Source organism: Rhea pennata, chromosome 3, assembly GCF_028389875.1.
Source record: "Rhea pennata isolate bPtePen1 chromosome 3, bPtePen1.pri, whole genome shotgun sequence".
In the NCBI taxonomy this organism is placed as follows: Eukaryota; Metazoa; Chordata; class Aves; order Rheiformes; family Rheidae; genus Rhea; species Rhea pennata.
In genome coordinates, this window is record NC_084665.1 from 85,709,913 (window position 1) to 85,854,091 (window position 144,179).

At 37.8% G+C, this 144,179-nt stretch overlaps 1 protein-coding gene across 3 annotated transcripts; it reads right to left on the minus strand.

The window, feature by feature from the left end:
• Positions 1-16,382: 16,382 nt before the first annotated feature.
• Positions 16,383-119,781, minus strand: FUT9 (fucosyltransferase 9). Of its 3 annotated transcripts, XM_062571021.1 has the most exons (3): positions 119,583-119,781; positions 65,259-65,317; positions 16,383-17,673 (listed from the first exon to the last, which is right to left on the minus strand). In XM_062571021.1, the coding sequence occupies exons 2-3, from the start codon at positions 65,296-65,298 to the stop codon at positions 16,586-16,588; spliced, it is 1,128 nt and encodes a 375-aa protein (XP_062427005.1). In that variant the 5' UTR covers positions 65,299-65,317; positions 119,583-119,781; the 3' UTR covers positions 16,383-16,585. The 3 variants fall into 3 exon arrangements, with proteins under 3 accessions (XP_062427005.1, XP_062427006.1, XP_062427007.1); XM_062571022.1 differs by lacking the exon at positions 65,259-65,317; XM_062571023.1 differs by lacking the exons at positions 65,259-65,317; positions 119,583-119,781 and adding an exon at positions 118,353-118,475.
• Between the last annotated feature and the right edge of the window lie 24,398 nt (positions 119,782-144,179).

Below are 144,179 nucleotides of genomic sequence, written 5' to 3' on the forward strand. Positions count from 1 at the left end.
GATGATTAAGGGACTAGAGCATCTCTCATTTGAGAAGAGGCTGAGAGAGCTGGGAATTTTTAGACAGGAGTAGAGGAAGCTCAGAAGGAATCTTATCAGTGTTTATAATTTTCTGATGGGGAGGGTGTATATAAAGAAGACAGGACAGACTTTTCTCAGTGGTGCCCAGTGACAGGACAAGAGGTAGAGGATACAAACTGAAACACAAGAAATTCCACTTGAACACAAGAAAATGCTTTTTTGCTGTGAGGGTGGTTGAACACTGGAGCAAGTTTCCAAGAGAGGTTGTGAAGTCTCCATCCTTGGAGATATTCTAAATCTGCCTGGACATGGCCTTGGGCAACCTGCTGTATCTGACCTTCCTTGAGCAAGGAGATTGGACCAGATGATCTCCAGAGACATCCCTTCCATCCCTAAGTATTCTGTGATTCCCCAATCATGTTAAGGGCAGGCAAGGAAGGCACTTGTGTGGGGCAAAGTGTATGGGAGTGCATGCACCCATGGAAGAAGGACAAGTCTTCTAGTGTTCACGGAAAATGACTGACGGACCTGTATCTTCCACTTATCTGTGGCTTCTAGGGTCTAATGCTGGCTCTGGAGTTATTTAACATAAACACGGTTGTATTTTTCAAAGAAATATGATCTCAAGTACTCTGCTTGCAATTCTACACACACAACATTTTCATTTTGTCTCCTAGACTTAGTAGCAATACGATAGCTTTATTCACATGCCACTGCCTCTGAGGTGTGTAGCTGGCCTGTGTGTCCCTGCAGCGTGTTTTTTAGCACTTCTAATTCTGTGAGTTAACGCGGGTACAGTCAGACAAGCTTTCAGCTACCTCTCACGATAGACTTGCTTTGAGAGAAACAATGCCGATAGACAACCTACCACCTGCTGCCATACCCGGAGCTAAGCAAAAGAGCTGCTGCCGCCGGAATTGCCTGCAGAGTGCACACAGACTATTAACTACCCGAGAAAAGGATTTTAGAGTTAACCTGAGAACTTGGTGCTGCTGAAAGTCGTCAGGAGTGAAATGGTGCGGCTTCTGCGGGTGAGACTTCAGACACTGTTGTGGAAAGTTCACTATGCTGCTTTGGTATAACTGGGTTAGACTTTTGGAAACTGGGTTAGACTAAGGATCACTGTAACCCAGTGGATTGTCTCTAAGAGCAGACAAAAGTAGATGCCTAAACATACAATATACTAAGCTCTCTAAAATTGATTTTTAATGGGTGTTTGACTGCGGGCTTTTTTTGTATTTGGATGAATAGTTAGAGAATAGTTGTTTTTTTAGCAAAATCTCCTACCTGACATTCTCTTATTTAAAAAATGTTATGTGGACACTTGGAGAATACAGTATGTAAAGGCTGGAGAAGAAGACAAATACAGCATAGGAGAAACATAATGTGATTCTTATAAGCCTAACATAGTTTGAGAAAGAAGGAATAAGGTTGAAAATGAAGCAAAAGTATCAGCATCAAGGAGGCTGGCCTTGTCTTTCATATTTCTTCACGGAAGGTGAGAAGTTGAACTTGTATTTCTCTAAGGGTATGTAAATGGTAAATATTTTTACTAGTATATATTGGAAGGAGTTGTGTATCAGAATGGGATGTTTTAGTAATTTCCCAAGGATACTAGGCTTAATTAAGAGATTACTTTCACTCCTCTGTCTGTCTCTTTATCTACCTGTGTCTGGCTGTCTTTTTTCCACTTCGTAACTTTTCAGCAGATAAGCCAGTTTAAACCATATTTCACATAGTGTTAGTAGACACAAAGATACCGTTATGTTCATATAATTTTCATCAAAATAGGCAACTCAGCAGTCCAAATAGACCCATAGTCTCCCTTCTGAAAGAGAAGCTGACCTGCGAGTGCAGTCCTCCAGACACATCAGAGAATCCACAAGAGAGAGCTATTATGAATGTCCTGATTATAAAAAAAGCTTTAATCAGATATCACACCTAATTATATGCTAGAGACTCTGTAAGTTGAATTCATAAAACTAGACTTCCTTCCTCTGCTAAAGGAGCTTAAAGGAATTAAATATCTATTAATTGGATGAGGCTGGTGATGGACTTCACTGAAAGACTGCTGTGGAGAGGTGTTGTTGTATTCAATAAATAGAGTGAGAATGAGCAGCATGTTGTTTATGTAAAAACTGATGGTGGAGATGGATGTTTTGGGAAACATTTTATGCAGGTTGCATTGTGAAGCAAAACCCATAGAAGTAATTAGCTTCACAGGAGATAACAAACCCTATTAGCCATGTATTCTTCTGCATGTATTCTTGGGGGGTATGGTTTCATACCATGGAGATATTACTGAAAGCATTAGAACAATGCAATCAACAATGCCTTGAAATTAATGTTTCCGGACTTCACAAGCAATTTCAATTATATTATGCTAATATATTAAATTAGGTAAACAAAAGTTACGTAAGGCTTTTAGACAACATTAGGGTGCTGAGCTGGTAAATGGATGAAGGGAATTCTCTAGTAGTGGGAATAATGGACTGAGAAACAGTTAAAGGAGAAGAATCAGGAGCTGTCTTCAAGCTGAAGCTATCAACTATTGGGGGAACAATGTGAAATCACTGTAAGGCCAGAGACATCACCAGTAAAGATGTCATGGGGAGGGAATTGGGAGGGAGGCAGTAAAGGGATAAGTCATTATGGACGATTATTATTGAAACTGTTACTACTAAACATTTCAAATACTACATATAAGTCTGGTTACTCAGATTCAGGAAGGATAAATTCCTCTTGACAGCTAGAAATTTCAGTGCATGGCAAACCTATGATGTGAAAAAGCAAATGGAAGAGAAAAATAAAAAAGTAGAAGGGATACAACACTAGGAAAATGCATCATAAAGGAGTGGGGGAACCGTTTCTTCTGTTTTAAGCTGCAGAGCAGTGCTATCACACAGCTATGGGCTGTCAGTGGGAAGGAATATACTAACTATCGATGCACTGAGGTTCCTGAGCAGCAAAACAGCTTCATAATTAATTTTAAGTTAAAGTATGAAAAGTGTAAGCTCAGGGCTACTAAGAATGGCCAGTTCTCAGTATTCTGATCCAAAATGCCCCTTCCAGTCTAATCTTAAATCATAGATATCAAGTTGGCAGCAACTGTAGAAAAAAGACAGAAGGCTACAGAGTAGGAAAATGATGGTTACGGAGAAGTGAACCACCAGTCGAGACATTTGCAATAGATGTTTTCCAAAAGGTCTATATGTTTCATGGGAGATGAGTTGTAGTTGCCTTAAAAAGATTATGTTGAAAGTTTAAGAGAAGAATCTCTGAGAAAAGTTCTTTATTATGATGTGGTCATTTGTAGTCAGCTGCTTTGCAAAAGTATGCATTAATGTTCACCACATGGAGGTGCTGCCTTATAACTCAGTCACATTTAATTAAAGGATTAAGAAATTTAGGAAACACCCCAAGGCATGTGTTCTGACATTAGGAAGAAAACCACTGACTTTCAGGAAGGATTTGAAAGATTTCCTGAATACATAGGGTTAGCAGAACTCCCTTACAGAAGTTCAGTGGCTCCAAGTGAGCTAGCTCAGGTACTGGGAGCAGTGTTGATAGGGAGTTATACTGCTCTACAGCTATACTGTACAATATCTGAGCTGGTTCATTCAGAGTTAACAAAACCTTTCCAGTCCATGACTGCACTGTGCTGTGCAGTCAATCCAGATAAAGCACAGTATGTCCTTCATAAACTCTGCCTCAGCTCTTTAATGTGGAAAATGAAAATGAAAGTGTTTACACAAGGCACCAAGCTGTCTGGAAAGTAAAGGCTCTAAAACGCGAACACTCCTGCAGATGCTTTGTTTAAGTATGGAAGGAGTCTGATAGCCATTTCAGGCGACAATTTGCATAATTAAGGAAAAGTATCTATATAAATGCTGAAGGGTCAGGTCTATTTCACTTTGATCTCCTTGGTTGAATGAGGTTGGAAGTAGTGAGAATTATCATTATTATGGTGCACATTCCTGCATATTTCTTCTGATAAGATTGATCTCCTGAGCCATGTTCCCACTTGTGAATACATATTTGAGCCTTACAGAAAAGGTAAATGGGCTGTGTTTTGCTCTACAACATGTTTATCTGCACAGACCAAATTGTAATGCATTAGCAACATATAAATCTCTCCAAAGATTAAGGTTCTGGTTCTGTAGTTTTTGCAAAAGATTTTGAGTAATGCTATTAAGTGACACTGCTTTCAGAGCTGGTGGAAAAGAAGATGCTTTTTAATATCATATGAATGGAAGATAAAAGAATTTTTCAGACATCCGGCATGAAAGACATTCAGACAAAGGAAGCTGCTCTTTTGAATACACTCTTTCATTGACCTAGATCAGATATGGCCAATGCGTGGCCTACAGGTTCAATTTTGTTCACCCAGCAGTGCTCTCCAGCTCTCAGGAATGCTTAAAATGCATCCACACTGCATTATTATTGGGCAGCTTGTCCAGTGTGCAGAGCTCTGTGGGTCCGTAAGGTCCTCTGTGGTGACTAGAAGCCCAAATGCAAGGGACAGATCCAAGGGACATACTGAGACTGCTGGACAGGAGCTGGGTCTGTGCAGATAGAGGTCATTGACAAAAATCACATGGTATGTCCAGTATCTATATATCTATCTATTTATTTATTTATTTTCCCATTAGTTAAGGAGTTTTAGGTTACAACTAACGGGACAGATCCAAGGGACATACTGAGACTGCTGGACAGGAGCTGGGTCTGTGCAGATAGAGGTCATTGACAAAAATCACATGGTATGTCCAGTATCTATATATCTATCTATTTATTTATTTATTTTCCCATTAGTTAAGGAGTTTTAGGTTACAACTAACTGTGCAGTTATCCTATGAAATTGCCTGGCCCCTCAGTATTTCTGTCTGAGTTCGACTGAGTCTAGTAGGCTATAACGGCCTGAAAGCTTGGAGCTGTATTAGAGCAAAAGGTTTCAAGGGTAAAACACCACTTTGGATATAATTGATGCATCCAGTTAATTACATTAAAATATATTTGTTTGATAAGCAGAACTAATTAAAAAGCACCTGATTGCCCATGTACCTTGTTACATTTTATTCCAGTGCACTTACTGGTGAATTGAATCTAATTTGATGACAATGAAGGGGCGGTGGTGTAAGAGGGTAGGGCTCACTAGTTCAAGGTTACAAAGGCTTGAATCACTCTAGCTGGAGATAAGACTTTTTTGGAGGGGGTTATGTCAATATGCTGACAAATAACATAAAAATATAGAGCCAGTGTTGAAGGAGAAACATGATATCACTGAAGAAACTAAGCTGACATCAAGTGGAGACAGTATCAATAAATACAAGAATCTGTAATGGTGCTGAATAACAAGACTGGATAGCTTAAAAATCAAAGTGAACTTCATAACCTGAGAGAATGTATTTGAAAGCTGGCCATCAGCTATTAGATGATTGCTCCTATTGCAGGAATAACATGATTGTGGTAGAGTAGGGAGTTTGCGACTGTACAGAAATTATTTTGAAACCTTTTGCAACCACTCTTTCATTTTGATTAACCACATCCCACTGACTGTGTGCTCTTCACACATGAAAGAATTCAGATGACAGAGGTCAAGTGAAGAATGAAAATGCCATTGATGACATTTTCTGCCTTTAAGAATTCTTTCACTGAAAAATAGCCTCATTTGGAAAAAAAGGAAATATTTCATGAGAAGAGTTGAAATTCATACGGAATTTTCCAAATTAACGCTGATATTATTTAATTATTACTAAAATATTGATAATATTTTAAATGGGAGAAATAGTTTTTGATTGAAGGTAACACATTTTGAGAGTGACTTTGATCTTTTGTAACAATATCAATTAAAACATCACATACAACTAATTTTGACTGAAAACCAGAACCCTCTGGTTTTTATCTTTTCAACACAAGCAACTTTATTTTCTTTCTATTTTCTAATTCATGGCACATCAAAATAAATTATAATAGCACTCAATGAACTGTTACGTAATTCATTCTTTTTTAATATAGTTTCAGGCAGGATTAAGGATGAAGATTCCCAGAGCAGGTGAGCTGAATTTCTCTTACTCTCCATTGCCTTTATAGACTTGTGACTCCTTTAACTATAGTGGAAGCTTAGATATTTATTGCATCTCTACTCACAGGCGTGTAGACATCTGCTCTGAGATATCTTAATCTACAGCCAGATCCTTCTCTTAAAAGCTTGTTATCCAGTCCAAAGATTCTATTGGAATTAAAAAATAGTTGAGCAAATATTGCACTAAAAAGGAAGCTGCTGTTTTGATGAGCGTGAGAATTGACACAGAGTATTTTGTGGTGCGGAGAGACAGGCTGTAGTCAGCTGATGGACCCAGAAGTGGTGGAACTGTCTCTCTGCTTCCTCTATTAGCCTTGCTGAGGGGCCCTAGCCTGCTCTCTGCATGCACGCTGGCTCCACATTCAGTTCAATGAACTGTTTTCTCCTTAAATACCTGCCTGTGTAAAGCTAATATAGGGTTTGTTACTTTATGTTTCACTGCATGAGAAGTCATGCCCACAACAACCTTTTCACCCCACAGATGTTGCTTCAGCCTCGGTAATAGCCCCTGCTGCTGCTGGCAGCGTTAGGAACCTGCACATCTTCTAGACCTGACCGCTTTTTCAGCTTGCAGTTCAGGGCTGTGCTTCCAGAGGCAGATCCTGAAGCTGGCTACTTCTGACACTTAGGGACAGAGGCCTAAATTTCTAAACACGTGAGGCTTTGTGTCCAAGAGGATGGCATATCTGGGGACTGTTCAGAGCTGTGAGAGAGAAGAAATGGGTCATTTCAGAAAAAGCTCTGTTTTAACAACAGAAAGTTGTAGGTTCTAGCCAAGATTTAATTTTTGATGCGGCATTTGAATTCAAGAATGAATTCAATTCATGAATTCAGGGACTTCTTTCGTGTGTACTATTAAAAATGAGTCTATCTCTGCCCTTGTAATGGTTGAATTCAAGAGGGTGGTCAGTTTGGTTTGAGCAAATGACATAAAATAGACAAACTTAAAAAAACAAATTACAAAACTCTGTTAGCTCAGGAGGAATGGAAATTTGCCTATATAATGGGAAGGAGAAGAATTTGGAAGACTTAGAACCATTTGTCAAGCTTCACAGTAACCAGATGTAATATTTTGCCTTAGATACACTGTAATCACTGGGACAAAATGCTCTGTTCTACTGGGAATATTGCAGTATTTATTACAGGTATTTCAGTGGCAGCCATTTCAAATTTCTGTTTATGTATTTGAAAATAAAACTGACACCATTATGTTATACCATTTGGTATTTTAGAGATATTGGTTCTTTAAGCTATGCAAATGTAGGTTATTTGAACAGTAGATGAAGCAATTAAGTATGAGCATCTAAATTGCTACTCTACTGATCATCCTCTGAGATGTTTTATAAGATTATAAAGACCTATTTCTCAAAAGTAAGTTATGATTTTAGGCATCAAATTGATACCTCCTTAATGAAGCCTGTTTTTCAGAAACAAGTGCCTTGTATTTTCAGAAAAATGATACGATTGCTCAAAGGGTGCTGCATAATTACGTTGCTAAAAGCGAGGCAAAATAATCCAAATTATAGTACCATAGTAATTCAGCTATGTTGCTTGTTGTACTCAGTAAATTCATTTAAGAGTCCATGTGAATTGAGGCTGACCCTGAATGCTTACAAGGTTTTCATCTGTAACAGCTTGAAAAGAACTAGAATTCTGTTTGTGAGATCGCAGCCAAAAGTCATTGGTGCTACTGGAAACAGCCTTTAGATCAGACTCGTGAGGAGAAATCCCACAAGGAGAAGAAGAACAAAAACAGATCTACAAAATAATGATTAAAGACCACAATACACTTAGAATGTTTCCTTTTATTTTAAATATACCTAGTACAATAATTTGTTAGGCATATATAGAGATTATTATTTACATAGTTCAGTGTTTATCCTTTGGGGAGAATTCCAGTGCTCAATAAATAAGAGTCAGTGAGCTACTTGTTAACCATGTTGGAATCAGAGTTCTGAAAGATTAAATTCACATAAATGGTGAAAGTCCTTGTAATGGTTACAGTTACCTCTAGTTTCATACAGTAGGTTTCTTCTGACTGCAGTCAAATTGTGTTTCAAACTGTGAACATAGTTCTAAGTAATCAGAAGAATTTTTAACAACATCAAATTAAAAAAGTACTGGAAAACATCAGTGGTTAAACCTCTACACTTTTCCGATGCATTTCACGGTGATGATATTGTTCAAAGGGAACACAGAAAGTTTGGTAGAATCCCTATTATAAAATGTCTAGATTATGGGGCAAAATATACAATCACTAATAAATTAAAAATACAGCTTTTTACAAGATCTCCTTCTAACGTGGCATCTTAAAATGTGCCTGCAGGTTTATTTTTATTTTTATTAAAATCCAGTTTTCCATAGTTACTACTTCTTATACATGTATTTATGCATTATATATAATATATATAAAACACATAAAGGATTAAGTTGTCAGTACGAGGAACAGAGAACATGAAGCAAAGGTTCGTATCAGATCCTATTCAATGCTTTATGTGTAAGCTCATATACAGAAGAGAGGGACTGTGGTTTTCATCTTGTTCTAGGTCAATAAATGTGGGCCCATGCTTCTACATTTAGAGCTTACTGTGTTTACTGAGATCATACCAGTCCACCCATGCATGTTATCCACCCATATTAAAGTGACCCAACAGGGAGAGTAGGTTTGAATCAGGGCAAGCAGTAGCTGTTTCTCATAATTCTCATCAATGTATTTTGGAAGGTAAGTCTATGGCACATTATATGAGTGGCTGAGTACCCATGACATTCAGCTATGGCACCCAGTACTGTTTCTCTAACATACAGAAAGATAGAAGGGAAATGCAGCTCATACCTACCAGACAGTTATCCTAACAAATATAATATTACCATTATTACCATGGAACAGAAACTATCATTTATATGACAGTATGCCTGCTTATTCAACAAAACATTTTGGATTTTAGCAGCATCACAGTTTGGCAAAGAATAGTTTCTGAATTACCTTTGTTACAGTTTTGAATCTCTGGCACATTTAAAACATCCACCTATCTACCCTAATAATATCTTAAAGCAAAATCAATGTTTGATATAAAATAACAGTTGTGTTGTAAATGTGGAAAAATAGTCTACAAAAAATAAGTATAAAAGTGATCTCAGATTTATGAATGTGTTTCATATAAACAAGTCCAGGTGACTAATCTGTGTGTTAGAAATGGCCCTTGGTAGGCTGTGTCACAAACGTACATCACATTTTCACAGTTTACGATAACACAGTTAAATTCACAATGTGATGACACTTTATATCAGAAAAATAGTATTTTACAAACTATACATTTGGCATCTGCTTTTAGATTTGTTAAATTTTTTTTGTTTCTTTTTCAGTTCCTTTTTTCTTTTTCCTTTTTTCCTTTTCTTACAAAATAGTGCAAAATTACAGTGCGTTAATAGAAGATTTTGCAAATCCTAATAAAAAGTCATTATGTTTAACTCTTTTGCTTGTTCACTGGAAACAGTTTGGCACATTAGGATTTTATATAGGTGGAAAAACTCTTACTTTATTCTCTTCAGTATATCCACTGCATCTTTAAAACATTAAATTGTACCAAGGGAGTTAACTTTCCATACTTTTTAATCTCAGCTCGTAGAACATATGTGTTACAAAACAAAACAGCACAGAAAATTGTAGACTTTAGGGTTAATTTATTTACCAAACAGCATATATCAAACTGACTTATGTCATAAGGAAAAGGACTGATGGGAATATTTTGACTGCTAAAGTAGTTGATTATAGCTTCAAGGTTCTATGGGAAGAACTTTATCCCAACTTCACATATATAAGTGCTGGTTTACCATGTATCTTTCAAAATTTGCTATTATGCATGCATATATATGGATTCAAACTAGCTGTATCAAGTCAGGGGTGTGTAAGATTTCATCAAGGCCTATTCTCCACTGGGCTAATCCATATAAATAACAATTGCTTTTGCTGCCAATTTGCAACAATTAAATGATTTTCTTACAAATTATTTACTTAGGAAAGTCAGTGAAGAATTTCCCCAACCTTGAATACTTAATTCGTACAGCCTGGCACCAGGCTTTTTAAAATGCCCATACTCTGTTTTACTCAGACCACCAAAGCCTTCTATGTCATCGCAAACTGGCACGGTACAGGCAGGAGGACTGAGAGCTTCTTCAATCATCCTTGGCCCAGAAATGCTGTTAAGGGAAGGCGTCAGGTGAGTCTCAGCTCAGTTCTTCGCCTCCTTGGCTGAAACTACTGACAATGCTAATTGTATGAAGGCTTCTGTCCATGAGGAACTGGACTGAGATCACCACATCATCTCCTAGAGGCTGCCAAACAGCCATCTGTACCAATCTACTCATAATTCAGGCTATTAACCTAGAGGTGAAGGGCTCTGTGCCACCTGACCAGGTCTCTGAACTATCCACTGCACAGAGACTCTTGGTTTCAGTTAACTGCATAGAGAATATGGCAACATAAAAAAGAGAAGATTCCCAATTAATTACCTTTCCAATAGAGTAATTAAATCACTTTTTCCAATATAGAAACTGCAGTGTGATGTCTCTAGGTCTAATTATTTCTCATGAATTTACAGTTTTATCATCTGTATCACTCTGTGGCATTTGTGCCATGAATTAAAGTTATTACTGCATGCTTTATTTAACCAATTTCTTGGCATTTCTGTAGCTTTTATGAACATATCTAACCAATATGAATCTTGCACTGATTTTCTGAAAGTAGAATTGTCAATATCATTAGAACTGTTTATTCATATTTTAGAAGGGAAACATCCACAGATAAGAAGGCTGTTTCTTACTTAAGCCAGTCTGCTCTAAGCCCAAACCTGTATTCCTGATTTAGGGATCTCCCAAGTCACCTGCTGACTTCAATGGGTAATTTGCCTAAGTGAGGAGTAAAAGATGAGGCTGATATAGTTATTTTGTATGAATCATATGAATTATCTTAGTTTCCATCTAACATTTCAAAATCACTTTTATTAAAAAAAACAGCCAGAACTGTCAGTCAATATTAATAAAAAGCCCACCAGCGTATAGATAAACAAATACTTCACCTTGATTCTCTTCTCAGTAGCATACTATTTTTGACCAAGGAAGCTCTTAAATACATGATTTTCACCATTGGATTTAAACAGGTCAGAAGCCTCCCTGAAGAGAGCTAGACATTTCCAGTCTGCATAGCAGACTATTGCCCCCAGTCTCTCCAAGACCCTGGACCTTCTGTTCCCCCTTTGTGCACTTGGTTGTTCATTCCCAGAGTCCCACTGGGACTGAACCAAGTTTTTCCCTCCAAGAGGAAATTCTGGCAAGGCCAAGACTCACCCATACCAGGGTGCACTTTGTCCAGGCTGAACATACATAGATGTGACCAGTTTTTATGCATTCTTCCTAGCAAAGTCCTCTTAAATATGATCTCAGCAGGCCTTGGCTCCTCTCACTTCCTTACAACACATCCAAATGTACATAGCATGCAGAGCATAGGCAGGCTGTAAAGTGGAGTAGCATGCTGTGAGTGCAGCACAGGAGGTGATGAGGGCACGTATTGTTTGCTGAAGCAGAAAAGTGGGCCCAAGGTCTGCTGAACAGACACTAAACCAGAATTAGTCCAAATAGTTTTCTGTTTGGAGCAGCCAGTCTACTCACAGGGTGTTCCCCTTGGACAGTGGGATGCAAAACAGGTCATATGAACTAGCCTGTGCTGGAGGCCATGTTCTCTAGCTCGGTTCCCTAAGACAACAACTATGCTGTTCGAAGCCCCAATACGTTAAAGCATTTAAGCTGCTCTTAAATTTAGGCATGTGCTTGAGTCTTGTGGCCATAAGCATGTGCTTATGTCTTTCCTGAATAAAGTCCAAAATGCTCTGTTGCACAAGGACAGGAGGATATAACTCAAAGTAAAAAATAAATAAATAAATAAAGTTTATTCATATCAAACATGAAATATGATCAGCTTACTGACAGATTTCACTTCTCTACCCTGGATGTTATTTTTTAGCTAATAAAAGAGGTAATACAAGGCCAACATGAATGCAGTCAGGAGTAATCAGCAGCAGTTTAAGGTTATTTAACCGATGCTGGGCTGACTAGAGGTGGGAGAAAATTACATGGTACCTTTTTCTTTCCTGAAAGCCCATTCTGAGGAACAAAGATGAGTAGCTAGAGACAGTAACTAGTTATTTGTGCTCAGTAATGCCAATTTCACACATCTTGTTCAATCTGTATTGAGAGCTCTAAAAATCCCTAGGTTCACGCTCTCTCAGTGCAACATTCTTTTTATCTGATCTGTTTCTTAAAAGATAAATCGGTTGCTGGTTGTGTCTTGCACATTGCATGATCCTCACTCAGGCTGCTTGTTCACTGTGATTACAACCTTCTCAGATGGCAAGAGGCATTCAAAGAAGCTGGCAACTGGGAGTCTCTAATGAATGGAGATCTCATACAGAGCAAGAGCTGCTGTGGTCATTGAGTGTCTGTGAAGTGGAAGGAAAAGTCTGCTTTAGAAGGATCTGCTGTCGGTTCTTCTGACATCTGTTCGCATACCACAGGCTGGTAACGCACCTGCCGTTAGTACTTTATCTGTTTTGGATCTTATTTTCTGCACTGATAAGCACAGGAATGTTGACAGTTCTGTGCAGGACAGAGAGCCTAAAAATGTCCAAAAGAAGTCACTGTAAGGAAAGAATAATAGTTATTCTCTGTCTTGAAAAATGTAGCATTGCAGAAGATGTCATTAAGTCATACTGCAATGACTGCAGAGCTAACTTGCAACTAGTGAATGTGCCCCCAGATTATTGCAGACTGGCACATAAAATAAGCTTAATGTCTGAAATAAAACTGTTGAGAAAACAATCGATGTAATTTCTCATTTTTCCTTTCTTTTCTCATTTATAATTATCTTCTATTGCCAATGGTACTAAAGTATAAACAGTACCTTGTTCTCTATTTTAACTAACTCCGTGTTATTTTCCCTTCCATAATTAGTTGGTTTTGCCTTAATTGGTTCTCCTTTTGAGTGATTTACTATTTGAGTCTTTTTCTGTACTTGTTTGTGGAGGAGGGCTCACCAAAGGAACACTTAATGTGTTGATGTCATATGCAGACTGGAATGAGTCTTCTGGGAGTTAGATGTCTAGGTTCAGTTACACTGCCTCTATGTACGCATGAGTCCAGCTACGTTACATCCATTGCTTCCTGTTAGGTACTGCCTAGTTTGGACATACCTGAAGATGCTTAAGCTTTTGTCAGCAAAGTACTTCATATCCTGAACTGCTTAAAGCTTGACAATACTTGTAGCTCCCTCTAAAAACTTGATAAAATGGCTGGATCAGTATTTTCCAACCCAAGCACTTCATCCTAATACCTTTCTGACATTCCTGATGTCACTTGCTTAGGATTTGTTCATGATTCTTAGTCATTTTAATGTGGATTAGATTTCTCTCTCATTTCATTAATCTTTCAGATAATTTGAGCAATGCATCCTGAATACCAAATATCATACAAGCCTTTTGTGAAGCTTCTGTGAGGAGATCAACTCTGTTCCCAATTCTAGCAAAAGACTTTCAAATATCTTAATGGTTGAGCACAAGATTAGCCATACTGACCAGATCTGGTGCTCACAGAATTAACGACATTACCTACAGGCTTAAAATTTAGTGTGTATTCAAAAACTTTCCCACACAGACACTGATTGATACTTGTAGTGACAAATCATTTTCTCATTTCATTATTGTGCTTATTATTAATATGAGAATTTATGAAGTGAATCTTGAAGAAAAGAGACCAGTCTGGTTTGACATAAGACTTTGTCATAGCACAATTTAAGCTATCTGAAACGAGGAACGAAATAAGGGACTGTGCACATTCACCAAAGAGTGAATATACTTCCACTGAGATTAGTGCAAACAACTTCCAAATTTCAGCATCAAGGGAATCAGGTTATTCAACCAAAATAGTGACATATTAAATGACGAAGAATTTCACAGCCTTACTGAAACCAGAAAGTGTGATAAAATATCCTTGGTTTCTGTCCTTAGACATTTGTCTTCAAAATGATAGAAGTACCATATTATATTCATGCCTGTACTTTAGGAGACTGAGTTTCATTTTAACGCATTAATGTGCAATGTAAGCTTTTTCTTCTTGTTTCATACTGAAATGCTGGTGAATTTATGAGGTTCACAGTATCTTGTAAATTAGCCTTTTAAGAATGCAATAAAATATAGCAGAAATAAATATCTGGATCAGAAAACAACCTTTGAAGTCATAGGGAAAGTGCAGGTATAATGCTATAACCATTCCAGTGCAGTTTCCTACTTCAGAAATATAGCTATATTACTCTTAATAGGCTTCAGTGTTTGTGTTCCAGCCTGGGGTAAAAGAGGTATCTGAAAAATTACCTTATCTTTTGCTGAATGTTTATCATCGTCCAGTTCTTATCCCTTACTTCAGAGCAGTTGCCTGTAAGTTTCATCTTAAGTAATTACTTGATCAGTTACTGTTCTAGATCAAGCTCTTTTATATATCACATAAGCTGTTTTTGTTTCTCCAGTTAAACTTTTATATTTTAATCCTTTTCTGTATGTGCTTTCTTTTTCAGACCTTAGTTTAGTAGCAGGGTATTTGTTTACAGTAAATGAGAAAGGACACTACTGTCTTATACCTTCATATTTTGAGATCTTTTTATGTTATTTCCTTTCCTCAGGGAAAGGTCTAAAGACTTTAAACTATTTGGACCGAATAGTCAACTGTTAACTCTCAAGACTATATGATGAGATCCTGTGAGATGCTTAGAAATGAGTATGTACCTTTTAAGATTTCTTTTACTTCAGTTTCTTTTATAATTCTTTCTTTAGTTTAAGAAAAAGGTAATATATCCAGAAAAGAATTCTTATGATTTAGAACATCTCAGAAAAATAGTCATGAGATTCTGAGAGCTGTCTGCAATAGGAGCTGTGATCTGTAACATTTTGACACAAAAAAAGCAATCTGCTTTCACTTGGTACAAAAATATATCCATACATCTATAGCATTAAACCAACCTTATACTTATGACTGTATAGCAGTCAGATATTTACATCTTGCTGAAAAAAAGAGTAATAAAATCAAATGACACACATGTTAAAAACATACAAATTTTAAAGCAAATATGACAAAATCACATTTTAGTATTTGCTATTATAGCAAATATAATACTCCTGAACATATTTACGTACTAAAATTTTGACAGCATCTACTGATCTTAGGAGTGTAGTTGTTTATATCTGTCACATAGCATATTTTCCAAAAATAAAACTCAGTAGCTGAACTGATTGTTGAATATGTTGGCCTGATACTTGATGTGGACTGGACTTCAGCATTTTTCTTTCAGAAAACAAAACATTCAGTCAGTGTTTTTTTTTTTCCACATTAATCAGCTACCACAGCAAGTTGCCCAGCTACAATTAAAGTTCAACAAACCTTTAAAGGATTGGGGAATAACTCACAATTATTCAAAAAATTGTATGAGAAAAATTGCTAAAACTTCTCAGCAGTCTATTTTCAAAAATTCATTTTTACCAGCTGAATACCATACATGAAGCTGATGTAATCAAATGCTTGTACTAAAATTTGTTTGCTCGTTTATCAGTTTAAACATCAGCTAGAACCTTGACTCAGGTAAATAATGCATGAAACAAAATGGGACTTAAGCATATGCTGAATTTAAATGTACTCAAAAGCTGATTGCACCAGGGCTTTGGTCACTAAGATTACTCATTTTCTCTATATTTGACATCTTTATTCTTAGGAGAGTAAGAAGAGATATATTCCTGGAGTAACTTAATGGAGCTATTTATTCGTAAACTAATTTTCCTTTTTAAAAACAAAGACTCTCTTCTACTGTAATAGTTTTTAAAAATTGTATTTCCCAATTCATTACCCTTAAAATGGGGTGCACACTGGAATAATGGTAGGTATTAATTTTACTGTGTTCTTAAAATGTAAGATGGACCATAAAAAACTTTACTGTCTTTTGAAATTTTACAGACATTTCAGACTAGAACAGCAAATTATGTTCTTAAAATTCTCTATAGTACTTTAAGAGTTGTGTCTTCATTTTCCAAATAGGTTAAACAGCTAGTCTAATGTAAAAAGAACAGTGTAAAAAATGACTACTTTATGTGCAAGACTGGGACATATTCCACAGAAAAATATGAAAAACTCTTGTTTAAAAATTATAGTAAACAATAAAATATTCTTCAGTGCACATAATTAGTATGTACATTATAATTTAAAACTGAGTATTGATGACTGCTGCTGATGATCTTTTAAAATTTCTTGCAAAATATAAATAGGACAGCCAAGAGAGGATAGCTGATAAACCATGACATAAGGTTTTCTTTTCTTTTCTTCTCTTTTGATTTACTCTCCACTTGGACTAAGGATTCTTTCAGATACTTCAAAAAGTGCACACAAAGAAAAAAATTAATTCCAAAACCATTTTTCTAAATTTCCAATGGACTTATATTCTTGATGTCTTTTCACATGATCACAAGCAAGACATGCGTGTGATTCCCAGAACCTAGGAAGATGCACGGAGAAATCCTTCTTCCAGTTGAAATAGCTAAGGTACATCTTGTTATTTTTGTCAAGCATCAGAAGATATTCTGCCAGCTCTCTTGGGGAGAGGAAATCTTCAACATGTATGAAAGAGTCTGCTGGAATGTAATTCTCATAGTTTTCTCTGGAAGGGCCCAGTACAACTGGTACTGATCCAGCCAGAAGAGCATTGTAAAGTTTTTCAGTAATGTAATCTTTGTGAATTGAATTTTCAAATGAAAGGTAGAATTTACAAGTGGAGATAGTTGGAATCAAGTTTTTATCATTGACATAGTCTCCAAAGGCTTGTCCGTAGGTATGGATTTCAATATATTTGCTAAGCTCATTGTAATACTTGACTCGAGCATGTTCAGGGTTCCAGTTACTTACAACCCAACACACCAAGTTTTCTTTACTTGGCACTTCAAGTGTAAAGGAACTTGTACCAACCATCATGAAGCCATAAGGCACCTGAATATCTGAATCACGCCGATAAGTCAGGGTCAGGTTAAAGAGATGTTCAATGCCACTTTTTTGTGGAGTATGAGTGGGAGACTCCAAATTCATCCAAATCCATTTCTGGAATGGTGGCCTGGCTTGCTGAGGTAAGTTAGTTAGATCCCAGCTGATGTCCCTGTGGTGAATGAGAACGGCGTGGGATCTGTTGTATAGTGAACGGTCAATAGTCAGATGGCACCCATGAATGTTGAACATCGCTTGGCAGGAGGTTAGATCAAATGTCTGACCGAACGGCCAAACCCAGATCAAAATAGTTGTTTCATTAAAATTATCAGTTTTGGAAGAAAAGAAGTTCTTCATTTTCAAAACTGAGCTGGCTGATTCTATAGGACCAGAGATCCAGCTGTTTGTTGGTTTGATATAAATAAGTAAAAATGCCATGAAACAACCAAGGACAATGAAGATAATCAAAAATGGCCGGAAAATTCCTTTAGATGTCGATGTCATAATTTGTTCTGAGAAAAGAGAATAAGAGAAAGAGAGAGACAACAACATCAGATATTAAACTACAAGTAAATTTCCTGTTAAAACAATCAGATGTCAAAATGGATAGAACTTCAACGTCACAGAAGTGTAACCTCACAAGCTTCTGAAATGTTCTGAGTAGTCAGGGTATGTTTTCTTGCACACTATACATGGCAAAGCATTGGAAAATGTGACATTTTTGCTCTTCATATTAAAAACTAATTTACATAGATTGAAAGTATGTGTTATGTGTGTGTATGCATCTCACACTTTCTGTAACTCATATATGTTTAAAAAAGCCTTTTTGTTTAGAAGCTAAGACAAGCAGTAACCAAGACAGTCAAAATTATCCTTCGATTCTGTCCTTGTCTCTGAATGAGGAGCAACATGCTGCACTCCTGGTCCATTCATATTTTTGTGTTTATATGTATGGAGAATGTGAGGTTAGAGCAATGAGAAAGGAAGAGACCAGAATGTCAAATCTATGTTAAGTAAGACTACTAGAAATCTTGATTATGCCTGATGTCCACGTGGGGATGAACACCCATGCCTTCTCCTTAAGCTTCCCAAAATAGCTATGCAAGGAAAGCAGGAATACAGGTTCCCACCTCTCCCCATATGCAACATCACATAGTTTCCACATAAAGAACAATGAACAACAAGATATTCTTAAACATTTGATTTTGTTTTAATTACAGTTAAAATACAGAAATATATAGATATACCTCATCTTTTTGAGGCACTATAATTTCCATGTGGAAAAATGGACGAGAAGTTCATGCACTCTGCTTGTCCCCTTTTTTATGATCTCTTTCTAGGAGAAGTGACAAATCTCTCTACATAACTTCTCTGTCATATGGTTCTTGTGAAATGTAGCAAAGGTAGGACTTGCTTATTGCTAACTTTTGCTCCTGGATGTAGCCCTAGAACTTGGAGGTGTTTTAAAAATAAAAACAATCAACCATGTAGAGTGCTATGATATAAGAAGAAGAAAGGAGCAGCTGCAAGTTAGCAAAAACAGGTGTTCTGAATCTACAGGCCTATTATAGAAAAGTAATTCTGCAGTGCATTTCAGTTACTTTGAAATATTTGCCTGTCTCTCTTTTTCTGCATAATTTTCAATGATTTAGGTTTTCATTATCTTTAGCAGCTAGTTCCACACAAATTATTATAAAAACTCATGCCTAAATATATAAGAGAAATATATACCATAAATATATTATACATATAATATATAACATATGCATCCAAAAAATAAATCCAGTCACAAAAAATAGGAAGAGGCTTTCAGGCCTTTTAAGCCAATTTTATAGCTCATCGTATCTAACCTGTGAAACAATTAATTAAATTCAGCATGAAGACATGGCAGAATGTGATTCAGAGGTCCTTTAATGCAACATACATTTGCTACATTGTAAGTGTAAAAACCCATGTGTGAGCATAGCAGTCCAGTTGTAACAAAAATGTCTTTACATTCACTGTTGAGGGAAAGGACAGAGGTGAAATGCCATAACTACCTCTACTCTAACATTCTATTTTATGGAAAAAATAATTTTTCTCTCTATTTCCCTATTTTGGAAAGGCAGATAGTCTTAATTCTGTTTTTATTTATTTAAAGAAATGTGATATGTTGAAGCTGAATCTTTTATCTCAGTCCCTTTCTTTTTGAACATAGTTTAGCAGGTACCCTCTACTTTCAACAAAATGGTTCTAAAGGGAGTTAAGGGAAGGAACTGTTGTGTCCATGGCATTTTCGCATAGTTTCGTCAGCTGAAATTTCTCTGACAGAAATTTTTGGTTTTACAACCATATCATATTGGTATTTTTTAGTCTACATTGATTCTGCTAGAAATATGTCTAGAATAGCGTTTATGACCCATTAGAGCGAAGGATCTTACCCTACCTTAATATTATGAGAGTTAGAAAGGGATCTCTGACAAAGAATGGATTTAGTTTAAGCAGCTCTAAGAAACAAAACTCAAGGAAAAAACAAGACTAGAAATAAGGTCTGAGCCAATCTTCATGCAATGCTGTTCTTATTTTCTGTGCTGTTTCTGTGCTGAAACCAACACACAGAGTAAGTATAGTTCTTCACTTAGCAGGGCAAGCTGAGTTTGAAGAATAGGTTGGGGTAGGTGGCTGGCTACTCAAGGAGACTCATCATTTTCTGTGGAATAAATCAGATGGAGAATCTGGATAATACCTTAAACACAGCGCCCTGTAACTTAGTCACCCTCTAGTTCAATGCTTTCTGCCAGGACTTACTTTATGCTAAGCTCAGCTACTACCTGGTGAAAAGCCCTGCATCATCATATGGTAATTCTTAAACTGTGTAGTATTTGTGTAGGAAGCTCTTGAATTGCAGCATCTATGTTCATGTCATGGAGGTGAGAATAAACACTTTCTCTATGTGCTATCTAGAGTATCTATGGATACTGTAGACTAACAGGTGAGTTTACCTATTTTATCACTTCCAGATCTGTTTTCCCACATTGCTTTGCTGCCCTGTTAATCCACATATCCAGTACAGATTATGGTTCTTAGATCTGGTCTTTCCCCAAAACACTAGCCCACAGCCAGGATAGTCCTTTCTGGCTTTGCACCCTCTTGATTCAGAGAATTAATGATTCATTATGCAGTTCTATACACCCTCTATACACACTCTATTAGGAGCTATGCAGATATCCTTGGGATGCCTCAGTCTGAGGCTACTGCTAACTGGATGGTTGAAAAGGGTTAAAAAACAAGAGCCATTAAAATCTGGAATGAGAATCTTGAAAGGAAGTGGAAGACTACAGCAGCCTTCTAGGAATATACGTCTATACCCTGAGGAGCTGGACAGGATTTTGCCAGGAAAGCCTATCTTTTTATTCTATTTTGTGGTGACACCAATAATCAAAATTAAGATGTGCACTTGGAATAGCAGTGATTTTTGACCATAAAGTGGTCAACCTCAGAAACTGCCTCAGAAGCAATAACCTTTGTGTTACATAAAGCAAACTGAGAAACCCATGGAATGGACCAGCAAACTCTGCCCTTATTGCTTTGGGGACTCTTGATTCCCTCACACAATCAGACAGCAGCATGGTGAAGGCATGTGGTAAGTAACTGTACTTTCCTTGAGAAGCAGCTTGTACGTAATGTTACGATATAAGAGTTGTAATTTTTTTTTCTGTTTGTCCTCTAGATTTCAGGGAATTTTTCCCTATGTTCTCCAAAATACAGTCTTTTCCATATTTAACATTTTCTTCTTCCCATTTGTGCCCAAGATAAACATCAGTCTCCTGTTGTGGTTTCGCTGTAAAGGTGAAGCTACAGAAACATTCATTATATACAAGACATCCAGCCAAGTAACCTTAGCTTCCCCTTCCTCTTTTATGGCTTTCCTTCAGCCACAGAAGCACAAACTCCCTTTTTGCAAGTCCCCTCCCCCATCAACCTTAGGCATGCCAAATGCTAAAAAGAAAACTTTGTCAAAGAAATCCATTTACTGAGACTATTGCCAACTAGAAGAATTCCGTACCTTTGAGAGTTTCATTACAAAGTACATTTCAGAGTATTGTGTTATAGTAAGTATTTTCTAGCTGCTTTTTTTCCTAGCTGAAAGTATAGTATTTCATCAGTACAAGACTATTTTTCTCAGTACAAAACTTAGTGAGGCTTCTTCTTAAGTGCAAAATTTGGCATTCCACCAGCAAGCAGCTCTATTTAATAGCAGCACAAAGAAGGAGACAGTAACAGGGTACCAGCAACTTTAACCCCAAGTACACCAAGCAATGCTTCCAAAAATATGCCTATTTTGTAAATGCATCTGTGAACTTTGTGCATGTCACAAATTAAATAAAATGGAATTTCACTGGAAGTGTTTTATCATGACTCCTTTTTAACAATGACTTCTTGCTCATTCCAGAGATAAAAATGTCATTTTCTTGGGTCATGCAGCACTGCAGGAAGGAGAAAAGGTAACTATTTTAGTCAATAATATCAATACATTTTTTGCTGGCATACCCTTCCCCCAGCTTCTTTAGTATACCCTTAAAGTCTTGCCAGAAGGTCGAATACATATAATTGCTTGAAGAAGTATAACTTTCATTACTCCAGTAGTGAGATCTTCCAAAGGGTGGTGGCAAGGTCAGCACTATGATTTTTCAGTCCAACAAATGCTGGCCACTCCATCCACCAAAAACTGCTCTAGTTAGTATAGGCAGTCACTGCAAATCTTCTAGAAAAACTAAGAGGATTTTCTGAAGGATCCAAGTACATGGGAAAAAGGGTTTCCAAAAGAGGCAAGGGAGACTGAGGACAGCATTTTAAAATTAAGCTGGAGTGAAAGAGCAGTGTTCATAAAATCACAGAATCAGTAAGGTTGGAAGGGACCTCTGGAGATCATCTAGTCCAACCTCCCTGCTCAGCAGGGTCACCTAGAGCATGGTAGACAGGGTTGCATCCAGGCCAGCTTTGAATATCCCCAGAGAAGGAGACTCCACAGCCTTTCTGGGCAGCCTGTGCCAGGGCTCCGTCACTCTCACAGGGAAGAAATTCCCCGTCACGGTCAGGCGGAACTTCTCGTGCTTCAATTTCTGCCCATTGCCTCTTGTCCTGTCACATGCGACAACTGAAAAGAGTTTGTCCCCATCCCCTTGACACCTTCCCTTCAGGTACTTGTAGACATTGATAAGATCCCCCCTCAGTGTTATTTTTTGAAGTCTTAGAAACTATAAAATGAGTAATAATTACTTGTTACTTTTCTCACCTTAGAATTCTTGTGTGTTCAGGGCTGGACTATCATCTGTATCATCTCCTTGATCTCAGAAAAATTCAAGAAGATATACTTAACAATCTCAAGATAGTCTCTAAGGATCACTCCTTGGATCACACTCTAACATCTCTGGCATGGGGGACTTTCCTTTCAAGATTTAGGAGAAGAACACAAAGGCAAACAGGTGTCAGAAACAGGCCCATTTAGAAGCAGAGAGCTAGCTATGTAGGCTCTCTGGGACTGTTAAAAGGACAGTCAAATGCAGTGGGAACTGATATGAATCATGAGTAAACAAACATTATTGTTGGGAAAAAAAGCGCCTTTGAGATCACCCACTTCTCTGGCAGCTGCAGCAGCCTGGCCTTGGCATATCTACACAGATGCAAAGAACTCTGTCTCCTTAGAGCATAGTTGCAGTTAGCTGGAGGTGCTTTCCCCTGAAGTGCTAATGAAAAGGGGATTGCCTCAGCATAGCCTGGATGAGACTTCTTATCTCCAAGTCACTGTTGTGTGGACATGCCCCAAGCTGCTTTTGCTGTAGTTCTTTGAGACTAAAGGATACTTCTTTCCAACAGAATTAACTCTCACAGCTCCCAGAGAGCTGCGAGAGCAACTGCAATGCTGGATTTTTACTTACTATCTAAAGATGGGCTTGCTTCCATGCCTGTCCTGCAGATTTCTGAAAGCAGGCAGGCAGTATGAAAAGGTTGAACTGAGCTGCATATGGTTAAAATTTTCAGGCTGAAAGTTGAAAGAGCTGCTAATCTCAGACTGCAAATTCTTGTTCTATTGTTGTTTGCAACATTCTTTTTTTCCCTTCTCATCCTCCTTTGTTTTCAGGTTATTTGTTCAATTCCGATTATGTATTTGCACTTTGAGAGCAATAAAGAATGGTTTTATTCAGTGGAAATTTTTATTACGAACAGCTTTAGAAAAATGATCTAAGAGCACCCCGAGGACAGGTAGACATCGAAACAGATTGTTTAGGGATGGTGCTGAATCTGCCACTGGAGATGATTAAGAATAGGTTAGACAAGCATCACTCAGCAATGACAGAGAGATCAGATCCTGCCTGCTGGCCCTGGGGCTGGACTAGATGACCTCTTCTGATTCCTTACGTTCAATGATAATACCAAACACAGACTGTTGTAAACTGCACCTGTTAAAAACACAATCTGACAATCTAAAACTGCAGAAAATTACTGAAAGCATAAATTAATAAAAAAATCCCCCCATCATGAAACTTTTTTTGCAAGCCATGAAACAGCCATATTACATACAGTGAAATTGTGAAGCAAGCTGCAAAAAATTACACAGACAATGAAAAAAAAAGCTCCTATTTTCAAAGGCAAAATGTAAAGCTTCCCAGATACTGGCTGTTACTAGCCGAGGTTCTGCTGTTTCTTTATGAATTTGTGGATCTCGTCCCCCTCAGGCCTTGCTGGGGGAAACCCTATTCTCAGCTCCATTCTCCCAAATGCTGTGCAACACGCAGCATGCAGCTATGGCTCAGCAACTTCCAGCCTTCCCCTGTGACTGTCATCTACCCTGCCTGTCTCCCAGCGGCACTCACACTCTGTCATTCTCCAGCTGCTTAGGCAACAGTTCAGTGGTTCTTTGCTGTGATCCAGCTGTACAACAAAAGGCTTTGCTAGCCAGGGAAGCAGCGCCTCGCAGAGTAACAGAGGAAAATGGCTACAGCATTGCTGTCCGTACTGGAGGGACCCTACCTCCAACCCCACAACCATGTATGAAGAAGAAGAAGTGGAATTACCTGAAAATCCTATCCACAAGAAACTTTTCAAGACAGCCTGGCATTAGTGTCAGGACACACCACTGCACGTTGCAGCTGTGTCGCCTTTTATTTATGAGCGCTGAGATTTGACTCAGAGGGAACACAAGAGGACTATCAGTTCCCTCCTTGCTGCAACTGGAAAAGTCATGCATGCAAAGCTATCAAACCTCAGAAGCACTGCCAGGTTTGGTAACATGCAGAGACAGTACCTCTTTTTTTTTTTTTTATGTTAACTTCCACGTTGATTTGTTCACGTCAAAGCTGGTTTACAACTGATAGCATTCTGTGAAAGGGGTGGTGGCTTTCCATACTGCACTGGCTACAGAAAAGGGAGTCCTCAGCCACCGTAGCTTAGTAGCAGACTTTATCTGTCTCCCAGAAATGTGCTTTTTATCTTCCTGAAGATAAAGCTCATCTTAGCTATGCAGCACAATCCAGTCTATACTTCTTCCACAAACCCTGAAAAGGCTCTGCACCAAATAAAGCTGATCTAAGAAAAGCTCCTCCAGGAACAGGTGGTCTATTTCTTCCTTTTTCCCATGTGGTTTGGGGCCAGCAGACTGCTGCTCTCCCTCATTCTGCCAGAACTGCAGCAAAAGCTGTTCAGTAGCTTTGTGGCTGGCTTGTAAAATTGCAGCTGACCAGCTGAAATATGGATAACGTAGCTGCACAAGCTAAGCATTTGTGATTGACACAGTGGGGAGCCCTAGTTAGCTCATAATAGCTGTGAAAGTGGTGTCAGCTAAGCCAAGCAGAGACGGAGCATGAGGTGGCAGAAGAAAAATCATAGTCTTGGTTTGCTTTGTGTGTGTGCTTGATTCCACCTCTCAAAATCACAGTGGCTTCTGGCTGGTTCCCTAGTATATTTATGCAATGGAAAAACATCTCTCTATGCAAAGCAGAGTCAAAAAAAGAGTGAAGGGTGCCAACTTACAATAGCAAACCTTTATTGTAGGGGACATTCCTTCTGTGTCAAAGCAAGACTTATAGAGCTCTAACTGTCAGCTGTCTGTATAGATATGGTTAGAGTCTGTATGCAGTACTCATACTGCTGAATCTTGCTGCATAGGGAAGCTCCAAAATTTTAATTGGGAGTTAATGCTGCTTTTCTGCAGATACAACTGCATAGATTTGGAGGATTCTGCCACTGGCAGTAAAATTCCTGAGACAGCTCTGTACCCTAGAAAAAAATGCCTGAGAAACATCTAACAATATCCCATAAAATCCTCATAATCTGATCTCTACTTAACATTTGAGTTCTCTGTTTGCCTAGCACCTTTTCTTTAAGAAACTTGCTATATCTAGGGATTTGGAATCAATACTGATGTCACTTTTTTGGGATACAAGTCAGTGTTCTTGCTTTAGTTTACAAAGTCTTAACTGCTATGGATACTAGTTGCCAGAGAGACACCAGCTGCCCTAGAGAGAAAAGGGAGCAACTGAGGTGCTCAAATCAGTTGCAATCTGCTCTGCAGCTGAAATGGAGAATGGCTTGTACTAACACAGGCAGGAGAGTGGAGAAGAGGTGATTTATGGGTCTGTTTATTGAAATTTGCTATATTCTTCATAAAAAAGCCCCCCCCCCGCCCATAGACCGAAAGGATGGACACTTGTTTTTGGAAATCAAGCCAACTAAATTGGATTCCTTGACTATTCTTAACAAAGAGGTAACTAAATCTTAGGAAATGGGACTCACAATGGCCAAGAGATTAAAGTTCAGGTTCTTCTAGTTGTTGTCTATGTGACTTAAGGAGATCTCACTGCCCTAGCTTTCAGAAAAGAGGAACATTGGTGACTTAAATCTCAGGTTAAAGACTATGCATATAAAATAAAAATCTTTCATATCATACTGAGGTCCAGAAATGATTATTGCTTATTTTCCATCTGGAAAAACTGTAATTCAAGTGATGTAATGTAGAGCACTTTTAAGCGTAAGTAAGCGACATCAGCATGAAATTCACGCATAATTGGAAAAACAGAAGAATAGTAACATTTTCCTATTGTGCACCAACAATTATGTTTTAAAGGAGACTTGTGTTGCTATTGTTCCAAATATTTTACTGAAAAAGGCTGGTAGGTACAAGACAGAAGGTGATTATTGGACTAGATGATCTCCAGAAGTCCCTTCCAACCTTACTAATTCTATGATTCTATGATTCTGAACCAGTACTCTTAAATCAGGTATTAAGTCTTGCTGGAGCAAACAAGTTAATAAGTCACTGTAGATATTAGCCAAGTTTGGTAAAGTGCCAGGAAATGAAAAAAAAAAAATCAGAAAGAAAAAGGTAGGAAACATTTAAAAGATCAATCAAAGGAGCTTCTTACTCACAGCGAAGAACAAAATCATATCAATTGCACAAAATTTTGAGATCAATTCACCACAAAACATAAATTCAGACCTGTTGATAACAATTTTATAAGAACTTCAAATATCACACACACACTCAAAAAAGGAAACAAAAATGTGATCCTCCCCCAACATTAAATAAGAATAAAAGCATATTTAAAATAGAATATATATTTTAGATAGAAAACAAATCCTACTTCCATTTTCTAGTATATGTTGTAAAACTGGCAAAAATAACCCCCAAACCTCTCAAACTGCATACTCTCAAACTGCTCCTTTGATCAAGGAGCAGCAAGTACATAAGAGGAATGGTTTGAAGGCATAATAGCCTGAAAAAAAATCCTGCAGTGGTTACAAACACCTACGTGTTCTAAGATGATGTTTTCTTGTTAGTACTTACTGTCCAAGATACCATATGCACTGATGCCTCTGAGAGAAACTCTCAATGTTAGGATACAGAAAACAAGAATATTCCACATGGGTTGCTGACTGTGCATTGTACAAAGTAGACCAGTGCAGAGATCATACTTAATTTGAAAAGACTAAAGCTACTTGTTTTGGAACACATAACATGACTATTTCCTAGCTTACTGTCGTCTTTTTTTCATCTGCTATATAGCCAAGTAGTACTTGCAGTGTAAGTAAAACCAGTCTATCCTGATGTTCAATTACTGGATTTTATTGTCATACTTTATTCTATTCTTAATAGAGCAAAGATTCCGTAACGAATTCATATAATTTTTACCACTACTTTAACAGGTTCATGGAAAATTATTTACGATACCTTGGAAATACAATTTGTTAAGCAGTCTTTCCCCCATTTTAAGGTTTGCAGTCCATATTTTTACACTGGTACAAGTCCACTGCATAAACTAAATGAAGGTGAACAGGAGAAAGTAGTTCTCACTTGTTTCTACTGCAAGAAAAAGCCTTTATATAGGCCAGCTTACTCAGAAGGCAACCTGATAAAGAAAGTCAACTGAGATAACTAAGAGGAAAAAAAAAAAAAAAAAAAAAAAAGAAAGAAAAAGAGAGAGGACAAGAGAAAGAAATTGGTAAAGGAATAAAAAGGATCTTGATATGAGGATAGCAGCACTCTTTATTTAATTCTGTATTTTTCTGCTTTAAGGACACTAGTGTAAACAACAGTGATAGTTGACTGTTGCCTTTACAAACAGCCTGTGACTTCCTGCAGTTAACACAGCTTAGCAAAGCTGGGCAGGACTAGTTCAATGACAGCGATGATAAACTGGTGGTTGATTAGGCTACCCACAGTCCTAAAGAGCCTCAGACTAGAAACAGATACTACTAATAGGGCTCTAGGGAAATGCTCCTACTTGACTCCAAAACCGCAACCCTGAAAACCCCTCTTCATTTGTCTCCTAATGCTGATCAGGCTTAAACTCACTCCAGCCCTCTGCCTTGAAGTATCCTGCACACTTAGAGCCCTCTGCCAGAACAAGCCCCAAAGGGGCTCATTCTTCACAGGGAAGGGTCATTCCAAAATCGATAAAGTAGCTATTCCCCCAGCTCTGAGCTCTGCGGAGAGACCTAGCAGATGGGGCTAAAGCAGCAGACGCCACGTTAAATGCAGTGGTAGCAGCTGCTTTTTCTTTCTTTGTTCTTAAACAGGTATACAATGAAGTTGCTTGAGGCAGCAATTGAAGCTATGATTCCAGATATGAGATAAACATCCTGCTTTGGCCTGAAGTGATTCAAACCTAGCTATTTTTCTTTCCTTGAAAATTTCCTGAGCTGCAATGGCTGTTAATTTTAAACTGTATGAAGAGTTTTAGGATTAGAAGCAGAGAATCTCTTCCCCCTAATTTGTGGCTTACCTGCTAATTGAGACACTACTATTTTATCTTGACCTCTTTCTGTTTCTTGCCTATTGACTCCTTAAAGATTTATGCCCGGGGCACACCTGCAGCAGTAGAGGATGGAGTGCAGCTTCCTTCCCTGTGTACCTGAGAGTGCCACAGAGAAGTGGCAGAAGTGGTTTGAAAGTCCTCTGGTGGAGGATCACAAAAAAAAGTCTGTATGCTCTATTGCTTTAGCTCTCCTCTACCTGGGTTTAAAAAGTGGGCAATTCTCTCATTTCTTTATGAAATGAAAAGCCCTGGCTCCTTGATCTCCAGGGAAGATATCCAACTTGAAGCCCAAGGAGAAGGATCCATTCCTTCAGAGTCCAAATGTGCCTGGGCGAGGGATGGAGGAAGGCACTCCTTCCCTCTGCTGCTTCTGCTGTGCTTCTCTGTCACTCCGTTGGTGCCCAGCTAGTTTCCTAGGTGGGCAACCTAGGTACCTAACAAAGCTTCTGTGTTCTTACTCTAAGGCCACCAGGCTGAAGGCCAGCCATGCTAATGCTCAGCGCACAAGATGATTTTTGAGGGTAGCCCTAGGTCTACGTGACCAGATAGAGGTCAGATATCAAAACCCCCATGGCTAAATCACCATAAAGTCTCCCTTCCAGCAAAATTAAATGGAATTTCTGCTAGAATTCATATATTGTAAGCAGTTATGAACAGAGAAAATCAGAAGCAATCGTAATATTAAGAAATCTTGATGATACTAACCAGGATCTTGACCTGATCAAGGACAGCACAGTTTTGTCGAGGCAATTAGAACCTACCAGTGTCCCGATTCGTCTATAGGGCAGAAAACAAGGTAGGAGAACTTCCTGGTTCTGCTATCAGATTAATTTGAATTTAGCTGAGTTGAATTTAATTTGAATTAATTTAAGAGTTAATTGCTTTCTATTTCATTTTCTACACTTGTGCCATGAGACTAATGATATTTTCTCTCCTTTTATAAAATACTTCAAAACCTGTAAATTAAAAGTACCAAACAAGCAAAACAGCTGCATTAGTAATAACAAACTTTTACTCCTGATGTGCCCTCTCTTAAAGAATCTTGTGGACTTTTACAAGCATCAGTTAAGTTTTAATCACAGCACAGTCAGAAAGTTATTACTCAAGCTGCTTTATGAAGAGTAAAGGAAGGGTGGAAATGAAGTTCCAGAAAGATTAAGTGATTTTCACAATATTACAACATTTTTAACAGATATCAGAAAATGATGACTTCAATTTACTTCAACACAGTTGAGTCTGTAGGACAGAATATTTTTCTTCAAACAAATGTTACCAGGAACTAGCCATATCAGAATTATTCAGATCAGCTGTCTTTGGATGTATTGCTGTTCAAAATCTCTAAAAATACATCCGGATCTTGACTGCAGTAAATTAGTAAAGGAAGCTGGAAGATTTAATCAGGTTTAAGTCAATGACCCTTTGATCTGCACAACAAAAAGAAAACACAACCTTTTCGGAACTATAGTAGAAACTCTGTCAGCAAAGTTGAATTTACTGAAAGACAAAAACTATCAAAAGTGAAATCTTGCTCACAGAATCACTGGCAAACCTCCTATTAATTTCAGTACAGTCAGGATTTTGTTCCTTCAGTTGAATGCAGCAACATGTGGAACAAGAGAAAAAGAAGAACACAAAAGCTATTCCTTTGTGATTAAAGTTAATTCAGGAATGAAAAACTGAAGGCAAAACGAGAACCAGCAAGATGGATTCAAGTCAGAGTTCAGGGAATCTAAGCACTGGAACAAGTTACCAATAATAAATACATTCACATGCACACATATGCATACACACACACAGTGTGTAACCTCAGGAAAGCTTTAATCAGCTGTTAAAGGTGTATCTCAGTTTTCACACTTGCAACATGGTATAGATATATATATATGTATATAATTCTGTATATGTGGTATTTATAACAGATTCCATTTGTTAGATTCCCTGAAGTATGACTTACTGATTCTGCTTTGCATTTCTTCGTTTTCATGCCCGTACATACATCTATATGTATCTAGGTAAGTACACATAAGCACGTATGCTTATGACTTTGCAGGAAACTGCTGCTGGACACGGAGAGAGGCAGTGTTTCTAATGAGACATGCTACCACATCCCACTGTGGCAGCCAGCAGGTGCAGAAGGCAATGGAGCGATTATCGGTGCTATACTGGCAAACGTAAGGGAGAGAAACAGAGCATTGAATTCAGTGAGGCACTGGACAGGAAAGGGGAGGGGAGTGGGAAGGGGAGAGGAAAAGTGGAGATGAGGGTTATTGTGTATGAAGAATAAAATATTTTTCTTTCTTCAGTACCTTAATCCTTTTTTTCAGAGACGAGATGAAAGAAAGCCTTGCTATCAAACAGTTCCCTCAGAAAGAATCACAGCAGCAGCAGCACCAAATTCTGCAATACTGAAAATCATTTATAGCAGGACAACTATATACATATTTGGAGATCAGAAATCTGCCTTTAGACTTTTGAAAAAACTCCAGCAAGAAAGAGAAGGCAGTCACTCAGACTAGTAGGCTGATAAAATTTATCTATGACATGGGGGAATGGGGCCAATTTACTCAAGAATCTTTTCTAACAGGCAAACAAGTCTGTTGACCTAGTTAACAGTTAATAAGGATGATAAAGGATTCTTAATATCCAGTTTAATTTTCACTTGCATTCTGCTCATTTTTGCATTTTCAGTGTCAGGAATAACTATCAGCTTCATTTTTATTTCTGGTCATTTTCTTTCAGGTGTACTGTGCTCCCAGCTTTTAGGTTGTGGGTATGACAGATATAATAATTGTTTTCAACCAGCTATTTATAGTGGATTAATTTTAACTGCCAATACAATGGTATAAGATTTATGTGTGTTTTTAAATAAATCAAATGAAAAATAATTCTAAGGACACGCTAGAATAAAGTCTTTCAATGTTGCAGCAAAGGTTTTTCCACATTGTTGTTTATTTTCTGAATTACTCTGTTCACATTTCCATGTTGTGCCCAGTATCTTAACATCTTTTTTTTTTTTTTTTTTTTTTTTTTTTTTTTGGTTACTTATGCAGAAGGGGAGATTAAACTTTAAGTTGGATACATGTGAATTTATTCTTTGTAAGCTGTTCTGCACCCACAGAGGTAGGTGTGTTGTTTTGCTCTGGCTATGAGAATGAGAGAAGGATGACCTGGGTGCACAGATCTGATTTGTTTACTTAACACTTCTGAGACTGGCTGTCTGGCTGGGAAAATGCATCTTCAGCAGAATCCAGCTCCAATGGAGGATCAGCCTCTTATTGACCTGCTCCTGCTGCGGGACCTTCAGCAATAGAGAGGGTTTCCCTTGCAGAGCTTTGTTGATCCCACAGTCCGGCTTACCACTAGAGGAAACTTGGCCAAGTCAGAATGAGTGTGAAGACATATGACAGTTGTTTCTGAGATTTTCTGACTCAGTCTTTGGTGTTCATTATGGGATAGCCAGCAGGTAGCAGTTAGTGTGTGCTACGTAATAGATAAAAGCACAAAAGGACAAAAAAATTACTTCTTTCAAATTCTTAGAAGCTAGAAATGTCACTAGAAACCAGAGGTTAAAAATCCAGCTGTGAATCATTTCTATTTTGAGTCAGTCTGAGAGTGTAATTGAAGTGAATTCATGGTTTTATTTCCTGGATGGTGAAGAAGTGGCAAAGAGTCTGAAGGAGTGGTTGATGGTAGCCAGCTGGCTGCAAAGAGGAAAACATACACAGCACTTTATAAAGTTCATGGCCCTTTATAAAGTGTGAGAACCACTTCGGGCTACTGTGGGCACATAGGAGCTCTGGCTGATTTCTGAGCCTTGTGGCTGGATGCAGATAGGCTACCTGCTGTGGGGCCCTGTGGTTGTGCAGCCCACACACGGATTTGGAGCTGACTGTCCTCACGAAGCTCTGGAGCAATTTGAAGCACAGCCTCTGATGCCTCTTCCTTGGAAAGGAAAATAGTTTGTGCACACTCAAACCACTATGAGAAAAGAACCAGGTAAAGGGAGGCAGTCAGGGGATCTGTTTCAAAACCTCAGAGGCTACAAACCAGATCGCTATTGTAGACACCACTAGAGCAATGAAATCACAAGAATAATTAACCATCCTTGATTTTTTTTTTTTTTTTTTTTTGTAGTCAAAACAGTAAAATATACCAAGACCTGCTTTGTTTACCAAAGAGCCTGTCATAGCTTTATTCCTAATGATGTATTAGCATATTTAGTGTATCTCAGGGTGGTTTCTGTGTTGTTTGTGGTTCCTAGTGAGTTCTCTCTGACATGTGTTTTGAACATTTGATACAATACAAGAGGAGAAAGACTGTGCTTACAAATCAAAGAAGAAGTACCTTTAAAAATTGAGTTACCTTGCTTTTTCAGAGGTGTAATTATGTGCAGAAGTTGTTTTCTAAATTCCAAATAATGTAATATTAACTGGAAAATGTATTTTTTGGGTACTCATGAAGCATTTAGAAAAGTCTTTACAATTTAAAAGAAGTCTCCTTAAGTTTTTTTTTTGTTGTTTGTTTGTTTTTTTGTTTTTTTGTTTTTTTTTTGTTTTTTGTTTTTTTTTTTGGAATGCCAAGCAAGCATTTATTCAGTGTCCATGGTGTAAATATTTAAATAGAAAGTAAAAGATCACTTAACAGAACTTATGTGTGATTGACAGATACTGGCATTTGTTTGCAATACTATGTTATTTAAGATAATAACAAATGAAATGTGTGCATCTGGAAAAGCTGGTTTTGCATGGATGACCTCCATTTACTGATAAAAGTGAAATGAAATAAATTACATTTCAGCCTTTCTGAAACTGGCCTATTATACTGAACTGAACTGTAAGTATTTCACCAGGAGATTTCTAATAGGTTCTCAAAGATCTTTACTTTTTTTTTTCTTTAACAGAGAATAAAATATGATAATCTCCCAGGAGACTCCTGGAAAGATACTTTAAATTGTCATTTTGTGCAAGGAAGCAAGACAGAGTTTTGCCAAGCCGATGTGTTGATGGTATGATTGCACTAGCTAGATTTATTTTTCCATTGGGATTTTACATCACTGCTTTATTTAACTGCCACATATAAGGAAAATTGCAGAAAGGGATAGGGTTGAGGCAAATGTGGCACAGAATTTAGGTATGGAATAACATGATTTACAAAATCTAAGAACAATAGAAATGTTTTCACTACAATTATTACTTAAAATGCAGAGAAAAAGGGGTTTTTTAATTTCTTTTACAAATCCTGCAGTGTATGAGCTGTATTCTGCCAGTGGAGGACAACCTGAGATTTACGAGACAGTAAGTATAAACTAAGGTGGAAGTGGCATACTTGTTTTCATTGCCTAAGGAGAATTAAAATGCCCTTTCTTTCCTAGTTTCTCATCATACATTGCTCCCCAAATGATTTTGGATTCTGATGCATTGGGTATAAAACTATATTTTAAACTATAAATACTCTAGAAGAATTGATTGCAAAATATTTATTAAACTAGGGGGGTTGGCTGTTATCAGTTGTCAAAACAAAAGCTTTTCCTCACAGTATAATTTTTGCTTACACGTTATCAGGAATATTTTTTGGCAGATGTTGATCAAATATTCAAGGAAGCTCTTAGCTTTTGTTACACCAGCTGACCTTCTGGGAGGAGGAGAGGCTTGAAAGATTTCAAATTTACTCTCACAGAAATGGGAACATTTTGCACATCAGAAAAAATTGCAGCAGATGAGAAATCATTCCATTTAATTTATGATACCTTTGATGGCTGCAAGATTTCTCATACTTTGTCAAGCCTAAAGGACAGGTATATACTCTGGGCATGTTCTCAGGATGGGAAATATGTCAAGAGCATCACACCTTCCTCCTGAGCTGTACAACTGGATTACCTTCTACAGGAAAGCAAGGGTGGGAAAAGGGTGCTTCACCTTGATATGGACATAGCCTGAGTGAGTACTAATTTCCATCAGAAGAAACTCTCTTACTGTTGCTTTAGTAGCAGCTGCCCAGAGGAGTACTATGCTTCCCAGTTGCCCCTAAGTTTTTTAGATAAGGGTACTTAAAAGGACCTTGTACCTCTGTTGTCCACATATGAGATATCTTATAAAAATTTCAGTCCTCTCACTGGTCCTGTACTAGTCAACTGTCGTAAGAGTAAGACTATGAAGAGGGCTTCATGGTTTCAATCTCAGACATCATGATTCAACAGACACTCTTAACTGCTTCTGTCTGTCTGTTCCTCTTTTTTTCCTCTTTTTCCTTCCACATCTAGTGTTCCCTTTTCTTAATCCTCTGAGCTTTTTTTTTTTTTTTTTTTTTTTTTGTGTGTGTGTGTGTGTGTGTGTGTGTGTGTGGTAAGCTCACACTCTTTCTCAGAATTAGCAAAAACAATAGGCAGCTCCTGCAACATCCTAACAACTTAGTGAACTAATGAAATAATACTACCAATGTTGCTTTTCCGGTTCTTCTCCCTCAGACTTGTTTTCTATACATTTTCGTACTTCAAGGCAGAAAAACAGAATTTTGAGTGTTCTATGGGGGGGGCTCAGCATTTTAATACAACAATAATTATTACATAAATGGAAATTGCTGGAATAAAGGCCTGTGAGAAGAATGAGTGCCCTTTATTTTTCTGGTACTCTACTCGTGTGAGATAGGGCAAAGAATGTCAGGGTGAGACAACTGGTGCCAAATAAGGGACTGGAAACCACAGCACATCAAGTGTGCTTGAAAGACAGAGTCTTCAGGCTTGCCTAGAGTAAAGATTGCAGAACACATATGGTTTGCTGATATAAAGAGCATTATTTTGTCTGTTAAAGCTATTTTATAACACAGACATGTCCTATGGTCTTATTAAAATGATTTCAGATTTGAAGAACCATGGGCTTACTGTATTATTTGCCATACAGAATTAATTTCCAGACCTACAAGTGTATACTTGATTAAGAGCACTACAGTTACTTTCATGGAGACATGGTACAGCATATACTACATCCCTGACATTTCCTGGAGACTTCTTTCTTAATCTCACATGCATTTCATACCATCTTAACTCTGTTCATTACTCCTGGTTTCCCCAGCAGTAGAGAGATTCCAAATAAAACATGTCTGGAGGATCCAGATCACTGATGCTTCCAGGTGAAATGTCTGTTTGATTAATGAGCATGAATCAAAGTCCCATGAATTTGGGTATAGCAATCACATTCTGCATATTTGCTCAAGACTTATGATTGTGGGCTTCTTGTAGGTGACTATACAAAAGCCTCATCTGAGAGAACAGGCGTTACACTCTTCAGCTGTGCTCTGCTCTTCCAGCTCTACTTCCCTCCCTGCCCTCTTTCTCATGCCTTCTGGAAACGACTCTGGATGCAGGAGTACTGTGACTGCACTGCCACCAGCTGATGCCACTCAGAATCATTAATGCTCCTCAGTAGGCCACTTCCAGAGGTCTGTGCTGGTCCTACCTCAAGCTGACACACGTCCTGCACTGCTATTTAATAGGGCTCCATGCTGTGCCTCATTTATAGCATGTTTATACCTTACCAGTGGGGAATCACTGTTCTTAAAGGTTCCCTAATGGCTGGCTACAGTCCAAATATGACCATTAAGCTATCAAGATCAATATAACCTATACTAATCATGCTATAATGCCACAAAAAGCAGCACAATAAAGAAAACCAAAGAATAATATAGAAAATAAGGAATACCAAACTAAACACAGCACACTAAAATTATTCCTCTGGTAGCTACAAAGGAGAATATCACTTAGATATAGCAAAACAGGGAAGGCTTGTTAGATAAATAACATAATGAAGGTAGTTCTTAGCCCTTTGTCTTTTGACTTATAACGGAAAACCTTCCCAAGCAGAATAAATCCCAAAAGGAGGACTGAGGAAAGATTATATAAGCATTTTCTTCTAAGAGCAAAAGTGTACCTTACAAATATGGGCCTACCTGGTCCTCAGTCATCAATGCTTGTAGCTCGAACCTTTGAAAGCTGTTGTTAATCCCTGAATAATAAGCACTACTTTCTCTATAATAATGGTGATAGATGTCTGCTACCTTGCATCATAAGTCGGACAGTATATTTCCATTGTAAATACAGAGTATAAAAAAGGGTATTTGAATGCTGTTCCCACAGCTCGACTAGCACTGTGTTACTGTCATTTTAGCATCCTAATTGCATCAGCATTGTCCGCTGTGACTCACAGTGCAGGTTTCCAATCAAAATGTCTCTGATGAGGGAAGCAGCATTATGGCAATCAAGCAGCAGAGCAACATCTCTAAATAATCCTGGCTCATTCAACATCCCAACTACACTGAAAAACTTGAGATTTGAACAGCTAAACATGGCAGGAAAGTGTTTGTCACTCTGTGAACTGCTCAGGCTTAGCCATCTATTGAGGGACAATTAAATATCGCTGAGAATTACCAGAGTGCAGTGTACCTCACCCCTGGAATCCCATAACCTTGAATTATGATAAAGAAAAGTCAAAACAATATCATTTATGCCTGTTAGTGTCTTTCCTGTAGGCTTGTGTGCAGGCATATGAATTCACACAAACAAATTCGTACACTACAGACTTATTAGCTATTTTTTCACTAGCTGTTTTTTATTCAAGTGCATGGGAAGCCAAACTAGTAATTGTCTTAGGTCCTAGGTGCCAGAGTATTGTGGATGCACAGGAACCAGAGGTTCCATTTTCCCAAGGAAATACATTTCTAGGCTCTCACATTTGGAGAGCAATGTTTGCTATGAACAAAGGATTTATCTTAAATAAATAAAATCCTCCCTCTAGACCAAAATGGAGATGTTTATCTCAGTATATATTCATTTATGCAGTTGAAATATCATTTCATCCCTTTACATAGAAAAGTATACTTTAGACTAATGTAGAAGAAAAGTTATGATGGTAGTTTTGACAGAGAGTGACCAGTTAGGAGGATGCTCAAAAATTCAGTGACACTAGCAAGTCAAATCTGTCTGAATTAGTGTTCTCAAATGTAAAAAGGAGCTAAAAATGCTGTCACTCTTTGTAAAGCATTCTGAAATGTGCTAATGAAAGCATGTACAGAAACTATCATATAACTAAGATTTTGGTTCCTTTGTATTGGCTGAATTCTCTAAGTGGGTAATCAAGCTCTGTGGCTGCTTTGGGCTTGCAGATTAGCACAAATCATATCCAGCAAATATGAGAAATAAGAAGTGAAATCTAGTCTATCGAATTACTTCTTAATGTCAGTTTCATTTCAAGTATGAGAAGTAGGTTATATTTATTGCACAAGAAGCTCTGATTTGCAGCACTGGTAGGTCTGGGTCACCAGATTAATGTACCCAACCTTTCAGCATGACTTAGGGAGGGCTGGCTGTGCTGATGCCCTTGTATACAGCTCAGAGCAAAGCTGTCTTGCTTCTTAAGTATGGCCAGAGTAGTTGCACAACTGTCTGCCTTTAACAGAATAGGTACGATTTGTGATTTAGTGAAATGATTTTCTCAGATCTTATATAGCATGTATGTTGTGACAACCCTTATGAACAATATAGCAATTCTATTAATTTACTCGAAGGGACAATGAGGTTATAATTTTGCTCACATAAGGAACATATGAATAAAACACTATGAGTGTTATCCAAAAAAACTGCCATACACTTGCTTTGATGGACACCACACTCTTTAGGTTGGTTACACGAACCTCTATCCTAGCATGACTTGAACACATGGAAGATCTGATTCTTATTTTCAAGATGATGTAAAGAATGGATAAACGGAACGGATGCATACAGAGGAAGAAAAGAGTATGTAAATACACTCTGAGCTTGCACGCAGCACTGCTATGGTTTTTACATTTCCTCTCCCCATATACACTGTATGTTTAGGACTTTTGTGAAAAGACAATAAATATGCTGTAAAAAAGCAAATGTTTTGTAAGGATATATCTGTCAAACGAAAACCACCCAAGCTTTCATTCTATTTTCTACAGTATAGGAGTAGACAGTATCAACAGTCCCTGTTTATCTGTGCCTTACGTTCAGAGGTGATTCAGCTGCTTCTTAACTAGCATGGATCTCAACAGCCCCTCCCCACGAGACTGTGACACACTGAAGCGTTAGTAAAAAAATATAGGGAGACGTGTTATATGTTATCTCCTTGCTATGTTACTCTGTTGTGTTATGCCATATGGCATGTTGCTATTAAGACAAAATAACAGTGAAATATTTTGTAGAGAAGTTCTAGTTCTAGTTCTAGTGGCAACCAACCCTATTATCCCTCAAGTAAGCGTTGTCCCGTCTTCCTTAGATCTTTTCTCTCAGCTACCTCAGTTTATTTCTCCAAATCCTGATTTCCAATTCAGAGCTATTTTGTTATGATATATGGGTTACAGCAGTGATCACAGGTAAATTTGAAATTGGCCACTGCAAATCTGTAATCAAGTGCTTTTCATAGATTCCTAATATTGTTTCATCAACTTAGCCATAGTGACAATAAGGAGGAGTAAAGTACCTAATTTCTGTTTTCTTCCAGACACTCTTCTATGTTGAAGCTTTAAAAAGGAAGAGCTAAGAAAAAAATACGTTGTGACAACTAGAAGATTAAATATTAAAGGTCAGCAAGTGTTTGTCTTCTTTTTTTTGCAGAAACTCATATATAAAATTAGTTTTTTTAAAGCTTCTTATTACTATTTTAAAACTGCTTTGCATAGTATTTTATAACTGTTTTACAGGGAATATTATCAAACCTCTGATTTTTAGACTAGAAATTAAATAAACATAATGAATTTTAATGGGACTCCTCCACATAGAAAAACAACACAGACCTTACAATTTGCATCTCATAACAATGCCCACATTAAAAATTCTTGTTTATTACATCCTAATGGTTTAGAAAACAGGCATAATTTAAACTATTGCACTAAATCTTAACTTACTCATATAATACTTCTTTGAAAAATGTAAATATGGAACTTTAGCTTGTAGGATATGATGCAAAATTCTGCAAGGTCCAAAGTTTAAAAAGTAAGCTCAATGACATGCATTAGGATCCGATTTGCAGTAGAGCTAAGAGTATAATTTTTAAAAGTATAATATATAAAAGCTGAGAGTATAATTTTCACACATCACCTATATACTTTATTTTCATGCATCACCTATATACTTTAGAAAGCTATTACCATTTTCAAAGCTAACAGCATTTTAACTGAGACTTCTGTCCTCTGAAAGTTAGATATCTATTCTAAGCTAGCTGTATAATCTTCTAATATTAAAGGAGAGAAAGAGATATTTCAGTAAATAATTCAGCTCATCATAAAATAAATATCTAAAGGAGTGTATGCATCTTTCTCCTTGCTGAGGGAACTTCTGTGTTGGAATGTAATCATTAATCCTCTTTTGGAGGTAAATGAATGATACGAGGTCAATTTTTTTCTGACTTGGAAGGTTGGGGGTGCAATGAGCAGCTGGCTGTACTGCTCATCTGGAAAACAGGAGAATCAAATTCAAATCTCTCCTGATTTTGATTTGGTTTTCTGTCTCCTAGACAAGAGACCTAACAATTAAGGAGACATACAGAAACGAAGGTATCTCCGTCCCATGGTGAAGCTTAAATACTTGATTGCCACAGCAGAACTGAAACCTGATGAAACCACTCTGGTAGTAGAGAAACATCCTCCCTCTGTGATGCATCCCAGGATATAGCAGCTTCATGTGAGAGCCTGGAAAGATGTAAATCCTGGCTCTAAAACCCGATCTTGCAACATCTGTGTGTTAGCTACAGGACTTCTTACTTAGGTCCAAAACGTATCCCTGCCCCCTTCTCTGTGATGAGTTGTGTGAAGCTTAGGTGTGCTATAAAACTGTCAATGGGGTGCAAGTATGCAGGCAGCACAGGGAAAACATATTTTGGTTTAAGAATGGGGTATGGGGTACACATGGGCTTCAGACAGCTCTGTCACCGTCAAAGGCTATGTAGTTTTCTCAGAGCTCAAGAACCAAAATATGAACTTTCATACTGAAGACTTCACTGACAAGAGACCGGAATGCAGGTATGTCCAGACATGTAGAAGCTTACGTGGCAGCTGGAGTAGGCAGCATCTCATAGGTGCCTAAATATTCAGATTTGAGAGCATGAAGTAGGTGCTTAAGTCCCTGTGTAGTTCTAGATTTAAAATCACTCATTTTCAGTGAGATTTTACTCTTTAGGGTGTATATGAAAAGTTTCCAGAAATGCCTCTATGTCAAATATTTTCCAGTTATGTAGGAGCCTAAAGATTCAGCTAATATTCTAGGGGAATTTTCTAAAATGTATGGACATTGTTCAGTGATTACAGTTCATGCCTTCGAAAACCTGCCTTCTACATCACTTCTGTTTGCTTTTGAAAATGGGATTTTAGCAATTGCTATATAAAGCGGTTTTAAAAACTATCCTCCAATTTCTCTAGAAAACTGCAATATTTTCAGTAGTTCAAGTAGTGCCTTAGTTTACATAACAGCACATTTGCTTAAAATGTCATGGAGAAAAAATAAAGAATAAGAAGAATGGAAATGTCAGTCTTTCAGGTCTTTGATGTGTTTGAAAACTGAATTCAATTAAACCTCTGTATCTGTTAATCTTTTTCTTAATAAAGTTGCTGTGGGTGTTATCTACTATTTATACTCTTAAAACATGAAGAAATAGCATGATTATTTTCAGATTTATGTTTAGATTTTTCTCATTGTAACTGCATGAGAAAACTGCTTGAATGTGTTCACTATTAAAATCAGCGAATAGTTTTAAAGGAGGGAAGGTAATTAACTCACTCCTTAATGATGCTTCTAATTTAGACTATGCATGAGATGTGTCATGAGTGAGAGAGATGTTGCAGAAAAAGATTGTTCTGTGGTTAATGTACAAAACTGAGAATCAGCAGAGTTTGATTCTATTTTCACATCTTCAGCAGACTTGCTGTGTGACCTTAACCAAAGTATTTAGTTATTCTGCTCCACAGTTTATCTATAAAGTGGAAATAATGACAATCAACTTGCTGAGATGTTGTGAGGATTAATTATTTCATATTTATATCTCCAGATAGAATACAGATAGAATTAGAGAGTATGAGGAATGATTAACACATTATTTTGCTATTACCAAGCTCCAAGACTGTAGCCTGACTATTTTATTGTACAAAATCTTCACTTCTTATAGACTTGTATCTGACAAATATCGTGGCTGAACTGTATTGAGTAACCAATGTAAAGTCCTTCTCTTGGCTCTTCAATCTAATTAATGCACAAATAAGTCTCAGAAGCAACAGAGAACAATAATGTGCAGGTCTATCTTTATTGCTTGCACCTACCAATGCCACAGAAGGATGAAGAATGGATATATATATATATCCAGATTATATATATATATATATAATCTTCCAGATTATATATATATATATATACACACCACAATCTAATGGTTTTAACACAAAACAAAACAAAATGAATTTAGAACTTATTTACTGCAGGCTTAGAATGCAGGTCCTCGAGAATGAAAAAATACTAAATACCTTCTCCTTTTGATGGGAGTCAGAGATTATGCCTACAGGCAACAGACAAGATTTCTTTTTAAAAGCTTCTGAAGCACTGATCTGACCCACACTGCTGCTGAATCTGGCTGCCGCAGACAGTATATTATACAAAGTGCTCAGTCTATGAAGTAGTACTTAAAAGAAAAGGGATATATGCATGCCCAAGAGGTGTGCCAAATGCACTCTAATTGATGCTTGATGAATTGTTCAAAGTAATTAGAGAGTAAGATTCATGATGTACATGTACTGTCATTTTGAATCAACAAGTAATTGCCTATAAATGTATCTAAAATTTCCTACATAGTTCTATTTAAGACATAGAGTTACATGGTCTTTTTAACACTTTCTTGCCATTATAGGCTGTACTTGATGAATTATTATTTCAAAGTGGAGTGTGCTGACCAAGATTTTTGACTATTTTTAATTTCTGATACAGCTGAACTCTCTGCCCTATTTATTTGTTAACATAAACTGGAAGAAGGTGGCAAGTGTTCTTTCTGGTAATCAGAGGGAATGGAGGCACTGAATGGATGGTTGCTGTCCTTATGACCACCTCCCTAGAGGAGTCCTGTGTAACACCAACAGAGTCCCTCATCGGAGAAGGTTCACTCAGAAAAACCTGGGATAGCTTGCAGCTTAGGTGTGATCTATTTCCATGTTAAGTACAAGGAAAAGCGATTTTAACTGTAGAGGCAGAGTTTGAGGGGATCTATAAAGCACTCATGCAAGTGCTGGATGAAAAAAAAAAAAGAGAAAAGTAAAGCTTTCTTCATTCTTTCCAAGCAATGTCCCCTACAGATTTATCAGTGCTATTTTTCTGTCTGAGGTCGATGCCACTACAAAAGGGTTATGTCAACCTCATGGCTTAATACGAAATTTTCATAACTGTATGTGATCCATGCCTTCATGAACAAAGAGGCTTCCTGAGAAAGGAAGATTAATTGCATAAGCTTTAGGAGACCATCCCCCACAGTCTTTAACAGCAGTAATAGTCACAATTTAGTCTATGATCTTGCAGTGATGCTACATGCAAAGATTACACAATGTGAAAGAAGCAGTCCCTAAAGTGTTCTTGAAGCTTGATTAAAACCCCAATATATTAAGTTGCCTAAAATGACCATTTTGTTTCCCTACTTTGTGTGAACTCCATTTCTTAATGTAACAGTATAAACACAGCCAACTTGAACACCCTAACCCACTGAAATGCCATTTATGAAAGCTTCTTCACCTTCAGCTTGAATCTTTCCTGATACTTTATATATCTGAATCACATTTAGAGTTGGAAACATTGATTTTGAATAACCCTGTATTGTGCCTTGTTATGAACAGTGTGTTAACACCCTAGACTGCCTGCAGAGGCTTGTATTTTTTGGTCTTGGGGAGCAAATGAAAGCCCCTGCACCTCTATAACATATAAAAGTATAAAACTAGGAGGACCTCTGAAACAGCTTGGTTCTTCTATGACTGCTGCTCTGAGAAAGAGTCATACGTTAGTTAGCCAGAAAAATTCACCTACAATTTGACTATCTTCCTCGCATAGAGCGAGAATAAAAATGAACATTTTGAGGGCAGCTAACCCCCTTACAGAGCCTTAGTCCAACTTGTAACAGCAAATAAAGCCTGATCTGCCAAACTAAGAGAAAGGCAGACTCCCCAAACAATGATCTTAAAAGACAAGAGCAAGTCTTCTGATAAGGATGTTGGTCCCAGTCAATCACCTTACAAAACCTTACTGTGACCTAACAGGAACTATGACAGGCAGATAAATCTGAGCATTGAAAACTCTTAGGTAAATCCTACCCTTATATTTATTTCCTAAGAAGAAAATCCCCGAAGTGGTGGTCTGCAACGTGAAAAACACAGACTAGAGCCAAGGTCTTTTTGTGCATTAAAGAGAAAAAGGAATCCACCTGTTCTCGCTTTAGCACAGAGAAAAATATAATACCCTTATAAAAAGGATTCTTTTTAGCATGAAGAAAAATGCTATCATACAAAATATGTATTAAAAATTAAAATCAATGAATAAGGAAACTTTCCTACTCTATATTTAATCTCTACCCTATGGGTTTTGCATAGATGTATTGTCATGAAAAGTAACTGTGAAATGCGGTGATATCAGAAATTTTTTTTTACATCCAATCTATACTTAAACTGAATCTTATAATTTTCTCTGATATAAACAAGGGCAGGACAGTGAGTAGAGACAGTTTGTGTCTACATGTCTTCTCCATCTTCTTTCTAAGTGAAGGCCTAAAGGACAGTGTCATTAGATAGGACTTTACAGTATACCAGTTCTGTATCAGTCAACTGCCAACACCAACCCAGGATCTAAACTCCATCATGCAGATTGACCATTGCAAATATGAAACAAACAAAACCCAGAAAATAAAGTCTACCTTCATTACATGCAGACCAAAAAATAATTCATAAAATTTTTATAGGAAAGAAAATATCAGAATAAAATGGTTAAGAAGGCAGGGAACAAATATTACAGTTTATATATTCAATTAAATGGACAATTTTATCTTTGTCACTTAAAGTGATATTAGTTAGTAATACAGGCATCATTATAAGCATGTTTTATAGTGATGAAGAAAAACTGTATTTTAGGGACAGAATCACAATCCCTGGTAACCACACTCAAAGAAAATTAAATGTTTGTTAATGTGAACATTCTTAAACTCACTAGAAATGCTATACAGAAGGAAAAAAAACATAATTTCATATTATTGAATGACAGCACTAGACTAACCTCTGGCCCTGAGAAGTGAAAAGGACAAATCTGAACCATGTAACAAATGAAAATGCAAGTGTGTTAAGCAAGCTAAGTATGCAAAAGCAAAGAAAAAAAAACTATTTCTGACTTACAGGTCAGAAAAGTTAGGAATGCCCTTAGGTACAGATACATATGCAGACAAATATAAATATATTTTTAACACTTGTCAATAACGTCTACAGCCCTGGATACACATCTGCAATCTATCAGACTAATCTAACTGAGTGTCAGATGCGATGTGAAGCAACAGAAGGAAGCAATTCAATTAGAAGAACAAAAAGGTTCAACATATTTAGCCCCCTTTTTTTTGCATTCTGTTCAATGCAATGTTCATTCACCTTCTTGTCTGGACTCCATGAAAAACAAACAAAAATCCAAAACATGAAATCTTTTTTTTATAGCTTTTTATAGTCTTTTCTTCATTGCCTAGCCATTAACCCATGGGATATTTCAATTGTTGTTTAGGTCTTTTCAGGCTTAAATAGAAGAGTTTCTTGTTTTGTAAAGGTTACAAATTGGAAAAAGTTTCTTTTCCTATGCTTCCTACAGACTAAAAGATTTTCTCTTCGGTCACTGTCACCGACTGTTCCAGCAAATGTCTCACTGTTGCTGTTGATTAGCCTCTGGGTTTCTCATCATTGCGCCGTATTCCCCTGCAATACTGAGGTCAAACCCTTTGCCAGTATTCCCTGCTTGCCATGGCGTAAGGCAAAGGTTTCCACTTAGCGTCGTAGCTTGTGTTAGACCAGTCCCGTTTGGTCTGCTAAGGATACAGCCAGGCTTGCACGAAATACACGGCAGATTTCAGAGCGTAACTCCGGGAGGCAATGACTGAGCTGCGTGCTTCAAGCAGTCGAGGAGCTCTTGGATTAAAGCATTTATTTAGATGCTTATAAGGCCAAAATCATACTGCAGGAACATGCGCTAACTTAAGACAGAATTAATAGCTGGTTGCTACAGTTAGTGACTCTCATGGACACTCTGAGTATTCTCTGAGTTTCTTAGAGAAGGTATTAAAAATAGAGAGCAGTACAAAATCTCTCAACTCCCTATACTTGCAGACAGCATTTCTGTCAAATCCCTCTCCTCCGACGGACATTTCTCTCAATATCTCTGTTTACCCCCGCGGAAATCAAGGATGAGTGTGCGTCTTTGTTCTCTCTCTCCATCTCATATCACATCAGCTCTCTGTCACCCACATTCTCTCACTGTGTTTGGCCGTGCCTAGAAATTGCACTTATTAACTCAACTAAAGCAACAACAGTTTACAAAGATATCGCCAGTACACTGTACCAAGGTCAAGATTAGGTTGCTTAACATATGGGTTTGTTCAGGTGTTTTTTACTTTCTTCCTGCTAAAATGAATTTGTGGGTGGTGTTGGCAAACTCGATGCTCTCACCAAATGGAATAATTAGAGGCAAATTTCTTCTGCTCTATCCCTGAAACTGGATTTTCAAAACAGATTTTTAAGACTTTTCTCTTTTATAGATTTTTTTTTTGGAAATGTTAGCTAACATGTAGGTAAAGGACATAGTATTAGAGTGTATTACATTAACTAAGAAATATCTAAATGCATGTAGTTAGTCTCTGTACCATAACACATATGTAGAAAAGAGTTACCATAACACATATGTAGAAAAGAGTAAGATTAAAAGTACAAATGGAACTTATATTTTACTGGTGACTACCACATCATTATAATCTATGCTACTGTATAAAACCTGAACAATTCTCACACATTTTAATTTTATAGAACATTAATAATTACTTTGATTAATCATTAATAGTCTTTTTGGGGGGAGGTGGATTATTTTGTTGCAAAAACCATGCACAGAGAAGATTAGAGTATGTGGAATGTTAAATACTTCATTGTATACAGTATTTTGTTATGAATTCCATTTATTTTGTTATGAATTCCATTAATTTTGTGCAATTTGCCTTACGTTTATCTGCTAAGGGTAATGACTGGCTGATGTGATAAGTAATGGAAGAATCACAGAATCATAGAATCAGTAAGGTTGGAAGGGACCTCTGGAGATCATCTAGTCCAACCTCCCTGCTCAAGCAGGGTTACCTAGAGCATGTTAGTCAGGGTTGCATCCAGGTGGGCCTTGAGTATCTCCAGAGGAGACTCCACAACCTCTCTGGGCAACCTGTGCCAGTGCTCCGTCACTCTCACCGGGAAGAAATTCCCCCTCACGTTCAGGTGGAACTTCCTGTGCTTCAATTTCTGCCCATTGCCTCTTGTCCTGAGATACTTCAGGTGATGAGGGTAGCTCAAACTTCCTTAGTGTTTTGTAAGAAACTATCTATCTCCTTTACTAAGGCATAAGGGATTGGCCAGCTGATGGACCACTTAGTTATAATTTCTATGATAATACAGAAATTATACATCTTTTGGTAAGTTCCTGGAGGACCCTATCAGAATTGATTGTATTTGCATTATGAATATTGACAAGCAGCTGGAAAATTTGCCACTTGTCTGAGTCAAGACACAATAAATAAATGCAGTGAGAGATAAGAAGATAAGAAGAAAGACAAAGATAACAGTAATAAGATCATACATTTAAGTAGGCAGACTTAAACTGCTTTAGAAATAGATCTTTAACATAGATGTGTATCAGCTGTTTTGCTTGCTGTGGAAGTCATAGCAGAGTGCTTCTTTCCAAACAGTGGTTAAGGGAGGAGAAGAGGATCAGTTTAGGGATTGGTTTTGGGAATCTATGAAAGGATTATGGAACTCTCCAGAAGAACCTCAGAGGTGTTGCCCAAGTAGCAACAGAGTGAATAAAGATGGGCAAGTCCCAAGGTAGATGTGCAAAGCTTGAAATACAAAGTTTGCTTCTGATGTGGTAGAAAATAGGGCAAGGAGGTAGCGTTTCATAGAGAAGCGAGCAAGCTATAATAACTGGCTCGACTATTTTAGCAGCTGTATTTTATATGAGTAGAAGAGTGCAGTGGTAGGACTGATAAAAATGATAAAAAATGGTAAAAAACAAAAGAACAAAAAAAAAAAAAAAAAAACAAAATGGAAGGGAGCAGATAATGAAGCTCAGATGAGGGTTTTAGCAGCAGCAGCGATAGGAAAACACAATGTAATCCACTTTGGGGGAAGAAGGGAGTGAGAGATGGTCTTAGCATTGCAAAACAAAAGAGGTATCTGAAGATTTTCTCCAGCAAGCTAAGGGCTCACTGTTTTCCACAGGGTTTGGCTTGCCCCTGCAAATACCTCCTTAAGGTAATCCAATCTGTAGGTGAGAAACACAGAGTATCCCTGTGCGCACACACTGAGCTAATGTTTTCACTATTGCTCTCCAGTTAATTCCCAGTTAATTCCCTCTCCTTTTCAGTGTGCTTCACAACTGTCCCATTTAGCAAACATTTCCCAGCATGGAGCTTTCCCAGGCTGATTTCTGTTTGCTCAGTGCTTGCTGAATCCCCTGCAGGATCCAAATTATTTAAATCTGATTGCATCATTTATCAGGTTAGTGCTTTTTAAGTAGGCAACTAACTTTGCACACAGTCTCTGAGGTTTTACAACTTCGGAGGATGCTAGCCTGGCTGCCATGGAGGCCAGCTTCCTCTCTTTTCCCTTCTGCAGTGTGGACACCACAGTGGAGGTGTTCTCACCTTGTCCCTTTAATGAAGGAATGTCCTCTCCATGGCTATACAGGACATGTCCACTTTGAGCACAGGTGAGGAATGAAGTGTATTTTTTGCTCAAGAAGTAGAAGTTAAAAGGCATAGTGCCAATCCCAAGGGTCCTGCTTGTATGAGTTATTTCTCAATAATTGCATTGCCCCTAAGTTAAATCATTTCCTTACCCATTCTCTCCATCAGGTTTCTCCATCAGATCAAATGTACATTATCTAAATGCAAAATAGCTCTAAAATTACCCTAGCGTACTACAATCCTTTACCAAACTGAAAGTTTCCATCCCAGATTGTATTTCACAAATCAGCTTTCCGTTCTGCAACTACTCACCTCTCTTCACTTTAAACATTAATCTCTGAGGTGAAATCATGTTAAACACTTTTGAAATAAATCCTGCACAAGAGTTCAGTGTAATTTCCTCTGCTCAGAACTCGTGTGTCTCAAATGCACTTCTACAGGCAGCAGTGGCCACATTTTTCTGGCTCCTCTGATTATGCTTTTTCTTTCAGTGGTAGATTGAGTGTAACCCAGATCTCAGGGGATTTCTTGTGGAAAACTGGAGAATGGGAGAATACAGTTCTCAGTGTCGATGACTTAAGAACTAGGAAAGGATTTAGGCACTTTTATAGATTAAATGCTGCAATACCTAAATCTCACACACTGCCTAGAAGTGTACCTCCTGGAGTGGAGGTTTCAAGGTAAAGTCAAGTGTCCACATTCCCTTGAATGAATGGGAAAGCCTGGAGGCTACAAAAGGAATTTGCACCTGTCAGTAGCTGAAACACTTTGATGCTTAAACAGTCAATAGAAAATCCTGAGGAGGGTGGATCTGCAATTCCCTTTCTGTTACAAGTGCCTATCTTAGGGAGGTAGTCATCTTTCTAAAACTAGAGTTCCGGGACAGAAGCTTACTTTCTGAATGGTGGCTGCCAAATTAGGTTTTCACTCATCTTTGTTTCCTACTGCAATAAAGATCCATGGTTATTTGAGTGCAGCACTCAGCTAGAATGAGTGGTCTCAAGAGGAGTGGCCAAGCCAACAAGCGGTAAATCATTCAGGAAAGATGTTGGAGAGGTAATTTTCTGGTTTTCATACTGCAGCTTGGCAGTGAAGAATGTGAAAGACCTGGAGTCAGTTTGAGATCAAACTCTCTAAGACTTGTATCGTGTACATAGTGGGAGTAGAGAGCTTTGAGTTTATGACACTCATCTAATATGGCGTATGCTGGCTGTTTCCTGCCAATGACTTTTTTAGGTAGTCAAAAAATGTATTGCTTGACCCAGAGACAACTGAAAAGATAAGAAGTAAATTCCTCCTGTGTAGAGGAGGCATAGAGCCAGCATAGTCATAAGTGTCTTAAAACATTCATCTTCAAAATAGAACAAACCTTCTGTGAAGATGGATGCTATCTTGAATTTATACCTGGAAATGCTTTGTTTCATTTTTCATGTTGTTTTTTTTCTATTTGAGATTTCTAAATGTTCACACTAAACTCAGCAGGGCTACTCATGAACTCAGCACTGAGCATGTGAGAAATATTTAGAGGACCATTTTTACTCTTGACACTATTTAAGTCCCTTTAGATGGGAATCAGGCTTCATGTTATTTTCCAGAACAGGACCAGCTTCTGAAGATCTGAAAGCCCTTCTACATCAAAGCGCTAGCTGCTGGTCATTTCTGTGTCCAGTTATATACACACAAAAATGCCAATGTATATCTTTGTAAATTCCAGTAAGGGTCTAAATACCATCACCCCCAAAAAAAAAAAAAAAAGTTCTATAATAAAAGATTATGCTATGCTACATAATTTTCTATATTAGGAACTAAAATTGCTAAACTGAAAGTAAAATTCAGTTACTATATAAAATTAAGTCATTTTTTAAAAGATATGACTAAAATGAACTTCTTGCCTTTTTTTAAACAAGTCTGCTACCTCAGCCTCAGGCAGTTTCTGTTTTAGCATCTCTGAGAAGCTGATTGACAGCCAGTCCACCCTGTTCATCAGAAAAGTAGAGAGATCTATTTCCACCCAAAGTTATTCTCCACTACTTTTAAAAGATCAAATAACTTCTTTTACTCTTCTATCTGAAAAAGCATAGTATCTAAGGATTTTTTTTTTTTCCATTTGTTATCCACTGGTTATTTTAACTCCACTGCAATTTTTATTTTTAACATCTTTCTGCTTCTTTTCAGTTGCCCCAGTTTATTCTGATTCCTGTTTTTTCCCCAGAACTGATCTTCCCCTATTTCTCTTCACTTACAATGCATTTTGTTTTATATTCTTTCATATGCTTTTATTTAGCATGTTATGATATAAACCAAAGCAGCTCACAAAAACAAATTAGATCAATACTTTTTTAACTCACTTCAAGACACAAATTTTAATATAGGTTACAATATAAGATACATTTTTTATAAATGAATAACTAAAATCCCTTTGTGTTTCTCTACAATTCAGTCAAACTAAAAACCTATTATTCTTTCTTAATGTCCTAAGTTTCTAAAGGAACCATAAGAAACACCCAGTGGAATGCATGGTGCTAATTCTATTCACTTGTTACTCACTTGTGTAAACTTAAGTGCAACCATGAGCATTTCACAGGAATAAATAATAAAAAAAATCTTTTGTATAACTCTTTAGAGACTATTGTTCTCGAATATTATTCTGGGACAGTCTGGAGTGAAGTGTGAGATTTTGGGTTTGACAAAGGCAAAACTGAGACATACATACAGCTTTGTGCACACATGCATATGAGTACTAAAATTTTTTGGCCTCTCCCTCTGTACAAAATGCGCATCAGCTCGGATAGCTGTAATGTCGACAGTATCACTGTAGCTGTAGCTTGTGTATATAATGTTGGAAAATAAAGATATGCGGTTTACAGAATAGCTTCTGTTTGAATAAAGAATTCATGATCAATTCCTAAATCAAGCCTTATTAGAATATTGACCACACGTTGGTATCTTGAGCCCTCTGAAGACACTGTAGCTACATGTAGGTAAATATGATATATAACAGAAGAGGCTTAATAAAAAGCAGCAGCAGATTTGTTTGAATGAGGACTGCACGATCAGGTTATTTACTGGCAGGTTGGAAACTATCCATGGCTACAGGACTGTAGAGGGAAAGAATATTTTTTGAAAACAGTGAAAACAACCTCAGATTTATTAGAAATACTATCTTAGAATTTGAGAACTGTTTTACTGGAGATATATAGCACCTTTATATTTCTGCAGTGCTACACACTGACCTGTACTGCCCCTAGAATTTTCATCTGAATGTATTAGGGGAAACCTTACAGCTATTCCCTGCTCAGACTTTCCTGTTATTACTCCTTTAAACAGGGACATCTGACAAAAATTAGTTGCCAGCATTAAAGCTACCACAAGATAAGTGACTTTTTATTACAAGTTTCTCTCTCATCTGCCTAAGAAGATTAAGTGAGGTAGGACAGATTTTATATGCAGAAGACATGTCTTGGAGAGAATTTTAAAATGCTTAAATCCATTTGTATGAAACTTTTCTCTGAAGCGAAATGCTCTTATTATTGCAAATGGGCAGTGTCAACCAGCTTGGTCTCTTGCATCAGACCCAGTGAACTGTAGAATGATTTTGTTAATATTTTGTGAGTCTGTCCTTCACAGACTTATGCCAACAAAAGAATTATATGGATAGCACAGTCTATAACACTTACCCATACAGAATACATATATTAAAAAAAGGATGTTTTCCTGTATATATGCGCAGGAATATAAGTATGCCACCAGAATTGCTTTGCAATTACACTTCTAAGCAGTATTTCTCCACATCTGCCAGCTCGTGGGAGGGAGAGTTTAAATAAGAGAATTAAATCAACTTAACATTTTTGTTAGTTTGTAGATGATCTCTCGATAGAGTTAAACTCATCCATATTCATGATCCACTGGTAACCTGAATATTAATAACATAAAGTACTCAGCAGTTGCATGAAACGCTGGTCCAGTTACCTCTATGTAGTCAGCTTGTTGAAGTATCGTTACCTTCATAAATCAAGATTATCACTTAACACTTCTGCCAAAAATTAAGAACAAATTCTAGTCTCACTGGCACCAATGTGTTTTTGCTCATGAACTTGCTGAGAAAATTATTTGGCTCGTCTACTGATTCCTTTCTATCTCCTACCTTTAAACTTCCCGAGAACTGGACAGGTGGAAGCAGATGACTACAAAAAGAGACTAAGCATGGTCAGAATCAATGCTGTGTCATTCATTGCCATTTTTCTCCAAACTCCTTTACAACAAAAGAGACTCCTTTTCTTGAAAGCAGACAAGCCTACTGGAATTAATGCTTTTGCTGAGTTAAATCAGTTACGTATCAAATTATGTGGAATGATAATTAATGGATGGAAAAAGAAAACAAAAGTAGGTTATGGTGAGTCATTCTCCTAGTGGAAGAACATTGTGAAAGGGTGATAGTCTCTTACATTTCATATATATATTTTTTTCTTAAAACAAACCACTTTCATCTTTAATAGATAAAATGAGCTGAGAACTAGGTGGAGCACAGATTAACACATCATTTCCATTCCTATCTCTAAAAACTGTTTAACATGTAAAACAGTGACACTATGGCCTTTCATGGGAAGATTTGATTATAGGTACATTTAGGCTCCTGTAGTAGAAAAGTGAATGAATCTGCTTGCCACTTTGCTTTGCAAGGAGTTACACTGACTGTAGTGAGTTAAGCTCAGCCTCTGAGTGTGCCTTTGTTGGACTGGAGCTTAGCTGCTTCAAATTGCAAATAATAATTACATGACATACCTAGGTCTATCTTCTCTTTTTTTTCAAGAATCTGTTTCTGCAGTTGTTTTTGTTAGGTGCTCTGTTCATTATCCTACTTCCATAACTAAAGTTGCAGTTCAATCTCATATTTTTCAGCAATTTATCAAAATAAAGCTGATGCTAACAAACAGTGCTACATAACTATTTTTGACAGAAAAACGTGGAATGAGTAAAGCAGGTTAAAATCATTGCAGTTAAAATAAAACCAGAAAAACAGGTCAGGTGTTGACAACCTGAGACTTAAAGTCATGTATGTAAGGAATTTGAGAATGAGAAGAGAAAGACAGAAATGAAATTGTTATCCCCTAGATTACGTGCCCACAAATTGAGCAACACAAAGACTGCCCAGCTACTTCAATTTATGGGATAAGACAGCTATTTTTCAAAGCCTGAAATAGCATCATAAATGGACATGCAATGTTTTAATGGAATAGTGCACTGTGAGAAAGTTCCTTTGCTTCTCTCTAACAGAGTACAAAAGTGTAGACATCCCAAGGAGATTTACATGCCTTAGATATCAGATCAGTTAAAGGAACCTTACTGCATGACTCCCTCACTTCAAAAAAAGACTTTTCTTCCTTTTGTCTAGACCTGCCTCTTTTGTTCGTACCATATTGTGTTGCTAGGCAGGAAAGTCAGCATCTTTCTTCTCTGATTTTAGAGTTTTGTTTGGTAGGTATGAGGACAGTAGTCATACTTCATGCCAGGAACTCATTAATCAGTTTGACGAGGCCTGTCTATGATGCAGGTTAGTCTTCTGGTTAGTTACAGATGAAAGTGAGCTTTATGGGCTAGCATAGCTTCTAGGCATCTAGAAACATCCATGAAATCTCCAGTTTGTGAAATGGAAATAATAATCTATGGCAGATTAATCTTGTGTCCTTTTTATTCTCATCAGCTTCCAACCGGATTATCAGTTTGGAGAATATTAAGTACAAGAGAGACAGTTTTTATGCTCTTGGTTCTCGGTGTTGGAGGCCAGAGTGACCTGTAGAATTAAGGAGAAGAAATGGTAGGGAAAGTCCTGTTCAGTCTTTACAGGCCTAGGATGTCACATTGACAATTCAAACAGACTTCTCAGAGAAATTAGTAGTTAGACTACTGGGCATGTATGAACCAAAAATTCTGAGAGGCTAATTTTTTACTTGGCTAAATTGATGAATTGTTGCCTCCTTTTTTCCCTGTTTCTCTTTTCCTCTCTTTTACTTATAGCAGCACAAGTGCTACTCACTCTCAAATCTCAGACCCTTTTGCCATGTTGTTGGAGGCTTCTTTAGCAATTCCAAGGATTACTTAAAAAAAAAAAAGAAGCAATTTGTTTTCTTCCATTTGTATTCTTAGAAATAGCTAGAAATTATTTAAATCGTATAAATGATCTATTATCTATTATCAATAATTTTTCTATCATCTAAAATTATCATAAATAAAAATCCAGTTCAAGCAATACAAGGTTCACAAAGTGAAAAGCAAGTGAAATCAGGATCTTTTATCTGAATATATTATGTATTAGCTCTGCATCCCACAATTTACATGGTCTGGTAATTTGGGAAGCTGACTTCTAGACCACTGGTTTACTTCCAACGATTCCTTCATATTCCCAAACAGAGGACAGGATTGCTTACTGATCCATGTAGCAAGTATAAGGGCAGTTTGGAGCATATGTATGGATTTACTTTTCACTACTGAGAGCGTTACTCCTGCTCTGCCATGAGGAAGATTGAAGAGACTATGATGCAGCTGATAAATAACATTGGGGAAATCTTTAAAATATATTATATGCACAAACACATACAATCTTGATCTATTTGTTTAGAAAAAATAGGCCAGAAACATGAATCTAACTTGTGAGATATGTGGTTAAGTACATAGTAATTCTGTGTGCTGAAAGATAACAGACAGATTTATTTCACAAAAGAAATGTTGACAAAATCTGGTAATAAGTCTGAGGCATTCACTTTCTCATTCTGCCTTCGGAAGACAGTGTCAAGTCATGGATGGTGACGCTGATTGCTTTTAATTTATGTCTTCTGAGGTAAGTGAACTAAACGCTTTGGTGGATAGCATTGTTTTTCAGATCCTGCCTCCTGTTGCCTGTTTTTGGTGATCTGTGGACTATTCCAGATGGCGAATAATCTTCATAAAGTAAGACAATAAATCATAATCAGGAAAAAATGCTACATTCTGAGGCTGAATGGGAGCAGTGTGGTTTCCTATGTATAACATTATTCCAGCTATGCTCCATATATGATCACTCACAATATACTTCTCCGATGATAGCCATGCAAAATATGTTTAAATCTGTCGTGCTCTATCTTCCTAGCACGAAGCACTTCTTGTTTCTCCAGCTGCTCTGCTGCCTAGCTCTGTAAAGCCTATTACTTACTTACTGTGTACTCTGCATACGTAGCTGGGCTGTCCTTTCATTATTTGTTTCAAACTGTGCATGATAATCTTTATTTCTAAAAACAATACGGAGGGAAATTTGTGATGGTGCAGAGGGATTTAGCTGTGCAACTCCTATTAACATTAACAGAAGTCACACAGCTTGATCTTTTTAAAGTTTGGAATATCAGTACTTAAATGTTCTACAGAATGTTTAGGAAAGCAGGAGATTTCTAATCCACATGAACTTTGTGTAAAATATTTATTAATAATTAAACACCTTGAGACTACTCATAAGTGTTCCCCTATTTCCCCTCTATCAAATGAAAATTAATTTATCTTGTATCAGTTTTGTACTATTGGCCAAAAAAGTCTTCAGCTTTCTGTCAAGATAATACTGCCTTTTGAATAGCTGATTCTTTCCTTTTTCATTCACTGAGAACTTTACAACCTCTGTGCTGAATGAGTCAGAGGTCCTTTGAGAAAAAATAGGATGCTACCATGTAATTAAAGAATTAATATGCACATTCACCTGAGGCTTGAAGACTGACAGGCAGACTTGATTCTGGCATTTCTTAACTTACAATGTTTTGACTCTGCAACCCAGATCACATTCTTTGACATAGGTTTTGTTGGTGAAGAACTGATTTATGTGAGTTAACATTTATAGCAAGTGCAATGCAAATGAAGAATAGTCTAGACTGACTTTGAATGTTGCATATCTTCCCAAAGAAGCTGATTTCCTTGTGCATCACATTGACTAAGAAACTTTTCCTACTTCTCTCTCCAAATGCATGAGAGAGAGACACCATCCTGTTACTTTATATCCTTCTGTGCTTCTGAAGCAACTCTTCTGCTCTTCGTCATAGCGTGCAATTGTATGTCTTCCTCACATGTAAATTTAACTGTGGCTACCTATGTATTTAGCTAGCAGGCTGAAGAGGTAAATTGATTGAACTTGCCAGTTAGTCTAAAGTAGATTAGGGTTTGAACTTCATAGTTTATAAACAGGGTGATAAAACTTTGGAAAGACTTTTATGTGCTATTACTCCTTATGCTCATTTTTGGTAGATGAAAGCCTTTGGTGCAATTTGCTGTATTCTGGAGTCAAAAATACACTCCTAACAAGTATTTACAGGAGCTAGATCTTAAGGATCATATAATCTCCCATGTCTCTCTCAGTTCCACTATTGGGCCTATTCTGTCTTGTAGGAACTGAACAATTTTCTAATAAGGAACACTTGTTCAGTTCTCATTCTCATTCCAGAAGCTTGATGGATATTAATTGAATTTGAGTTCATTAGCTGTGAATATATACCAACAGGATGAGATTTTTTTGACTGCTCCCCTTCTGAGATTACAGCTGAGTCTGCAATTTTCTTATTAAAATTAAGTGGGAAAATAAAAGCGTACAGGCAACTGCACATATAGACCCAAGCTACTGGGTCACAAAAACATGACATATTTACCATAATTTTTAACATAGTGTGAAACAAGCAGTAGTTATTGCTTGCAGTGAACAAAGCTCCATCATTTTCTCAGCATCTGGACCTGTAGATTTCTAAGGCAACAGTGGCACAATAAAGACAAAGGTGCCGGCCATCTGTTCTATTTTATGAAGATTATTTGTTGCCCTCAGACTCCTGGAAAGTTTCCAGCAAATGTTCCAGCAAATCTGAACATAGAAATAATCAGGTGCATGGCATCTGACCATTACTGAGTGTGATGTGCTGTAAAACATGAAGCAGCAGGGAAATATGAAAGAAAAAGATAAAAATAGAGCACCAAGCCGAAGAAAGCAAATGTTAATGGAGATAAAGGTTATTTATTTATTTTTTTTTCATTTCCATCTGCTTTGGTCAGAAAAGTAATAATCCTATGCTTAGAAAGAGGCAATTTAAAGGCTGTTATTTCAAACACTTAAGAACTAGAAAGTACGTTGTTGACAAACTCATGGCCAACTGCAGAGAGGTCTCTGGTGGCTTCAGGAGAAACTGCATGGTCTGGGCAGAACTCAGCTGACTGAGATTGAAACTTGCATGGTACCAAACAGCTCTGAAAAGGAGAAGCAGGGAAGAGATGGATGACATTTTAAACTAGGAAAAAATTATTATAAAATCATTAGGTTAGGCAGAAGGATTGAGGACAAGTTAGCACCTAATGTTACTTCTGTCTCCTTTTGTGGGACGCTGCATAGACTTCCATTGCACTGTATTTACTTCAGTGTCTGATATTGCTCAGTTCTCACCATAAAATAATGATGTGCTCCTACTGTCATTTCTTCAAAGATACGGAATGAAATGTCTGCAATCTTTCCAATAAAATATCTTCTAGAAATTAAAAAGAATCAGGTGCAATTATATTTTAAAAAACACTTTGCCAGCTAGTAGATTCAGATTAGGAAGAATGGTGTTTTGAACAAAATAGAGACTAGCTGTTCTGATTTCTATTCATAGCTTTGACACAACTTTCCTCTTTGATCATGGAGGAGATTTATAGGAGCCTGGAAACTTTGCCAGAAGTTGAACATCTAAGGATGACAGAGTCACAAAAAGATAGTCTTTTTTATTTGGGCTCTCTTTGTTATTTTTTCTTCTGCTTTGATTTCCTCAATTTAATTGGAATTCTATGAAATGCCAAGAAAAAAATTAAAAATATCAGACACTTTTCAAAGACTGGATGGAAAAAGAATCTCAGGTTTATAATTCTGTTTGTTTCAGATTTAGTTTTGAGAGCTGGAATTGGATATTTGCTTAGTGCCTCTAGAAGGACTGTGACGATAGTCCCTGGGAAATCTAGATAGTAGTACTGCAAGATCCAAATTAAAATGGTCATGCAAAGTTATCATTGTGCTGAGTTTTCTATCAATATAATTATACTTACTCTTGGAGCATTCTCCTGAACTGTTATAACATGTTTTGACCAGCACACAGACAAGCAAAACATTTATTTTGAAAAGAAGCAAGTATGTGGTCAATGATGAAGAGAATGCAAGCTAAGGCTTACCAAGGAACTAAGGAAATATGCTACAGCTCCAGATTTCTTTAGCTATTTTTGTGGTTAAAGCCCCTTATCATGTTCATAAATAAACTGGAATAAAATAATATGGTTTTGAAGACGTATCACAAGACAGAAGAGGAAATCTCTGTACTACTCTGGGGAGGACACAATCCTGGACATGAAGGCCTCAGAGTATGTTGATGGAAACAAAGCAAGATCATGAAATAGCAACAAAGTAGTAAAGAATCCTCGAGGAACTGTTTTATGAGAAATAATTGAAAAGGTAAAACAAATCTGTAGCTAAACAGTGACTAAGGGGATAAAGGAGAGTAATAAGAGAAGGGCTGTATGGAGAGGGGAGTATATACAAGCATGCCAAAGGGATTTAAAATTTGATAGCATGTTAAAATAGACATGGAGAAAGAACAAGTGGTGCTGACTGCTATAATAGATTGTCTCAGCCTAAATCATTTACCATTCTTCAGTGATCGCTTCTCTTATACTGGGCAAGGAAAACTTAAGGATGCTCTGTAACGATGACACTGGCTTGCTTGTAAGGCAGGCAAGGTAAAGCAAAGCCTTCATTCACTCTAAATTCAATGCATGGATTTGCAGAAAGAATTGAACCTTATTCACTGTAATTAGTGCCTGACTCTTGATTTCATCTGCCATAATCAGTTGTCCAGATGAGGACAGATGAATGATGTTCCACTCTAGCGATCAAAGGTACTTCCAAACACTTGGAAAAAAACATTTTGTTGGCCTGAAAGGAAGCTCTGAAGAAATCTTCTGGTGGGTAAGTTGATGGAAAAGTCTTGATACCAACCTCCAAAAGTGGTCTCCTGAGTTTATCATATAAATTATGGAGCTTGGCAAATACATCTGTAGGGGAAAAAAGTCAGAAGGAAGGTGTTCCCTTTTCTTCTTTTGGATGAGTATCTCCCTGGATACTCGCTTTAGGGAAAATGTGTATGAATAAGCCTGCCTTCTAATGAGAAGCCTGGCTCCAAGGTTTCTAGGCACTGGGAGCATAACGAGTGAGATCTGGCGTATAAGGAAAGAGAAGTATTATCTGAAGATTCAAACAACCCGTCTGATTCTGCTTTCAGCAAAGATGACTCAAATCCTGTGTTCTTCTGAAGTAGGTGTATTCAGAAGACAAAGCAAACCCCAAAGCTGCTCAAAATCAGCAGTGAAGGACATGTGAGGACACCAAAAACAGCTTTTTCAACAAAAACCCGTGTTAGTGTGGACTAGAGCGACTTAGCCTCAAGGAACTCTCCTGTTCTGACTGTCAGGTTTACTCCTTAATAACCATTACCACTGGCACTGGTGACATCAGCCATGAGGCTGCTGTACTTCACAAGGGGAGCAGTTCTTTCTGCAGGAACCTCTTGTGCCTGTGAGCAGAGTAGTGCCATCAAACCATGTTTGCGCCCCAGACTTTAGCTTAAATAAAGCTTACTTAGGGCTGAAAATTTTTGAATTTAGCAGGTAGCATCTGTATGAACTTTATCTCATAAAAGCCAAACACTTATCCAGATTTCATATGAGAGGATACTACATGTCACCGTTTCAACTGGAAAAACTTCCAAACATGAAAGACTTCTGTCTCTAAATGTCTAGGGTGGTTTTCACTTAGGGCTATTTGGGGGAGACTTTTTGTTCCTTGGGGAACAAGTAAGTATTTGCTAACAGACAGAGCTGCCATCCAGAAGTACCTGTCTTTATAGAGGTGGAACGGGTCAGAAGGAATCCCATGAAATTTCACTGCAACAAATGCCAAGTCCTGCACCTGGGAAGCAAGGACACCTTGCAGTGACATGGGCTGGGGGATGCCTGGATGTTGAGCAGCTTTGCAGGAAAGGTCCTGGGGATCTTGGCAGAGAGCCAACTTAGTGCGAGCCAGCAGTGTGCCCTGGAAACAAAAAAGGCCAACAGCATCTGGGGCTGCATGGGACCATAGCCAGTATATCAAAGGAAGTGATCATCTCCCTCTATTCAGCACTCAAAAGACAACAGATAGTGCAGCCAGTTTTTGGGTCCCTCAATACAAGACAGATATCATTAAACTGGAGTGATGTTAGCAGAGGGCCACCAAGGTGCTCCAGGGGCTGAAGCACTTGCCCTCTGAGGAGCAGCTGAAGAAGCTGGACTTGTTCAGCCGGGAGAAGAGAGGGCTTTGGAGCCACCTAGCAGCAGCCCCCAGCACCAACAGGGAGGTCATCAAGAACATGTAGCCAGGCTCTCCACAGTAGTACATGGTAGACAACGGGCATAAATTGAAATTAGAAGTTCAGACTAGATAGAAAGAGAATTTTTTTTTTTCTCCCTGAGGACAGTCACACAGTGGAGCAGCCTGCACAGAGAGGTTATGCAGTTTCCATCCTTGGAAGTTTTCAAGACTCAACTAGATACAACCCTAAACAGCCTGTCCTGATGTCAGAGCTCCACAGATTACTAAAAAGCAGGAGAAGGAACAGATGAGAGTATTTTTGATAAGATCAGGAAATAGTCTGTAGGCTGAATCCTGCAGTCCTCATTCAGGTAAAATTGCCAGTTCAGCAGGGTCGTCTTGCATAGAACAGGTAATTGGAATCTATAGAAGGGTTTAAATAATAATACTCATCCATCCATCTGAAATCAGACAGGACTGTAGCTAACTATTTTACCAGAGCACTAGATTTAATGCCCAAGTTTTGCTGAAATGTATCACAGAATTTTTAAATTACGTCAGGCAAGACTTCAGCCCCACTTTATTTGAAGAGGGATTAAGCTAGTGTTCCTTCATATTCACACTGACCTAAGTGATTGTTTTGCCATGTTTCTACATGTGCCAAGAAAAGCAGGTAATGGCTCACTGATGTCATATAACAGTAGCACCTAACAATTTGCCTTCATTTTAGAGTCATGGTAAAGTGAGCTACCTATGGAATTCCCATTACTCTTTCTGACTTGCCTATATAATTTATATAAAATAAAAAACCCCAAAAACCAAAAACCAAACCCTGTCTTAGCAGGGAGCAGAAAACTGCATACTTTGTAATTGATTGCACCCCAGAACAAGATTCATCCCATTAATTCCATGTATTATTTAATCAACCAATACAGAACTCTTGTTATGCTACTGAACCATTTTAAAAAGCAAGTTAATAGTGCTCAGGGAACTGACAATACAGCAGCACTTTCCCTAGGCTTCATTCTGAATCTAATTTATTTAATCCAACAAGCATAGCAATGCAGCAAGCAAGGTAGTCTTTCCTAGTCTAAGTAAAGATGGTGGGGGGAGTGAGAGGGAGGAACTGTACATAGCTCAGAAACTACAAAATTTAACATTTATGCTTCATTGGCCATCCACAAAATTATTTTAAATACAGTGACATCAAATTTATCCTATAGTTACCTTTGTCAAGATTGCCAATTTTATATCTAGGTGCTACTGACAAAGAACATCTGAATTTTTTCCATTTCTCTTCACTTCCACTGACCTTACATTTGACATGAAAGGCACTCATAGTGCACCTGGAAAGTCTACAATTAACATACCATTATTACAAGTCGACAGTAGAAGAACTAAATTTTTTATAGACTGGATTAATTTGGTGTAACAGTGGACTTGCATTTTTATCTTTTTTTTGCTGTGCTGAGTAAAGAAGTAATGTTCCAATAATAAATATGGATTAATATTAGCATTTTGGGATTTCACTTTTCTTTTATCTTCTTAAGTCTTCTTTTATTATGTATGTTGCCTCTTTTCCTGCTTGTACCTTCTGGAAATTCTTCAAATTATCCCTACCTTTGAGCTGCACCCTTTGCGTCCACTTATTTTCTAACTCCCCCCTCCCTTTTCCTTCCTCTTTGATTTAATTGCCCTACTGTCTATTCCAATCCATGACTTTACATTTTTTTAATCTTGAGAATAGGTCTGATGGAATCTGCAATGGAGCAGAAGTATGCAACATCCCCCCAAAAAAGGAATACAGAAAAATTTAGTGTGTGAGGGTGGATGAATTAAGACAAGAACAGATAAGAGTCCTAAGGATTGCCTAGATATCAGGAGATTCATAGCCTAAGACTGATGGATGTGTTATACGGAATAGTCATATGATGAAACAAGAATAGAGAGTGACAGTTATAATGACATTCTTCAAGACAAATAGGAAGAAAGCAATGCCATATTATAATTAAAAAGTTACAGCTTATCTATGCCATCATTATTATTGTATTTTCTCTGTGTTTTTAATTTCAGAGTTGTATCCCTAATAATCATTTCTGTATATTTTAATATTAGAATTGATCAATTTTAAACTTCTTTTTGACTATCAGCTACATACTTTTACCATAGGCTCCATAATTAAGAGATTATCACGAACTCTCCTGAAAGAATGAGTCAAGTGCAAATTAAATTGTCTGTGGAAGAATGTCTAAAAATTCTAATTATAAAATTAAGCCCCTTAAAATATGAAAACATAACGGTAAACAAGTGAGGACACTGCTTAACTTTCATTTTTAGTACAAAATTGTGTAATTGAATACAAGCTATACACAATAAACAGACATGAAAGTATTCACTCCAGGTATATTCAGAAGTCGTATTAGTAACATGCTTCTTCTTAAGTTTTAAAATTAAAACACAAAGATATATACTTTTTATCAAAAGAGATAAACAACATCTGTATTAGTCTACCCATGAGTGGGTAGTTCCTTTGTGAGCTCCCTTACATTTTAAAATGAACAAAAAATATCACTTTTCATAAACTGATATAAATTTCCTATCACTTTAAAGATTGAAGTATCTCTTTTTTTTAAGTTGGGTACTTCCAAAGCAATTAAGGATAATAAGAATCATGTTTTGCAAGTAATGAGGATATTTGGATAGCAAAATATAAATGTAGATTAAAATTTACTCACAACATGAAGAACGTGAAAGATTTTTTACTGAGGAATAAGAAGAAGGGAAAAATTTTTGTGAGTAGTTACACTTGACATACCTAGTTATTACAGAAAATGTGCATTCTTTCTAATAAAAATCATTAAAATAAACCAAGGAAGAAGAAAATAGGATGTATTTGTCTGCATAAGTCACCATGTCCTGCTTCCTGCCTCAAACTGTGGTTTTTAATATAGGGACTTGCTGCAATTTCAAAACATGGAGTGTCTCCTTACAAGTCTGATATTAAAGCACAAAAATATGGGTCTTTTTTTTTTCCTGACACTTCAACAGAATAGGTGGTCATATCCTGCTATTATGGGTTCAAAGTAAAACCCCAGATCTGATGAACTACATTAGCCAAACTTCTCAAGAGAATATGGGATTTTATCTGAAGAAAATCAGAATAATAAGGTGGCAATCATGTACTACCAAGAAGTACTGCCATTTACAGGTATGCTACGTGGGCCATATGGTACAAAAGTTTCACAGCAGGAATTTAATTTGATTTTAAAAAGAAATGAAATAAGTGGGTGTGGATAACATTACCATAAGCAGAAATCTTTTTAATCATGAAATGCCCAGGATAACAAGGAAGTTGCAGCTCAGAATGGCAAAACACAACGTAACTCCACAGAGACGTTTGCAAACAACTGCCCTGTACAGCAGATCTTGATCGAATATGCTGTTCGGCTTTCATTTTTAAAATTCCTAATAGACATCTTTTCTCATTCATTAATATTTTATGAACATCTTTATAGAGGAGGAAGATGAGACATCAGTGTGTGCCCTCACACATAAATTTTCCCAGACTCTCAACAGCTTCTTCTCATTCTGTGCCTGTGTGTGGTGTCTGATGGTGGCATATCCTGGCAGGAGTAACTGCTTGTGTGATGGTCCAGACCCTCTGAGCTTCCCTGTCTCTCCACGTGTTCCCTTTCCCACAGACACATTCAGTACATCTAGTGCTTTGGCCAAGGGAGGGGAGGAAGGGACAGGTCTTGCCCTGCTGACTGAGGGAGATTCTCCACGAGACATGCTACTGAGAGTCAATACTAATAAACAGTGGGGAAATAGGAAGAAAAGACATTTGTCTGTGACTTGATATAGACACTACTAACAGGAAAATCACCACTTAAAATTGTACTCCTGATGCATTTTGGAGTAGGTGTAGGCAAATACATTTTCAACGGAATTTTCCAGTCCTAAAATGGAAATACTTCCAGGAGACGGATCAGTGCTTGAAAAGAATTTTTATATTTCAAATCATGTTCTTCAAGTTAGACACTAAAATTCTCATAGTGTACTATGAAGGCTTCATTTGTAAGATCACACTCAATTTCTCAAATAAAATGCTATTATATCTCCAATTCCACACTTTATTAATATGACATGATGTCATTTATTTTTCTAATTACTTTTTTCATTTTTTAGACTAGTGCTACATTTCATAATTCAAGATACATTCTATACAGAACATTTTTTTAACCATTTATATTGATCACATTTTTTGTGATCATTTCTTTGTTCTGATGTACGTGTTTTAGTAATTGCCTGTCCTTTGCAGATAGATCCATATCTGACCTGTAAACTATTCATATAACATTTCTTAACTCTCTTTTATGTGGTTCAAAGTAGACTATAATTTTTTAATGTTTCTTTGCTGTCTATTCTCTAGATTGAAAACAGTGGATATTACTTACTCAAAGTAGCCGATATGATGTCTTCAATATATGCATTCATTCAGGTCAAGATCCTGAACCTGTGAATGTGAACATGAATCTTCATATTCATTTGGATTCTGCAATTATCTTTGCCGTGACTATTATAGGGATGGAGTTATGCACATGACGGGAATCCCAGGTACAGAGCCAAGGTTCAGTCCCTGTCCCAGCCCTTCTGAGTTCTGGGAATGGAGGTATGAAGGGTAAGTCTAAGGTTTCAGTATGTAAGGTCTATAAATTGGAGCACTATTGTTGAAGAACTCAAAAACATATTTACATTTGTTCAAAAGCTCCAAAATCTTATTTCCTTTATAACTCTGCTTTGGGCATAATACAACACAAGGACTGCGCAATTTACTCAACACTTAATTATTGAGTGCAAATTTTCTCAAGTGCCTACCTATTGAATTTAGCAAAAACAAGCACAGAAATAACTATGAAGAGACTGAACATAAGCCAAACTTTAGGATATTAATGTCAGTGACTCACTCAATTTCCACATAGTTAACACCTGTCTACGTTACCTTTGCAATTCCAACTGGAAAAGACATGCTTCATTTTTCAAATTTAAGCTTTTCTGTTTTATTGCTATGTGCCATTGAACTGATGCTGCACTTTAACTCCAGGTTAATTTATTTTTCAGTGGCTTCAGTTAAGGCACGTTGAATAAAGGGGTGATCCTTCATCTTCTATTCACATCTACAATCCATACTTATCTGGGATATCCAGTCATAAGAGGTTGCAAGAATAACCTTCACAACTCTAAAGCACTTTCAGATGAAACAGATTACTGTTATGCAGCAGATTTCTGGTCTCCCTATTGCAAAGCATTGCCTCTTTTAGTAATCAATATGGTAGCATTTAGAGAAAGATAGGGAACCTCTCCTTGTTTTTCCTAAATATGAGCTGTCCCCAGTTAGGTCCTATCTCTGAATCTCTCAAAGAGAGATAGTTTTAAGCCTCAAAACCTGACACTTCAGACATTCTTCAATGCTTATAAGTATTAAGTGTGACGGTGATAGTATGTCGTCTTCTTCATTCCCTTTATTTAAAATTCATATGCTATAATGCAAAAATGATTATATAATATTTATTCTCCTTGTATTATACCTTGTGTGACCACTCACAACTCAGTTGGAGTAAAAGCCTACAATATCAGAATGGTGCTGTCAAAGTCAGCACTTGTTCCTCTACACATGCCTGTCGCTGAGTTAAATGGATTTCCATTTTGCAATTACTTTGCACTAGTAAACCTGTGTGCTGAAAAAGGCAGGAGAAGAGAGAAGACACAGAATCGAATCTTTGCAGTTTAGACAGAGTTTGATTTTGGATCATAACTGAATTCCTGTAGTTGGCTAAATGCCTTCTAAACTCTGTTTCTGACGAAATTTCCAAAAGTGGTTGTATTTGCTTACAATACAAAATATATGCTTCTAACTTGAGAAAAATAAGATTCCTTTATAATGTGAATTAACTGAAATGATTTTGGACTTGCCAAATTGCCTTATTTAACTGTTCAAAAAGCCTTGCAATCTTCATTTTGCATCAGGAGAAAAAGCCTTCAACAGTGAAAGGGGGGAAGGAGAGGGAAGCACATTAGTGGAACATGCTGAAGGGTAACCAGCAGAGAAAGAAACCACTCACCCTTTAAAATTAAATCTTGCTGGGTGTGCTTTAATGTATTCTATATCTACGGATGTTCTTTTTGCTATTCTGAATGTTCTCTTCCATTGCAGTGACAACAGTTCTTAGTGTAGATAATCTGGATTAATTTACATCATATTTTATTGCATATGTTTGGACAAATAAGCTTTTTATTCAAACCAACTGTATCAACATATAATTATCAAACATAGTTTTCTCCTGGAGCATTACCAGGAAATTTCAAATAATGTGACTGCCAGGAAAATAAAAGTAATTTACAGTTCCATTTCTATATAACTTTGAGATCAATTCTTCTGAGGTTGTGGAATACTTATTTGTATGGATCTATTATGCATTAAGTTTCTGCCATGACTGATGTGCTAAGAAGCAATATTTACTATTTCATTGCAGTCACACTGAAATCTTTGGCCTGTTCTGATATTCAGCTCTTGGATTCTCCTCACTTTCCCCCAATTACTATCAGACACAGAAAAGAAAATTACCCTACAGAACTGCCTCCAGGAGAGTCTAAGGCAAAACTTAATTTGCTTCAATACAGCAGGGTAAATTCTAGTAATTTTACAGTAATGAATATGTTTAACAACAGCAACTTCTGAACTGATCTGTTGTATGGCTAAGATAAAGATATATTCTTCTTAAATGTGTATACCGATAAAAAAAAACATGCATTTGAAAGCAAGGAATGGGTACTAGAAAGTGTATTATTTGAATATGAACATGGGATTTGAGTTTAAATGTAAAGTATTAGGATGTGTCCATAGTTGAGAATTTATGGGTATTTTCTGAATCCTTGAGTCTTGTATACCTATAAATTCCATGATCTTTGGATCAAAAGATATCACATGAGATATGAGCAGAAGTTGGTGAATACATGAAACTTTATATGGTTCTGTCTTGTTCTGATCCACCCTACCCTACCCTGCCTTACCCTCTTATATTCCTGAGAAACCATATACATTTACCAGGACTCCTAATACACTACTTTTATCTATAAGGTCACTTCAAACAGGCAAAGATTTCAATTTGGACAGATGGAGGCAGGATCTGGAGAAGGAAGGTAGACCTATTCAGAGACAGCAGTACTATTTTTTTTTTTTTTTTTGGTAGAGATGATCCATAGAGAAAAATATGTACGTGTAGAACAAACCACAAGGATCATTAAGTCTCAGAGGAAATTAAGGAAGGAACGAAGAGAGTTCCCTGAAGTAGATGAGTGATGAAGTGAAAGATGAGTGAAGAGATGAGTAGATGAAGTGTTCCTTCAAGATTATGGTCAATGTTAGCTGGCAGTCTAGGAGTATAAGGGTTGTTCTGAGGCATGTAGACTGGAACATATTTGAAGACTGGCTTCACTATAAAGTGGAGAACTTGAACTGGAAACATAGCATAATTTTCATGAATTTCCAAACAATTTTAAACTTGTCATAAGTGACAAGGTCCAGTGGAGTCTTGTATGGCAAGAGGGAAGAACTAGTAGATAAAAGAGACCAAAGGCTAAGAATGACAACTGCTGGAAAGGAGATGAAATATGGAGTTATCTGAACAAAAGAGATATCAGAAGAGGTTAAGGATGGATGGGTAACTCTAAGTGCTGTAGATTGCTAATACTAGTACGTATGTATTGTCATTAGAAGTTAACTCAGCGACAGGCATGTGTAGAGGAACAAGTGCTGACTTTGACAGAGCTCATTAATGGAAGTAGCTGAAGTAGCTCTTTTTGTTACACTAGAATCATATTTAGCAGTACATATGCACCATACATGTAAACATGTACTTTTGGATTTTGCCAAACTGGGTCTTAAATTAGGTTGTGATAGAGCTGCAACAACTTAGAAAACCCAGCACTACGGCTGTGAATAAATGCTCAGCCATAAAATAGCATTAGTGAAGAGCTTATGCATTTTATTTCTTTTCTGAAAATATGAGCTCCAACTGATCAATCATATTTACTAATAAATGTGTAGTTGTATGATTCAAACATAGGTACATAATGTAAAATAAATTCTTGCTTCCTACACATAGTAAAAGACAAAATCTCAGTAAATATGGACAGAGAGAAAAAAGAACGTGAAATTCAAATGCAGTATTTTTTTTTCTCTTGGAAAGAATTAGGAAGCTCTTTGGAGCAGATTGGGATTCAACGTTTTTCTATACGAAAATCAAGATTTGTCAGTACCAAAAGTGGAGAAGTAACAATTTCAATTAAATGTTTTTTGGGGGAAGGGCACTGTAGTCTGGATTGAAATCTCTGGTAGAAACCACAATCATGACAAGACTTATATCTAAGTGGTCAACAACTCAGGATGGGAGGTTCAGCTCAGATACTGGAGATCCAATTCAAGTATCTTGTTCAAGTCAGATATAGCTCACGATAATGAATCTAAGGCTAAACCTATAGCACACAAAACAGGCCCAAGCCTGAGGATAGCTCATGTACATATGTCTATGAGCTAACCTTTTAGCTATTCAAATGGGATGGCTTCAATCAATACTGCCAGCTGAGCTGGTTCTAGGCCTTTTGCCAGCTTCTGAACCATGCTTAGGCATTTCTCAGCACAGAAAAAAAATCAAGGCAGGGGGCATGCTAACACTAACAGTGTAAGGTGATGCTAGCGCCGTCTTTATTTTACTATGGCTGATGTAACCTTAGTGTCCTGCATTCCATTCTTCTCCTTGCTTTCAGGGCTATTATTTTTAGTCCAGTAAAATAGAAATATTTCCTCTCAAAAGAAAAGGCCATGTTAAAATCAGCTCAAGGCACTGTAGTACAGTCACTTCTGAATACTGGAGTACAGACACTGGCAACAGAGAACATGAAGCAGGAGAAAGGAATGATGGTGTTTGTTTTGACCAAAACTGAGAAAGACTGTTCTCTACAGCAGTTATAGAGAAATCTTTGGCAAGTCAGCAAACATCTATGTGTCTCACCTCTTTCCTTTATGTAGCAGTCTTAGTGTTATGCTTTCAACAGTACAGAATGTCCCTAGACACTTCTGCTCTTCACCTTAGCAGAGCTAATTACTCAGGCACTGGCTAAGCTGATGCAGCCACCCTGCATCGCGTGCTAGAGCTTACTTGTTGGAGCTAGGAATCTCTGCCTGATGCAGCAGTGTGAGCTGCAGACATACCTTTCATAATATTAGTACAGTGCTGTGACACAGATAGTTACCCTACCCTGTATATGCATAAACATGCATACATTGTTTCCCCCTTTGAGTATCATAATCAAATGCCAATGACTGAAAGCAGTACATAAGGTGATGCTATCACTCATACTTCTCATGGTGATACACAGTCCTCTCCTTGGTCTTTTGCACACTTTTAGACACATAAACACATCCAAAGTTGCTTTAAAAAATGAGTAGCATATTGTAACCCATATTTTTATTGTTGAGCACACATTCCTCTTGATATGACAACCTCCTAAGTATTTCCTTTCTACTGAGTAGCCTCATCTTGGATTATGTCTTCTTAGATTACTGTAATATAAATTTTCTTCCAAGCTGAATCCACTTAGTTCTTTTTTACAAATTTATCAAGTTTCAAAAGGTCCAGATTTAAACCTTTTCTCTTGATACTCTTGATAGCAATGCCTATGATGTATCTTTTTTCCAAATCATTATTACAGATGTTAAGTAAAGCTGCAATTACCAACAAAACTTGTAGCAACTATTGGCTAATTCATGAAATAACGCAATCTTGTTTTTTGAACTTAGTCCTTCAGAAGTAGAAATACACAGTTCCAGAAAAAGGTTTTAGGATTAAAAAAAAAAAAAAAAAGACAAAACAATTTTATTCAGCTTTTTATGGAGTTCTATGAATTCACTTGGTGTGAGGCCAGGAGGAGGAACTACATCATCTTACCTTGTGTAATGACGTCACTCTATGTAGATAGTAACAGCATAGATTCATACAATGCTTCATAGTCTTTATAAGAAGATCTATCATCTTCTACTATAGCAAAATGTGCTATCAAGTAGCCCTTAATCCACATACTGCTGATATAATACCACAGAATAAACTTGTAGCCTTTCACTTGCACTTCTATAAATCGTCTGTCTGAATTGTCAGCTCTTTTAAGACTGACATGATTTTGGTGAGATTGTTACAACTACGGCATGAGAAGAATGTAATTTAAACTCTTGTGCAAGTACAGGATCATTTTAAACAGCTACTTTAGATATTTTTTGTGAAGCACAAAATATAGAATGATGTCAACTGCATGGGGCAGCCCATGTAGCTATTCTGATTTTCAAAAGAAAGTTTCTGGATGTGATATGATCAGGAGCAGTCTTCCCATCTAATGCTTTGTTGCAACATGTTATTGCATAAAAATATGAGAAATTCCTTCCTATGGCCCCCTCTCTCTTTCCCTCAGGATCCTGATATTTTATATAAAAAAACTGTCTTTCACTAGTATCTTGTCACCATGTTCTACACTTCAATAGGAGAAATTTATATTCAACATGAAAGCAAAATTAAGGTTCTACACAAGTGCATCCAGAACATATTCCTTTTTAAAAAATGTACTTTCCTTAAACTCCATGAGATATATAGCTCTGATGAGTAAAATTACTTTGCTGTAAATGTCTCAGAGGGAGTTCAGTCGCTTTTCACTAAACAGCCTACAGTATGTAGAGTAGTTAAAGAAGACAAGAGGATTTATTAGTATTCTAGTGACCTTTTAGACACAGACTGCGTGGAAATCCCGAAGGCTAGTTTCCAGCTAAATTAATTAAGATAGCACATAATATACGAGGCCAGATTGTGCACTTTCTGAGTTTTTCAGTCAGAATGAGACACTAATACTTAATTTTATTCTTTAAAGAAAATTCTACTTCTGTGTTTCCTAGGATGTGCAAAAGATTTAGGAAAGCAAAGAATAATGAATGGAAAAAAAAATCTTTCATTTGTTTCTCAGATAAGCTACTAATATAGTGTGAAGTGCAAAGGAGATCATGCTGAACATGCTCATTGTGAGAGGTGCTGAGCTCTCATTCAGTCACACATCTTTCTTTACAGCCATCTTTTCCTTAAATTATGAATAGGAAAAAGTTGTTACTGATGTATTAGTCTAAAGGGGATGGAATTAAAAAAAAAAAAAGAAGAAGAAAGAAAAGAAAATAAAATGTAATCCAGAGGGATAGGGGCAGATCAGAGAACTAGCAAAATAGAGCAGCAATCACAAACTACAAGAAGGGAAGCACACATTGTTTATATATGTTGAAATGCCAGTCCTACTCTAGCATTTATTTCCATTCCCATGAAATAAAATGACACCTTAACTGAATCTATTACATTCTACCCAAGAGAGTAAAAATGATAAAAGATTAAGCTTGAAGAGGAAAGTTTAGGGGAGATAAACATGTTTAATTTTTGTTTTACGAGTATTAGAAGCCTCAGTAGGCTGATATTGACTGAATAGGCTTATCACATCACATGATGTCTTCGTTTCCATCTAGCCATTAGCAATCATTACTTTTTTTCCATGGCTCCAGTTCTCTAATAGTCATTGACCACTTCATAGATTTTAAGGCCAGAAGAGAACATTGCAGTCATTTAGTCTGACCTGCTATGTGACACAGGCGGTAAGATTTCACCCAATAACTTCCACATGAAGTCCAATAATTTATGGTTGAATACAGTGCATCTTTCAGAAAGAAACCAATATTGATTTTAAAATGTTGTATGATGGACAGAAAATCTACTACTTCCCTTCATAAATTGACCCAATGGTTATTTTCTCCCACTGCTAGAAACATGTCTCTCATTTCCGCTTTGAATGTGCCTATCTAGAAACCATAAGCATTAGTTCTTGTTACAGATATAAATAACATGGTGTCCATTAGCCTCTCCTATCACATATTCTCCTGTATGATAGTCAGTCTCTCAATCTTTCCCTGATAAATAGGCTTTTTCCTGAAGTATTTCCTTGTACAGGGAAGCTTTGTGCCCCATGAATCATTCTTCTGAGTAACAGAGTCTCTCTAGATTTCAGCCTACTCCTATTCTTTGGAACTGTCAACAAACAGGACTACAGATGTTTACTATATACAGACAATATATCCTTTTGAATCCCTTTATTAGCTGTAAATACACAAATAATTTAACTTAAAATCTGTTGTGGTGATCTTATAAAGATTATTTTGGACTTTGCAAATGTTTGTGTTCATAGGGAATCAGCCCCTATAGACTGGCAAATACAACAGAATTCACAGTCAGCTGAATATGAAGGTTTTGGGCCTTCAGTGTAAATATACTGTATTAACCAGAAAGTTACCGAGTGCAAAGAAGATTCTTTACCAGTCTGAACTATTCAGCAGACTATAGGAAGTAGAGACATTTCCAGGAGGGAAGAGGCTAGAGGATACCAAGATTGTGTAACATTTTCTGGACCATAACACCTAATAAATGGGGCATTCTGATTATAGCTTATCTTCTCTGATACACGTGACACTGTTAGAAATAGGAAAATTACATAACTGCTTTGTTCTATGCTTTAAATTCTGTTTTTATTTTATTAAATACTAGAAATTAGGTCTCATTTTAAAATGTTCTTAGCAACTCCTCAGATAAATGAACAGGCTAATTTTCTGTCTGAATAATCTCCTCAAATGTGTTGTAGAGGTCCTATTTCATTAGGGCCGATAGTTTCTGTATACTAGACTTGGAAGTTAGTTTCTAACTTTTGAGCAGCCTTTCTCTGAGTGAAGCTTTCTCTCTTCTTTCAGAAGAGGTTTACTACCATTTCCAGATTGGGTTGCTGTTCTCAGGCTCCTCAAAATCAAATGAGACACACTGGGTTCTATGAATTGTTATAATGTCATAACCTAGTTCACACTAAAGGCAAAGGGAACTTTATCAGTTGTTCTAACAGGAACAAAAATGACAAACCTGAAAAAACTTCTACCCATAACTAATTGGCTGTTGTGTCTTCATTAGCTCTTGCCATGCTGACTTGTGTTGAGGAGCTAACCTAGAACTGGCAGGATGCCTGATGCTGTAATTGCCATCTAGTCTGTTAGAGGTTCTTCCCTTTTGAAAGCAATGCCACACTTTTATCACTTGACACCAGAGCTGATACAGTTTAAACAATTGCTCAGGGAAGCAGTCTTGTATTTACAAAGGGCAATGTGAATAAAAATTTCTAGAACTATGTAAGACCAAGATTAAGATTTATTTAATCCTATTTTAGCAGTATAAAAGCAATCATTCTAAGCAGTAATCTACGTAACCTCCTAAAGTCAGTGGAGGGGGATGGACTTATTCTCCAGTATCAGAGGGGAGTTCAGTAAGGGTGACACCACGATGGGAGTTTGTTACAGACCACCCAATTAAGATTTGGAAGTGGACAAAATCTTCCTTAGACAACTTGAGAAAGTCTTTAGATCACATTTATCATGGGGGACTTCAACCTCCCTGACATTTGCTGGAAGGGAAACATGGCAGGACACAATCTAAGGGAGTATCACAGGGATCTATATGGGAACCCGCCATCTTTATTCATGACCTGGAGGAGGCAACAGAGCACTCTCATCGAGTTTGTAAATGACAACAAATTAGGGGCACCAGTCATTTCACTTTAGAGCAGGGCTCCAATCTAGAGGGCCCTAGACAGACTGGGGGAATGGGCCAGCAGGAATCTTTGATATTCAACAGCAACAAATGCCAAGTCCTGCTTCCATCTGGGAAGGAAGAGCCCTTTGCAGCAATATTTGCTTGGGGACAGACTCCTGGGGAACACCTCTGCAAGTAGCTCTGCAGGAAAGGCCCTGAGGGTCTTGGCAGACAACAAGATGGACATGAGCCAGCAGTGTGCTGGCAGCAAAGGCAGCCAGCTGCATCTGGGGCTATATCTGGAGCACAGCCAGAAGATCAAGGGAAGTGATTATCCTCCTGTACTCAGGACTTGACAGACAACATCTAGGTAGGATGTGCAGTTTTGAGTTCCCTACAGGAAAGACGTCAATAATCTGGAGCCAGCCCAGTTGAGGGCCATCAAGATGCTCTGGGGGCTTAAACACTTGCCTTTTGAGAAAAGGCTTAGGGAGCTGGGCTTGGTCAGCCTGGAGAAGGGATGGTTTCAGGAGTGCCAAAGAGCAGTCTCTCAGCACCTACTGAGAGGGTCATCAGGAAGATGGAGCCAGGCTCTTCACAGATGTATACAGTGGGAGGATAAGAGACAACAGGCATAAGTTAAAACAAAAGAGGTTCATATTAGATCTAAGAATTTTTTTTTTTTTCATCCTGAGGACAGTTAGGCAGTGGTGCAGGTTGGTGGAGTGGCTGTACCATCTTCATCCTTGGAGGTTTTCAAGGTCCAACTGGACAAAGTGCTGAGTAACAGGAAGTTGGACTAAAGTTACTCACATCATTCCAGCATGAATCATCTGATGATTCTATCTCTTTGTAAGAGTTAGTTGTCCTCATAAAGTGCCTGCATTGCTACGGAAGGAGCCTGGCTTGGTTAAGATGCCTAATTTTTAAAGAACTAATGTTAGATTAAGTGAATCTCATCCTGATAGCAAAGAACTTAAACTGAGCTATCAAACTGTGTCAGAACACTGATAATAGGAAAAGACCCTGTAAATAACAAGCCACTTCTCCAGTCTCACTCTTATAATACTGACCAGAAGTTTTTTCTCCAGAACAACCCATTTTCTGTAAATTCTATCACAGTTATTTATATGCCTTTCTCCTCCACCCACACACTCAGATGTACGCATACAATTCAGCAGCAGTATCTGCACTCCCTCATAGCTTCTGAACTGTATTTATCCCTGTTCTACTTACCTCTGTGAGCAGGATGTTGCTATAACTCCCTATTTATAGATGGGGAAATACCCAGTAGAACTTGTTCTCCTGGTTTCTAGGCTATTTCTCTAGCCACACGACCATTCTTCAATTTTGTCAGATTTTCTTCCATGAAAATTATTGTCCTATACATAATTGTCTAATCTGATGAAAAACTCAAGGACCAAGGTGCTGCTGCTCATGTGTTATTCAAACAGTGCATATTTCAACTTACGTACTGATTTTTAAATCAGCACCAGGCTTCAGGTCCAATGTTCTTGCATCCTTCTCTCACCAGCATTTGGCTTTTATTCCCTTACAATCATAAGCAATTAGTTCATAAATAAAGGAGCAGATAAATTAGAAATAGCATTTCCTCCTGGTATCAGGAAAGTAACATATTTTAAGAGGGCAGCAAAGCTGAGAATGATTTCAAGGAATATAAGGAATATATTGTTGTCTGGAATACAGACATGTGAGATGATGAGATGGACAGGACAGGGGGAACTGACAGACCGAAGGGAAACCTGACAGACAAAGACAAACTGTGCATGTGTGTCTACTTCTTAGACAAGCATTTTTCTATCCCTATTAAAATGTAGGATAAGTAGATAGCAGATGGGAATACCTCTGAAGAGACTAGCAGGAAATAGCAGGAGAAGATACATAGTCTGTGAGTTGTTCTTTGCACTGCAGAATGAATAGGGGGAGCCTAGAGAACTGGAGATGCCTATGAACATTATGCAAAGAAAATCATGGACTTTTGTTCATAGCAATTGGAAAAAAGCTATATGCATCTCAAGCCTTTTATCTCCATTCTTTCCATCGTCTTTCCCTTCAGCAATTAGTACATTAGTAAATTAAGTTAGTAAATAATCAGTGAGCCTTTCATTTACATGATTTTGTATACATACATTAACAAATTAACACAACTTTGAAAAACTCTGTCCTCTCTTGTTTTTAACCTTTCAGTCATGCCATCTGGTCCCATGCAATGGCTGCTTAAATCATTCATTTTCCTTTTTAAGCTGACCTTGGGTTGACTTGTTCATATTCCACATAGTGATTAAATTTAGTGGCAATTATTTTCTCATTCCTTTTTAATGCACATGTCAGATATCTAATTCTTAAATAAATTTGGACTATGCAGTTTTTGCTCTTTACTTTCCTTGTATAATCATACTTATGCTATTGTGCAGGCATTTTCACTATGTTTAAAGAGGGGCATAAAATCTACCTCTTAATATATTCACAAAGGTAATTTTGGCATCATCTTTCAAGTGTACAGGTAACCAAGGCAGATGGCAAACATGCATTCTTTAAAATTAAGCCTGTAGTAATAAGTACGTTTCAACTGATTAATGTCTTGAGCATCCCCCCACAAGCAGTGTAAGGTATAAAACTCCATCTGAGTCATCTATCCTATGTTGGAAATTCCTTGAATTTTTGCCATATGTTGAGGTGATCCCAGTTCAACAGGTCCGTTGAATTACTGAATAAAATTCAAATGACATGCAGGCATTTTGTCCCAATAACATAATTGTGTATTGTCACTTATGCTCACAAGTTATTATAAATTAATTAAAAGACCATCTGAAACCCCTCAGGAAATTTTTGAACATGAGTAAAACCTCCACTGAAGTGATAATGCTGTCCCTGTCAGTCTGTGAAGATATTTTAATCAGATATATTAATTTTACTCCATTAAAATGAGAAAGAGAAATATATGGCTATGGACTGTGCTTACTGTCAGCAATGAATACTTTTACTGGCATGAACAGGATGCACAGGGTGTAGGTCAATGGCATAAAGCCATTATATTATTTCACTTGAAGCACAGAAACTGATAACATAGTAAAAATGCATTCTGTGTAGGCTGACATGTGTAAGAAAGCCAAGATGCAGAAGGATTTATCTGACACCTTTGGAAATTAATATACTTATGTGCTATGGTAGCCCATGGAAGAGATTGTCAATAGTGTCCTCTAAAATAATGTTTAGCTGAGATGCTCAAAGATTTCAGGGAACCCACTGATGACAGAAGATATCAGTTTGTCTGAAAGCTACTTCTTTCTGCATGCTTCTTGCCTAGTCTTACTATATGAGGCTCTCGTCATGTAACATAGTTCATGTCTTAATGCTAGATGGACTGGAAAATGATTTATCCTTTACAAGTTTTCACTTGTGCGTATGAGAAATCCCTCTTTCTGCAGGAAATTCTGCTCCCAGGTGCCTAATATCTTCTGCTTAATGAAGACACGGTTCTTGGGAAGGATCCTCTACAGCTTTTCTGTTCATGCTGATCGTCTCTGTATTAATACACTATGACAGGTGCCTTATTTTCATTTCATTACATCAGTATAAAGTCAAGGTTCTAGCCAAATTGCAATGGCTTTTTAAAATGTTATTGAACGTTTTTGTATACGTATAGCCCTACTACTAGCTGTTATTGCTAACACTGAAGAGCCTATAAAAGTAAACGTGTTCTGCTTCTCAGTTGCCACAGTTCACAGCCTACAACTTTAATGTAAATGTCATTGATTTCAGTTTAGGATGATATGCTGGGCCACAGGGTGCCATGACCTAGAGAAGAGTACACATTTACTTCTGTTGTGTCTCCTGCTAAGGCAGAAAAATTTGGGAGCAAATAAATAAGGATGGTAATTCCTTAAAGTATCTCATCAGGAATTGGGAGGATTCACTAGCCACAGCTATGTCATGCTTTTCTTTTGAAACTATTCAATTTTCCATAGAATGGGCCAGAAAAAATGATTTTTTTTTTTTTTTAAGGAGGGGCTCTTCTAGGTTGGTGAATGACAGGAGTCCCTAGCAGCTTACAAACCATTTTGTGTTCTTATCTTTGTAATTTGTTTTATAGGGCAAAAATCTCAATGTTTTCCCATTACCTATATGAAAGGAATACAATAAGTGTAAGTAAACTCCTCCGTAAAAGACACAGTACTGACTTAGGCTTTTTTCTTCTAATTACCATACTAAAACTGTGCAGAAGTGGTGCAGAGAATGTTGGATAGAAGAAGTGAAGGGGGCTCAGTTTTTGAAAGCTGATCAGCTAATTCTCTGGCCTCTGGTTGTTCAATCCTCATCACATCTCCCACCTCACATTCTTACCCTGAAATGAGGGTGTCTCCTGACATGCAAGAAATTCTGCATGATGACAGCGAAAGAGGCAATTTGGATCATGTCTTGCTAAGCCTCTTAACGCTCTTAAAGTGGATTTTTGATGCTTCCAAATCAAGGCACTGAGATGGTCATTGCATTTACTTCTTAATCTGAGATCTTCTGAAAAGAAAAAAAAAAAATTGCTAATGCAATAATCTATATTTTTATTAATTTGTTAATTAGCTATATTTTTATTGAAGTGAAGTCTTAGAACAACAAATTCAAACAATTTAGTGTTAGAAGGAAAGCTTCCAGCCTGTAGAAGTTTCCAAGGTCAAAATGGGGACAGACAGAAAACTGCTTCAGGGCTGTTCCTGAGGCTGAATTCCATGCTCATTTAAAATCAGAAGATAATGGGCTGTATGCTTGACATGCAACATCATGCCAAGTCATTTTTTTCTTTCATTAGCCTTTAACAACCTAGTTTTAAAATTAACAATGCCATTATCCGACAGAGGACAACAGTCATCGACTTGAAACCTGATAGCTTAAAATCTAGCTTGAGAAGAGAACAGTGTGCTAAAAATGTCAAAAATAAAATAAAATAAAACAATAAAATAAAAACCTGAACATCTTAAAACATCCACAAGTACATTGTTCTGTATTTTTTTTCCTACTTATATAAAAAGATAAAAATAGTTTTTCCTTAAATTCTACATCGTATCTAATTTTGGGGCTCAAACCAAACATAAAATAGTTCAGGCCAAAGAAATATCCAAATATGACGAATGCTGGTAATAATGCCTGTCTCAACATTGACTGTAAATCTGCTCAGGTAAGTTTTATAACCAAAATTTAGGTTGTAGAATGTCTGCATTTGCAGATTTTGACTAGTCAAACAAAGGCATAACCTATGGAATATAAAATGGATTTATCTTTTACTAAAGCCAAGGAGAAGCACTACAACATGCAACCATTCCACTACAAACAGCAAATAAAACAGAAATAAATCTCCATTAACTGGAACACACCAAACACAAGACTACTGGTTCAGAATGTGAGAATTCTAAAGTTTCAAGTTCAAGTTTCAAGTTTCTAAATAACTCCCATTTTGTTTGCCTCAAATAAACAACAGACCAGTATTTCAAAAACAACTATAACGACAACAAAAAAGTATGAACCTTTCTGAGATCGTATCTCTAGCAACCTTACAGTAAAACTCATAGAGTATGTCCAAATTACACTGATAATAAATCTTATCATCAGATACACTGGAAAGAGACAAAGAAAATGAACAAAAGCAAAGAGACAAAAAACAACATATGGAAAGAAATGAAAAAAAATGAGGATAAGTGCACAATGAAAGTAAAGAGTAGAACTGGAGAGATAAAAGGAGAAAGGAGGGAGATAGAGAGAGAAGGAATATCTGTTAAGAGACAGGGAAGCTTTTAATAACATTATTCCCTGAACTTGATTTTTTCTTTCCTTTTGCTCATGGGGTTATAAAGTGCGACCTCACATGGGGAAGAATCACTTCATTTTTTTCACAAAAATTTTATAACATCTGTTATCATTCATACAAGCCAATGGAAACGTAAGGCACCATGTAAAATAAATTGCTCTCAGTTCTACATATGATACATATGTAATAATAGATGAAAATACAGAGAACTAAACTTAGCACTGCATATCTAAGCCCAAACTTAACATCTTCCATGGGGTGACTCTGCCTTCACTGGAGGCTGAGTACATTCGCAGACCCTATCATTTAACTGTGCTAAGGCATATAGTTCAAGTCAGTCAGCAGGCTACCTATCTTATTAATACTCACCTTAGTGGACTATTAGTGTATAAGTAAACAGCTTTGTGTCCCGATAATTGAACGCACACAGCAGGTAGAACCTCACACATAGTAACTGTACATATCACTACTTTGGCTACATGCTTTGGCTTTGGAAACAGCATCAAAACAGTCATCATCGCACGACTCACAAAATATTCAGAGGGATACCAACCAATTGACAATATTTAATTTGAACAGAGGACCAAAACTGAAGTTGCTTCAAAGTACTTAATTTAGAATTCAGGAAGGCAAATAGATGAGAAAATTATCTATCACTCTTTTAAAAAAGCCTCAGACACCTTCAGTGTTTAGTCACAAACTACAATACCAGAAGAAGACAATACTTAAAAACCAAACCAATCTGAGCATAGCTTATTCTTCTGGGCATCACTGATGCTTCCATTATCAGTTAGAGAAATTAATTTATAAGAGGTAGTATAAAAGTCCCAGTTATTCAGAAGAACTGATAACATAAGATGCTGATAGAACACCATTCCTGCTAAAGAAAAGTTACTTTTAAAGGTTAACTGCATACCATTTACAATAAATTTCTTTCCCTGACGGAAGCAATATGTGCTGAACTCTCTCAATACTCAGACTGAAAAGCACACTTATTCACTGTTTTTTTCTCTGGGTCTTTGAAAGTCTTTCACCATTCTACTCTCCTAAACCTTCTGCTCTGATGGGGCATGCTGGGAAAGCTATTCTAGTGAATCTTATTACCTGTAACTCTGGAATACAGTTCGGGTTTATAGTCTTAAGTAGGCAAGTATTGGGTCATTTGAAAAGTGTATTCTGTTGTTCTACCACTTTTGTCCAATTTAGAATAAGACATAAAAAACTCAAATTGGGGGAAAAAAACCCCAACCCAAATTTATGTCCTTTCTTCTTAAAATGTCCTTTTCAGCAGAGAAAGAATCACACTTAGAAATAATTTCTTTTAATCCTGGGGCCCATTTTGAGTGTCTGCACTTAAATTTAGTGAGCGGTTAATGTCCCTCCAATTGAATCTCAATTATATACACTCCAGTTCTTGCATTTAGATCATTGTACTCCTTAACAAATCAATAAATAATTCAGCTCCCTAGGGAATAAACTATTAAACCAAAATCTAGTGGACTTTAAGAGAGGGACATGTGAACTTTCTAAATTATATGGGAAGCCTTTCAGCAACTGTTATGCAGAGCTAGTAGGAAACCAGATGGGCGATGAGATGCCTTGCGGTTACATTGACATCACTCCTCCATTTCCCTACTACAAGCCATTCACTTACTTACTCTTATGTGGTTGTTTATTTCGGTTAATACACATGAAACTGTGTTGCTCCGTTTTCCTCAGCTTGAGTGAACACTCTCCTGCTTTGCACAATTACCATTTAATCATGACATGCCATCCCAAAGTGGGCTGGGGGCCACAGTGACTCCTTGCTTGGGCCCCAAGGGCCCTCCTGGCTCCCTGTCCTTATCCTTGCTCATCCAGCCCCAGGCCCAGGCCCCCAATTCAGCCCAGATTGGGGCCATCAGTCCCTGCCCTGTGATGCTGGACCACGCTCCTAAGCTGCTGTTTGCATTTCTTGGCTTCCCCTCAGGCCTGACTTGTTACCTTGCCTTCCCCTGACACTGGCAACAGGGTTGGTAGGTCTCATAGGCATCATCCGATGCCTGGAGCCCAGCCACGTTCTTCTTCATCTTCACTCCCCTTGCCACCTCCAAGGCAGGAGCCCATGGAGGTAGGTGCCATCCAGCCTCCTCATCCCAAGAGTGAGAGTGCAGGCAGAGGGCAGGGGCAAATTTATACTGTGGTGAAAAAAGGCCTCTGTGCAGTCACTTGCATTGTCACAGACCTCGTGCCCCCACTGCTGCAGAGATAACGCAGCCAGGGGCATATGCTGCAGAGCTGCCTCTCGAGATGCCCTAACCAGGGCTCTCACAGGTAGGCCCACCATCCAAACCATTGCTCTGGTCGGTTTGGGGGCTCCCAAAGTCATGTGGCTTCCCCGTTTGTTCAGAGCGCCCAGATCCTCATCTGACATAGCAGGTGGAAAAAAATTAAAAAAAAAAAAGTTATGGAAAACTATGGAATGGAAGGAGTGGTAATGAAGCAACTATGATAGGAAGTGTGTGCCTCTGTAGAGGATCAGGGAATTGGTGCATTCAAGTAAAATACAGGGCCTACACTTATCTAGGATTTCTAGGGAGCTTTAGAATTAACCTGAAAAAACTGTTATGGTTATAGCTTGCAATACAAGGAGACAAATCTTTTGTTCCATCAGGTGTTGGAGAATGGCTAGGCTTCCAAGCTAGGAAACCCATTTGGGTTTTACTTCCAGTTACACATTGGGTGATCTTCTCATGCTGGATACATCACAGAGAGTGATAATGTGCTCGGTAGAGGATTAGACGACAGGTTATTGCAGATTCATAAAGACTTGTATGATACATTGCAACACAAATGTAAATTTGAAATGCATAAGGAATATCAGATGCAATCTCAACATGGAAGAAGTAAAATGAAGAAGGAAGAAAGTCAAAGAGTTGCAGCATATGAAATGTGTTACTAATACAATTATATTCATAAGGATAAATATTCAGTAGTCCTAGCTGCATGATCACAAGATATTAGAAAGAAATCTTAGGATTGGTTGGGCATAGTTATATAAAAATCATTGTCCAGTTTAGGGTTCGTTCTTCCACCTGCTCTTGTCACCCATTTTAACAGCTGATAAATCAGTGGTTATCATAATCACAAGGCTGTTTCTGAGCTGCATCATATTTAAGATAAGTAATGTCAATAGCTAGAAGGAGTTGAGAAGCTGGTACGAAACATTTTGGTCAACAAGTTCAACCCTCCATCATTTCTAGCAACATAATGGATATCATGTCTTAAAAGGTCTGCACAGCACCTACTGCATGCTCTTCCCATGTGTGATGTGCAAAACACATCCCCAAAGGCATGCATCAAATTTAAGGCCTTTAAAACTACAGTCTAGCACAGAGAGTGAACAGGAAAGATCAAAGCTGTGAAGCATCTGGGAACACTGCAACATTTGTTTCGTAATGACATGGTAATCATAAGCAACAGACTATAGCCGCTGTTACAGAGAAAGAATTTACTGCTTCTAATTGTCTCCTTTTTCCCACTTGGAGAAAAAAAAATCCTTTTTGATACTAAATCATCAAGTTTCTTGGCAACGCTAGGATTATAACTTTTCTGTCCCATTTCTGATGGCAACAAAAAGAAGAAATTAGGCAAGGATGTCTATAGCAGCTTAAAAGAAAAAGAATAAATCCATGGTTAAGATTTAAAACATCAGGCACTAAAGGAAGACAAAGTTAGTCTTCCTAAGATGAAGTCTTAGTTTCCTCCACGATAATTCAGTTCATTCATTAAACTATAGAACTCTATTTGCTAAGATTCAAATGTATAACAAGCAATTTACAGGTAGGTTACAAAGGTAAAATGAGAGCAGCAATTAACAAAGAAAGAACAGGCAAAGGAGCAAGAAAAGTCGAAGGCTTTTTCCCTCAGCATAAAGTTTTCTATAAAACTTTACTCTCAAATATTCAAACCTTCATATGAGTAATCTTTTTAAATGAAAAATCATACAACACAAAAGATTTGTGCCTGAAGTGTGACTTTTCATTTCATGCATTACAAGTGAGATGTATGGCATTTTACCTACTCGAAGTCTGAATTAATGCTTTTTAAAGAGAAACATTAATTCTATGGTGCTCGAGATTACTTGGTTAAATCCTAGCACCACCAAAGTCTATGCAAGGTTTTTCATTGATTTAAAAATGAGATGAGATTTCACTTTCTTTTCCTTAGCAGAATTCTACAGGATTTATTCTTTAGTAAAATCATTACACATATATGTTGAAATTACTACAGTGCATCTGTCAATGTTTGAATAAACTGATTCCCCCAGCTGTTTCCATTTTAAGTTGCTTTATTGGTGTATCTTTTTTTTTTGGCAGGGAGTACACCTGTTGACCTACTTGGTCTTTTACACAGCCCCTAGAAAGCTCCAACCCAGTCTGTACAAACCTGTTTCACCATTAGCATCACAGTACTCAGTAATTTATTGAATTTAAACAAAATGGACAGAAATCAGCACTGAAATGAAGCAGCTGCATGATACATCTGGATTCTTCCTCATACCACAGTGACAACTTTGCCAAACTCCCCAACCATTTAACAAAGCCAAATGAGTAAAATTAGGTGCAAGTTGGAGACCTTCTGCAATCCTGATCTGTGACACACAGGTGAATCTCTAAATCATGCAGTTAGAAAATTAGGTCTCGATCAACAGCCTGCCCAGGAGCACAAAAACCCAGTAAGAGCACTCAAAGACGTGTGCTTGGCTGCATACTGCAGACATGTCTGCACAGCCTCTGTTTCTGGTTCTGATGACAGCTTAAGCTCATAGTCTCTGTTTTTGCCTACATATTATGACAATAAGGTACTGAACAACTTCCAGTGACTGTAGTTAAACCCATAACAGAAGTTAAATTCCATTAAAGATGGCATCACATAAGCAAGTGAAAGGACAAGTAGAAAAACTGTGACAGACTGAATCCACTCTTGGCAAGACTTGATATGCTTAACCTTTCACCACTGCCTGGTCTAAAGGAGGAACTGTGGCAGAAGTGACTTTCGGCTCATGCAGTTTGATAATCCCATGCCAGAGGATAAGGAATGATAAAAAGCAGAGAAATCTTTCATATAAGCAAAATAAATAAGCAACTGAACAAACAAACAAAATCAAAACATTTAGATAAAATGTCTCTGTTATAGAATCTAGCTACTGCAAATCAGATGTCTTCAGCACAGATGAACTTTACCACTCTGTTATAAAATTTAATTCTGAGAGCAGAGCACAGTTATTGACCATAGGGTCCATCCCAAACCACTGATGAATTTTTGATGTCCTCGGTTCAGACTACTAAGTACCTGGAAAAGTGGAGACCATTAATTTGCCTTGGCATGACAAGGAAGCCAGGATAGTGACAGTTTATTTATTCTAATTTGTAAGAGTGAAGAAACACATTAAAATTTTCCGTACTAATCTGTGTTTCTGGAAGGCTGATGGCTTCATGCCCACCCTACTCCACTGTCTAATAAACAGGACGTAAAATACTTTTGTAACTATGTCCAGCCCATAATGTACACTCCCCTGGCCAATTGGACATAGTAGAAAGTTTTATTACTGGTCATATCTAAAGAAGAACTAATTATCAAGAGCAAGTAGTGCTTCTAAACTCTAGATTGAAAGTCTAAATGTGAGCTTCCTATGGAGGTCGAAGTTTCACCTTTGTGGGGCAAATATTTTCAAGAAGCTTCAACTGAACCCAGAAATAATTTCTGACTTCCTTCAGTTCAGCTTCCACTGGCTATTCACATTCCTGAGCAGACTGTGTCTATACACTGCAGTTGTTAACTGCTACAGGCTGAATTCCTGTGGAAATGGAAATAAATCTGAGATGATGCGGAATGGTTGCTAGGAAACAGCCAGATGATGATGATGATGATGATGATGATGATGAGAGTAGTACCTAGCTACTTTTTTTTGAGAATATTTCTCTACTGTTTGTCTATCAAGACACTGATAATTTGGCAATTTGAGGTGCTGCTAAGGGTTTCTATCAAAAAAAAGGAATATTTTAGAGACTGGGCTTAGTAAGGCAAATGCAAATTGTCTTTCTGACAATGAAGCAGACTATTTGACAAGTTATATAGTACGTTTGTTATATTTTATATATCTCCTTATCGCATACGCGTAATGAATATTTGAATGCCTTCCAGTAGGCATTAAGCAATGTGACTAATGCTTGTTACATGTTTATTCTTTCATTCCTCTCCCCAGGGGAAGATGTGTCTATTGTGTAATATTTTGTTTTACAACATATAATGCTTGTCTGACTGTTCATCTAAATGTTTATGTTACAGAAGGAGAGGTTAAGAAAATCCAATTTGCACTTTGAAAGGAAGGTGGCACTCAAACTTGTGCTGGTCCTTGCCTCCTGGAAAGCTGATCCCTCAGTCCCAGACTTGCCCAAGCAAAAGCACTGTTTTCTGTCTAGTAAGCGCCACCCTCCTTGCGAAGATTTACATTTGCCAGAAGAACAAAGTCATAAATTATTGTTTTTGTTCTGCACCTTCAGCTCGGACACCCTGGGCCCTGACCACAAGAATACTCAGAAAAGCATTGTGGCTTTCAACTGGGTTCAGAAGGAGATGAGACAACTAGAAATGACACTCCGTAAACTGCAGTAGCTGCTCGTCAGCTGGAAGAGTTCACAGCTCCTCACAGCTCAGGATTTGTAGAGTGGCAAAACTGTTCCTCCGGCCACGTAGCGTTACTGTGACCCGCAAAGGCACTGCGACCAGGAATGATTTTTATCAGACATGGGACAGAGAAAAGCTTATTTATGCAGGAAACTCCTGAATCTGAGAGAAGTAAGGATTGGCAGCATCCACTATCCCACAGCAAAATCCATCTTTTGAACAGATTCATGAAGAAAATAATATTTTTTAAGGAAAAGGGGTTTATGGACATATTGGTTATATTATGTTTAAATTTGGCTGCTTTTTTAAGTAGAAAACTTTTGAAAGACAGTATATCATTCCTAAATATTTTTTAAATTGTCAATATAATGTTAAATTATCTAATAATTTATTAATTAATGTTATAAACTGTAAGCCGCTATGGTTTGAACCCTTGCTTGCTGTTCTAAGTGTGTAGTGAGCTGCTAGCAATTTTGTAACAGGAAAGTATAAAAGCGATACTGATTTCAGTTTTATCTTTACTGTACATTTACTCTGTAAATAGTAGATTTTTTAAATGAAGCTTTTATTATATGATTTATAGTGCTTTTATATTTTAGCTGTGTTACTGTCATTACTGTATATTTTCTATTTAAAAGAATACAGCATTTCAGAGAGCAATAGCAATGTCTTTCCCCATTACAGCAGGCAGTATGAGAAAGGTCCCTGAAGGTACGGCGTAAGTTCTGGAGATTAAGACCATGTGCCCAGTCTAGAACACCTGGGATGGCCACTCGGCTCAAGATTTGGGCATTGATGAAACTCAAAATAAAGAGTTTGAAAGTTTGAACAGGTTTTAGAAAATTTGCAAAAAAAAAAAAAAAAAAAAAAAAAGAAAAAAAAAAGAAAAAAGAAAAAAGGAAAAAAAGAAAGCTTTGTGCTTGGAGCAGTGAGTGGATCAGTGCTTTATTTGTTACTATACGTGTCCTTCTTATTTGTTTTCATTTTGCTATAGCAAATAGCTTCTTGTGTTTTTTTTTTTCTTTGCAACTAGCAACCATGTTAATAACTCAAAAGAGAGTAATGGATTAAATCTATTTTTGCAGATATTTTATGAGGAAAAAAGTGTTGACTGCTCTAAAAGATTAGCAGTTTTTCTTCTCTGTTCTCCCTTTAGATTTTAATGGATATTAATTACAGTTTGCCAAAATTGTATCTGTGAAATACCTGCTCTTCTGAAAGAGTACAAAAATAAAACTTTTGTCTACTTTATTCTACTACCAAAAAAAAATGCACTCTCTTTTTTCTCTCCTATGTTTAAAAACATAATACCAATGGGATATACGTAGGCAGGTTAAGGTTCACTTTGCATCTACTTACACTATAAGATATAATTTGATGTAGGTAAATGTCTCTTCAAAGAATGCAATTTTTGTGATCTTACTAATTAGATGTAAGTGAATCATGCAAGGATAAGAAGTCTGATCCTGATCCCACTAAAGGCAGTGAATAACCCATCAGTTAATACAGTAGAGCAGATGGGACCTAAGAATCACAGAATCAGTAAGGTTGAAAAGGACCTCTGGAGATCATCTAGTCCAACCTTCTTGCTCAAGCAGGGTCACCTAGAGCATGTTAGACAGGGATGAATCCAGGCAGGTTTTGAATGTCTCCAGACAAGGAGACTCCACAACCTCCCCGGGGAACCTGTGCCAGTGCTCCGTCACTCTCGCAGGGAAGAAATTCCCCCTCACGGTCAGGTGGAACTTCCTGTGCTTCAATTTCTGCCCATTGCCTCTTGTCCTGTCACATGGGACAACTGAAAAGAGTTTGTCCCCATCCCCTTGACACCCTCCCTTCAGGTACTTATACATATTGAGAAGATCCCCCCTCAGTCTTCTCTTCCCCAGGCTAAACAGGCCCAGCTCTCGCAGCCGTTCCTCATAGGGCAGGTGCTCCAGCCCTCCGATCATCTTCGTAGCCCTCCGCTGGACTCTCTCCAATAGCTCCATGTTCCTCTTGTCCTGGGGAGCCCAGAACTGGACACAGGGCTCGAGATGAGGCCTCCCCAGGGCTGAGTAGAGGGGCAGGACCACCTCCCTCCACCTGCTGGCAACAGTCCTCCTAATGCACCCCAGGAGACCATTGGTTTGCTTGGCCACAAGGGCTCATTGCTGGCTCATGGTCAACTCATCATCCACCAGCACTCCCAGGTCTTTCTCTGTAGAGCTGCGCTCCAGGTCAGCCCAAAACTTGTACTGGTGCCTAGGGTTATTTCTCCCTAGGTGCAGGACTCTGCACTTGCTCTTGTTCAACCTCATGAGGTTCCTCTCCGCCCAGCTCTCCAGCCTGGCCAGGACTCTGCAAATGGCAGCACAGCCCTCAGGTGTATCAGCCACTCCTCCCAGCTTGGGATCATTGGCAAACTTGCTGAGGAGGCACTCTGTCCCCTCATCCAGGTCACTGATGAAAAAGTTGAACAGGATGGGACCCAGTAGTGAGCCCTGGGGGACGCCACTAGCCACAGGCCTCCAACTAGACTCCGCGCCACTGAATGACAACCCTCTGAGCTTTGCCTTTCAGCCAGTTCTCAATCCACCTCACTGTCCACTCATCTAACCCACACTTCCTAAGCTTCTCTAGGAGGATGTTATGGGAGACAGTGTCAAGCCTTGCTGAAGTCAAGGTACGCAACAGCCACTGCTCTGTCCTCATCTACCCTGCCAGTCATTCCATCATAGAAGGCTATCAGGTTGGTTCAGCAGGATTTCCCCTTGGTGAATCCATCCTGGCTACTCCTGATCACCTTCTTTTCCTCCATATGTCTGGAGATGACATCCAGAATGAGCTGTTCCGTCACTCTACCAGGGATGGAGGTGAGGCTGACCGGCCTATAGTTGCCTGGGTCCTCCTTCTTGCCCTTCTTGAAGACTGGAGTGACGTTGGCTTTCTTCCAAGGCACCTCTCCAGTTCTCCAGGACCTTTCAAAGACGATGGAGAATGGCCTGGCAGCAACATCCACCAGCTCCCTCAGTGCCCGTGGGTGCATCCCCTCTGGGCCCATGCATTTGTGGATGTCTAGCCTGCCCAGAAGGTCTCTAATCCTTTCCTCCTCAACCAAAGGAAAGTCTTCCCTTCTCCAGACTTTCTCCCTCACATCCAGGCTGCAGGATTCCTGGTGGCTGCCCTTAGCGGTGAAGACTGAAGCAAAGAAGGCATTCAGTAATTCTGCCTTCTCTGCATCCCTTGTCACCAGGGTTGGACAGAGGTGTTGAGAAGTATTTAATACAGCTTCAGTGCTGCAGAACTTGCTGCAGAACAGCAAATTCCAAAAATGGGTACCTTCCAAAAAATGGAAGAGGAAAAGTCAAAATTACTACTTTTGAAAATGAAATCTATGTTATTCGAGAAATCTGATATAAAAATATTGCTGTTCTTTTCTTTATTGGACTATTGTCCTCTTATCTGCTATTCCTTTATATTTAACTGCATTTTTATTTCGATGAATGAAAAAATTTTTTTTTTCAAGTTTCTCCTAGCTGAAAATTCTTATCGGTCACAGCAACTTCAGTCTCAGAGGGCTAATACCAGAAAAATCTGCCTGTTCATCTGTTTGACATCTAGCACACCTTTATTATCTACCGTATCTAGCACATATTTATTTTCTGATCCCTAGGAATCAGAAGAATAGGAACTGGAGATTATCTAAACTTCCTGTGTTTTAATCCCTCATCTCTGGGTTTGATCTTTTCCAGTAGAAATTTGCCATTATTCTTGTCCCAGTTTGAGAAACAATCAATGACTGTCTCTTTCCTGTTTGCATTAGGCAATTTATGTATACCATGAGATATAATTTCCCTTGGAAGTCTTCCTTTGAAATATCTGGTATAGATGTCGGTCATTGCTGCTTAGATAACATGAATTCAATCAGGAGAAGGATCAGAAAAGCCTGAAGAGCCTGAAAGAGACTGAATTCTACTAAGCCCTATTTCATCTTTAATGCAAACAGCAAAACTACTTCTCTGTAAATTAAGATTCTAAACTCTCTGAGTTCAGCTGGAAATTGGACCATAACTTCAGACCTAAGTCATGACCTGTTTCTGCATAAACAAAGATCTAACAAGGACTCAGTCAAATAAAATTAACTGTAAAACACTTTGTGTTATATTTTGTTACAAAGTTTATGAATAAAAGGTTTTATTGTTATTCCTGTTTATGTATATTGTCCTTCTCTTCTGCCCATTCCTCAACATTAAAATGAGATTCTATTTTTCTAAAAGAGGCTGTGGACATGTTATTCACTTTGAAAATGAAAATGGTATTCCACAATCAAGTACTATGAAGGTATTTATCAAATGAAAACAAAATCCTATGGAATGCTACAGCCATGCATGATATACTATGAGCAAACTCCTGCAAATCACTGTAAGGTACAAACTCCTGGAATGACATTAGTTGTGAGTAGTAGTAAACTGAAAGTAAAAATCCAGCTATTTTGTTAATTCTACAGCATTTTTTATCAAATTTTTGAATATTTTAATGGTAATGGAACTATTCGTGCATGTGACATGTTTATATTAATGATTACAGGCAGTGACAACTGATATAATTGAGATGTTAGCAGAGTATTTAGTCATCAACTGATAATGTCTCAGTTTAAAACCTGCACACAAACTAAATGGGACAATTACTGTCAAGAGTCATAACGAAGGGGACGAAAGCTTTGACTTCATCTACCTGTAAAAAAAAAAGTAATAAAGTAATAAAAAGTGGTCATCAGTACTGTCACTGTATATGTCAACCGCATGCTAAATTATTGTCGTCTCTGAAAAATCTCCTGCCACAAGCATGGGTTTCACTCCAACAGGGAAGGGTGTGAGCACAGATTTAGACTGCTGGCCGACAGCCTACCATCTCCTTTTTGGGTGCCGCTTCACGGAAGTGCTGCTGCTGCTTGCATGTGCTTCAGAGCGCTACCAAAAACGTTTTACCTCTGCAACCCAGAAATGGAGCCAGACCTATGGTCACTACCTCAGAACACGAGTTACTCTCATTAATTCTTGCAAGGTTACGTGATCAATGGACTATGATCACTATAATTGCTATTATTAGGGACTTATCAAAATTCAGTGACCTCGATGAACTAGAAACAGTAACAGTAGATGAAAGCATGTAACAAACATGAACATGATCTGAGGGATTAGAAGAAACATGAAAGAGCACAGAAACATGACAAGAGGAGGAACAACATGTTGTGCAGTGGAAAGAGGAAGGACTGACAGAGAAGGAGAAGAGAGAAGAATTTTAAAGGAAAGATGGGATGGGGAGGAGAAGGGGAGTTCCTGGAAGCTCGAACACGTTAGTCAAGTTAGCATTAAAATAAAGATGAGCGTGATTTGGGAGAAGTTGTTGGTGATTTCAGGGAGGACTGAGGAAATACATTTAATGATGCAAATGGAATCCTGAAAAATTGCAATTAGAGTGTGAGAACAACGCTAGTTTGATTTGTGTTTGGGATGAAGGGAATTTATGGTAGAAAATGACCTCGAAATTGACTTTTGAAGAAAAAAAGCAATATGATCTATATGAGTGGTCAATTGAACTAAGCATCAAAAGCTTTTTACGCAGAAGAAGGCCCAGACAAAGCTTCAGCCATGGAGCAGGTGTAAATTTGAAACAATACAGAAGAATATAGTGTAAATTATTTATAAGTTGTTGTTCCTTGCTGTCTTGCTTTTTCATTGTTATTATTATTATTATTATTACTATCACTATCACTATTATTATTCCTATTACTATTATTATTTTTATGGGGGAAAGGCAGATTAATAAAATAACATATTTTGTTTATAACAGTCAGTTTTGGCTGTGAGGCTTGTGAGAACTAGGTAAAGTAAAACACATCAAAGGATCACTGCTTTGAGCCTGAAAAGATGGGGAGTAGTGCAAGTATTGAGCTTCTAAACATCACCGTTAAGCAGGAAATACATATGCAAGTAGATCACCTAAATTTATGTACCAATTACAAGAAGAATGAGTATGTGTTTATATGCCTAGCTGGCTTTCCTCAAAGGCTTTCCCACCTCTTTTTATGCTTCCAATTACACAGACAATGGCTATTATTAGACAAGCACTACAGATGTATGTTTGAAAATTCATCTTGCAAAACTTAGAAGGCAAAAAAAAAATGGTGAGAAGCAGTAGGCTTTCTACTTTTAGTCTCAGACAATATAGTCTGTGGATTTTGAGAAGTGCCATTGTGTGCTTTTGTGTCTGCCAATGAATTTGGGATTTTGGCATCTTCCAAAAGTGAAATCTTGGCCCGGTGAAAGCCATGGGAGCCTTTCCACTTGTTCCTTGTCTCTCCAGCAACAAAGAACGTTCCCTAAAATTCTGCTTGAGGAGACACCAGAAAATGAGCGATGAAGATAACATTTTTGTTTCAACTTTTGTTGATCTTTATGATAAAATCAAACAGAACTACCATTTATAAAGTTAAAAATATATACTAATGACCAAAAGTTTGGCAATATATCAGTACAAACTTATTTAATGGGAACATATCTTATAATATTTTGTATAAGAAACAGTTGTTTACATTTTCATTCAATTTGTAGTAACTGCTAAAAATTATGTAAGAGGAAAAATTAGGGTGTTTTGCATTGGATGGGGATTTGCAACAGGAAATAGTTTATCTGGTCTTTTTGCTTTTATTAGATGAACTTTACAATCAGGTTAGTTAGATGAAGGCTCTTCTTCACAAAAAGATGATATACAACAGGGTTTCCATCTGTTCAGGGAACCAGAGCAATTGTAATTTGGGTCAGAGATGCTGTATTTAGCTTATATTGTACTTGGTAGCAAGGGGAAGTGTGCTGTTATACTAGTAAAGGGTAAAGAAAAAAAATGGTATGTATTAACTTAAAAACAAATAAAAAGAATCATGAGCACTTGGAAAACAGTAATGAAAGCTAAGAAATGTAAATCAAGGCTGATATTTTAAATGTCCACAAGGTGGGACACAGGAAAGATTTAAATTTTACAGTGGTATAGTCATTGTTTTATGATTACTGATTCTATGATTCTATGATCAAATCTAGTGAATCAATCACTCCATATCTCTGGGGATTTACCATATCCAAAAGTACTTAAAAAGATGTTATCCAAATACAAAAAAATTTTTTTTTTAAGATTGAGGATCTTTTAGCTATTCCACAAGCTGTTAAATATATTTGTGCTAGTTTCATATAACTCTAATTTTGCCTTTTTTGGGGGGAAAGAGCAATTAGTCTGTCTTTTCTGAGGGATGATGCTAGTCTCCTGGCTGCTTCAAGATATTTATTCAGTAACAGTAATAAGGAAGACATCAGCTATCTCTGGACCATTTCCCCTGTTCATTCTCTTCCTAGTGCAGTTGTTAGTCTGAGTCTCACTTACTCCTCCCTTTCTTGCCAACATTCAAGTGCTCTTCTATGTCATACATCCTCCTGTGCTATAAAGTTTATTACTGTATCATGAACTTTGCTGGGAAAATATATTACAAACACATCAGGGTAAAGCTAGCTGTTCTGTTTGACTCCATCATGTAGAAAACCACGGAGGAAGAAGTGGGAAGGTTTGGTGGGGAATTGTGGCTTGGTCCCTGTCTGTACGTGTTTCTGCTACTTCCCCTCTCTCCACAATCCTTCTCCTTCATCATTCTCTGCTCAACACCTCTACAACATGCTCATCACATCCTTGATGTAAAGAGCCCCAAAGCACCAGCAGAGAAACCTCCGCCTCCCTGGTGATTAAGAACCAAATTCCCCTTTTGTGCCTATCGCCCTTAAAATGCATCTTGGCCTTGTCCTTCTCCCTCCTGGGAGCTGTGCAGGCTTTTGCTCCCTGGGAGCCCCCAGCTATCCCAGCCTGCTTGTGAAACGGGAAAAATCTCTGCAGGAAAGAAGTGAATGTTGTCAGTCAACTTGCAGCCGCATTCACCGATCCTAACCACAACCTCCCTCCCCCGGAGACGCACTTTATATTAATCATGCTATGTTATGCAGCTATTGGTCATAAAATAAGGAAAGCTGTGGCCTTTGTGAGACTCTCATCTGCAAGCTTCGCTGTGCCTCAGTGATAGATAACACTTATTTTTTGCCTGCTACTCCTGTTTTTAGGCATATAAAACAATATTTAATCTTCAAGGTATATAATAGATTTAGCTATGATTTTCTGTTAATTAGGCACTGTTCATATTTATAGGAATGCCCCCTTTTTTGGACTTGAACATCTTTGTTTAAGCATACATTATGAGGCAATTATTGAATCTGAGTTCTCTGCAAATTAGCTGTAATTCATTTTCTCCACTTTCTGTGCTTACATAAAATACTATTAGCAGCTTCTTTAGGTAAACAGAAAAATATGTAAAATGTATCATTAGCTAGAATAGAGAAAAAAATGAAATGTTTCTGTAGAATAACTAGTTGTGATTATGCCTGCTTTTCCCACACATTTTTCAATCTATTTTAGGCTCCTTTCTCATAAGCACAGGGGATTCTGCATTATAATAGCTTCTTCCTTATCCTCAAAGGAAATAAAACTGATAACACCCTTTTCTATTAAGCAAGCAGTGAAGTCGGTATGCTGACATGATGTTAATTTTTTAAAGTTTTCTGATTTCCTTTTTCCTAATGCAACCCTTTGCTGTGGATGTTTAGGCTTGTGCACATGTGTTTGTACTTTTACACCCAGACAGTGGTTGTGGTATCACTTGTTCCCCCTATCTACGATATTTGTAAATTCATCCATTAATACTTCGTATGTTCATATACATACTATATATATACATATATAAAATATATATAATATATATATATTTTGCATGGGATTGTTATACATTAGGTTTTATCATTTAAAAGGTTACACTGCATTAATTCTTCAAAGGAATGCCAAACCACTCAATTATGTCCTTTACTGCAGCTATTTTTTTGTTTTGGAAGAAAGACAGTTTCCCACTCTCTGCTCTCTCCCTCACTATCCCAGTCCACTTATTCCAGTGGTCATGAAAAGAGTTTTTCTTTTACGATTGCCTCAACAGTGTGTACTCCTCTCCTGTTAAAAAAGTCAAGCTTTTCCTACGAAAAATTAAACTGACATTTTTATTATGCTGCTGCTTCTGCTGAGTGAGAAGACTTCAGACAAAGAAAGCCTGTACAAGGGGACTATTCACAGGAGGGACTTGGCTTCTTGGAATGGGAAAAGCTTTACCTATTGACAACTGGGGGCAGCATAACAGAACAAAACTGAATGCAGTAACAGTGCCTGAGATTTCCCAAGCTGAAAGAAAGAATGATCAGTTACAGTCTCTAGCACTGACCCTTTATAGGAAGGAGATAATGAAGCTGAATATCGAATAATGAAAGAAGGCATGTCAGGCTAGATGATGTATATTTTCTCTTCTTAGCTTTTAAGAGTAAGTTCATTAAAAAAATATATCGCAAAGAGCCATAATCACAGAAGCGTCATTAAACAGGTTGTTCCCTCCTAATAAGAGTGTCAGCAAAACTAAAAATTGGATGAAAAAATCCCAAACATCCTCAGTAATATGTCAAGACTTAAAAACAACTATTTTGCATAATTCAGTCTCCAAATGTGGCCTCCACCTTCACCTAATTCGGCTGCTCCTTTAGGATTAAAAAGAAACAATTCTTCACCTGTTATACTTGGCTTTAAATGAAACTAGTAGGAATGATTTGTATTACTCATTATTTGTTTGGCCAGCATTGCTCCTGCTCTGCTGCTGTTGCAAGGCGCTTGAGGGACAAAATCTGCCAGGACCAAACAACGATCGCCTTGCTAGGAGATTCCCCACCTTGCCCTTCTTTAGTCAGCTGAATATTTTCCAGGGCTCACAACAGGACACAAGAATTTCAACTCTTGGTATCAGCTAACTCCTGTCTGACAAACATGTTCCCTAAATTGAAGTATAGACAGATTCTAGCATTGTTCTTCTAGAAAGAGAACTGTCTCTTCATAACTGTTATCCATGCAATTTCAGTTTTTTAGTTCTGCTCACTGTTAAAGAAAAGTGACTTCTTTCACATAACATATTTCAGCAATAGGTTAGCATACGAACTGAAAATTTAAGTTCCATAATAGGGAGAGCAATGTTTTTCATTACTTCCAGAAGTGTATCAAATTAATTTTGCATTTTGAATATAAAAGATTTCTTAGATTTTGGAACAGAAAAATTTTCAGAGTCTTGTGTTTTTCAGCTTCACAACATCAAAGCTATGAAAATCAATAGCTTCTACTGATTATGCAAAGCCAGTATTCATTATGATATTCCTCTGTTTGGACAGTCTTTCTAGCTCCAAGCTTCACATACTGTGCAGGTCCACATAAAGGTCTGACATGGAGTTTTAGCTCATCATACTCTGTACATGCAGAGAAAACTGTCTTCACCTTAACTCTGCAATTGGTCTATATCCACAGTGATGGAAGATGGGCACCTAATGGGAATTTGACCTAGTCCCATCACTTAAAAATCCTCAATTCCTTCTTTGCCTGAAAAACACCTACTTGTAGCATAAAATAGGTTTAATGTTTCTGATTGAACAAGAGAAAACAAGCAATACATATACAGTGAGGTAACTAGTATCTTTGTTTAATAATTGCAAGATGAGTAATCTCATGCATATCTTGCCAGGTTGTCTAGCATGCTTATAGCAAAGGGAGTATGGGCAAAATATTAGAGCAAATAAGGGACAAAAACCTAACCTCTGTCTTTTCTCATAGAATATAGCGTCTCTGCATTATTTCTATGCCTTCAGTGACACTTGTATCACCTCCATAAGTAGTATCATCAGAAAATCAACTATTCTATCTTCTGGTCTAATGACTGCTTAATATAAAATGAATAATATTTTCTGGAGCAGAAGCCAGGATTTTCTCTTCTTATCTGACCCATTCTATCTTCTTAAATAGAGCATAAAACCATCTTTTGCTTATTTTCTTTCTTGACTACATGTATCTCACTCTCTTGGCTGCACAATAGCTCAGTGGGACAGTGTTAAGGGGTGGGAACAAAGCAGAATATCCATCATCCCCTTCTCAGAAGTGGACAGGGGAAAAGGACAGCAGATCTCACTCTCGGAGTGAGGTAGCCTGAGTGAACCTGCCACAAAAGGCATGGACATGACCAGTTCTGCAGCCAGGTCCTCCCTCTTTAAACAAAGTCCTACTTAGCCTTTTCAAATACTTGTATGCAACCATCCTCAGGGGCAGGTTCAAGGCTCTGGCACTTGGGGGACATTTGCACTTCTATATTGCAGAAACTGGGCTTTACAAGCTAGGTATGCAGCATCTACATCTTCCTACATTATTTGCTCCTTGGAATCTATGCCCCCTGATAAAACATTTTATAGGTCTGCTTTCCTTTGTTACCGATTTTAAAAGCATTTACTACTCTAACTGAAAACACATTTAATTCAGTAATTCAGCCTTTTTTGTATTATCAACAATTTCATTTCATCTGCTGTGGCTACTGTCTCGATAATACTCCTTGTGATTATTCTCTTTTACTCTCCTTCAGGAGTAATAGTGACTATTACTTCCTGATATTTCTTATTCCTTCTCTACCTGTAACATTGTTTTATTTCACTTTGTCTATTTTTGTTTTCTGTAGGACCCTTCTCTGGATGAATATTCTCACTGTGTTATGTACTATCTTTATTTCTGATCAGTAGAAAACTCCTTACATCTCAGCATAACACTGAAAGATCATTAAACTACCCACTTTGAATGAGAAGTTTATTTAATTTCTTAGTGATAAAAAGTCTTTAATCATAAAGGGCCACGTTCTTTTGGACTGGGATGGAAGGTTGCCATTCACTAACTGATTTTCTCTAAATCTTCTTAAAAAGTCAGACCAAACCAAACCAAATCAAACCATTTATCAGGTTGGATTCACAGGGAAATGTTGCCTTTCTGAGAAAAATAGCAGAGCAGATGTATTTGTAGTCATAAAACTATAATAAAATTTCAGGAGTTCTGGATAGTAGTTTCAAAACTCTGGAAAATGAAAAGGCACATTTTAAAATTCTTTCTCCTCTACAAAGTCTGTTCCTTAAACACTCAACATTCCCCCTACCCCACCATCCCCCCCCCAAAAAAAAAAATGCCAACAAAACCTCCTCATAAAACCATATTCAGGACACATGAAGGGTAGGGAAACTTCCACTCTTTTAAAAACTTTGAAGCTGTATTTGCTTTTCCTCTATACCAGTCAGTGCAGTTTAGAGGTCTTGGAAAACAGCCTGAGTGAATAGCAGCATAAATTATCTCCATCCAAAGGAACCCTGTAAGAAACTGTGTTTTAATGAGTCTACTTGTATAAATAACAAAGACCTAAAGTTAAGAGTAAAAAATGGATTCTTAATCATCAGTGCATTAATTTCACTCAGAAAACAGAGGGCTTACATTTAATGTCACAACAAGAACTTTTACACTATTTCCAAAAATACATGCTGAAATGAGTTTAATCACTTAAAGAAATAAAAATGATCATTGCTGGGAACAGATAGCAAGAATCAAACTCAGAATAAATCTGAAGTGCCAATAAAAACTAGATTATGCTGATCATAAGCAAGCAATTTTCTATAATTAACATTAAAGATCTATTTACTTATGAGTAAAGTTTCACATTATTTACAGTAAAAACATTTATATTCAGTATAATTCAGTTTCATGTAGCACTCTCACTAAACAGTTATATGAAGGAAAACTGCATTTTTGATCCAATTAATGTATCTTGACATGTTCATGAAAATAATTATAATTTCCAAGGACTGAAATTTATCCCTTTTATCAAGATTTACCAAATTCTGGAGAGTGGATTGATAGCTATTCTATGACTACAGCCCACTGAAATTAAATAACAGTCAGTGAAACATTTAAGCTCCCTTAGACAGCATACAACAAAGAAGACAAATGCTAATTGTGAAATATTTTGACTAGGAACTTGGGATCTTTTTGTTTTGTTTTGGGGGGGGGGAAAGGAATTTCCTTCATTAGAAAATAACGCAGAAAGTGATTTTATGCCACAGGCATGAACAATAGATGGACGATTTTTTAGGGGAGGACAGGAATTACAGCAATCTTGTTATTTCCTTTGAAAACTAGCATATTTACAAAGATTGGTTCTCTGCTCCCCGTGAAGAAGCGGACCTTTTCCAAGTCTATTTTGGGAGCTTAGCGAAAGGGCTGTGAAGCTAATCTCTCTGCTGTGAGTCCTTCTCGACAGCTGCCCCAGCTGATGAGCGTCTGCGGACGAGCCCTGGGTGGCACCCAGAGGAGCTGTGCCGGCCGCTGTGCCCTCGCACTGCCGCCTCCAAAGCAGCAGGGAGTAGCTAAGCTTCGGCACAGCCAGGACTGTATCTTGCTCTGGATGCTCCAGTCCACCACAGGGCAGCTCGGTTACACAGAGCAAGGAATTACCCCATGAAGATATCCCTTGGAGGCCTGGTACTTCACATGTCTGCAAAGCTCCCTAAACGGCTGAATACTTACCTGGAGTAACAAACAGAGCAAAGCAAAATGCGATTCCTGTAGTACTACATGCCAATGTTCAGAGCAAAATTATGTTAACTGCATGCCAAAACTAGCATTTAAGAAGAGAAACTCTTTCAAAATACATATTCTTTTTCTCAGTTACTCTGAAGTCTGGTTGCCAGAATCAGTACTCATCCAGAGGCATCTTACCACAGTTAGCTCACACAAGGACAATTACTCAATGCTCAAGGTCCTCCAAGGATCTTCTCGTTCTGGTACCAGAGATAAAGAGGTGAAATCTGTATTTGTCTGCATAAAATTGGGTGATGAGCCTCTAATAGATATCATTGAACAAGAGCGCAGGGATCCTTGAATCACTGGACCAGAAACTGGTTTGGTCTCTCACTAAATATATCACTGGGATTTATATTCTCCTTTACAGAATGATTTGCTATGAAAAAAAGGGAGTCTGAGAAACAGTCTATTTTAAACAAGACCATATCAAACCCCCCCCAAAAAATTCTAATATAGTCCTATAATGAGACCTAAAATCCTATAAATAATAAAACATATAAATTAATTAATTGAATAAATAAAATACGGCAAAGCAAAAGTTTTGATGAAAACGCTAGAAATGAACAAATTCTCATATTATATACCCTAATGAAATCATGGATCCATAAGTTTTTAGAATACCATGCTTTAGAAAACAGTATAAGAATAAATTCAAAGCGCAAATGATTGATTGCTGCTTATGGATATTATTCTCAGTAAAATACGGAAATATCATTAATTTCTAAAAATATAAAAGTTAAAATTTTTAAATCATTATATCAGAATTTTGGTTAAAAATTAATAATATGCACTGTCTCATTCCTAAAACAATAAAATTCACATAAAGCTAAAATTCAGATGCAATCCATTGCGATTAATGCTAAAGAGCTGATTTGGTAAACACGAAGCATAAGTGATAGAAATACTGATACCTCTTTTTTCCTGGGCTAAACTCATACAAGACTCTCGTGTGAAAATAGGAAATTGTCAAATACAGAAGATATTAAACAATACCTTCTCTGTCCATATGGAAGGCTCAGAATGAATGTTGGCAGTGCACAGCCAGGGCCTTGACCATTTGCCAAGTGAAAGTGATAGTCAGAGGAGCAATTTCCAATAAGTGGCGTGTGCTCATATGCAGACCTCTAGCTGCCCATAATACTGATTTAACTGCAGTAGTCAAAAACTGCAGTAGGAAAGTGTGCAAGTCCAGTATTCTGGATTTTTTGTATTTGTTATTTTCATAACAGTTGAGGACCCAGTGATTCACACTCCTTTCTCCTATTATTTTCTTCAGCTATAACTTGAATCTGCTATCACCAGTGCATACTAAACCTTTCAATAACTTTTGTAAAAACAAAATAGAAAACACAGATGAAAATACTTGACCACCTGGGAACATACAGTGGAACAAGCACAATGAATGAATAAATAATATACAAAGAGTAAGACCTAATGAGCAAGTAAAATATGCAGAAAATCAAAGGCCTAGTGTAGAGCATTATGTTTGTTAGAAAAAGCAGCTGCTCTGGGAAAGCTGCTGCTCATGGCATCAGATGATAATGAATCAATGGGATCAGCTCCCCACACCCTCTCCCGTAATAGAATAACTTGCAGTCTAACCAGAAATTTAAATGTAAGGCCTAACTTTAGGTTAAGAAGCAACGTGAGCAGTTTACAGGAGTACTACTTTGTAAAAGGTCGTAATTATAGCATCAGAAGTTTCCACGCTGATTGTGGCTCAGGGCCCAGTTTTGCTCTTTTTACTCATCCTGATTTGTATTTCTCCTAGTGAGTAGTCACACTGATGTTTGTAGTGCTACCTGCGTAATTATATATTCATCAAAGTTGAGTTACTTCAATTTATATCTCAAAAAGACAAGTAGTTAGCCTGTGGAAACTATTCCATACAGAACTGGATCAGTTGTCGTCCTAGTGGCATTGTCTTTTCTCACAAGAAATAAGGATTCTGTAAGCTGAAAGTTGCATTTATTTCTGCACAACTTCATGCTTCTCAAAAGAGGTAAGGAAAAATTTAATTAGCAGATTGTCAAATTCTATGATGAGTATGTGTAAAGACAAAAAAAACCAAAAACAAACAAACAAACAAACAAAAAAACTTGTGCTCTATTTTTTAAGCATAAATTTATCCAGTTTTGGTGGAGTCATTCAAAAACATTGTTGCTCTCCAGGCTCCATCCTAACTGCCCCAATGGTATAGAAAGTTTTGTAGAACTGCCAACAAAAGAACTCAGATATGGTAACTCAAGCCAAATAGGAGATGAATTGAAAAAAATATGTAATTAAAAAAGAAAGATATGTAAAGGTTTTTAAATGTGTTTCCCATTTTTCTGTTATGGGACATATTTTCAAGCTCTGGTCTGAAGTTGTATCTAGAAACTTAGCCTTAGGAAGTATCACCCTACAGCTCCAGCTGCAGATATGGTTAACTTCCACCCTTCCTCATCACTCCTTTGCTAGAAGTCAAAATTTGTAGTTCAGTCCAGTAGTTCTGCTTACATGACTATCTGATCATAAAATTTACTCATAATTTGTTCATAATTTATTTCAACCTAAAATATCTAGTCTAACTTAAACACTTAATATAGTGTTAATAGATTACAGAGCTGAAAGGATAATAATATTTAATAAGGTAAGAAATTTTAATAGGGTAAGAAGCTGGGTTTTGCATGATCAGTAGGTATGTTCCTAGCTTTCTCTTTTCTTCAGTCCAATGACATTTGAGATTTTCGTGCAATACCCCAGCTTTCTGAATTAAAGCTTTACAAGAAAAATTTCACAGCACATAAGCTAAAATAATGAGATTGGACACCACCAGCCTTTTCATATGCCCCTAAACAATAGGGAAATTAAGCAGTAAATCTGTAAAACCTTATAGTGAATTTAAAGACGTCACTGCTATAAAGTCCATTTTTGTGCCTTCTCTTTTTGTCCTGATACCTTTAGCCCAGAAGTCCAGTAGAGAACTCATATTCAAGTTTCTACTCCAAGAACACAGTGCAGGATCTCAAACCTGTTTTCTCCATGCTCTTCTCTTGCAGCAATGATAAAATTTAGAAAAAGCTCAGCGCTTATGCTGTTTTGACAATTCACAGGATTCCCTAGAGGGAATCCTGTGAATTCACTAGGGTTTCTCTCCCAACGGATCAGCTCACGACTTACCTCTGCTAAGAGTGACAGTAATGAAGTTCGTTGAGCTTTATATTTAATTAGCCTAGGATTTTCTTTCACATAGATTTTGATAGCTTCCTAAACTAGAAGGACTCCTAGGTGAAAGAAAAAGCCATCCTAGTGAAAAAGAGTAATAAACCAAAATGGGTGACAGTCTTCATCTCAGTGTAAAGGACATTTCTTTTGGCAAGACGAAGCTCATACATGACAGTCTGTAGCACTAATATTTCAGAGTCTAGTTTAAGTGACACTCAGTCTGCTGGCAAAATGGTAACTACACAGAGGCTCAGACTTGCTTTGCAGGCTTTCAGAGAAGACTGCAGCAGTATCCTCTATAGCCTTGCAGTTCTTACGAAGAGGTAATGCTGATCAGCTCTGGAAAATCTTTGGAACAGAGCTGTGAGTATTTGTTGACAAACTTAGGTTGTGTATCCTTTGAGTTTTTGCACTAATTAATTATATGCACTTACCTATTAGTATTCAGCTTGTATTCATTTGCAGGAATGAAAGGACTTTTCTACAATTAAATTAAGTTGCATTAATATAAGCCATAATCCAGAACTGAGTATCATAATGTTCTCAGTTTTTCCAACATTGACACATTCCTTGTTATAGAGGTACATAAATTTAGAAAAATGGCAGAACAAAATGAGTGACTATGCTGTTTCACAGGGGAACATATGTAGTAAAAAACCAGCTTGTACCAGGTAGCTCCAAACTTTCTGAATTTTTGGAACAGTCTGTTCAAGACCAAGTAAGAAACTGGAAGTAGTTTACAAGATCTTGATAAACATATAGAATATTCTGCAGGACTATTCTCTATAAACAAATCTCATATAAATCGAGGTACTATGTCAGTGGATTGAGCTGGTTGCAGCAGAGCTCCTTAGCTCAGTGTGCAGCGTTGCATGAACACGGCTGTGCTGCTTCTAGCCCTGCAATGACTGCTGTGCTGCCAGCTCAAATATCTCTCTGTACCATACTCCCCAGCTTTCCCAATTAGAGCGCAGCACAGCAAGCACATTTGGCTCCATACCTACTCTCTAGACATAGACCTAATCAAACTCAGGTGATGATCTTGGAAACTGAAAATCCTGAAGAAAAAGAATTGATAGCCTTACATAATAAATCACATTAAAAAAAAAAAAAAAAAAAAGTTAGACATACACACTATGCTACTCATTGAAGCTCCCTTATATGATTCATCCCACCCTAAGAGAGGGGCCCAGAAAGGGCAACGAACTGCTCTCTGGAGATATCTTTCTCTCCCTACTAACTACAGGGGAAGCCTTGAAAGTGAGCTTAGTTTTTGATGACTAAAGTTAGGTGAGCTGAAACCCACTCATGAATACATTTTGAATGCCTCTAGGCTTACTGCTTTGCGTTGATTATAGTGTTATAAGTAGAATCATATTTCTGAGTGATAAAATACTGCTAATGAAGATGAGAAAATATGGAAGAAGATGAGAGATGAAAAGATGCAAATTATTCATGGCAAAAAGAATAAATACATAAAATAAAATATACTCTCATGTTTGTACGTAAACCTAAAATTTTAGATGGCTTCACAAAGATCTTGTAAATTAGCTAAATATGTCACCATCAGAGGCAAATCTCTAGTTTTGCTCACTGACCTCAAAGAAAACTCAGGGATTTCAAACTGCAAATATTTAGAGGGGGAATTCCCAGATGTATTCATGATCAGTAGCTAAGGCTTTGACTCTAATGCCAAACAGTGGTAGCTGTGGCATGTCTACGTTTCAGAAGGAAAAACTAGCCTTTCCAGGTCTCTGAAAGAGAAATAACCCCAAGTAAATTGTAAAATTAAGATTTACTGTGGAATAGCTAGTCACTGGCCTGGAAGTCTGGGACGAATCCAAGTCAATACAGGTCTGTCAAAGAATTGTAGGGTAATCTTTCAATATGAATTATATATGCAAATATAAAACTCTACTGCGTAGTTAGAAAAAGGATCACTTCCAACTTGTTACAATTAAGATAAAACTTTTCTATAGACACATTTTTCTTTGGGTTGGGAAAGGTCATAAAATGTTGACAGTGGAATACACCCTACTACCTTTGGCACACTTGCAGCCAGTGACTACGTATTTATCCGGAAAATTGTAATGGTGTAGTCCTTAGTCCCACTTCAGAAAGGTTTCAGTCTAAACAGGGAGTAGTAAATTCCAAAGATTTGTTCTCTTCCATTATCTCTACCGTGTAAGTTTTACCACAGACATTAGGGCTTTCATTTGAATCATATCTAAGATTTGATAATGGTTCAAGAAGTATTAGGAAGCATGAATGCCTAATTCAACAAAAATAAATCAGATTTTAAAGATTCCAGCAACAGTTTTTAATGCTATAGAAACCTTTGTAAAGGTTTGCCTTGTAAAAAAAAGGTAAAAGCTAGATTAGATTAAGTTGAGTTATTATGTTAGTACATACTGGCTTTCAAGGATACAGGAACAAACATGATAAAAGGTTCCTGCCATGAAGACTTAAAAAACTTAAATAAAAAGAGGTAAAAGAAAGATCCTTCTCAGTAAATGGTGTGTCAGAAATGAGTATTTGTGGGAAAGTGGTATATATTTACCTTCACCCAAGGTGTAATTCCCTGAACTGACACATTCATCTACTCCTCTGGACATTAACTTATTTTATGGTTTTGCCATAGACTTAAGCATTTTCTAACAAACTGAACTGTAACAGCAAGTGGTGAAGAACCGTGGGAAAGCTGTACTGTTGCTCACTGAACTGTATCTATTACATGAAAGAAGAGAGATTTTCAATCTCCCAAACTAACTAAACACTTTTTATAAAACATTAAATTTACTTAAGGTTTCTATTGTTAGGTTTCTACTTCTCTGTAGTTCTAAAGGCTCCTAAACTTTGCTTTTTAACTCTCTCATTTTTTAAATCAAGTATAAAGGTAAAGTCTACCGAAGGATACAGTTACCACATCAGATAGTGTTAAGATCAGTGTTTAGACACCGCTTATGTCTTGCAGCCCTCGTGCAACTGCAGTCCAATGTCTCTAAGCACTGTGGTGCTCATGCACTAAATCACTCAAGCCCTGACACTGCCGAGGCGCTCGGAGCTCCCACTCACTCACAAATGACAGCAGTCTTACCCTGCAGTGAACACCAACAAACTTGTTGAGAACATTCCTGCCAAATCAGACATCACACATGCATAAAATAAAAATAAGAAGCAAGAAGAAAGGCTTTCTGAAACAGGAATTAATGAAATTCTCACTTAAGAGACAGACAACCCCACTGCATTTGATTTATAGAAAGTATTAAAGTTAAGACTCTTTGCACTTCTAGAGGATTCCGTTAACCAGAAAGTACTTGTTATTTAGGCAGACAACTTTCTCATTTCCCCCTCTTGGAGCTGTTCAGTTTGCTTTTAAATAATTATTCAGCCAAAAAGCAAGCAATTGACTCCACTGGCCAATGCTTAGTCCACTCTTCTGTGAAGCCAGGGGGTCAAGTTCAAATTGCTCCTCCATTAGCTATTTAATCAATTATACAAATTGGCAAAGTCTCAAGATGAAAAAGTCACTCATTTCATTCCCAAATAACCATTCAGCCAGTCGTTAGGGCACACTTCTGGCCTGAAAGAGCCTATGAGTGAAGTTCTTTTTCCAGCTCAGAAGTACGGGTATGTTTTTCAAAAGGTCGCCCACCTAAACTGTAAATGCACTAATCCTGGGATTCTTGGGTATCAGTGAGCAGGCTGTTCTAATTATTTTGATGAAGAAGCAGGCCTAGCTTATGTGCTTTCTTTCAGGGAATAGCAGGCACCTTCCCCACTGCTCAAAGTAGATGACTTGAAGGTGCATGTTGTAGGTTTGCTACTGATCCATCACTCTTCCTTCTAGTTACTTGCCTTCAGCTTGCTGACTGCTCTGAATTCCACTCTCATGAGTCTTCCTACGCTTTGTATGGGAGCCTATGCGCCTAACTCAGGGTTAGAAAACATGCCACTATAAACAGCTTATCTGTTGGTTAAGCATTGCAATGTCTGGAAGCTGCATCCAGAAATAAGTTTGGGTACCAAAATGTAGAGAAATCCATTAGTTCACTTCCCGCCCACCCAGGAGATAAAATATCCATTTTTAAGTATTTAAGATCTGTACACTGTCGCCCAGGAAGTTAAATGGCTCAGACTGGGCTGTGGACACCCTGCATAAAGCACAGCACTATGTAAAGCCAGGACACTGAATGGGTGGTTAGGTGCAGAGGGGAATGCTAATCACAAAGCCTGATTTAAATTCCTTCAAGTCAGAAGTTATGTATCTTGCTTAGGATTTTACAGAAGTGCATCCATCCATCTGGGATTCAGATCCTGCTACTAAAGTAGACATAAAATATACATATATATTTTTCAAAACTGAATGAAGGACAAAAAAGAAATAGAATAATTCTCTTCTTTTAAGATACAGGCAAAGGGGATATGTTAGTGTTCCACTAATAACACTGTGATTAGATTAGTTGTCCAAAATGTCAGAAGCCTAAATTTAGTTTTGCTAACTCTTTATTCTGGCCGTAGAATTGCAATCTATTACTCCCAGACACTAGTAAGAAATAAGACATTTGCCACACTTGTTGGAGCCAGGACACTACATGGTCAGAATTGGGGAATTAAAGATTTTTTTGTCCACACAGAAAGGATGAATGACTTTTTAGCCTAGTGCCTGAAGCAACTGCCCTGGGACAGGAAGCCTGGTTGCAGTTCTTAGTCCAAGAATTGGCAAGATGAAAAGATATATATAGTCCCGGGGATTCACACCAATGAAACTTTGACTAAATTTGAATTAGGATTTAGGCAACTGCTTGGCAAGGTGAAGCAGAGTGAGATTTGCTGTTAGGACCCTAGGAAACTACACTGTCATTTTGAGTTGGAGCAGTCGTGTGGCTTTGAAGTGAATCTCAATTACTGTACGTTGGTCTGGTGTGCAGAGCACTCCTGATGTGTGTGAACTAGATTTATTCTGAAGGCAACTAAACTGGGAGCTCTGCTTACAGTCTGTACCAAACGTACTCCAACCTGCAATGGGGACAAAAAGGTCTGAACTAATTAGTCTGTTGAACGGCTTCAGACTACATGCAGGGTAGTAACATTTGGTCCAAGACAACAAACTAAATCTAGACCAAGGTAAAACACACTAATCACATATACTTTAAATATAGAGACCTCAGCACAAGCTGCTTTTATCTACTGATCTGCTCCTATCATGCTGAATTACTTGCTAATATAGAGAGCTACGTCCAAGTCACATTTTTTTCTGTCTAAAACTCTTAATGGATTTAGCTATAACTCTCTGTGTGAATTTTGACCTCAATCATCACAGATAATTGTGAGTGAATATTTCAAATTCCCTCTTTTTCTGGGACAAATAAAATGACTTTTCTATAATTAAAGAAGAAGTGACAATTTGGGAAATCATGCAAAGGAAAAGATGGAAAAACAGAACAGCAGTAAAATTAATCTGAGGCATAAAAGAAACAAAGGCAGGAAGAAACCATCGCAGAAGCTAAGGAAAGACCAATAATGACTAAGAGACTGGGAAAGAGAACAGGTGGTAGTGAAGTAGGAGGAAATACTGTTTTGAAACAATACTTTGTGAAAAGCTTAAAAAATATACATATCAGTAGACAGCACAGTTTGCTATCTAGATAGTATCTTCAGGCTCTCAAGTCTACAAAAGCCCTTCCTCACTGTCACCGAAGTAGCCTGTGATTTTGACATATTACATTCCTTTCATGGCCTCAAATGTATTCTTCTTCTTCTTTTTTTTTTTTTTTTTTTTTTTTTTTTTTTGGCGGGGGGGAAATATGTGCTGATACACATTTAGATTGTAGGAAGAGGCATGGCTACAGCTGGGAACTGGCAACCTCCCGCTCTGGCTTTCATTTCTAGCTTTGCATCTCCGACCTTGAGAGAGGCGTAATTCTGCTATAGTTTTTTTCGACTTACCTGATAATGATAGATAATCCGTAACTATTACACAGCATTAGGCACTTACAAAAATGGGACACAAGTATCAAAATGACTTATTCCATAACAGCCCAGAGAAAGGAAGAAATGCTATCTGCATGGTAATGACAGCAAAAAGAATTACAAATTAGTCCAAGCCAACTATGTTCAAAAAAAAGAGATAAATCCGTAAATACACTACAGGAAATTTCTTCAATAACAAAAAACAAAAAACAATCAAACAAACAAAAACCCACAAAAAAAAAAAAAAAAAAAAAAAAAAAAAACAGAGAGGAGGATTTTAACTAGGTAGAATTCCTGAAGAGCCAAGCTGTTATTGTGGACTAGGAAGAAGGGGAGGGCAAATACTTGTTAAAAAAAAAAAAAAAAAAAAAAGTCTATATATATGTTTAAGACACAGTGATTCTATTCAGCAGATTAGATTATTGTTTAATCTGTAGGAAATACCAACTTTTTGGTTTTGCTGTTTTCAGAATAGAAAGGTGATAAAATTGTAAAATTTCTCCTAAACAGAACTTGGTATTTTCATATAGGTGTGAGTTTCATAACTGAACGTGCAACAGTGTCGTAACTTTTTTTTTTTGCGTACGTTTTAGGTTTAAGGGAAAAGAGATTTTTGCTCCCCAGTGATTAACATCATGAACAAATATTGTAGCAAAATCATTACTCAGGAAAGTGAGTTACTCTTCAGCTAGTCTCTTTTGCCTCGTAACAAGACTGAGAGGACTGTGGTGATGTATAGTCTAATTAAATTTAGGCTTATTTGGAAGTGTCAGGAGGTAGATGTTGTGGCATGGAAGAACCTACTTAGATAACAGGTAGTCCCCAAGTTTCAGGTTCCACTTTGAAGACTGGCATATGTCTCCATATTTCATAAACACATCTTAGAAATGTTCAAAAATTAACTATACTGGTATCATCTTTGGCTGTCCACTGATTTATTTCACAGGTTTCAGCAACTGCTCCTTTCCATACACTGAATTGCACTTGACTCACCTGTACTGTGGTTTCTGCATACAGGCGCATACAAATCATTTTACTATTTATTTCAGTCATTACATGAAATTAAATTACTCCCAGGGCTAAGCCAAGTACTGTCCGTTGTGTAAAACCTCACAAGCTCAGATTTCATTGCAGTGCTTCTCTGTTTCGAGCCAATGTGCAATCAGTCTGGAATCCTTTCACAATGACTATGAGACTCTCAGACTTAAACTTGCCTTGTCTGGGAAGAGCTAAAAAGCAGAGGTAACTCTTGTTGTCAATGTTTTTGTTTGTTTTGATTGCTTTAGCAATACAAATATTCTCAGCTGCTTGCACTTCCCTACCCTAGGGCACCTTTGGGAAGTGGGCTCTTCATCTCACTGGGACCGTAGGTAAGTACATGTTATCTGAGTGTTTGATTCCTTCCCCACACTCCTCATTTACAGCTCTAATATAAGCTATACTATTTCGTGTAGGATGTCAGCTGTTTCTTGGTCTAGGTAGTTGAGGCAAAGACTGCTTGGGACAAGCATTCTCATTCACAACATGCCCCATCATTACAAGTTTTAGAATTAGCAAGTTTGTTATGCTCCAAATGCCATTTGCTGAAGATTACCCCATTTTCTTTCTTCATCCAGTTAAACAGTGTTGCTTAAAAACTCTTTTTTAAGTCTGGTAGTTTGCAAGAAACTAATTAGCATTTGTATCAAAGCAAGCTTACTTTTTTTTATGCTTAAATGTTGGCCTTTAAACTACGGGTATTTAGACTTGCTGTATAATAGTCTAAAGCAAATAGCTTGTGAAAATTGTGTATTGCCAGATAAAATAAATCTTAAAATCAGTATAGCCTAGATTGATAGCTTCGGTTATTTAGCTGATAAATTTTATTCCAAGCATAACCATACAGGCAATAATAATTCCTTGCTTACTTTCTAAGTGTAATTGTATGTTCTCTCATTCCATTTAAATGCAATATTCAGCAATAGTGACCACAAAATATTTCCTATTTCAAATCCTTAATTTCAAAAGTTCATGATTTCCCACAATCCTTTCCCCCTAAGTCAAGATTTTCACTGCTTTGCCAAAAAAATGTCAAGGATCATGCTTCAGGAAATTGAATTAACTTTACTGAAGTATTGATTTGAAAGAAAACCTCAGAAATAAATATTCTAATAGTTTCTAATTTGTTAGGATACATATTACAATATTTTTTAAGCCTGAGTTGAACATTTCAGTTAATCTAAAACAAATTGGGGAAGAAATTTTGTTTTCTGAGGACTTCTAAATTAATGGCGTTGTTTCATTTCCGAAAGGAGACAACTTCAGCATATCAGAAACCTCTGAAATGTCACCCTGACAAGCGGAGGGAACTGATGTGTTCTTAAGCCTTTATGAGCCGGGTTCACCTTGTGGTGCCTGGCATGGTCTACTCACCACCTGCATCCATCTGTCCTCGGTTAGTAATCTACTCTTGGTACTGCTGCGAGTACATGACTTCCTAAAACGTGGTGACTCATCTGAAGATAGCCTTAAAACATACATGGAGTTAAAGCTGCTTAATTATTTAGAAGATAATTAAAAATATTTTGAACTCCTACCCAGTGTCTCCGTTTACCAAATGGGTGTAAAAGATTTGCAGGAGGGATTATGAGGAAAGCTACACAAAAAAGTAAACAAGACATTTAGCGTATACTTTATCCTAAGTATGGAAAGACTTAAATCAAAGTAGTTTTCAAAAAGTAGTAGCAAAGTAGTTTAAAGACCATCAACTTTATTTGTAATTTAGGTAAATAAGAAGGACACTATGTATGAAATGAGTGTTATTAATCTTGGACTGAATTTATGCTTTTATTTTCTTAAAGAATATTTAAGTACCACTCACTATTAATGTTAAAGCATGCTAATCAACAACAAAATATAAGCTTTATACAATTTAATACTACTTTTTGCAAATCTCAAAGTGTACATCTATGTAATTTGTTCCAAATTTTAATCTATGCCTTCTAAAATGATGAATGATGATTAATGCTTTAAAGTCATCATGATGCTTTGGGATGGAAATAGATATCCATTTAAAGTGCAAAAAGTATTTATAGATTGTTCCTTTAGATGAGATACACAGAACAACAACAAAGGTGCTAGACAAAAACAAAATTTATAAAACATATTCTATATTTAAAAAAAAGCCAATTCATTTGCTAAACAACAGAAACTGTTTTAAGGGAACCGATTGCTATTTGCTCGTTGGGTCCTTCAAAGTTTAGATCTAACGGATCTCAGCTGCTCATTTCTAGTCTCGCACTTCTATTCTTCTATTGGAAAGGGGGAAAAAAGGGTTTTCTGCAGTTTCAGTTCTGAAATATTTTCTTAACTTGAAAATACAGTAGCTGCTGTCCTGGATATAGTAAAAGGAAGAGTACATCTGCGGAAAAAACACTCGACATACGAACAGCTGGATTATCGCTTAAATACTCATTTTCATTGTTCAGCTGGCAACCTCTCCTAGTTCAGTAGCTTTACTTAGAGTTTCAAAAGGAAACATATTTTTAGATGCTGTTTTTATTTAGTTTAAATGAAGGTCATAGCAGGTTTAGGTTGTAGTCGTAATCACAATTACAGTTTTAATCTTAAGCATATTTATTTTCAAAAGAGTAATAGAGTTAATTTAAATAAAGTAACGCATTATACATAAAAATCTATTACAAATAATTGACTTTAATCTGTTATTTATTTCTTTTGTTTTCTGACATTTTCTATCATCAAGTGATAGACGTTAAGGGTGGAAAAAAAGCCATTAGCGTTGCAATGCCTTAATTTTATCTAGGTATTGCTGTATATAGTTAAATCATTGTCTACTATCAGATCCAAAATGTAGCATTCATTGCGTGGTAAAGAAATATAAACAAGTATGAGGCTGGTTGCTTATGGATTAAATCTGTATTCCAGGACCAAACATCTCACAAGATGTAATTAATAGTCTCTTTACAAAATAAATAAATAAATAAAAAGGTATTTAGTGTGAAAGCTTTTTTAAAAACAAACAGAAAATATTTGTGCATTATTAATTCATTTCGCTGTGCTCTGGCTTGTGAAATACAATGACGTATTTCCAGTAAGATATCCTTGAAGGACTAAGCGTCTCAGGTGACTGGTAATCACATTTTTGGAGCCTTTCACCTCTAGTTCACTGATTCAAACACAGCCAACATGCAGTAGTGACGGAAAATCATTGCCATCTGAAAGCTGGTTTGTGCCCTGCGCGCAATGAAGTGGTTATTTCACTCCATTTCTTAGGGGATCCTGAAATGCACGCCGCGCTTCCGAAAGCGCCGGCGCCGGGAGTACGGAGCCCCCGGCAGGATCCGGGCAGCCCCCCGCAGAGCTGCCACCGGGGCTGGCGTCTCTCTGGGTGGCAGCGGCCGAGACCAGCGAGGTCCCCGTGGGGATCCCGTTCCAGGTGGGCTTCCTCGGTGTGCTCACCTACGGACCAGGAAGGTCTCGGTGAGCAAACGCCTGCCCTCTCTCGAGTCCTGGGCCCTGTGCCGCGAAGCTGCGAGGAGCTGGCAGCTCCTCGTGGGGTGCCTCCCTTCCAGGCTCTCCAGCTGGTGGGTATCGACCCAGCTCCCACTGCTGCCAATCCGGCAGTTTTGGTTAGCATTAACCTAACTTAGTAGAAAAACAGCAGAAAGACACCACTTAGGATACTAAGTTTTGCCACGGGGAGAGTATATCCTCAGGCCCTTTTCTAAATGAAGAGGTATGTGCTCAGTCAGAAGCTGCTGTCGTCGTCATCCTTTGTCAAGACCATAGCTAACATATCTAGAAAACATCTCTGAAAACAATTTTCCCTATTAGCTACAAATTACCTCACTTCCTTGTTTCCCAGTGAAGTGTCCTTTATTATTTAATTTCCCTCATGTTCCTCTTCACCAGAGACATATCTCTTTTTAAGAAAATATACACAACATTTTTTTTCTCAACATTTAATACATCGGGTTATGAACTTCCTCTGAGGAAAAAAAGAAAAATCTCTCTTCATTAACCACTAAATATAAAGTAGGGAAATTAAAACATCCAGATGTCATGTCAGCTATATACATTGTCTTCTATGATGGCACATTTGATTTTCTTATTTTATCACTTTGACAGCATCGTATTAAAATTTTGATTGCACAATGACACAGTACAACTCTTGAATTATTCAGTTTATGAGTGCACTCTAACAGGAAGACTATTTTGTATTTCTTGCCATTTCTGGAAAACTGACATTTAAAAAATGTAAAAGGAAAGGGAAAATGATCACTAATAACTAATTAATAAGTTGAGCTCGGCAAAAGTAACCTCATTTCAGTAGAGTATCACACAAATTAAAGCTGGATTAAATATAACACACACCGTATTTGAAAAGTCATTTGAACTGTAATTCTCAGAATGACATTTCGGCCCCAGCAAAATCAATGGCAAAATCCCAATTCATTTTCAGTGGAGCCAGGACTTCCTTCAAACTGAGAAAACATACATTTACGATATGTTTTTAGTAACTAGCTGTCAAAGTTCTTGTAGTATCCAATTAGATTATCTTTACCCATTCTTTCTTCTACAATTCAGTCTAGACCTAATGCTTACTGAAGTCAATGGGACTCCACCGTTGGACCCCCATAAGGGTTTGATCAGACTCTTCAAGTTAGAACTTTTTGTAAAAAATTTCCCATATTTTTTCAGGTTATTCATTGTGTAATTTCCAACAAAGACTGAACTCTGCCAGCTTTCTTTCTTGTTTCAGTTTTACCTTGGTCTAATGTGAAACAAGTTAAATCTGTAATTTGTATCAAATAACATCAGCTGTAACCCTTTTCAGAGTGACCAAATTTGTCTTTTTTTCATTATAATTTAGGGTTATTTTTAAATCACTAAGGGTATTTTTAAATCACTAAAGTTGGAAACATCGGCTCTCCAGCCTGATTAAATTCAGCTAGTCCTTTCATATCTGAACCGTAAAATAAATAATGCCATTTTAAGAAACCTGCTATTCCTACAACCTAAAATGAAATTTTAGTGGTATCAGGTGTGAAAGTATCATTCAAAGGCAAACCCCTTTTCCAGTAAACAGGACTATTATTTACCTCGTAGGGTCCAATAAAACATACTATAACTGTACATATATTTTTCTTTCTTACATGAATTATTTCAGCTGAGCTGTCAGGGTAGGTAAGAACAGTAGGCTTGAGTCCAGCTCAGAATGGTTAAGGCTTAGAATATTCCATATGGGACATCAAATAAATCATTCCATCTATAGTAACAAGGGAAAACATGAATGATCTTTCCACATCCCCATTCCACAAAGACAGCAGAAATGTGTCTTTGGTTTTGCTCACAGTAACGTCTGTGGAGAATGTCCTACTGATTTAACTGAGATCAGAATTGTGACCACAGTGATATCAAGAAACGTCTTGTATTCCCTCTGAAATTTCTGAGGTTTATTCAAGAGTTTACTTTGTCGTTAAAAGAATATCTTGGTGTTCCTCACCTCTCTTCTAACATCATCACTTTATTCCAATTTCAGGACAACAAGATCGTTCTATTTTCATTACAAACAATGAAAGCTGTTTATGGGTCATTTACATTATTTTAGTTCATCTATTTAACTTAAATCTAGTCTGTTTCAACACCTGAATCATATGGGCACAGCATTTTTTTCATTCATAAGCACAACGTTACACACTTGTGTCTCTTTTCTGCTGATAAGCAAACATTTCAAAATGTACTATTTGAAAAAAGGTATCACACTTGAGTAATATTTCATTTGGCAGTATCAGTATCAGCCTGTAAATATCCTTCCAGAGGTAAAAAATGCAAGTGCTTTAAGGACCAAATCCTGGTGTTCTTATCGTTTACTGCTCAACGTCTACTCAGGCAGACTCAGTCAAAGTCAAAGAAAGGCACCTATACAAGTGCAGAGTAAAAACTGACAGATAATACAGACCTCTAGATAGCCCATCCTAATCAAAGGTTTATAGTTTAAACACTATTTCCAGAAAATACTACTGGCTAAACTGAAATCAGAATTTCCTTTTTAACTCTTTGTGTTCTGAATGTGAACAAGCTGAGATACTGGAGTAACCATTATTAGTGATAGAGGACCTTACTTCCATTACAGCGTTTAAACATTATTGTTTAAGTTCTCCACCAGCTTCTTCACCTACAACAGTTAAGATGTGATGAAACCTTGCTGGTGACTCCTATAAATTCTCTTCTGCATTGCAAAAAGAAAATTTACCATCAAGTAAATTGTGCAGAAATTCTAAATCTATATCTATAAATCTACAAGATACGGTATGCAGAACTGCCAGAATCTCTTTTCCTAGCATAATCCAGAACTAAGGAGTCCTCTATAACTGAGACAGAATGCTAGGAAAAAAGTACAAGTGAAACACTTGAAAAAAGCCTGCGAAATCAACCAAAAACTCCAACAAAAATCAACAGAAAACAAGAAAAAAAAAAAGAAGAAAAGAAGAAAAAAAAGACATGTTTCCTCCCAGCCTCCTTCAGTCTTAAGTGTTATCACAGCACCAGCTTCTGGAGAAGGGAGCAAAGATTTATCGTGGATCTTATATTCGTACTTGTTGGCTATTTGGCAAAGAGGCAAGAGATTGTTCTTTTAAAAATAAAAAAAGAAAAGAAAAAGCAATTTCCAGATCTTTTAACATTATTCTGAGCCAGCGATGCTAAAGAAAATAAGGGGGAAGCGCTGCTGCCATAACAACCCTTCGGCAGGGAACTATTGGGATACAGAGAGTTACTACACTACCTACAACCAACCGTGTGCATCCTGACACACAAAACCCGCAAACGCTTCCCAGCCCCAGCATCCTACGGTGCGCACTCGCCGCTCTGCGCGGCGACAGCAAGACAAACACAGACTCCTTTTCTCCCCCCCCCCGCCCCGAGCCTCTCTTTAATGTATTTACTTGGGGAGGGGGGTGGGGGAAGAGGTGTAGGAAAAGTCCCTCCGCCGCCCCGGCCCCGCTCGCTGCGCAGAGCCGCGGCTGCCCCGCGGCAAGGGCCGCGCTGCGCTGCGCTGCGCCCGGCGGCCGCGGCCCCGAGGAAGGGGACGGGGACGGGCACCGGGACCCTCCCCGCACCCCGGGGGCGATCCCGGGGGGGGAGGGGCGGGGGGCGCAGCCGACGCTGTGGAGCGGGGTGCCCCCTACCCCCCCCCCCGAAAAGGTCCTTACAAAAGTTCAGGCGCTGCTCCCTGCCCCCGAGCCGCCCCGGGCAGGGCGAGGAGCGGGGGGAGGGTGCGCAGGATGGCGGGGGGGGGGGGGGGGGGCAGAGGCTCCTGGCCCCCTTTGGGGAGGGGGCTGGCGGTGCGTGTGTGTGTGCGCGCCATGCTGCCGGCGAGACCCCCGTGGGAGCGGGCAGCGGTGCCGCGGGTGGGGGTAGGGGGCCGGGGGACCCTCCGCGGCCGGGGCCGGGGCCTCCCCCGCGGGCCGCTCCGGGAGGGGAGGCGGGGGGCGGGCACGGCAGGTGCTATTTTGGGGCGGGGAGGACGGAGGAGGTGGAAGTGGTGGTTGGGGGGTGGGGGGGAGGAGAGGGGACGGTGGGGCCCGGTGACTCACCCGTCCGAGGCGGGGGCTGCGGGGAGCGCGGCGGCGCTGCCCCCGGGGCGCGGGGGGCGGCGGGGCAGGAGCAGCAGCGGGCGCGGGAGCAGGGGGGAGCGGCGGAGCCCGGGCTGCTCCTGGGCGCGCTCTCGCTGCCCATCCCCGGCGCTGCCGCCGCCGCCGCCGCCGCCGGAGGATGCGAGCGAGAGCCAGCCCCGGGCGCGGGCACGCGCGGGGGGGGGGGGGGGCGGGGAGCGGCGCGGCGGCGCGCAGGGGTGGGGGAGCCGCCGGGGAACGCGGGCGCTCGCTCCTCCGTCCCTCCGTCCCTCGCCCCCGCATCCCTCATCCCTCTGCCCTTCACCCCTCCGTCCCGCGTCCCTCCACCGCTCATCTCGCCATCCCTCGTCCCTACAGCCTTCACCTCTCCGTCGCTCATCCCTCGTCCCTCCATCCCTCGTCCCTCCATCCATCCCCGCCCGCGGCCGCCCAGCCGCGGTTCTCTCGTCCTCCCCCCCACTCCAGCCCGGGATCGCCGTCCTCCCTCCCCCGGCCGCCGCGCGGTGTCCCCGGCGCCCCCCGCGGGCGGGCGCGCAGGCTGCGCCGGCGGGCGCGGGCGCGCTGCCGCCCCGCGCGGCTCCCGGCCCCGGCCCCGCCGGGAAGGGCACTCGGCTCCTCTGAAGGGCGGGGGGTCGCCGACCCCCCTCTTCACCCGCCCCCCTCCGCTGCCCCGAGGGGAAAAGGGGGCATCGCTCATCGCGCTCGCCCCTCTCTTCCTTTCTTCATTCTGTTTTTTTCCACCCGGTAGGAAAACATAAAACCGTGTTGTGGCAGGAAAAAAAAAATAAATAAAAAGGTGGTAAACAACAGCAAAACATATAGCGTATAATAATTATTGACTGCATGAGAAATGAGCCGTATGCCGGAATAGCTCTTAAAAGCAGTCTTTCAAGCCTATCCCTGAAAGCCCTGAAGGGCTTTCCAAATGTTTATTTTGGGTGAAGAGTAATTATTTTAACATTAAAAATAAAAGAAACAGCAACTCAAAGTGCATTGTGTAAACAAGAGAACTATAAATCAAGTGTGTCAAATAAACAAGCACACCAAAAGCTGGCTATCAACTCTTTATCCTTGCTCTGAACTCTCCCCACATTATATAATGTTGATAAACTGCTGCAAGCACATTTGGGGAAAAGATACAGTGGTGATGAAAACCCAGCAATATTTATTAGAGTGCATTAGTATCCTTACCTGCCAAGTAGTTGTTTCAGAGGTTCATCTGCACGCCTCTCATCAGTCCTGCAAGTAAACAATTTACTAGATGCTCAGCACAGACATATGATTCTCCAGTGCCAGAGTCTCTGTCCTAGATGTTTCTGAATTGCTTATGGTTTATTAACTTACTATGCTCTTCTGCACTGCCTTGTACCAAGAGCTGTGCAGGTATCAGTAGCTCCCACTTGTGAAGCCAGGGAAGAGAGAGATTGGGTAGATTTCCACATAGCTCCACATTTCAAACTGCTGATTTGCTGTAAAGGCACCAGTCGCTTGAAGAATTGGTCTGTCTTCTAACAGGTTTATTCCAAAGAGAGGCCTGACCCAAAGTTCACTGAAGACAATAGGAATATTTCTATAACCATGGTGGGAATTGATTCAAACCACTCTGAGCTCACTCTTGGCATGGAGGTATTTCTGAGTGCCACTATTCTTCAAAGCTAGTAAAAACTCCCGGGGAGGTGGGGGGGGGGGGGGAGGGAGGAGGTAGGAAGGGCAGAAAAAATAAGAAACAATTATTAAGATGTGCCTCTTTTTCATAGAGACAGAAAGTGAGGGACCTGCTTCTGCTTCCTTACAGCTAAAGGCAAAAAATGGGATTTGGAAAGCAGGTTACAGCCCCTGCTTAGAGTATGTCCTCCTGTATCCATAGGTTCAACCATGTAGTGCAACCACTGAATATGGTAGGCAAAGGCGGGCGGGGGGAGGGGGGGGGAGGAAGGGAAGAAGGAACGTTGCAAAATAATTAGGTCCAAATTTGGACATCTGTAAAGTCACTGGGAACTGAACTTGACCTTTCATTCCAAACCGTAGCTATTCACAGGGAAATTCTCAGCAAATCACTGTTTTTCTCTCTTCTTGTCTCAGGCCCTGACTTCTATTTGCTTTGATTTGCAGGTTTCACTTCTTTCCCCTCTACTGGTCCCCCCATGACCTTCATTAGGCTGATTTAGACCAAGGCCTCTCACTCTCCCACTTTCTCCAGAAAGGCTGTTAATGCTATAAACAGACAGATGCGAGTAGTCAGGGAAGGGAAGGCAAACCAGGGGGAAAAGAGAAAGCTTCTCACTCTTCTTGGAGCTCTGTATAGATAATTATATTTTTGAGCAAGAACTTATCTAAAGTGAGTGTCACAGACATTGGATTATAGTGAGTTAACATTTTGCCTCTCTCTCTTGCTCAGTGACTGTTAGTTCTGTAGTTCAGTGGCTGCTTACTGATGAATGGCTCCAATATGGGCAATTGAGAGCCCTGAAATACTAGCCTGGTGGCTAGAGTGCTTTGCTCAGAAAGGGGAGACTGAGGGTCAAGATCTCTGTCTCTGAGGTTCAGAATAGGGAATGAACCACCAGGGTACTGCGTGTTCTCAGGTGAATGACTTTAGCCCTTTCCTAACTGACCACAAATTTAGTCTGAGTCAAAGCAAGCACATATATAGAAAAGTTTTCCTTCACCAAGAGTATTTTTCAGAAATTTGTCGGTTATTCAGGAAATTCCAAGGCTCTATTTGAACTCTTGTAGATTCTTGTGCATTCTGTGTATATATGTGCTTTACATATTACTGTTATTTTCTAAACAAGGATTTACAGAAGAGTTGCTCTCAGAAACTGTTTTTCATATTAAACCAGCATTTCATTTATGAAGAACACAACCATTAACCCTTACTTTTCATTATCGTTGCTGTGAACTGGGTTCTTGGAATACGAGGCAGCATCTCTTTTACAAATCCCTTATATGAGAGAAATAAACATTTTTTTTTTCCATTGGAGAGAAAATTTAGCCTTTTGTGATTATACTATTGCTACATAAATTGCCTTTGCAAAAAATGGCTGCTGAGCTTTCTACCTTAGGCTGGAAATAGCTGTATTTCTTTTTTTGAGGACTCCAAAATGTTTTCAGAGAACACAGTTTGATAAAAGGTCTCATTCATATAGTGGAAAACACATGGACATTGCTAGAAGTTTTAAAAATAAAGAAGCATAGATACAGATTGATTGTTTTAAGTAGGATTTTAAAGGTAAAAAAACCCCCATGATTTGGACATTTATGTCAGATAAGTTTTAAACTAAGAATGTAGTTCAGCAAAAATGTAAGCACTTAGTAAAAATCTGCATACAGTACTAAAATGTAAATTGTTGCCCTCATGTGAGTTATATAGACATACCAATGTTTGCAGGAACAGGGCCACTTTTTTCATTTGCATTCATTTCAGAGAGCCCAAAGTCCATGGGAGTCCTATGCACATTTTCCTATTTATAATTGATTGTTGGCCTGGGGGTTAACTGCATCATTTAAAAATCTATCATCCTTTGGCATACTGTTTGTGACGTTCATTAGTTATGGCTTGCCTTAAACTTGGCCCTCATCCTGCAACTGCCTTGACTAACGCCGGTACCTGTTGCTGTGCAATGAGCCTTAATGACCTTGAAGAGTGCAGTGGCCCATTGCAGTTTTCATGGCTGTGGGATGGGGAATAGGATGCTAGATCCGGACAGGAACCACGTTTGTGCAGTGAGGCTCCAACACAGGATCAGGGTGTGAATAAGATAAAATATTGCTGATGTCTGAATCTGAGAAAGAACTGCGTATTCTTAGTTTTTATGTTTTCACGGTAAGTTCAACATGTTTGATATCTGAGAGGTTAAGTTTCCATTCTTAGACATATTTGAAGCATCTTCTAATGCCTCTATTTGAAAGACCATCCCCACACACTACTTTTAAAAATACCTTCTGTGTTGGAATTAAGCTAGTATGCCTTATTAAAGCTTTGGTTTATTCACAGAACATTTTATTTGCTCAATATGTTTTATCAAGGTAAAATAAAGATTATGTAATCTATAGTAAATGAAATCAGCCTTTTTGTGCATGTGTGTGTGTGCGTGGTGCCATTTTTATTGCCAAATAGCAATTTCATACTACGCAAGACAATCGGCTTTAAAAATAAATGCTTTTGCACTACAGTTTATAGGATTGATCCTGAAAAGTGTTTTGCTTTTGCAAGCCAGGATACTGCAAGGACTTGACTGATGAACCTGAAGCTGTCCGGGGTGATTTTACATCAGCATGTATAAGAGACGCATACTGTGCTGAGTCCAGGCCTCAGGTTCCACTGAACTGAAAGGACAGCTGTGAAGTGTGCAGCTTCTCTAATTAAATGAAGAACTTTACTGTTAAGTTTATATGAGCTGCTGATAAAAGCGAGAAAGTATAGGAGGAGAAATGGAATACCACTTTTCCATTAGAGAAACAATTTAGGAGAGGTTAGATATCATCAGAAACCAAACATGCAGACGTTGGTATAACTTTCTTCCTATTTTCATAAAATGTAAAAGGGACAAATAATTGAACTGGAGAACTTTAATATACTTACAGATTCTCATAATATGCAGTAAATCTTTACAGTTCTGCTCTCCAAGGAGATTCTTGAGTAAATAATAATGACTTTGGTCTCTTGGATAAATGAAGATGGATGTACTGAGAAAAATCTAATTATGGATTTCTCCTGCCTTGACTCCTATCTTGTGTACTGTATTATATTGTTGATACTTCATATCTATTCCAGCAGTGGTGTACTAAATTGAAGCTTAATGCAGAAAAAAAGGAGCATAAACATGTCAACAGATCTGTTTCTTTAATATTTCAGTATCAAATCTGATGATTTTGGAAATAAAGAATGCACCCTTTTTGAGCATTGGCTAGTACTATAGAGTCAATAAAACTAAGCTGCAGACTCTAGTCTTTTTTTGTCTATCATCAACAGAATTGTCTACTAAGGGCTATGTCTTCAGTAGGAATGATTTAGAGATATTCCTGTAATAGGGTACTATAGCAGCAATTCATTCCTTGTAAGGATACGGCTCATATTCTGAAAGCTATATGGTGCATACTTTGACTAATTACCTCTGGCTAAAACAAGCTAAACAGCTAAAAGATCTCTCTCTCTCTCTCTCTCTCTTTTTTTTTTTTTTTTTTTTTTTTTAATGCAAGTGTGTTTGTAGTAGGAACTTCTTGAACACAATTTTGTGTCAGTGGCTCACAAAACTATGCAGGTAGAAGTTCTTGATGTGGGCAGAGCTTAATTTCAGATTGATACAGATAGCAGAATATCAGAAATATTATTGAGTGCATTACTGGAAGGAGATATCTGAGGACCCAACTTGTCTGGCAGCTTTTACTGCTAGCACTGAGGGAAATAGAAATACTCCCCTTTGATGTGAGAGCCCAGCCTGGCTGTGCAGAGCTTATAATTATAATGAACGTGGTTTCTATTTGGAACATGGTTCTGTGTATATGAGATAGAACTAATGGAGAAAACCAAAATATTAAACTCTATAGTAACCCTTTTTACAGTGTCCTTTCAGGGTCATATTAAGCTTTAAAAGTCTTTTCATCATGTGTGAGTTAATCCTGCATTCTCTCTGAGTGTTTTTCTTTGCATCCATTCCAACTGTTAGTGATTAATTGTAGACCTGTCTCTTTGTTTCGAGCTCCTCTGTACGTTCCTGGTCTTATTCATTTGCCTGGAAGGACCATAAGCTGTTTGGTGTCACATACTATGTTTCGTTCTGGCATTTTGCAGTATCTAGGATAATGGAGTCTTGGTCCATCAGTACTGCTCCAAATAATGACTAGTAATAATGATAATGTAGGCAGCTCTAAATCCCGTATTCACATAGGCTAGACAGCTCAGAGATGCGAAAAGCCTCAAACTCCTTTTGATGTTGGAAAAATATGCAACAGAGTGGGAAGCAGCCATGAAAAGTTTGTGTATGCAGACAAGATGTAGTTGGTAGTCAGCACAGGGATATGAGAAGCTGCCTTCATGCCAACTGCAGGAGACGTGGTGAAAAAAGTCACTTAGGGTTTTGGAAATTTCCACCTCCAGCGTGTATACAGTCAAAGGTTTTCATTCCAGTTAATGATAAATTAATCCACATATCTTCTTTTACAAATTTGCAGTGCAAGGAGAATACTTCTAATTGTTTATGCTGGCTAAACTTAAAAGTAAAATATATATCAGTCTTATACTTTATGAATCATTGTGGAAACAGTAGTCACAAGATACATTTGCATGCTTACAGACCAAAATTTCTAAGGAAGTACATTCAGAAAACTTTCAGCTGTTTGGTTAGGGTATAAGATTGAAGAACAAATAGGACAATTATAGTTGTTTCCATTGGTTTGAATAAAATCCATAGAATAATTAATATATTTTGAGTACACCCACACAACAGAATTCTGTTGGTGCGTTCAGAACACAATTAACCACACTGGATGTCAATATTCACAAAGTCCAGTTTAATTTACATTCTGAGAAAACACTTTGTGAAAACCTAGCAGCTATTACTGAATCTAAACCCGGAAGATTAATCTGATACTCCAGATTACAGTCAGAAGGGCAACTTTAATCTGTAGCATGAATCATGGTATTGATTAGTGCTATAAATTGGTTTAACAAGATTTGTCAGTATTGAGATTTCAGTCTAAATATCTTTTAAAATTAAAAAAAGAACTAATTTGAGTAATTAGTGTTGTTGTGGCTGTAGCGGTCTAAGAATATACAAAAAGTAGTGTCTGAGGAGAAAGGTAGTATCTCTTGCTAAACTAGCTGATATATTTGGAAAAAGAGGCATACAGTCTGCCCATCCCACTTCCACTGTGTTATCTTGTCTTTATTTGAATAAAAGTGAATCTATACTACAGAATATGAATAACAAGTGGCAAGATCAGATCCTGTCATATTCTTGCTAAATGTCTAACTAAATAACTGATTACAGATAGATCACTGTCTGGATACTACTGTCTGGATTCACACAAACTATAAATTCTTCTCTGGAATTTTATTCATGGGAAAAAACAATAAATATGTGCTTTTTTGTAGCACTAGAGTTTCAGCTCAGCTAGCACATGAAACTTCTCTTCCCCCTCTTTCAATTGCTACAGTCTCAATTATGATTATTCTTAATGAGTTGAAATTTCTCAGAGTTGTTGTCCAATACGAACTGGCTTGTTTTATGTTAAGGCTCTCTAGCTATCTTTTACGCTACACTGGAATTATACAGGCATACAAATGATGGCAGTTCCTTCAAAATTAATGGCATACTTTTATTTATACATTTATTTATCTGTTTAACACTGAAAAAACAGTTATAAAAATTAATCTTATTGTCTATATTATCCTTTATGAGGAATACAGTTTCTGGAACATCTAAAACCTCCACTTTGAAATAATGACATTGAAAGCAAATAAAAAGAATTGCAAACAAAATCAAAAAACAGAATTGCTATTCTACAAACCAAAATGCAAAAAAGTTTTCACATTATAATTGTTGTTTGCTCTTTCCTTCTTCTCTGATCTGTTTATTATCTAATTTACATCAGAGAGAAGTCTGGGACAGTGTTTTCATCTGTATTCATTAAGCAGCAATGCAGATTTGCGATGCTGTAAAAATGACCCATAATAATTACTTGTCATTAATTTTCCTGAACAAAAAGGGCAAACTATTTACCCCAAAGTTAGCTGCTGAATGTTTAGTTCAGTGACTGGATGCTGTACATCTGATGGGCTGTGCCTGTCTTTGGTTAGTCTCGAAAGGCTGCCAAGAACCAATGAATCCATCCGAGGTCCAGAAGAGACTCACTCCACTGACCTACTCTGGATGCCTGCGTATCACCCGACAGGTAATCTGACCCACTAGTTCTTCTGCAAGAAGGACTTATTCTTCCCTTCTGCTATCTAGCACCAAAATTTATTGTCTGAATCGTATCTTTTGGAAAGGCATTCAGTGTTGAATTAAGGACTCACTTATGATTAATTTGCCACTTCTCTTAGTAAGCAGCACCAATGATTAATTACCCTCATTAAAAAATTGTATCTTCTTCCTAATTTGTACTTTTTTGTCTTTAGCTTATCGAGGAACTGAATCTTGTTATGCTGTTGTTTGTCAGATTAAAGTGTCCCAAATGTCAAATATCCTCCTATTTAGATCCTTACGAACCACGTTCAAGTCGCCTTTTAACCTTGTGTTTAATACACTAAATGTGAATGAGGAGAGCAGATCTAATAGTGAGTCTCCCAAGGTATTGAAGTTTCTCTTTGGTTCAGATAACAATGTGGAATTTGAAAGAATGTCTTTAGGGTGCCTGTATATATATACATACATACATACATACATATATATATATATATATATTAAAACTTATATCACACATTCTTAAAAAAAGAAGAAAACTGCAGATACCCTCCCTCAAAATCCTTTCAGTGAATGTTAATGCATATTCCTTCAGTTACTTACTATAGCTTCTTGTTATCTTTTTTTTTTTAAAAAAACATAAGGCCATATGTTTCTATGGCATAGGTGTCAAGCAGAAAACAAATAAGATATACTTATGTATAAACGTTCTGCAAGATCTTTTGTGCATGACTAGGCAGTACATTGGCATCTACAACTGCTGAAAAACAACAATTTGTAATCAAAAAGAAAAGAGACAATGTGGCTGAATGGGAAAATAGCCCAAACTGGTTCAAGTGTTTAACTTATACAAGGTTGAATTAGCCTACTTACATCCATTCACTATAATGCCTTCTTTAATTACATGTTCACAGGCCTGATTGTCCTGACTAGTTGTAACTTAAGCAGTATTTTACCTACATTATCCAAACACTGAACTGTGGTGTAAATCTGCACGTGATCAGATGCTAAAAATTTTCAGTATCTTTCTCATTCATTTTTTTCTGAAAGCTTCAAAGTCATTAGTTCAGTGTCTCTTCCTGACAGCCCTGTGACACAAGATAGTATTATTATTCTATTTTTAAGTAAGGGGAACGGAAACACACAGTGATTTAGATCAACACTGTCGAAAATATCAATTAATTTCAACTGTCAACTTTCAGATACATGGAGCTAGGTTTTTGGAAACCAGAAATTCAGGTAGGCAAACTAGTCTAGGAGATGATTAGCCTGAGGAGATTATAACTCCTTTTTATGAGTGTTGGGCACCTAACTTCCCAGGTCCTTTAAAAAATCCCTGTAAGCATGATTTTTGAAATTTTTAGTGCCTAAATATGTTCAAAAATGTGGTCTTTAGTGGCCTTATTTTCAGAATGCTTCAGATTATTAAAATACTTTGAATATCCAGAGCATAGCTCCAGTCCACTTCATTTGCAGATGTGAGCACTCCTTAATTTTACAAATTAGACCCCACGACCAGTATTGAACATTTATGAAGTTTCTTTTTTCTTACTTATCTTCCAGTTCAACACCCTAACCCATTTTCTTCTCCAGTCACTGTATGCTATTCTTTATTTTACTCCTGTACTCCTGGTCAGCTGTTGTCTCTCCTGGCGCTCCCATACCTGCCTCTCTTCCTTCCATTCCCTTCTGTTGTCTTTATGCTCTGGGTTCAAATGCTTACTGTAATCTGTAAAATCTATATTCCCTTATAGCACAACAAGGATACCTCACATTGGAAGTAAGTGAATGAACATGTCTTAGAGTCTAGAATTATTCATATTGTTACCTAGAACCAGCATGTCACCTCCACATAATCTTTGCAGCTCTCTGGAAAAGAAAAGGTCAAGTCTGCCTGAGTTAAGGACACCTTAAGGTTTTTTCTTGCCATTTAGATATTCAGGAATTCATGACATCAAGCCTGCTCTTGCTCAGTCCTCCGGGGTGTATTCTAAGCTCAGCTCTTTTCAGTCACAATGGTAAATTAGAGTGAGAGTTAGAGGATTCATTCCAGCTAATTTAAGCACTAAACTAAGTCATTCAATATAGGAGTCAAATCATTCTAGACTTCATCCATAATCAATAATGATAGATAGGTACTTCTAAAGAGGCAACATCTCTTTATTTCCCTTGACTATAGAGGGAGATAAGGGATCCTGCAGTAGCATCACTCTCTGAGTCTTGTAATTGGCAATGGTGATGTACCTCATGTGTCAAACAAAGAAATTATTGTTAGTCTAATTATAGCATTAATCATCTAGTCAAAATGTAGCAAACAGTTGTTATTATTATTAGTCCAGTTACAATGCAGTTGTATCACTCACATTTGAAATTACTTATTTAATAGAGAAAAAAAAAAGCATTCTGCATTCCACCGCTCCTCTGGGTCCTAAAACAGTTGGGTTTGAACAGGGTGTGTGTGTGTGTGTGTGTCGAGTTCCCTCAAGCTGTCAGCATTCCAGGTCCTTAACCAGGAGGAGTGTGACACTGATGTTGATGCTTTCTTCCTTCTCACCCAAGGGTCTATTTGGGGCTATTTCTGTTTTCCAGCACAGTCTACACCTAGCTCTTTCTTGTTTGATCTGCAGTTATACATGACTTCTGAATTTACTTTATATGGTGTGCATTACTTATGTCACATATTTGTTTCTTTGTTCTCTAGGTGACTCCTAAAATCAGTTTCATCTAGCTCCAGGTGATGCATTCCTTTACAATTCGGTTATTTCTTTACAAAGGTAAATTTGTGCATAGTCCTGAAGTGTCTGGACTTGGGCCCATACTCTCAAGATCTTGCTAGCATCCCACACTTGTGTTTTAGCACACCACAGTATTATTCTAAGGTCATAGGTAGTTCATTGTACATAGATTAACTACTAGAAAAGCTATCTGTTACCAGGATTTATTACAAGAAATATATCAACTTTATGATAGCAATAGGTATTGCAGTACAACATCATACAAACCTAAGCAAGACTAAAACAAATTAGGTAATGGCCACCTGCCCATTGCAGTCAGTCAAGAAAGCTAAAACAAAATTTGATGAAATAAAGAACAGTCTGGCTAGCCCCAGTCCTTGCAATTACTAAAAAGCCTGTAGCCTTTTCCATAATCATTACTGCATTTACTGGGCTACAGAGTTATACTAGTTACCTCACCTGAGAACTTAAAGCTAGAGGATATGAATCTAAGCTTTGGAAATCAAGTTACAGTCATGTTATTACCAGCAGTATGGAGCAAAACACTGGATTTCTGCTCCTTTATACAACAGCTTCAGAGTTCTTTGGGAAGCATCATTCATCAAATCAAAAATGACTTGAAACCCTAAAGGAATAATGAGTTTTCCAACTGTTTCATTTTTAATGTTGAAAAATTTCCAATGAATATTCAAGAATAAAAATTCCTACTCTCGAGGTTACAGGATAGAATTAGTATCCTATCAACTAGACAATTCTTCTTCTTCTTCCTATTCTTTTTCCTCTTGTTGTTGTTCTCCTTCTTCTACTCCTATTTCTTCTTCTTAGTTATTATTTAGAGTCTAAATTCTAAATTAGTTACATAAAAAATGACTCAGTTGGCTAATGATGGCCCAAGGCCTGCTATAAATCGATGTTGGACAATGAAGCTAAGACAGGATTTTGTACTAGGCAGCTTGCTATGTGGAGTGTTAGCTGTGTCAGTTCATCTGGCTCCAAGTTTGCATGTGGTCCATAATAACACTGTGGCCTGAACCTCTGCTGTCACTGTGAGGAGGGAAACTGCGCAAGAACTGTGCAAGAGATGTGGGGCACCAACATTTTGCCTCTACCTTGCAGAATGTGATTTGCAGCATCAGTGTTTCTGGGTGTAGTGTTGTCCAAGCTCCATGTGCAGTGGAGCAGAAGTTTTCCATTTTGGTGTTCATTTCTGGCATGCTGAGGGTATTCCAATACCAGAAAATGTCTGCAGTCAGGAGACATGGCCATGAAGATGCTGGTGGGGCACTTTGACAAAGCAGTTTTGCTGCAGCTAGAAAAAGTCAATGATGCTTAAGGATAAGATCCAGGTCTTTGGACTTCCAGCCAAACCATTAAGCAAGACAATAAAATGAAAATGCATCGTGGTTTTAAAATGTCATGGAATTAGATTCTAAGCCCAGATTCACAACAGTACCGTCTGTTGAAGTCATTGGGAGTTGCCTATCTATATCCACAGGCAGAAATTGGTCTTTAATAGTAATTAAGTGACTCTTGTTTATTGCCATCAGTTGATTAGTGCGGTGAATTGATGCAACCTGTGGGAAACCTCTCAGCAGGCACCGCAAAGCACTCTGTAAAATGTCTATGTATTTCAAATCTTGCAAGCCTGCAAAACCCCTGAGGATTGTACAGTCCCTAGCAAAGCATTGAGCTAGGATCAAACACTTTATAGCTGATGGCATTGACTGCAAACTATGTTACACTGTAACAGCATACAATTCATGTAACATATGCTGCTCTTGAGTAATGAACAGATATTGCAAAAACCATACAGAAATGTTAAAAAAAAATACTTGCTTTTAACATTTGTCATACCAATAACAGAAAGCTATCTCAGAAGTTAAGGCCTGCAACTGAAAAATAATACTTTGGCTTACATCGTAGTGTTAAAGCAGTATTTAAAATAGACATTTATTATCAAGTAGCTATTTTAAGTCCTAAGGAATGTGTTGCAAAACTTTAGGTATAGAGGATTTAGAAATCCAAGATAATTATTCAGTGCATGTCTCTTATATGTGTTCTTATGAGGAGAAAGAGGCATCTCCTTGGAATTTCTTGTTTTTTTTGAGGATTGAAAGATCTTATTTTCTCAATTTAACATATTTTAATAAAAAATATTCATACTACAAGTGAAGCACTAATGAAAATAGCCTAGATTCTTAGCTGATGATAGCAAAAGAATGCTTTCTGGCACATTTTAGAAAATGCAGACTGGTGTTTGTGTCAAAGAAGGCTGCTAATCTACATTCATCTAGCATTATCTGTTCTTTGTGAGGTCTCTTTGGATACTTCTGCTCATTATATGGTATTCAGTTAACAATCAAATCCCTTTACTCAGGTAGAAGTCCATCATTTTACCACAGAACAATGATGCACTAAAGGAAGATCCACCTTAGTCAGAAGGACATTGTTCTGCTTAGGTCTGCTCTATTCCACTAACGGGCTAAATAATGAGCAGGCATTTCTGGTACAAAAATCATCTGGGTTATATTACTTCAGGCTCATCTAAGGTTTGATGCTCTTTCCTTGGCATTTCCTAATGGCTTATTGCATGGTTCCCAATCTGGGGTATAGCCAAGCAAACGATTTGTTTGCTTGATTTGAAATTACCATAAATATATTCCCTTAGAGGTTATGAGGTCCCATTACCGATTATAACACATCAAGAGCCATGGATGGAGGTGAGGGAGGGTAGTATTTTTGCTGATTCGTGAGACTAGAGATGATTTTGAGATTCAAACATTTGTAATTTAGTTCCTAAACCATTCCACAGAGGAGGTAATCAGTGACAAGCGGCCTCATGTCTAATACCAATTATTTCTCCTTTCATATTGAGTTATTCATGCTGGATTAAAACTAGAGGGATATAAAAGAGTCATTATATAGAAGTTGCCCTCTACCCTACCCCAGCCATTGATAAGGTAGGTTGGACAGGGGTGCAGTCGTTGAGAATTGAGCCTGAAGTTTATGCAAAAAAGTCAACAGTTTCTTGAAAACTGTTAGGTTTTTTGTTAGCATATCTCTAACCTTTGGATACTCCATTTATTCCCAGTCTATTGTTGGAATGAATTCTGGGAGCAAGTCAAATGACCTCAACAGTTTTCTCTAACAGCTATTTTTGATCATTTTGGTCATGTAACCTCATGTCACACCAATTCAATAGACCAAATTCTCCTCTGAAACTGTCTCAGTACTGTCTCTTTCACAAAAAAATCTGTCCACCGCACCTTCTGAGAAACACTGAATAGTAAAGTGCTAATATAAAATGCACTCCATTACTACTTCATATTCAGCTATTACATATATTACATATATATTACATACATATTACACATATATGTGTATTACACATATATATGCGGAAAATGATAAAAATATAGTTTGGTCCATTTTGATTATCTTAGGATTTTCTTTTCTTTACCTGTTTCTTTCAGTATAAATGGCAGTAGAAGAAAGCTTTTACTTTTGCAAACTTAGCTATTATGTACTAAGGCTAAAGTTTTGCCCTTTATTCTTTGTTGGATATAAACTGAGTCTTAAGAAGTCACTTAGACTTAACACTTAGCTATTGGTAAGTGTAGTTAGTCATAACAAACGTAGCTTATGGCCTACTGCATGGGTCAATATTTTAGAGTATGTTTTAGACATAAGGTTGGCCCAAAGCATGTTCAAGGCAGTGAAAGATTTCTATTAGTTGCATTGGTTTTGGAACATGTTGAAAGCTATATTGACTAGGATCACTAGAAAAATCCTTCCAGTCTCCAGAATTACCCTACTTAAAACCCCAAATGATGTATAGAATAAATGAAATAAGCAAGCACATCTTTGGCTGACACTGGACTCATACAACTTGTACACCTCACATGGAGGTAGCAGTTTTGTAAATTGGAAAATACTGTCTTTACTTCTTTCCTTTCTAGTGAAAAACAATGTGGAGACTTCATTTTCCTTTTACTACTTATTCTGAGGAGGGCTTATTCATGCTTGAAGTATTTAAATCAAAAATTGGATGTCTTCTTAAGGGCTACACTCTTGCTCAGCTACAAGTTAAAGGACTGAGTAATGCTAGCTTGCACAGTAGGGGAGAATATTTCTGTTCTTTACAGAAATTGTTAGATGAAATTGTTTGGCCTGCTCTAGGCAGCAGGTCAGACTAGATGAGTTTAGTGGTCCCTAGTGGCTCTAAAATATGAGTCAGTTGCTTGCTCCTTTAGTTGGCACTTAAGTCCTTATCACTATTACTTTGAGAAATTTATAGTGCTAAGAATTAGTTCCATCTGTCTGAAATTACTGCATGAAATGCTATTTTAAAGAAGGATTTCTTTTTCTCTTTTCACTTGATGGTAATCTCAGAGGTCCAGACTCACACTGGGAATTTTGGCTCCTTGAAGCAATGAGCCAAACTACCTTTTCAATTCTACTTAGCAGCATCCCCAGCCACAAGTTAGATAAGTATATTTTCCACACTATGATTAGAGAAGCACTTTAATGGCTGGGAAGAATAGAATTCACAAAATACAATGTAAGGAACTGTTAAGGCAATTAGGAGGAGATGCTGAACTGAAGAACTTGTTTTAAAGCATCCTTTTCTGTGCAATACAGACGCCTAAATCCAAGCTGGATAGCACTATGTCCACCCAAAATTTGCTGGCATGAGCTCTTTTCTGAGTCTAAGTGCTTAAGTTCTGACATATCAGTCCCTTTCTGTAAATCATAGTCCATTGTTTAAAATCCTCACAGGGCAGGTGGAAAGCTGATGTTCACTTTCCACTTGTCACACCACTCTCAGAAGAATGCCTTTGCCATCAAACTTTGGGGTATGGTGTGACATACCACTATTAGTCTCTGATGATTGTGCCACTCTTATTTGTACAAATCCTTTAAATATTTATTCCAAGAAAATGCTCAAATTTACAGTATACTAATTCACGCATACCGTCTCTGGCCCATGGTCAATGCAAAGTGAATGTGCTGACTGTCAAGTGCCTATAGCTACCTCTCCCTATGGGTTTATGCTATATGATCACAGCATATGCCCTGGATCAGAATCCCACGAAAAAGGTAGAATAAAGGTACTTGTGTGTCCCACTTAAGTTTAGACCCAAAGCAAAGACAGAACCATTTATTACTGTAAAAAATTAGGTAATAAAGTGCCATAGGGATTTGGCTGACAGAAAGGCGGGTCTTAAAATGATCCTATGAAACACTTTTAAAATTAGATGGCTGAAGAAACAGCCATTTGACCAAAATTCTTGCTCCTAAATCTTGATTCTTTTTTTTGTGTCAATCCTGCTTTAAACTCAGCATTAAAAATCTGAGATAAACCTCTCATCACTATTCTGATGAGGGGCTGGAGCAGTGCAGGTGCAGAGAGGCTTTGCATCAGAAGCAATTCCCAGCTACATCCTTCCAGAGGACAGAGGCAAGAGGATAGAGGCTCTGGAGATGCACGCAGAGAAATGACTTGTAGGTCTCATTACTGGAGGTATAACATGCTGTCTCTCCAGCGGCCAGTTTGAAACAACAGCTGGCAATTAGCCGGGACAAAAGGCATCCTGCTCCTGGTGCAACCAGTCATGCCTTTTGGGGGGTACTTCGTGATGCCAGCTGTACCCTGAGTCCCTTTCACTTGGAACCAAATATCGTTCTGACTGCTTTACATACACATATGTTCAAAATGAGAGAGTATCCCTGTGACCCCCAATTCCTTGAGAACACACATATAGGAAACTAGAGTCTGGCCCATATAGTAGAAATTAGTGGCTTATTTCCATCTTGCTGGCATCAATCCTGGGAATTTTACTGAAGAATTTAGTACAACTGAATAATAATGAGTGTAGACTTGAACTCTTGCCTGTTTCTACTCCATGGCAGAAAATGGAAACTAATACCCTGGATTGCATAAAAAAGATTCAAGAAAAGAAAGGAAGAACATATTCTTTCTTTTTTCTTTTTTTTAATACAAGAAACACTGGACATACTTTCATTCAGTGCATGTTGACACTACTTTGTTGCTATGACTGGCAGCAGTGAATTTTATCAAGAGAGCCTCTGGCCCCTTGTGCTTACATATGCCTGCATAAACTGAAATTCTAACTGTGGCAAGTACAAATGGTATGTTTACTGTGAAGTGGGTGTATGCATATACGTGCATGTGTGTGTGCGTGTGTGTATCTGATGAATAGAAAACTGCAAATCTTTTAAGGACCAATTATTTCTAAACAAAACAGAGTATGCTTCTATCTTTTCTGGCACAGACATCCATCAAACAATAACAGGGCATCTGTTGAATATGCACATGCAATGCATGCAGGCTTAGTTTTTATTTATTGCTCATAAAAGATGTTGCCACAGTTTTATATATTCAATTTTGTATAAACATTTAAGTGAATAAGGGAATAAAGTACAGTTACAATGAATAAATGCCAATAAAGATTGTGATTAAATACAAAGCAACACAGCAGGAATTTCAGTAGATTGAAACTGTAGTCATATCTACTCAAAAGGGTGTTAACAGTATGCTTCAGACACCCTGCTGTTGGTCTGAAGCAACAAGAATGCCTGTTGTCCAAAATGCTTCCTGAAGAAAATAACTATATAGACTGAATTTCTTCTTGAGGAAAATTCAAGTATTGATTATTTTTGTTACAATACAGCTCTGCTGCATCAATGGCTTGTCCATTATTGTTTTTTAACAGCTTGTAAGGGAGATGTTTTGCTCATTAATAAAGGACACATGCAGAAGGGATAGAAGTGTGGCTTGACTAATACATTGGGTAGTACATTGGATTACAGACTTACTGAGCATAGGAATGGAGACTGGTCTTATTCCTACTATATTTATGGGACAAATTACCACTTATATCAGTGTGAGAATATCACATTCTTTAAGAAATTTTTAAGATACTAGATATTTAACAATCTCCATGGTTTTGCCATATTTTCATTCATTTATTCTAAAAATACATGACACTCCAAAGAGTAGTACTATATTCATTTTACTACATTGAATATATTTTAGTGACCAAGCATTTAGCATCATAACATAATTTGATGCTATGATTCTGCTGATAAATCAAAAATACAATGCAAAATACTGGCATTGGTATGTCCAATTACAGCACTTAGTAATTTTTGCTATATTAACTGAAATATCAGTTGGTTCCAGTGTTTAATATAAGTTAGAAAATGTAGGATTCCTGCACATTACTCTACAGACAATACAATGCATTACAATGCATCTTGATACTTTTATGGTTAAAATGAAAAAAGAAAAAGAGTATAAGTTTTAGACCTGATTTGAATACTGTTCTAAAATTAGTACAGTAAACCTGATAATTTTGAAGTTTTTAATATTATAGTCACTGACAGATGAGTTTTATTTGGCTAAATAAATGTAAGTAGATATATTCCATAAGCTATGAGTTTGCTTTACAGGGATCAAACATTCTGTTTGAGGAGGTGCCTGATATCCATCACTAAATATGAAGGCTGATGGAGTCATGCACTATTCCTTGTATATATCATCTGCTTGTCTGATTATCTGCTTGATCTTGAGTTCTCTGAATTCCAGGAGTTAAAGGAAAATGTTAAAAGTAAAAGGAAATGAAACAGTAGAAAAGGTGAAATATCAGCTTCAAAAGGCTTGAGGTAGGAAAAGCTGAGAAATAGCTACCCAGCAAGTTCCATCCCAGATGGCTGCATTTGCTCTTCTGAAGGTTGACAGTGCAGCTTCTGAAGGGGCACCAAGCCCCAGGCTTTCCAGCCTCAGAGAGAAGGATGGCACAGACCTTCACAGCTGAATCCCACCTGGCTGTCTTCTGCAAGTCGCTGACTTTCGTAACTCGGGGAAAGAAATAGGCTGGACCACACCAGGGAAATGGATAGGCCTGCTGAGCTGAAGCGTGCAACAAATCATCGGGTCTCTTTGTTGTGTCAATATTCTCCTAAACGTTGTATTATACTTGGCAGTTTCATTCTACTTTGACTTTAAGATGCTGTTCTTCAGCCATTTTAATCAGCTGCTCAAAGAGAAGTCTTAAGTGTTGGTAAATACTTATTAAAATACTTACATACTAAAAACCATAGCCAAACAGCCCGTCCAGAAGATTGTTTCCCATGCAGAGTAAACTGGGTGATTGACATGCACATGGGTTAGTTTACCATAGGTTTAAACATTTCCTCAGCAAATTCTTTCCATGTTCTTGTTGCTTTTACATCTGCTACATGCCTTCATAGTCAATTCCAATATTTTTTGTCTTAAATGTTCAATGAACCCTTTCCCATCAATTGGGTCAATTGTAGGAGAGCTCGTTTGTTCTTTACAAGAATTATGGGATGATTCTGGAGAAGTAATGGCTGCTGATTGATTTTTTTCTGTGTCCTCAATTCATGATAAATGTGCTTCTGTCAGAGCGTGACTCAGAGATTTTCCAATCTCAGTTGGTTTAGCTAGCTGGAGTTTCAGTTAGCCCATGTTTAAAACATTTCTAAAAGCTGATTAAAGATTATTATTTGTTGATAGGAAATGAAGTAGTGCTGGTTGGCAAAAGTGCTAGTGAACTGTTTGATGAAGGAATCACTAAACATCTGCAGGAGAGTAAATGTCACTGCGTTTAATAAATGGCTTACATATAACACCTGGAAAGCACAGCTGAAAAGCAAAAAAAAAAAAAAAAAAAAAAAAAAAAAAAAAAAAAAAAGAAAAAAAGCAGTGATTACAGTAGTTTTACCTATCAACTATGAAAATAAAAGGAATTTCTACTAAGTTCATGACACAAGTGTGGAAAATGCAAAAGATACTGTCTCTTCGCCAACAAAAACTTATAATTTGCAAAACTGGAAGTCATAGCATTTCATATTTTTTTAAAGCAGCAAACACTAGGAAGACTTGCAAGCAAAAAAATCCTGCTTTCCTTAAAAGAAAATATTTAGTAATTAAAGTACTAATTACCTTACCATACTCTAAGTTTCATGTAATTTGCAGCGGTACAACGTATATCTCTTTTCGTTATGACAGTATAAAAGGTTTAATGTCTACTAGTGTTGCTGAATTACTATTATAAATTTAGTATCTTTTAAAAGTATAGCTGAATATAAGGACAAAAACTCCTGATGTCCATCGTGGAGCACTTCCTAGACTCCAGTGCTAGTGGAGCACTTCCTAAACTTTAGCTTTTGTTGATATTAGTCTGATGCTGTGGATGCAGCTCAGCTTGACTGAAAGCTGCCCAAAAAACAAACCAAACTATTTCATGTGTATAATCATCTCCTGTACTCTTTCTTTCTTTTTTTTCTTTTCTTTTTTTTTTTTTTTAACACCAGGATTAGAGATCATCACATTTCAATTTCACAAATACTATATAGCAGTAATAATGTACAGTGAAAGCAAAATAGACCTGAGATTTTACAGGGCATTTATGAAAATGGTGAATCTGGCACCTAAGCAAAAAGCTTCAGGAAGGCAATGAAAGATTCAGTAGAGAAAAATAGGAAAGGAGCAGTATTGTAGGAGGACTAGCATGTGTAAAAATGTTGTAGGGTAGAAAGAGAGTTGCTCTGCAGTAACAAAGGATTTTAGCAATGTTGAAGTAGTAGAAAAGTGTTTTTATCCTTTATGAAACAGCTATGATGGGAGATGAGAGTAAAGCTGAATATTATAGCTAGGCTATTCACATAGGAAACATCATCCTGCCTGTTTCCTCTATGTGTTCACTCCAAATTTGGGTATGAGTTGTTTCTAATGAGAGTAAAAGCCCAGAAGACCAATTTGACACAGCTCATTAGTTTATTGATCGGGACTGTGAGACCATAGCCAATCGACAACATAACATATATGTTACCAACCATTGTGTGCCAGCAGTTTAGAAGAATCAAAGTCAGCATATGGTTGTATTTTTGAGTAATATAAATGTCTTTTTTGTTTATAATGCAAATCTGCAGGAAAAAAATAGCATCTTTTTGATGTAGCACAAAATGAGAATTTTATCTGAAAATGTTATATGCAATTTACCAAACAAAATGCACTGATATTTTATCATTTGTGCTTTTTTGCCATTGTGATCATACAAAGCTCAGCAATAACTTTTACGTCCATGCTTGGGAATCATCAGAATGTAATTTAGAATTTACCATCAACAGAAGAAAGATATTTATTCTTACAATCAATTTTTAAAAGTATCTTAGCTAAGAAAAGATATTATTTTCCACTAGTGAAGGTGCAGGGTAGACACTATACTATGTACTGTTGGTACAGTTTTTATAAGTTTTGTATTTGTCAGTTTTAGAAATGGATCATTTTTCCCTTCAGCATTATTGGCAAAGTTATAGACCTGCTAATAATTACAGCTTTTCAACACTTTCCAGAATAGGATTCTTCAATTGATTAAAATATTGCTGAACTTCAACCATTTATGTCCATAATTCCATGTTACAGGTTTGCTCTGGGCTGATTTGCCTATTTCTTTATTTAGGGTAGCTTCAGCAAAAATAGTTTGGAAGTTTTCAGAGAGCAAGTTTAATATTATTTTGCACTTTTAAAAATATTTCTTAAATGCATTTCATCAGGTTGCTCTCTGTGCTATGGAACAAGAACTCAACATTTGGCAGGGCAAAAAGAATCTGACTTTTTGATTTTATGAAAATTTCTTCAAGCTATAAGTGTCTGAAATAGCTATTTCAGAAATTAGCTAGCATGAGCTTCATTAAGCATGACTTGTTAGAATGACCCTGTTCTGTTTTCTGAAGATGCTCTTGCTTCTGTCTGATCCTAGTGGCTTCCCAATCTATGGCCATGTCCCTCCCACCCTAAGAGTCTGGGCATGTTCCTAGCCAGCTACTTCCACATTTAGGGGGATATTCCTGTGTTAGTTGTCACACCTGCTTTTTCAGAAGTGCCGCAGCTCCACGCTCTGAAACTGAGCTCTCCTGTTAGGACTGGCTCTAAGTAATGTAGATTTGTAGATTATGTAGATTAGTAATGTAGATTTAGAAGAAATGTAGATTTAATTGAATGGACACGGGGAAGGTAGGAAGGGTGAGGAAAAGATAAGAAAAGAAAGAAGACGATGATGGCAGAAGCTGGAAAGGAAGAGACGGAAGGAGCAGGGGAGGCGGGTAAGGAGAAGAGGAGCTGAGGATAGCTCAAGAGTGCTTCTCTTCAGAAGCTGAGCAGTTCTTTGCTCACATCTCTGGATGTATCTCTTTCACGTATAACAAATCGCTGTCACACTACCAAGTGTAAGTTTCTAGCCCCTATCTGCTTGGTGATCCATACAGGAGATAGCAACCTCCTGCATCTCCTTGGTAATCTTTTTTTATTATTATTTTTATTTTTTATTTTTGATGTGATAGAGAGCACTGTGCTACAGAGCGGAATCTCTCCCCCTCATAAGGTGGAGTCTGACAGGAAAATCCTTTAAATAACATGAAGCAGTTATGATCAATGTATACACAAGATTCCACAGAAAAAACCTTACTTCTATCATTGCCTAAGTTTTGAGAAACTCTGCTTTGCAATTTTAATATTTTTCTAGCAGAGCATTTTGGGCAGAATGTATGTATATCTGTGCAACTATCTGTATTCTCTTTGAAGCTAGCCCTAGCTATTCTTTCTGAACATCTGAATTTGAGACTTTTCTGGCAATTAAATGAACTCTGTGTGCATTTTCCCCAGCAAACTGCCTTGAAAATAGATGATTTTCACTGACTTACTTTGTGATTGAAAAAAATATTCTTTGCCAGTACGCCTGGTTAATTTCTACAGCATTCAGACCTAATAAACACAGGCTCTCCAAATCATAATTTCTCTGCTGGGCTGCTTTTACCTTCTTGTGCGAATGTACAAGCAGCACTCCTGCTTTACTTGCTAGATGCACATTTTCAGGGTATGTGGCCCCGAAGAGAGATAATTGCATTTAATTTCAGCTTAGGAAAGTCTATTGTAAAAACTGGGATATAATCAAGTCACAATTAGAAAAGCAACTGGCTAAATTTCTTTCATTAAGAAAGCAATAAAGAAGCGTCACAGGGAAATTCATTATTAATGAATATAAAATGCAGAATAGTAGGTTGTAAACTGCCTTTAAAATTTAAGGAAATTCATATATGGGACAGTGATATAGACCACTTTTTTTTTTTATTATTTTTTTTTTTAAGCTTTGAAAGTGTAGGCAGGAAAAAAAGAAAAACAAGGTTTCTTTGCAACAGTTTATGGCAGCTAATAGGATTTTTAAGTATCCAGTATGTATTCAAGGATGCAGTAGACAAACATTGAAGGCAGAGTGATTTAGGAAACATTGTAACAGTCAAGTATGCATCTCTTGTTAAAGAGATGGCTATTATTTTCACTGGCATGGTAATAGACAAGGGAGAGAGAATGGCAGGAACTGTGGGGACAGCGGATGTCATTCAATTATCCGTGTAAGGCCTAAGGGACCGTCGTTCCCCTGTTTGGTTGTTGATGCCTGGTCCCTCCAGCTGTTCCTTTGCAACTTTGCCTCACTGTAGAGCTTTCAGATGTTTTCCTGCATGCCTCTCCCAGGGATCAGGAGTCTCAGAACAATCATAATCCCTGGCATAATGCAGGAGTTTCAGCACGAGGGCAGAACCATTGCATACAGATCAGGACGGCTGGTAAGGCTGCCGAGCAGCCATCTATCACGCTGCGCTTGTCCAGAACCACACCGTGTATCTCACACTACACGTACTAAAGCAGCTTTGTCAGCAGTCGTGTTAAAAATACTTTGCCTGTGGTTTTAAATGTGAATAGGGTGGATATTAGCCTGAATCACAAAACATTTCAGGAAGAGTAGATTAAACAGGCTAACTTTGGAAAAAGCCCCCAAATTCTCAGCAGTTTCAGGCAGTAAAACACGAGGGATGACTTCTGCAGCAGTGATAGTACAGATAAGTTTCTATAGCATTATTTGGTTTCCTTCCCCAGTGTTTATGAGGAAGTGCTTTTAAGTAGGACACTGTTGGGTGGCAGCATGTATTTTCTGATACTTGATATTTTTCAGTTGGCTCCTAGTTTGTTCTGTCATTCCTCGAGATTTTGGCTAGAGGCCTTCTAAATGGAGAAAGAGGAAGCCTTCCAGTATGAAATATCTACCAGTCTTTCTGATGACTGCAGAAAGATGCTGAGATGAATTACGGAAGAGTACATTAACTTCACTGCCACCTGCTGGGAAACAGTCATTTTTATTGCTCTGTTTTTGTTGACCGATAACATTAAATGGTTATCTAGTATTTCATGCAGTACCATTCTGCTTATGCTCTCGCAATCTTTTCTGATTGGGCAGAAAGCTAACTTGTCTCCCAGTTCTTTTGGATGCATTTTTTATGCTTGATATTTAATCTTCAGGTCCAAATGCCATGTTTGCCTTTTCATTTGGAATTTTTCTTCCACACTGACTTGCTCTATCTAGCAATTTTATTTTTAGGCAGATCTGTATGCATTATTCTTGTTTTGTTGGATACATGTCTTTGTTATAAGCTGCTTTTTATGAGGCATGATGATCTATTATGTACATTTTACTTGCTTAGACTATGTAGAGAATTTAATGCATAATTTCCTTTTTGTGTTTCACTTGTTTTTCATTTTCCCCTGATTTTCTTCATTTCTTTTCTCTGCTCCAGTTTTTTTATGCAGGTCATAGTTCTTATACTTTCTCTTTATGAAGCAAGTGGGCTTTTAGTACCTTTTGCAAAGTAAAGAGTAGAATGAGACATATGTTTTTCTCTAATGGGCCCTGAATGCTACAATATGACTAGCTACTATTATATACCACACCGGAAGGAAAAATCATTTTTGCATAGCCTGTGTCCTGTGGAAATGCTAACTTACATTACAGCGGCAAGTGTGTGCTCCATTGTCAAACGAGAAGGGAAAAGCTGACAAACGGCACCAGGGTATTTACAAATTTGTTTTTTTCCCATGCGACGTAGCATGTTATACACATGTTAAAACAATACTGCTTATGATAGTGTTTTGTTATGTTAGCAGCGGTGTAATTGTGGCTCAGTACAGATTTCAAAAAGGGTAAAGGAAGCTGGAAAAGCTCTGCAGCAGCCTACAGTACTGTTCAGTGTGTCAGAAGTCTGAGTTTGGGACAGAAGTAGCTTCCTGAAGGCCATGTCCCGTATCCCCAGGCCTAAATTATGTGTCTCAGCTATAATGGAAAGCTTCACTGGTGTGATATAGTGTGGTTCAACGCATTCAATGATCGATCACAAAGCAGCTGCCTCAGAGACTGGAAACAACCCGACTCTGCTAGCAACGCTGAAGAATCAGGTCTGCGTAGCAGACAGAACACATTGCAGCACAGCTGTATTGCTGATTGTACTCAATTTACCCCAAAATACAGTTTAAGGAAGAGCAGAAACAGAAACAGAGAAACTGAGCAGCAGAGGCAAGCCTTTCCATTTGGTGTATGCTCCACAGAGTGCCGCAGCGCTGTGACAGCAGATGTCTGCTGAGGATCTGCTGTCAGATAATGATTACTATGTTTTTCATCCTCAGTGACAGTGAGATTCATATCTTTTAATGGAAGCAATTAAATCTCAGGTGTGATCTGTACAAGCCACATCTTACACGCATGCCATCATCATACCACCCTGCTGTTTTCTTACTTATTTTAGTACATTATTCTTCCTAAAGAAAGACTGCTTATTTTTCTGGTGGTCATATTTGAACTAAGGTATTCAAGGTGGAGTGGCTATGCTCATAGAGGCTGCTCTCTTATTTTTTAAATAACCTACTATAGCATAGCAAAATTTCTGACAGATCTGAAAAGGAGAAAGGAGTTTTCCTGCAATTTGGTTAAGTTACTATATTTCTTCCTATTGTTCAGGGCAATCTACATGCAATCACATAACCATCTTCAAGTACATCCTTTGATACTCTATCAATCACCAGTCTTTAGACTTGCAAATAAACATTACTTGACCAGAAGAAATCATGTGTTCTTACTTTTGGGATGTTGAGTGAAATATTTATTGTGTTTATAAGTTCATACATGAGAATGTTTTAGAGTTACATACAGCATTTCAGAATTTGAAGAATATTTTATAGCATGTTATTAAAAACAGAGGTCTAACATCTCCTA

Excerpts from the sequence above, each read along its gene's own strand:
- FUT9 (XM_062571021.1), bottom strand. The coding sequence starts at position 65,298 with ATGAATGCATATATTGAAGACATCATATCGGCTACTTTGA. Across the intron at positions 17,674-65,258 it reads CATCATATCGGCTACTTTGA|AACAAATTATGACATCGACA; the intron begins GTAAGTAATATC and ends CTCTTTTCTCAG.